Source organism: Cucurbita pepo, chromosome 18, assembly GCF_057944985.1.
Source record: "Cucurbita pepo subsp. pepo isolate OVF chromosome 18, ASM5794498v1, whole genome shotgun sequence".
In the NCBI taxonomy this organism is placed as follows: domain Eukaryota; kingdom Viridiplantae; phylum Streptophyta; class Magnoliopsida; order Cucurbitales; family Cucurbitaceae; genus Cucurbita; species Cucurbita pepo.
The window spans coordinates 5284472-5428404 of record NC_141815.1 but is presented as its reverse complement, the minus strand read 5'-3'; the positions used below and the strand labels follow the sequence as shown (position 1 = coordinate 5428404).

General features: G+C 37.1%; 1 protein-coding gene, 1 long non-coding RNA gene, 18 other non-coding genes and 2 pseudogenes across 20 annotated transcripts; 20 read left to right on the top strand and 2 right to left on the bottom strand.

The window, feature by feature from the left end:
• Nucleotides 1–17075: 17075 nt before the first annotated feature.
• Nucleotides 17076–20602, top strand: LOC111780186 (cytochrome P450 CYP72A219). The gene is made up of 5 exons (XM_023660517.2): nucleotides 17076–17400; nucleotides 17482–17699; nucleotides 18320–18564; nucleotides 19441–19825; nucleotides 19905–20602. The coding sequence occupies exons 1-5, from the start codon at nucleotides 17118–17120 to the stop codon at nucleotides 20328–20330; spliced, it is 1557 nt and encodes a 518-aa protein (XP_023516285.2). The 5' UTR covers nucleotides 17076–17117; the 3' UTR covers nucleotides 20331–20602.
• Nucleotides 20603–23840: 3238 nt separating this feature from the next.
• Nucleotides 23841–24143, top strand: LOC147787269 (signal recognition particle RNA). Its single transcript, XR_015414031.1, has one exon.
• A 562-nt stretch (nucleotides 24144–24705) lies between these two features.
• Nucleotides 24706–24999, top strand: LOC147787268 (signal recognition particle RNA). Its single transcript, XR_015414078.1, has one exon.
• Nucleotides 25000–44997: 19998 nt separating this feature from the next.
• LOC111783886 (small nucleolar RNA R71) lies at nucleotides 44998–45102 on the bottom strand. The gene has a single exon (XR_002813440.2). It is a non-coding gene; the product is annotated as a small nucleolar RNA R71 (small nucleolar RNA).
• Nucleotides 45103–54381: 9279 nt separating this feature from the next.
• Nucleotides 54382–54780, top strand: LOC147787267 (signal recognition particle RNA; annotated as a pseudogene).
• An 18739-nt stretch (nucleotides 54781–73519) lies between these two features.
• On the top strand, nucleotides 73520–73880 carry LOC147787266 (signal recognition particle RNA; annotated as a pseudogene).
• A 19890-nt stretch (nucleotides 73881–93770) lies between these two features.
• LOC147787265 (small nucleolar RNA R71) lies at nucleotides 93771–93876 on the top strand. The gene has a single exon (XR_015414111.1). It is a non-coding gene; the product is annotated as a small nucleolar RNA R71 (small nucleolar RNA).
• A 625-nt stretch (nucleotides 93877–94501) lies between these two features.
• On the bottom strand, nucleotides 94502–94575 carry TRNAI-UAU (transfer RNA isoleucine (anticodon UAU)). The gene has a single exon. It is a non-coding gene; the product is annotated as a tRNA-Ile (tRNA).
• Nucleotides 94576–107276: 12701 nt separating this feature from the next.
• Nucleotides 107277–107579, top strand: LOC147787264 (signal recognition particle RNA). Its single transcript, XR_015413997.1, has one exon.
• Nucleotides 107580–107769: 190 nt separating this feature from the next.
• On the top strand, nucleotides 107770–108072 carry LOC147787263 (signal recognition particle RNA). Its single transcript, XR_015413949.1, has one exon.
• A 184-nt stretch (nucleotides 108073–108256) lies between these two features.
• On the top strand, nucleotides 108257–108559 carry LOC147787262 (signal recognition particle RNA). The gene has a single exon (XR_015413957.1).
• A 184-nt stretch (nucleotides 108560–108743) lies between these two features.
• On the top strand, nucleotides 108744–109046 carry LOC147787261 (signal recognition particle RNA). The gene has a single exon (XR_015413948.1).
• A 185-nt stretch (nucleotides 109047–109231) lies between these two features.
• Nucleotides 109232–109535, top strand: LOC147787260 (signal recognition particle RNA). Its single transcript, XR_015414194.1, has one exon.
• A 92-nt stretch (nucleotides 109536–109627) lies between these two features.
• LOC147787259 (signal recognition particle RNA) lies at nucleotides 109628–109931 on the top strand. Its single transcript, XR_015413971.1, has one exon.
• A 185-nt stretch (nucleotides 109932–110116) lies between these two features.
• Nucleotides 110117–110420, top strand: LOC147787258 (signal recognition particle RNA). The gene has a single exon (XR_015414195.1).
• Nucleotides 110421–110606: 186 nt separating this feature from the next.
• On the top strand, nucleotides 110607–110909 carry LOC147787257 (signal recognition particle RNA). The gene has a single exon (XR_015414001.1).
• A 184-nt stretch (nucleotides 110910–111093) lies between these two features.
• LOC147787256 (signal recognition particle RNA) lies at nucleotides 111094–111397 on the top strand. Its single transcript, XR_015413967.1, has one exon.
• A 184-nt stretch (nucleotides 111398–111581) lies between these two features.
• Nucleotides 111582–111885, top strand: LOC147787255 (signal recognition particle RNA). Its single transcript, XR_015413942.1, has one exon.
• A 186-nt stretch (nucleotides 111886–112071) lies between these two features.
• Nucleotides 112072–112374, top strand: LOC147787254 (signal recognition particle RNA). Its single transcript, XR_015413941.1, has one exon.
• A 184-nt stretch (nucleotides 112375–112558) lies between these two features.
• Nucleotides 112559–112861, top strand: LOC147787253 (signal recognition particle RNA). The gene has a single exon (XR_015413960.1).
• Nucleotides 112862–113002: 141 nt separating this feature from the next.
• Nucleotides 113003–113302, top strand: LOC147787252 (signal recognition particle RNA). The gene has a single exon (XR_015414049.1).
• A 4424-nt stretch (nucleotides 113303–117726) lies between these two features.
• Nucleotides 117727–119958, top strand: LOC147787251 (uncharacterized). The gene is made up of 3 exons (XR_015413637.1): nucleotides 117727–118060; nucleotides 118638–118716; nucleotides 119712–119958. It is a non-coding gene; the product is annotated as an uncharacterized LOC147787251 (long non-coding RNA).
• The last annotated feature ends 23975 nt before the right edge of the window (nucleotides 119959–143933 follow it).

Here is a 143933-nt window from a genome sequence, read left to right as displayed (position 1 = left end):
ACTGTAAACAAACAAAATCAAAAGGAGAGAGAGAAAAGTAAAAATGCAAGTAAAAGAAAAAAAAATAAATAAAGAGAAGGAAGTAAAGGAGAAAATAGAGAGTAGGAAATAACTAAAAGATAAAATATAGAGAACGGCATACCAGAGAAAAAAAAAATAGAGAGAAGTAAAAGAGAAAAAACAAAAAAGACATACAAAGAAAAAAAAAAAAGAAAGGGCAGCGAAGAACTAAAAGAGAAAATACAGAAAAGCCATAATACAAAATCAAAAGAAAAAAGTACCCACGAAGAGAAAAATAAAAGGGAAGAGTTGGAAACTAAAAGAGAAAATACAGAGAAAACCAGAATACAAAATCAAAAGAAAAAAGTACCGAGGAAGAGAAAAATAAAAGGGAAGAGTTGGGAGAAAGAATGGATCCGAATTGACTAATAATATGATTAAGTAAGAGTCGATTAAAAATTGGTCAAGAATATGTCTTGAACAAAAATTGAGAGAAAAAGCAAAGTACAGAAATAATATCAAAAGACAAGAGAGGAGTCACTCGAAATAAAAAATAGAAAATGAAATCTTAATATAAATAGAATATATATATATAATATGTATATATCTATTTAGAGGTATATTATAAGGTTCCAAGACTTTATCCATGCAAAGTCTTTAATGCTCGCATGAAGTTTAGCACATGAACCATGGTAAGAGTTAGAGAATTGAACATGAAATTGATGCCATGGATTCTTATAGGTTGGCTTGGATACAAAGGGAAAAATCGAACTTTCATTAAAGATAAATTGGTGACAGCCGTATAAGCTAATCAGGTAAGTGGCCTTACTATAGGATAGGCTAAAAATTGTATGAGTTACGATGATGTATGAACTATGTCGTACGATGCGGTATATGAGTTATGATGATGTGTGGGTTACGATACTTGATGTGCGCAGTATATATATATTTTGATGAATGTCGTACTTGATATGTTTGATGCACTTTGTGGCAATATGATGAGTATGATGATTGTGTGACGTTTACCTTCATATGATAATGTTTTCCATATTGAGCATGTTATATGATGATGAGTGCCATATTGCATCATGTCATTAGATCGACATAGGACACAACCCTAAGAGCGTGAAAATGATATTAATATAAATATCCACGAGTATGTGTTACCTAGAGTAACAAAGAGATGAGACTAGAGGGTTGTGTCAGAAGAGACATTATGATGGATTTAGAGGGACCTCATGCATATTGTATTCCATTTTGAGAGAGTTGAAAAAGCATAGGGCTACTTCCCCTAGAGATGATAAGTGCGGACGCGCACCATATGATGAGCGCGAATGCACATAGATGAGGGTGTTCATGAGGCGCATGACATTATGGGGTTCCGCTGACCTCCGAACGTCGCTACAGATTAGCTTGACCAGAGTGTCCAGGGGGTGTGCGAGCGCCCTGGGGATTCACACTCGCACGTGTCAGTCGTGTGTAGGGAGTACACATCCAATTTGTCCAGGAGGCCACCCCTAAGATGATTAGAGATAGGTCCCTAAATAATGATTGCATGTGTTTGTATTTGCACGGTCCCTATAGTGGGGCCACTTACTGAGTATTCTTTGAAATACTCAGGCCAGGTGCCACATCATTTTTCAGGTAAAGGCAAGGTGCACTTTTACGGAGGACGGCAGCATCGCGAGCAGAGACCGTGGCACGTGCATAGGGTAGTGTAACGACCTAAAATTTTCTACTTAACTACTGTATACGTACCATAGACATTGAATGCGGAAGACTTCATTTAAATTCCATAAAGCATAACCTTTAACTTAAAACACAGCCATGGACTTACGTGTTTCGAAAAAATCTTTAAAACGACACAACAAAAGACTAGAAATAAAATAAATAAGCGTTTAAGTTTAAAACATCCTATTCTATCCTAAGTCTAAGAAAATAAATGCCACTATCCTATGCATGTGCCATGATCTCGAGTTGCGATGCCGTCGTCAGCCGTACAGGGATGCCTTGCCGTAACTTGAAAAATGTAGTAGTACATGGCTTGAGTATTTAAAGAAATACTCAGTAAGTGACCCCACTATTGGGGTTAAATGCAACAATCACATGCAATGAAATGATGGGACCTATTTTTCGTCGTTTCATTTCGTTTCATTTCGTTTCATTTCGTTTCGTTTCGTTTCGTTTCATTTCGTTTTCCCTACGGTGTAATCCTAACAGGTAATCGTGGACGTGTACCATATACTCTACACGCAGCCCATACGTGCGAGTATGGGCTCACCAGCTAGTTCGCACACCGCTGGGCCACTGTCCTTAGCCGGTGGGCATGCTCTGGGGGCCCACCGGGACCCGTTAAAACTAAAACCGTCACGGCAGCGCTATGCAGGGCATAACGATCGTTGTCCTGCCATTTGGATGTACGCGTCCGTACCCTCGTGATGGGATAGGGGTATCCCCCCAAATGCATGATCACACAATATGCATGAGATCCCACTAGTCCTACAGTCATCATTTAATGAACATAACCCCATGTCACGTTTTCATGCTTACATGTCATTCTCATTCTCATTTCGTTACATATCATACATATTCCTAGCGGGGTTATGTATCATGCAATTTACCGTATTTCATGTCATACAATTCAATCAGTTACATTTCAATACCCATACAACAAGCCATAATCGTACAAGGGCCACACATCGTCACATGCATTCATATCACATCAACTAAGCAGCATAAATAACATACATTCACGTTCACATGATTTCGTACTTAAGCACAATAATCTAGCATACAATGTATCATATCATAACCAAGTCATAACGTAAACACTTCATAGTCATATCGTTCTCTAACTTACCATAGCCTTAACGTTCTTATACCTACCACAGAAATATCATTACGTAACGTACCTTAGTCATATCATCACCAGAACGTATCCTAACGCCATCGTTCCATCAATCTATCACTGTAACGACCCGAAATTTTCTACTTAATTTAAGGTCGCTACTGTATACATACCATAAACATTGAATGCAGAAGACTTCATTTAAATAACATAAAACATAACCTTTATCTTAAAACACAGCCATGGACTTACGTGTTTCGAAAACATCTTTAAAACGACACAACAAAAGACTCGAAATAAAATAAATAAGCGTTTAAGTTTAAAACATCCTATTCTATCCTAAGTCTAAGAATATAAATGCCACTATCCTATGCATGTGCCATGATCTTGAGTTGCGATGCCGTCGTCAGCCGTACAGGAATGCCTTGCCTTAACCTGAAAAATGTAGTAGCACATGGCTTGAGTATTTAAAGAAATACTCAGTAAGTGACCCCACTATTGGGGTTAAATGCAACAATCACATGCAATAATATGATGGGACCTATCTTTCGTTTCGTTTCGTTTCTTTTTCGTTTCGTTTCGTTTTCCCTACGGTGTAATCCTAACAGGTAATCGTGGACGTGTACCATATACTCTACACGCAGCCCATACGTGCGAGTATGGGCTCACCAGCTAGTTCGCACACCGTTGGGCCACTGTCCCTAGCCGGTGGGCATGCTTTGGGGGCCCACCGGGACCCGTTAAAACTAAAACCGTCACGACAGCGCTATGCAGGGCATAACGATCGTTGTCCTGCCATTTGGATGTACGCGTCCGTACCCTCGTGATGGGATAGGGGTATCCCCCAAATGCATGATCACACAATATGCATGAGGTCTCACTAGTCCTATAGTCATCATTTAATGAACATAACCCCCTGTCACGTTTTCATGCTTACATGTCATTCTCATTCTCATATCGTTACATATCATACATATTCCTAGCGGGGTTATGTATCATGCAATTTACCGTATTTCATGTCATACAATTCAATCAGTTACATTTCAATACCCATACAACAAGCCATAATCGTACAAAGGCCACACATCGTCACATGCATTCATATCACATCAACTAAGCAGCATAAATAACATACATTCACGTTCACATGATTTCGTACTTAAGCACAATAATCTAGCATACAATGTATCATATCATAACCAAGTCATAACGTAAACACTTCATAGTCATATCGTTCTCTAACTTACCATAGCCTTAACGTTCTTATACCTACCACAGAAATATCATTACGTAACGTACCTTAGTCATATCATCACCAGAACGTATCCTAACGCCATCGTTCCATCAATCTATCACAAACCTATCCCTTTCTACCCATAACCTAACCGTATTCTTTCATCAATCTCTCCTATCCATAGCACCCCGGTATGTAACCTAACCTTAACGTTTCATGAACGTATCTTACTCCTATCGTTACATTTTGTTTTGTGCATCCTTCTCGTATCCTATCTCAAACATCTCCTAGAGCACATCGTACCATAATTATTATCATACAATTCATATATTATAACATAACATAACATATAGGAAGCATATCGATCCACAGACAATGCACACATATCAATATATATGACACGTGCAGAACCACAGGGCACGTGTCAACATCAAAAATAACCATGCCGATAGTAAGGTCACTTACCTGGTTAGCTTAAGTCATTGTCACAAATATATCCTTAATGAAAGTTCGATTCCGTCGTTATCCTTGATGAAAGTCCATTGAACTCCAAGTCAACCTATGTGAGCCCATGACATCAGTTTCAAGTTTGAACTCTGTAAAATTATTTCTCTAATTTATGTTGACTCATGTGTTATACTTCATGCGAACGTTAGAGTCTTGAACGTTAGGGTCTTTGCTTGAGTTAGGTGTTGAAATATTTATATATGTTTGTTATAGTATTATTTTCATACAAACCATTTAATACTCATCAAAATTTACCAGATATTCTATTTTCTCCGATGGTGTTTAATACCCTTTTAACATTTTCTTGATAATTTTCAATTATATTCACAGTCTTCCCTCTCTGTCTCTTACTATGTTTTCATTCTTTTAATTATCTCTCTGTTTAAAATATCTCTCCCTACCAAAACAAAACTTAATCTCAACCCTTTTTGTGCTTGTTTCTGTAGGAGAGAAGAAATTCTGATTAGTTAAATCTGTTTAATCCTTTCTTTTTATTTTTGTTTGTTACTTTTTCAATTAGATTGGTGATTACTTCTGGCCAATTTAATTGATTTTATTTTGTTTGTGCTATTGATCATGACGTATCTTTCTAATTAAATTGCTAAATAAAACTAAATAATTGGATAAAAGAAAAGGAGATATGAGACATAACTTAACGAGAAATCTCAAATCTCTCTCCCCTCTCCGAGGTAAATCTTGATCATCTCTGTCAACCCATCTCCTATAAATTTGATGCAAGGCATGTCTGTTTTCTCAAATCTGAGATTTTTCATTTATGTTTCATTTGATGTTTTCTCAAATCTGAGATTTTTCATTTATGTTTCATTTGCTGAGGTGTGTTGAGGAGAGATTATGGGGGAAGTGACTTACGAGAGAGTAAAGAGGGAATAATGGTTTTTTTTTTTTTTTTTTTTACTTATTTATTAATTTATTATTATTATTTTTTATACATAATAATAATTTTTATTTGTTTATTTATTTATTTTTGGGCTGTTACAATCACAAACCTATCCCTTTCTACCCATAACCTAACCGTATTCTTTCATCAATCTCTCTCATCCATAGCACTCCGGTGTGTAACCTAACCTTAACGTTTCATGAACGTATCTTACTCCTATCGTTACATTTCGTTTTGTGCATCCTTCTCGTATCCTATCTCAAACATCTCCTAGAGCACATCGTACCATAATTATTATCATACAATCCACATATTATAACATAACATAACATATAGGAAGCATATCAATCCACAGACAATTCACACATATCAATATATATGACACGTGCAGAACCACAGGGCACGTGTCAACATCAAATATAACCATGCCGATAGTAAGGTCACTTGTCTGGCCAGCTTAAGACGTTGTCACGAATATATCTTTAATTAAAGTTTGATTCCGTCCTTTGAAATCCGAGTCAACCTATATGAGCCCATGACATTAGTTTCAGGTTTGAACTCTACAACATTATTTCTCTAATTTACATTGGTCCATTGTTAAAAATCTGAAATGTTATATATCTATAATTATACTTTTATTAAAAATCTTATTTTTCATACTGTTGTATAAGAAAGTAGATGCAGCTTTTTCAAGTTATTCTGGGCTTTACTACTCTCTGTAAACTCTCTGTATTTACCCATCTTTTTCCCTCTATATTTAGTTGTGGTTTTTAATTCCTGATCTTTTTTTTTATCTGAAAGTAGATACAGCTTTTTCAATTATTATGGGCTTTACTACTCTTTGTATTTACCCTTGTTTATCTTTTTCCCTCTATATTTAGTTTGTGGTTTTTAATTCCCTAATTTTTTTTTTATCTGTTTCCTTTTAATTCTGTTGTCATCCCTTCCAAATTTATAGTGATCTCTGTTTCCAAATCTTTTCTACCTCAGTGTTTCCTATTCAAAAGTTTTCTTGGCCATTCTATCTTTAATCTATTCATTTGGCTACTGATAAAAATTTAATCTAATATTACTAATCTGACGTGATTGACTAGAATCGTATAAATGATTGACATTTAGTTTCTAACTCAAAGCTAGATCATTGTAATAATTCAATGAAGATCTCGTAGTGATTTCTAAAAACATAGGATAAAAGAAAATAAAGATTTAATACATACCTTGTTCATCAGATCTATCTTCACAAAAATCTCTAGTGAATCTAGTAAAGGTCATTCTCATTTTTTTTTTCTCAAGTAAATCTTACGATTATTGATTTTTTGTTTCTTTTTTTTGCTGTAACTGTGACTTGCTGGCATAAGGATAGGTTGAGGAGAGATAATTGTGGGAAGGGATGAGAGGTTAGTGGAGAGAAGTGGGGAAAGATTTTTTTATTTATTTTAATTTATTTATTTTATTATTATTATTATTTTAACTATTTTATAATTATTTTATTCGTTTATTTCTTTATTTATTTTTGGGCTATTATAGACTCCTATTTAAATTCTTAGTTATAAGTTAGAATAGGTTGTTTTGCATTCCATTGTTTTAAATTATTTTGTATTTGTTTTTATTTTCTCTAAATTTTAGTATTTTGTATTTAAACACGTAAGACCATGGCTGTGTTTTCCAGAGAAGAAGTTGTTTTAAACGTTTTTTAAGTTTATGTTATAAATGATGTTCATGTAAGAGTTATATTTCTGCTTTATAGATGATCATGAGACGTTAGTGGCGACTTTAGATATATAGAAATTTAGGGTCGTTACCGTTGGTATCAGAGCTCTAGGTTTTAGATTCTGTAGACTAGCCTACAAGGTAGGCTTGGCACGTTCCATGGTCTCAACGTCGATGCCCCGTCACCGTCAGGTACGCCTTGCACAAGATAAGAAAAGAGAAAAGTTTTCAAACTCGCATGCATTTTTATGTTAATGTTACTGATATTGTTTTGATATTTCACGTATTTATTTAAGAGCATGATGTGATGTGTTGCATACTGAGTGATTTTGTTTGCAATATGATGTGAACTTAGTAGATGTGATGCATAGCATATTTCATAGGTAATGAGCCTTAGACTTTGGAGATGCTATCTTGGTTTCTAGAACCATGCTACCTAAACCATGCGAAAGAGTAAGACGAGGAAGGGGACGACCTCCTAATAGAGATAGAGGACGAGGTGAGGCTGAAGAGAGCCCACCTCGAGAGGGATCAGAGACAGGGTTTGAATTAGAACCCTTATTGTATGTATGGTCAGCAAGCAGCCCTGAGAGGGTAGACGTAGTAACTAAGGATAGAGTAAGGAATGACCAAGCAATAGTAGCCGACCAAACCCTAAGCGTAGTTCTAATAGTAGTAAAGATGACCGACTTTGACGTAGTACTAGGCATGGATTGACTAGCTGCAAACCATGCTATTATAGAATGTCGCAAAAAAAAAAAAAAAAAAAAACCCTAGAAAACGTGTCCATCGTAAATGAGTTCCCAAATGTGTATCCGGATGACCTACCTGGAATACCCCCTTCCCGAGCGGTCGACTTCATCATCGAACTCGAGCTGGGAACTAGGCCTATTTCTAAAGCCCCCTATCGCATGGCGCTAGCAGAGTTGAAGGAACTCAAGGCGCAATTACAAGACTTACGGGATAAATTGTTCATTCGACCTAGCATAATCCCCTGGGCTACGCCAGTGTTTGTTCAGAAGAAAGATGGATCGATGCATTTGTGCATCAATTACAGAGAGTTAAATAAGAGAACCATAAAGAATAAATACCCTCTGCCTAGAATAGAAGACTTATTCGATCAACTCAGAGAGGCAACGATATTTTCTAAGATAGATCTGCGATCAGGTTACCATTAAATAAAGAGTAAAGAAAAAGACGTACCAAAGACAACATTTAGGACAAGGTATGATCACTACAAGTTCGTGGTGGTGTCATTTGGCCTCACCAATGCTCCAGCTGTGTTAATGGAGTTAATGAACCGAGTGTTCAAGGACTATCTAGACACTTTTGTGATTGTGCTCATTGATGACATCCTAGTGTACTAAAAAACAAACTTGGTACAGCAGGAACACCTCTAAAATGTCCTAGCCACCCTAAAAGAGAACAAGTTGTATGCCAAGTTCTCAAAGTGTGAATTTTGGTTACGATAAGTCTCTTTCCTAGGATACGTGGCGACAAAGGACGGAGTATCCGTAGATCCTACTAAGGTCAAAGCGGTCACGAAGTAAGAATGCCCAACTTCGGTAACATCAGTACAGAGTTTCTTAGGACTAGCGAGATACTATCGAAGGTTCGCGTAGGACTTCGCTACAATAGCCTCGCCTTTGACACAGCTAACGAGAAAAGGGGTACCATTTATATGAAATGATGCTGGTGAGGCAAGCTTCCAAAACCTAAAAGAGAGATTGGTAACCGTCCCGGTACTCACGATACCCGAGATCTCAGAAGAGTACGTAATCTATAGTGATGCCTTTAAAGAATGGACTAGGATGTGTGTTAATGCAACACGGTAAAGTTGTTGCATACGCGTCCCGTCAACTAAAAGAATACGAAGATAATTACCCTACCCACGACCTGGAGTTTGCCGCTGTAGTGTTCACGCTGAATATTTGGTGACACTACTTGTATGGAGAGAAAATTCAAAGTTTAACCAACCACAAGATTTTAAATATTTCTTCACCCAGAAAGAGTCAAATATGAGACAGAGAAGGTGGTTAGAATTGATGAAGGACTACGATGTAGATATCCAGTACCACCCTGGAAAAGCAAATGTGGTCACAGACGCTTTGAGTAGAAAGGCGGCCCACTCTTCGGCCCTCATTACGAGGAAAGTAAGGGTACAAAGAAAATTCGAGGGAGCCAACATAGTTGTAGCGACCGAAAGAGTCATAGCATAACTGACCCGACTTACAGTGCAACCTACACTTGGGCAAAGAATGGTTGCCTACCAACGAGAGGATCCAAACCTAGAGAAAGTCTTAAGCCAGCTAGCTGAGAGTCTAGTAAATGGATTCTCGAAGACCTCAGATGAAGGGCTATTGTATTAAGAAATAGTAAGACTACATGGAGTCCCAGTATCTATAGTGTTGGATCGGGACCCACGCTTTACGTCAGCGTTCTAGCTCAGACTTCAAAAAGCGCTAGGTACCCGCCTCGACTTTAGTATCGCCTTTCACCCCAAACAGATGGACAAATGGAGCGTTTAAACCAAATTCTAGAGGACATGTTACGCGCTTGCATACTAGATTTTAAGGGAAGTTAGGATTCCAAACTCCACCGGATGGAATTCTCGTATAATAACAGTTTCCAAGCAACTATTGAAATGACACCGTTTGAGGCTCGATACGAAAAACGATGTAGGTCCCCACTATGCTGGGACGAAGTAGGCGAGAGAGAGTTAGTAGGACCCGATCTGGTTTGACTCACCAATGAGGCTGTCTAGAAAATTCGAGCAAGGATGCATATCGCTCAAAGTAGACAGAAAAAGCTACGCCGATGTAAAGCGTAGAAGCCTAGAGTTTGAGATAGGAGACCCAGTATTCCTCAAGGTGGCACCTATGAAAGATGTCTTGAGGTTCGAAAGTAAGGGCAAGTTAAGTCCTAAATTCATTGAACCATTCGAGACCCTAGAGCGAGTTGGTCCAGTAGCTTATAAGTTAGCCCTACCTCTAGTTCACTCAGGAGTACACGATGCATTTCATGTGTCGATGCTGAGGAAGTACATTACGGACCCTATCCACGTAATAGACTACAAACCACTCCAACTCAATGAAGATTTGAGCTACAAGGAAAAACTAGTAAAAATCTTAGCTAGAGAAGTAAAAACCTTACGCAACAAGAATATTGCGTTTGTTAAGGTACTGTGGCGGAATCACCACAGCGAGGAAGCCACGTGGGATTGTGAGGACGAAATAATAGAAAAATATCCTGAGCTAGTACAAGAGTTTGAGACTTTCGAGGACGAAAGTTCTTTTTGGGTAGATAATGTAACGACCCAAAAAAAAAGAATAATAATAATTAAATAATTAAAATAATTAAAATAATAATTTTCCCTAACCTACTCTCCACTAACCCCTCCTTCCTCTCCCATCTATCTCTCTTCAACCAACTCATCAGTCAATATCCCAAATCAGAATAGAGATGCATTGGTTCCTATAATGAAAAAAAAATACCAACAACAAGATTTAGAGCTGGAGATTTAATTTAGAGAGAGATCTTGTTGTTATTACGTAAGTCATATTTCAGATCTCTTTATTATTTATCCAAATCAGATTTTCTTTTCTTTTCCTTTGTCTAATTATTGAGAATTAGATCCCTCGTTTTCTTGACTAGTTATTTAGATTTTTGGTTATGATGTTAGGTTATAGAAAATAACTAGAATAGATGAGGCAAATACAGAATAAATAGAAAAATGGAAGATAGGAAATAAATACAAAACAGAGAGTAAAAGAGAAATCAGAACAAAAAATTAACAGGTAAATAAGAAAGTGAGGAGAAAAGAAGAAAGGAAAGATTTGGAAAGAAAATTTATCTGTGAATTTTGGATTTTAACAAAATTAAAGGAAGAAAAAAAAAAGAAAATACATATAAGAAAAATTTAGAAATAAGAATTAATTAGAATACAAACAAAATATGAGAAGACGGTAGAGAGGCCAAAATACTGTAAATAAATAAAAATAAATAAATAAAGCAGTAAGTAAAGGAGAAAACACAGAGAGCAGGAAAGAAGTAAAGGAGAAAATACAGAGAGTAGGAAAGAAGTAAAAGAGAAAATACAGAGAAGGCATACAGAGAAAAAAAAATAGGAAAGAAGTAAAAAGAAAATACAGAGAAGGCATACAGAGAAAAAAAAATAGAGAGAAGTAAAAGAAAAAATACAGAAAAGGCATACACAGGAAAAAAAAATAGAAAGGATAGGGAACAACTAAAAGAGAAAATACAGAGAAGGCTAGAAAATAAAAAAAATAAAAAAAAAAATACCCGAAGAGAAAAATAAAAGGGAAGAGTTGGGAGTAAGAATGAATCCGAATTGACCAACAATATGATTAAGTAAGAATTGATTAAAAATTGATTAAGTAAAAATCGATTAAAAACTGGTCAAGAATATGTATTGAACAAAAATGGAGAGAAAAAGCAGAGTAAAGAAAGAATATCAAAAGACAAGAGAGGAGTCAATCGAAATAAAAAATAGAAAATGAAATCTTAATATAAATAGAATATATATATATAATATGTGTATATCTATTTAGAGGTATATTATAACGTTCCAAGACTTTATCCATGCAAAGTCTTTAATGCTCGCATGAAGTTTAGCACATGAACTATTGTAAGAGTTAGAGAATTGAACATGAAATTGATGCCATGGATTCTTATAGGTTGGCTCGGATACAAAGGGAAAAATCAAACTTTCATTAAAGATAAATTGGTGACAACCGTATAAGCTAATCAGGTAAGTGGCCTTACTATAGGATAGGCTAAAAATTGTATGAGTTACGTATGAACTATGTCGTACGATGCGGTATATGAGTTATGATGATGTATGAGTTATGATGATGTGTGGGTTACGATACTTGATGTGCGTAGTATATATATATTTTGATGAATGTCGTACTTGATATGTTTGATGCACTTTGTGGCAATATGAGTATGATGATTGTGTGACGTTTACCTTAATATGATGATGTTTTCCATATTGAGCATGTTATATGATGATGAGTGCCATATTGCATCATCTCGTTAGATCGACATAGGACACAACCCTAAGAGCGTGAGAATGATATTAATAAAAATATCAACGAGTATGTGTTACCTAGAGTAACAAAGAGATGAGACTAGAGGGTTGTGTCAGAAGAGACATTATGATGGATTTAGAGGGATCTCATGCATATTGTATGTTCATAAGCATAGGGCTACTTCCCCTAGAGATGATGAGTGCGGACGCGCACCATATGATGAGCGCGAATGCACACAGATGAGGGTGTTCATGAAGCGCATGACACTATGGGGTTCTGCTGACCTCCGGATGTCGCTATAGATTAGCTTGACCAGAGGGTCCAGGGGGTGTGCGAGCGCCCTGGAGATTCACACTCGTACGTGTGAGTCGTGTGTAGGGAAGTGCTACACATCCAATTTGTCCGAGACTGGAGGCCACCCCTAAGATGATTAGAGATAGATCCCTAAATCATGATTGCATGTGTTTGCATTTGCATGGCCCCTATAGTGGGGCCACTTACTGAGTATTCTTTGAAATACTCAGGCCGTGTGCCACATCATTTTTCAGGTAAAGACAAGGTGGACTTGTACGGAGGACGGCGACATCGCGAGCAGAGACCGTGATACGTGCATAGGGTAGACTCATATTTAAATTCTTAGTTTTAAGTTACAATAGGTTGTTTTGCATTCCATTGTTTTAAATTATTTTGTATTTGTGTTTATTTTCTCTAAATTTTAGTATTTTGTATTTAAACACGTAAGACCATGGCTGTGTTTTCCAGAGAAGAAGTTGTTTTAAACGTTTTTGAAGTTTACATTATAAATGATGTTCATGTAAGAGTTATATTTCCGTTTTATAGACGTGCATGAGACGTTAGTGGCGACTCTAGATATGTGGAAATTTAGGTTGTTACAGGCATTTTGACCTTCTTTTCTAATTAGGGGTCTACTAGTGTACTTTTCTAACCATGGGTAAGAAATAAAAAGAAAGAGGAAAAAGGAAAGAGAATGAGGGTTTAGAGATGCGGGAGAGAATTGGAAAAGAAACCATAAATTCAATCCAAACGGCTTGGCTCGAGTTCTTTCATAAGAATTGCTCAATAGTCTTCCATTCTAGGCTTTTGAGTCACTCAACTCCATCTCCATCCAGAATCAATCATCAAGAATAGATAAAAAATAAAAATAAAAAAAACAAAAAACCAATAAATATTGGTTTTAAATTTTTTGTTTCAGTTTTCCTCTTCTCTTAGTGTTTTGTTTTTGGAGGAAATCCACACCAGGTTCAAGAAGGAAACCTAGTTACTTTGGATAAAAGAAAAATGATGTAGACGCTTGTATTAAGAATAGTAAGATATATAGTTTTGGACTATTTTTTGACGTATTTATGTCATTCCATAGTTTATTAGTAAAGAGAGATTAAAGCGGTACAAGTTTGATATGTTTGTAAACCAGAGATTAAGAGTAACTAAGTTGATTCAAGTTATATGGAGGAAGTTATGAAAATCTTCTATTAAATAAAAAAGAATTAAAAACCTAAAAGGAAACTTGTAAATTTGACATCGTTCCAAATGTGTAGGTGACACACGGTAGGCACGAGCCATTGAATGCGGTGGGCAACGGATGGATCACATGTCAAGCACAGGGTGGTACTATGCAGCTGGCCAAGCAAAGTAGTAGGCGTGCACGACCCACTAAGCAGTTCGACCCGAGAAATCGAACTGCGAACCGACTACCCACCTAATCCAATTTGTCTCAAAAGCGTAGTCTGTTTGCAGAATGTGTCCAGATGATGTTAATCGTAGAAGAATCTTATTTTATTGAAGAATGAACGCACGTAGTCAAATTTGTAGTAGCTAAACAATACACACCACGTGGCAAGCTTGGAACGTGTGCATGTCACGACCTAGCTTTTTTTAGGCTTAAAAAATTTGACCTTAATGAAAATAGACAAAAATCAAAAGAAAATAAAATAAAACACAAAAATAGTGTAAATTTTAAATCAAATTAAAATAAACATATCACACAACAAGAAAATAAAATAAAACACAAAAATAGTGTTAAGTTTAAATCAAATTAAAATAAACATACCACACAACAATACAAAATAAAATCTAACTATGAGAAGTTGCAATTCAAATTTCTTACAAAGGGAGAAATGAGTTTGTGATATAACTACAAAATAAAAAATCAAAATATAAAACCGAATTGACAAAAAAAAAAAACAACCCCTCTCATAGTTTTGGAGCACTCCTGACTAAAAACTTGCTAACACTTGAAAAGAAAGGAAAAAGAGGTGAGTATAAATACTCATCAAGAAACCTACTTGTAGGCTCTTATAGCAAATTTAAGCTAGTATCGTTCATATTCATGAGCTTTACTCTAGGCTCTTGGAAATTTGGGCGTACTACTCCTATTTGAGTATTCTGGGTGCCTCGAAGTTCCAAGTGGTACTTTAGCTGCTCACCCTAAATGCTAAACTATTGACCCTACTTGTTCGGATGGGTGTTCACCCCAAAGTGTTCCCGGACTACATGCATACATCCGTAAGTAACTTAGTGCAACATGGCAAATTTCATTGAGAGGGGAATCAGTAAAGAAAAGAAAAACTCACATCTATCTTACCAACATTAGTATTTGAGAGAGAGATTGTCCTCGGGCTAAGGAGTGTCCACATGAGTTCGTTGAGGTGTCTACACAGGAAGAAAGAAAAACCTCTTTTATATTCTGTCGAGAGTGAAGATTGCTCCACCCACCTAAGTCGAACGAAAAGGAGAAATTATATAAATAACTAGTTAGATTCAGGCTCTTTGGCAAATTCTTTAGATCTGGGTAGAGTCTCACTTAGTAAAGAGAGTTGTAGATTCGTAAGATCATGAGAAAGTCCCCTCTTACAGGAGAGGAAATTAATGAAATCAAGAACTGAACCGAAACCGACTATCCGAGTTTACTGTGAAAGAAAGAAGGGAAAGAGGGTACAAAAGAGATGATTCACCATTTTTTTGACGTTGTGGATCTGTCGAGCTACAAGTCCCATCTCTGAGGTGAATTACTATTATGTTCTTTGACTAAATACGCTTACGTAGCCTTAGTAGTGAGCATTTGGTATCATAGTTAAGGTGTCACCTCATCACACCTCATAGGATAGAATGTCATCTCATATGAACACATTTGTGTAAGGTTAACGAGCGACTTTCCACCAAAAAAACCATATAGTCAATGTCTAGTGGAGCAATCCCATGTGTCTGAAAGCTACTCAGTCTACCCATGTTGTCCCGTCAATGTCTAGTGGAGCGACCCCATGTGCCTGAAAGCTGCTCAGTCTACCCATGTTGTCCCTTACCCCATGTGCCTCAACCACATGCTGCGTAGTTACTCTTCCGAAGACTTTATGCGGTGACAACATTTATTTCAGCATCATAGATTCAAAGCACACAATCAGGAGAAAATGAAATAAGTATTCCCGATAACTTGGGTGAAAATTTCTTTGTACTAAATTATTTCAATCACAATACTTTTCAATTTTTTATATTTTTTTATTCAAAATAAAATATACGTCTAATGGCTATATAAAAACAATTATCCGTTCCACACCTAATAACTTCTACTACCATTGCTCCACTACTAGTAACTTCTAGTAGAAATTCTCGATGACTAATAACTTCTCTTAAAAATGCTTCACTCCTACTAACTCTTCCTAGAAATGCTTACTAATAACTTCTCCTAAAAATGCTCAACAACTAATAACTCCTAGTAACAAAGACTTTTATCCTTATCTTCTTTCAAAATCTATTTGATAACGTGATTACAACCACCAAACAAAATACCTAAATCTAATATGCAATTGAATTCCCTACAAAAAGATGTTCACGCAAGCTGGCCTTATTGGATTGGAATTGGTTCTATTATAGCCTCATTAATTAATGTATAAAATTATGTCCAAAAAAAGATAAATTTACCAGAAATATTAAAATATATCTTTTACACCAAATTGAAATATTGAAAAATAATTATTCCTAAAGAAGTAAAAATTTAATAGATTCCCGACCATCAATTACACAAAATAAGAAACGTCACCTCTTACATGGAACCTATACAAATTGTGTGACTTAAACATAAAAAATAAGAATTTAAGAGACTACGAGACCCCACGTCGGCTGGGGTGGAGAACTAAACACCTTTTATAAGAGTGTGAAAACCTTTCCTTAACTAACACGTTTTAAGAACCTTATGGAAGAAGCCCAAAAGAGGAGCTCAAAGAGGACAATATCTGCTAGCGGTGGGTCTGGACCATTACAAATGGTATCAGAGCTAGACACCGAGCAATGTGTCAGTAAGAAGGCTGAGCCCCGAAGGGGGTAGACACGAGGCGGTGTGTCAATAAGGACGTTGGGTCCCGAAGGGGGATGGTTTGGTAGGGGTCCCACATCGATTGGAGAAAGAAACAAGTGTCAGCGAGGACGCTGGACCCCGAAGGGGGATGGATTGTGAGATCCCACATTGGTTAGGGTGGAGAACGAAACACCATTTATAAGGGTTTTAAAATTTTTGAGGGGAAGCCGAAAAGGGAAAGCAAGTCCAAATAGGACAATATCTACTGGCGGTGGGCCTGAGTCGTTACAACTAGTCTCGATAGCAAGCAAGCTCATGGGTAGACGCGAACGGTTCCCGCGTGCATAAACATACAACATATGCCTAATAGACACAAAATTGAAAACTCAAAATCAATTCAACTTCAAATATGTCATATTAAACTCAACTTAATTGGATAAAGTTGTAATTTCACGAATCAAATTAGTTTGCATGCACTTTTCTTTGGTTATAAATTAGCAAACATAGGTCCTCCTTCCATCGCTAAGCACAAAATTCAGAAATCTCTCTCTATTTAGATGGAGATATTGGGGAGTATTAGGGTTTCCATTTTGGCGGTGATTGTGGTGTGGTTAGCCGTATGGGGATGGAGATATTTGAACTGGATTTGGTTGAGGCCGAAGAAGCTTGAGAGGTGCCTCAGAAAGCAAGGCTTCGCCGGGAATCCTTACCGGCTTCTCACCGGCGACATCAAGGACATAGCTGCCATGAGGGAGCAGGCCATATCCAGCCCCATGAACTTCTCCCATGATATTGCTCCACGTGTCATCCCCTCCATGAATCATACCATCCACACATATGGTATGTCGTGTTTGTTTGTTTTTATCAAATAAGTGTTTAATTATTCTCCAAGTGTTTGTTTGTTGTTTGTATTAAATATAGGAAAGAATTCATTCATGTGGATTGGACCATATCCAAGAGTGCACATCATGGACCCTGATCAACTCAAAGCTGCATTTTCTTTAATGCATGATATTCAAAAGCCGTCTATCAACCCTCTTTCAAGGTTGCTTTTCGATGGACTTGCTGATCATGAAGGACCCAAATGGGTTAAGCATAGAAAGATAATCAATCCAGCCTTTCATTTCAAACACTTGAAGGTATGCTTTCTTCTAACACTCGTTCATCTCTTCAATCGATGTGAGATCTCACAATTCACTCCTTTGAGGCACAGGGTTCTCGCTGGCACTCATTCCTCTCTCCAATCGATGTGAGTTCTCATAATTCACCCCTTTCGGAGACAGCATCCTTGTTGGTACAATGGCCGATGTCTGGCTCTAATACTACTTGTAACCGCCCAAATCCACAACTAGGAGATATTGTTTTTTTTTTTTTTTTTTTTTTTTTTGGTTTTTCCTTTGGGGTTTTCCCTCAAGATTTTTAAAACGCATCTATTAGGGAGAGGTTTCCATACCCTTGTAAACGCATTTGCTTGTGAGATCTCACATCGGTTGGGGAGGAGAACGATATCGGCTAGCGGAAGTGTTATAGAAACCTTGAAGGGAAACTCGAAAGTAAAAGCGGAACGAGGACAATATCTGTTAGCGGTGGAGTTTGGCTAATACACAACTATCCAACTAACCATGTTAGATTGGTTTAAAAGTAGATTTAGAAGTTGGTGCAATTTCAAAAACTTCTATAAACTTCTATATTGTACTTTGATAAACAATATTTTTGGGAGTCTAATTGTTCATATACATGGTTAAATTGCTATATACAGGACATGGTGCCTGCAATGTGTGAGAGTTGCACTGAGATGATTAGGAAATGGGAAGAACTTGTCTCAAAAGATGGATATTATGAATTGGATGTGATGCCTCATTTGGGAAACTTGGCAGCTGATGTGATTTCTCGAACAGCATTTGGAAGCAGCTATGAAGAAGGAAAAATGATCTTTATACGTCTAAAACAACTTATCAATCTAATCGTTAAAGTTGTATCTACAGTTTACATACCCGGATGGAGGTGAACTCATGCACAATTCAATTCAATTTAGACATGAATACGAGTCTTTTTTAGGGTTTTCCTTTCGAACTTCTGCTAGAGGGTTTTAAAACTAGGAACAGGTTTCCACACTTTTATAAAGAATGCTTCGTTCCCCTCTCCAATCGATGTGGGATCTCACAATCCACCCCTTTTGAGAACCAGCGTTCTCGTTGATACTCGTTCCTTTCTCCAACCGATGTGGAATCTAACAATTCACCTCCTTCGAGGCCTAGCATCCTCGCTGGCACTCGTTCCTCTCTTCAATTGATGTGAGATCTCACAATACACCACCTTCGGGGCCCAGCATCCTCGTTGGCATACCGCCCGGTGTCCACCCTTCTTCAAGGCCCAGCGTCCTTGTTGGCACACCGCCCAATGTCCACACTTCTTCGGGGCCCCACATCTTCGCTGGCACTCGTTCCTCTCTTCAACCAATGTGGAATCTAATAACCACCCCCTCGGGGCCAAGCGTCTTCGCTGACACTCGTTCCTCTCTCCAATTGATGTGGAATCTCACAATCCACTCCCTTCGGGGCCCAACGTCTGTTGGCACACCGCCCGGTGTCTGGCTTAGATATCATTTGTAACAACTCAAGCCCACCACTAGCCGATATTGTCCTCTTTGAGCTTTTCCTTTTGGGTTTTCCCTCAAAGTTTTTAAAATGCGTCTGCTAGTAAGAGGTTTCCACACACTTATAAAACAATGCTTTGTTCCCCTCTCCAACCAATCTAGGATCTAACACAATTCACGCCCTTTGAAGCCAGCGTCCTCACTAATTCTCATTTCTCTCTCCAATCGATATAGGATCTTATTTATGAAAATTCATATAACATCTCATTAAAATGTTTGTGCAGGTTTGTACCAACGAAGTCGAACAATAGAATGAAAAAGATAAGCAAAGAATTAAAAACGTTGCTCTTGAATGTTATCAACAAAAGGCAAAGGGCTATGATGGCAGGTGAAGCTATGCATAATGATCTATTAAGCATCCTCTTACAATCAAATTTGAAAGAAATTCGAGAGCACGAAAACAACGATGTCGGAATGAGTATCAAAGACATAGTAAACGAATGTAGAGTTTTTTACCTTGCTGGCCAAGAAACCACAGCAATGCTACTAGTTTGGACAATGGTTTTATTGAGCTCATACACAAGATGGCAAGATCTAGCAAGAGAAGAGGTCCTACAAGTGTTTGGTAACAACAAACCAGATTTTGATGGTTTAAATCGCCTAAAAATCGTGAGTAACACTCTCTTTTATGTATTTTCATTCTTATTTTATTTCATTCGTTAAACTTTATCATATTCTCAACATTTAGGTTACTATGATATTGAACGAAGTCTTGAGATTATATCCACCAGTAGCCTTTTTTTCTCGTCTTGTTCAAAATGAAACAAAGCTTGAAAAATTGAGTTTTCCAGCGGGAGTGATGTTGAGTTTTCCAATTATTCTTATCCATCGTGATAAGAAGCTATGGGGTGATGATGCAAATGAGTTTAATCCCGACAGATTTGCTGAGGGAGTTTCAAAAGCGACACAAAATCAAGCTGGATTCTTCCCATTTGGATGGGGTCCTCGCATATGCATCGGACAGAACTTTGCCATAATTGAGGCCAAAATTGCTCTATCCATGATTCTACAACACTTTTCCTTTGAGCTTTCTTCGTCTTATACACATGCTCCAACATCCAATTTAACTACTAGACCTCAATATGGAGCTCATATCATGCTACGTAAACTTTAGTCATGTAAACAATATTGAATGTTGGGATATGGAGTCGAATGACTATTTATAGTGAAGATTCGGTGGAGAGATATACGATAGATATTTCGTAAAGATCTGATATATATATATGGTAGATATTTCATATCGGGTAGAGATATATATGGTAGATATACCATATCGGGTATATATATATATTATATCCTATTAGGCAGGGCTTCCAAAATGTATTTTCTTCATTCTCTATAGTATTCGGTGTACAATAAAAAATTTAGCCAATATTCCTCCCTTAATTTTTTCTCTCTTGTACTTTGTGTTCATCTTGATGAGTGTGTGCATTGTTGTGCTATCCGAACAACTGATACCAGAGCTAGGCGAGATTCACCACGATCAACGAAGATGGAAAGTTTAAAGATTTGAATTAAGAAGTTTGATGCGATTTCGGTTTCTGGAAGATGCAAATTTTAGATTATTTATACCAGAAAGATCTTTATGAACCCCTTGTTTGGGATGAAACTGGATACTATGACCACAGTGCAGTGGAAGCTCAAGGATCGCTAGGCCTTAGGGTTGATCCGGTTGACGTTGTTTAGAAATATGTCGTTTAACATCATCAAGGAGAAAACAATATCAGATCTGTTGAAGGCGTTGTCGAATATGTACGAAAACTCATCGACTGTAAACACGGTGTATTTGATGCGGAGGCAGTTCAATCTACAAATGTTTGAAAGTGAATCTATTGCTGATCATATAAACGAATTCAATATGATTGTAAGTCAACTGAGTTCGGTGAAAATTAATTTTGAAGATGAAATGAAGGCACTGATTTTGATGTCATCATTACCAGAGCCGTGGAATAATGTTGTTGCCGTGATCAACAGTTCTCGAGGATTTGAGAAACTAAAGTTCGATGAAAACCGAGATGTAGTTCTAAGCGAAAGTATTCATAAATGAGAAATTGAAGATTCATCCGGCAGTGCTCTTAGTGCTGACCATAGTGGAAGAAGTAAATCGAATGGCCCAAACAAAGGTCAATCAAAATCAAAGAACCGTGAAAATTTTCGAAACAGACCAAACGTGACGTGTTGAAGTTATGGAGAAAAATGTCACTTTTTGATAGATTGTACAAAACCAAGGAGGGAGCAGAATCACAAATCAGAAGAGGATGATGATAATTCTATAAATTCAGCCGAAGATATTGGGGATGCTCTAGTCCTTAGCATGTACACTCAGATTGAATCTTAGATTTTGGATTCAGGTACATCTTTTCATTCGTCTCCATGTTATTATAACACAGGCAAAAGTAGGTACATCTTTTCATTCGTCTTCACGTTATTATAACACGGGCGAAAGCAATTTGGATCTTAGGCACTCTAAGTACATCAATTATAGTAAATTAGCTAGCATGTTCAAAATCATTAAAACTCAATGAGTTTGAATACTAACCTTTTCTAGTTCAATTTCCTTTTTCCTCACAAACCAGTCTCGAACTACCACTAGTGTCTTCCCTGCTATTCTTCGGCCTTAGAACGGGATTGTGGAATCCATTGAGTGACTAAACTTTGATAGGAATTTTGTATATTTAAAGAGAGAGTTTTGAGAGATTTTCTCAAAGTTTTTCGAGAGATTTTTATTTATAGAGTTATATTTGCATGTTTGCAAAATTGAGATTACCAAATTTTGACACTCAAAATTTAGCTCAAATTGATGGGATTATGCGGCAAACATGGAAGTTTGGTTAAATCATATATTGACACTCAATATTCCACTCACTTAAACATGGATATTTCAACGATTCATTTAAATAATTAAATTTAAATTAAAATAATATTAAATTATTAATTAAACAATTTAATTAATATTTAACATTAAATCAAATGTCATTCCCGCACATATGGATTATGAATCCCTATTCATAATTAAAATATTTAAATCTTATTTAAATATCTCTAATTCTCTCTTTTTGTTTAATTCATAAATAAAAAAAATGTGATTAAATATATCGTATATATTTAGCATATATTCCCTAATTTAAATTTGAACACTTCGAACTCACTCGTCACACTGTTCTAAGATTTAGTCCGATATGAGTTAGCAGGGGGATCTAATGGACCTACACTACAGATCATGGGCTCCAACAATCTGAGATTAACCGGCTAAACTCAATAACCTTGTTAACCAACCTACGTTAACTATTAGAACACTCCACTATAGCCTAGTAGTTGCACTCCCCTCATTATAGATATATTTCTGTCCATTTGATATAACCATGATTAGTAAGTTGATCCTTCACAAGTTGTTCGTAACTAGAGCTGGGTCAATTTACCGTTTTACCCTTAAAATTACTTCTCGTTCCTTAAGTCCCACTGATCCTCTAATGAACAATTGGTTTGTGGTCCAACCACCAAACCAAATCTCTCTCGGGCCAATGAGAGGGTCGGCCTCTTGTTCAAGACCTGGAGTCAGTACTTAAGGGAACATCCTCTCTACTATCCCTAAAAGTAGGTAGGAGTAAATACCATCTTCCACCCTATGTCCCCAGCTATTCACTCAGTCTTACCCTTGAAATGGGAGGCTTATTGAGTCGGCGAACACGGGCCAGTCTCACCCATGCAAATCTAAGGATAATTCCGAATAATTAGGCGTTCATAGTTAGCTCAGGATTAAGATCGAGTTACCTAGGTCATCGAATGAAAAAATCAGTCTCAACAGTAAACGACATTATAAAGTGAGAGTGGTTTTTTTCATGGTCCGATCTTATGCAATACTCATTGCATAGGACGCCGCCACTCACATGTCTCCGCATGTGCAACTTAGTGATCACATTGTTTATATCATGTACAAAAGTGGGTCGCATCCATAGTGTCCCCAGAATAAGGTACTCAGCCTTATCCCTGTACTATAGACCATTTTGACTATATACTTGAACTTGATCCACTCTTATGTCTCTACATATAGTTCAAGTAATCATACTATAGCTAGAGTGTTCTTAGTTTATTGGATTTAGATTAATGATCGTAAAATTCACTTTATTCAATAACAATCTTTACTGAATAAACATCAATAATAACTGAATTGAAAACAGAACATGTTTTTGTTTACAAACTATCAGTTTTAGGACATAAAACCCAACAAAAACTCGAGCAGGAAATCTATGGACACTATAGGATGTCAGATACATCCTTGGTTTCAAGAAGATAACAGGGAGATAACATTCATCAATCACCCGGAGCACAGATCCAATAGCTCATCCTCCTTCCTAATACATCAGAAGACAATAAATCATCTTTATCACAAATCTCCTCATAGAGGCATTTTTGTAATTTCTTACATCATGTTCCACACTTATCCATATTACCCCGCTCATATTTTAGTCATGCATATTTTCTTTCCAGCCTTGCATAATACATAAATAACATGGTCCTCGAAAATCTCAACATAGGGGCATGAGAGTAATTTTACCATAACGTACATTGATAGATTTAAAATTGGATGTAGTCTTCATAAAGTAGTCATTGCCTTAAGGAAATCGCCGAGCTTGGTAATGTGAGCTTGTAACCCATATGGGGGCAACAAAATGGTTGGAGGTTGGCTCAGCCCATTGGTTAGGGTTGTTGGAGTTGTTCTTGGGCCTGTCCATTCCAAGCAGGGAGTTGGGCTATGGGCTTTGGGCGATAGCCTAGTGTCCATGCCCCTTAGAGTTGAAGGAAACCCTGTGAGGTTGGTTTCACAGAGCAGCGTAACCTTCCGCTCTTGTCGGTGGAAGGATAGTGGGTCGATTCTCCTAGTTCCAATATAAACCTCTGTGTAGTCCTCAGACTGACATCCACTTTTTTTTTTTTACATATATTTTTGGTGGCTTGGACTATGGACATCAAGCTTGCCATTTATTTTGAATCAATGCATTTATGAATTTTACATGTAAATATGATAGATATCTCCGCTACAACAATCCCACATTGAAAGATTTAAAATTGGATGTAGTCTTCATAAAGTAGTCATTGTCTTAAGGAAATTGCCAAGCTTGGTAATGTGAGCTTATAACCCATATGGGGGCAACAAAGTGGTTGGAGGTTGGCTAACCCATTGGTTAGGGATAGCGTAACCTTGCTCTTGTCGGTGGAAGGATAGCGGGTCGATTCTCCTCGGCCCAATATAAACCTTTGGATAGGCCTTAGCCTGCCATCCACTTTTTTTACATTACATATATTTTTTGTGGCTTGGACTAAGAACATCGAGCTTGCCAACTACTTTTTTTTTCCGATTTCATGAATGTAAATTTTTAAAAATGTTTTAGGAGGTGAAAATGATAGGGTTCTCAGCTACAACAATCCCACATCAATAGATTTAAAATTGGTTGTAGTCTTCATAAAGTAGTCATTGTCTTAAGGAAATCGCCGAGCTTTGTAATGTGAGCTTTTAACCCATACGGGGGCAACAAAGTGGTTAGAGGTTGGCTCACCCATTGGTTAGGATTGTTGGAGTTGTTCTTCAGCCTGTCCATTTCAAGTAGGGAGTTGGTCAGTGGGCTTTTGGTGAAAGGCCAGTTTCCACGGCCCTTAAAGTTGAAGGAAACCGCGTGAGGCTGGTTTCACAGAGCAGCGTAACCTTCGGCTCCTATCGGTAGAAGGTTTGGTGGAAGGATGGCTATATTACCATGACATCATGGTATCCCCTATAGTATATTTTGAGCGCGAATGGTCTTATGGTGCGATTGACACCAAATTTAGTGAGCATTCATATTTCATATGGACGAACTTAAATCCAGAACCGCATGCCCAAATTTCTTCCGGAACCTCGACTTTCGTGGTTAAGGCCTGGGACTCTACCCGACCCTTCAACAAGCCTGTCCTTGCCATTCTTGTCTATTCGATTTCTCTATCTTCCTTATGTCTTGACTTGTCTTCAATGCCCACTCTGTGTGGTGTGTTAGATGATGCACCGTCCTCCTCGGTCGCATCATAACACTTGTCTAGACCCTCGTATGGCCAGATGGGGGCCACTTGAGGGTCGCCGCTTCTCTTGTCGGAACGTGAAAACTTACTAATAACTTGATAACCCCTTTCAAGGTCGTCTATAAAGTTCCACATTAATTAGGTGTCTTAAAAATTGAGAGATTTATTACACATAAATCTTGTAAATGTTTGTGGTCTCATGGTCTAGCGGCCCGCATTGGACTTTGAATCCAATAACCTATTTTTTGGATTGTTGGTCTAGTAGTATGATTCTTGATTTGAGTGTGAAATGTCTCAAGGGCCAAAAGTGACATGGAAACATATAGCGTTTATTTCTCCGTTCTGCCGTCATTACACCTTACTTTGAATAAATAACGTGAGAATAATCAAATTGTGCAGAAGTCTAGATCTATAAGGTAATATAATAAAATACATTTCATTAATATCCTCTTTCTTTATGGATCAATTCCCAGTAAATATAAGTTAATTGCCCATAACTGTGTCTCCATTTATGATTCTCGCTTAGGGGTGAGAGGTCGTTCGATTTACAAAATGTCCCTCTTATTTTTTAAATCTAGAATTTGATAATAACTAGGCTTTGTAAAACTATGCTGCACAGCCATAGTACAAACACAAAATAAGAAACCGACTAAAAAAGAACAAAAAAATGTAAACACGACCAGCTTCTTTCTATCTTAAAAAAATGTAACTAGGACCAACTCCTAGTTTCCTAAACACAACTAGCTCCTAATTACCTAAGAAAAAAATATAACAACCCAGCTCCGAGTTACATTAAAAAAAAATGTAACTGCAACCGGTATCTTAATTACCTCAAATTTTTTTTCCTATAGACTCCTTATTATGTCTAGTTTTTTTAACCATAAGATTTTTCTTGAGAACTAGTCTAGAAGGAGATTTAAATTGAGAAAACCCAAGGAAAAGTCAAAATTTAGGTTGACATGGCCAGTAAACTGGACCGGCCACATCATCGTCTTCTTCCTCTGGACAGGAAAAAGACGCACGTGTCCTTTGTACCGTCGTCTGAAACTCGAGCTCCACAACACTATTCACAGCATTTCTCCCCTCAATTTCTTCATGAAACTTAAAGATTGTGTTACAAGGAAGAGCTAGGGATTGATTTCATACCTTTTCGTGGATTGTAGCCTAAGATATTCGCTTCCAAAGTTCATCCAAGAACTGATTTCTCGTTGGAGCAAAAATAGAGGATTTTTTTATTGGGTAGCCGATTCTAGGGATTTTCAAGGCCTGATTTCCTAATGGGACCCCTTCTATATCCTTTCCTCAAGCTAAAGGAATTAGTTTGGAAGAACGTCTTTGAGTGTTAGACCTCAATTTCCAGAAATCGTTCTCAGTTTGCAACTCACCCAAAACACTAGATTTTCGTTCTCTTGGGTAACTTGTTCAGCGACATTTCAGCTCTCAATTCATTCATCAAAGTTACTCAACTTCTTCCTCGAAAGCTAAATGAATCCTTAATTTGAAGGAAAATTAACTGTAGACAGGAATTCCACACTTACCTCCAATTTGAGCCTGAAAATGATTTCCTTCAATTAGGCTCTTCCCGAGGTTATTTCTCTTCATGATCTTCTATGAAAACATTCATTAGCGGTGTAGAAATGGATTGATATTATTCTTGCTTGAAGAGTTATTGTGTATCCTCCAATTTAAGATGACTGATCTCGAGTTACTCACATACTACCTCGATATTTAAGTGGACCAAAGGAACGATTGCATCATGTTAAAGCAATCGGCCAATGCTAAGAAGTTATTGCAGCAATTTAAGATGGCAGTGTGCAACTCGACTAAGTATCCGATGGAAGCAAAGTTACAACTCGAGAAAGATGTTCAAGGAAACTTGGTGAATTCCACTGAGTATAGGCGTTCATCGGAAGTCTAAGGTACTTGACTCATACTCGTCCGAACCTTTCATATGTTGTTGGAATAATGAGTAGGTACATGGAAAAGTCCACTATGATGCATCATCAAATAGTTAAGCACATTTTCCACTATGTGAAGGAAACCACAAGGTACAAGTTGAAGTATCAAAGAGGGCAAGATCCTGAAGAACTAGTCGGTTTTACAATAGTGATTTAGCCAGAGACATTGGCGATAGAAAAAGCGATTTAGCCAGAGACATTGGCGATAGAAAAGCACTGCAGAAATGGCGAGAAGCAGTAAACTGTGAGACTATCTTCTTGTGAGGCCAAGTTCATGGCAGCAACTGCGGCGTCATGCCAAGCATTGTGGCTGAGATATTTGTTGAGCGAATTGACTAGAAGTGAACTAAAGCTGGTAACTCTCTGCGTCACAACAAATTTGCAATTGCACTCATGAAGAATCCAGTATTTCACGGACGCAGCAAACACATTGACACTTGCTTCTATTTCATCCTTTAGTGTGTTGGAAGAGACAAAAAATTTTGGAGTTCGTATGATATTCTAACCAAGGCCCTAACAAGGGTTAAGTTTGGAGAAGTGCGAGAATTGCTAGGAGTAAAGAATCTCGAACAAAATCAATTTTACGAAGGAGATTGTGAGCTCATAAACTTGAGTTAGTGAAACAAGTTACTAACTTATATACCAACATTAGGAGAATGGTTAGTAGACTTACTACAATACGTTACTAACTTATAGAGCGGAGAATCGGTAGTAGTTGTGTGGACCAAGTTTTGTGGTTCTGGACTAAGTCTTATGCTTTAATGAGAAAGACGTGGATCTTAACGAGAAAGTTTAGGAAGCGTATTTTCTCCACTATAAATATTCATGAAGTATGCATTTTTCACAACACAACAACAACAATGAGAATTGAAAAGCTAAGTACTTAAGCTTTCTTTTCTCCAAAAGATTTCTCTAAAAGATTTCTCTCCTCAAGGTGATCCTTTGCCTCTTTTACTTGGTTTGACATAATTTCGATCAAGGGTCACATCCAACAACCAACACAAGTCTTTTCTCATAGCGGGATGCCCTATCATATAGCTCTTTTGAGTACTAATACTGATCTGAGTTAAGTATGAACTTTTTGGGAGTAAATAATCCTTGCATAAGTCCTCTACGTTCACCTAAGCTACCTCTTGTAATGTCTTTTGACTGATCTAGTCACATCTCCCCTCGTAGTAATATCCCGTCACTGGCTCTTTCGAGCCTGTAAACCTCTTAGGTTCTTTTATAGCATCACAGGGAACTCACTAAAAACTCTTGTGTGGTGTCTAGCCTCTCTTAAACATCAGGGATGCTTCCTCTACATATAGGCAGAATATCCTATGTCCAGGTTTCCCTAAGACATAACATGTTTCCTGCTGGCTTTACCTGTTTACATGTCACCATCTCTACTACCACTTGGGTAGTTTTCATAATCACGTTTTCTAGAGGCTCTACATCTATATGACCATGCTTCACAAGTATGGTCATCGCACTCGTGCCTGAAACTCTTTTTGTATTCTAGATAGTCTATTTAAGGTAGCTTAATATTATCATGGTACGTGGACTTTAGATAATCTATTTAAGGGTAGCTTAATATTATCATGGTTCCTGGACTTTTCTCTATAAGGGTAGCTTAATATTATCATTGGTACCTGGACTTTTCTCTCTCTAGCGGATAATCTATTTATGGGTAGCTTAATATTATCATGGTACCTGGAATTTTCTCTCTCTAGCTGGTGTGGGTGTGGTAACACCATCACTCTTTCCTATTACCATTCCATTGAGCCCACTTTTCCTCCACCAATCTCCACAGTAAGAACTTAAGCCTTGTATTGTCACTATACTTTTTTTACATCTCTTAATCTCATTTTGTTAATTCATTTTTATTTGCATTGCGGGTATCTATCCCCAACTCAAAGGTTGGTCAAGAGAAAGGAGGAGCGCCCATATCTAAATTAATAAGCTTTAATAAGCTTGACTTAGTAAATAAGTTAGTTGTGAACCAACTTTAGGATAAATTGTTACCTATCATCAACTTGGAGAGAGTTTAGAAAAGTGGGTAGTGCTTTCTTTGGGATAAAGGTGAGCAGTCATGGCCGTGTGGACAAATTTAGGAAAATTGTTAATGCTGAAATAGTCCTTAACCCTTTATTCACCACCTAAAAGCATAATGCTTAAGGCATATGGTTAATTTCTTCCATAGAAACTTTTGGCTCATGTTGTTATTTCTACTTTGATAATTTGTTTGAGTGTACTTTAGTCAAAGGTCTAAACCAACTATGATGATTTTCACCATAAAAAGTCACTAGAGGGATGTGACAATGATAAAAGACAGATAGAATGTGAGTGTAACTCTCCTATGCCTACTACCCACGAAGAGTAACTATACAACACGGTCAATAAAGATGCATGTTAATCTAAAGGTACATGGCGTGTGGCATGTCATCGAACATGATGACGACGTTGAGGAGTCTAAGAACTTGATGACTCTTACTGCCATCTACCAAGCAGTCCTGGAGGATGTCCTTCTCATATTGGCAGAGAAGAACTCGTCAAAGAATGTTTGGAAAACACTACAAAAAATGCATATCAGTGTGGAATGAGTCAAGGAAGCAAAGGTACAAACCTTGAAAAGTGAGTTCGAGGCTACTCGTATAAAGAAAGACGAGTCAACAGACGACATTACCATTAAGTTGACAACGATTGCCACTGAAATCCATTCCTTAGACGACAAGGTGTGGAATGAGTCAAGGAAGCAAAGGTACAAACCTTGAAAAGTGAGTTCGAGGCTACTCGTATAAAGAAAGACGAGTCAACAGACGACATTACCATTAAGTTGACAACGATTGCCACTGAAATCCATTTCTTAGACGACAAGGTGTAGGAGATTTTTACCGTCAAAAGTTCTTTGAGTTGTTATTGGATAAGGATAAGTGGCTAACCAAAAACTTATGCAAAATAACCAAAATGCCCTGATGGTTACCTTCCATTCGAGACCTAAATGAACTCAAAATACAATTAAACTTTATAATAAGCCTTATTTCATGATGGCTAAAAACTTGTAAAGTTTTAAGGTCATTGAACTTTATTTATAGGCTAAACCAACAAATAGGGGTAAAATAAACCAAATTTCCCTAGGTCTAAACCTCATCTAAATGACTTAAGACTTTTTGTAAGGCGTATTTCTAAAGACATGAAGATATGTTCAAGACTTGAACTTATTCCGATATAATTTAGAACCTAAAATAAGTTAGAGCATAAGTAAGGCATAAAGGAAATACCTCAAATAACCAATACCCAATATCCAAGACTCTTCGGATATAATTTAGAACCTAAAATAAGTTAGAGCATAAGTAAGGCATAAAGGAAATACCTCAAATAACCAATACCCAGTATCCAAGACTCTTGTAGACTTTTTTAACACAACTATTATGACTCCATGATACTTTGAATGACTCGTGTATGCTAATGTGATGGGTTCAAAATTTATAAGATTTTAGTAGGGCTTAAGAAAGTATGTTATGACTTATACCTCAAGAATTAAGAACCCAAGAAGCGAAGATAATGAAGTCTTTGACGTAGGTTATGACTATGTCGTTTGGAATATATAAACCCTCGGACATAGGTTGTTAGGTTGCTGACGTGTATAGTAAATCTTAGAGGGAGTGTCTTACGGAACAAAATGAGAATAGAATAAAAACTTAAAAAAAAAACCAAGAACTAGACAATCGTCAAGAATTGGAATGAGAACTTTGAACTTTGATCAAGACTAAAAACCCATAACCTTACCAAGAACTTTGAACTTTGATCAAGACTAAAAAACCATAACCTTACCAAGGCTAAGACCTCAGTACCAAGGACAAAGGTCCTCGGGCTAAATCATGACAAGAACTCATAACTAAAAAACAAGTTAAGAGAGAGTGTGGTACTCTAACATATTGAGGACATGATTAGGAGTCTACAAGTAGGTTACTTATTGAATCTTCGTACTTACTCCATATTTTTCATGTTTTTACGGTAAATAAGCAGTTGGTCGAAGTCGAGGGCGAACTCTCGCATAGGTGTCATAAACAAGCCTCACCAGTTTTCGTACTCACTCTATGTTTTCCATGTTTTTTATGTTTTTCATGTTTAAGCGTCAATTCCTTAAATAGTATTTTAAAGTTTTTTTAATGTATAAACTCTTTTTTGACATAATATAAATATAGTGTACGTTATGTTTTAATTTTTGTTTGTTTTCTCTTGCAAAAAAAATTTCCTACACCATCGATTAAACCATAAGTTGCAGCTCATGAAAATCCGGCCGCGACATTATAATTCTTATTTTGTTTCTTGAAAAATTTTACTGTCTTTTTATACACATCAAGTGACCCCTATTCGTGATTTGTGCTTTGAGTAAGCCAAAAAATTGACTCATGGCTATAACCTTGGAGGGTGGACCTGTCCTATGGGACGACATTGATCATGCAAGTGTTAGTGGTTACCCTACACAGTGGATCTGTTATATAGGAGGGTGTTAATCATGTGGATAGTCTACGGAGCTAGCACGTATAGGGGGTAGCGCCCTTGACCTTGGGTGACTACATGACCGGTGGAATGGGTTCGCCAACTACCTCCCATAGATGACGAGAAGACTAGCACTCACCATGCTTTGCCCAACTGATAATGAGATTTTATTGAGGTAACCTCTCAACACAGGATATCAATTACAACTGTGTAGGCTAAGCTAGCTACCTAAGATTATGCACAACAACAATACATCTAGAGCCTAGAATAAAGTTCATGGCCTCCTTTTAAATCAAGGATGCGATAATAGCCCACAAGTAGGTTTCTTAGTGGGTATATTTATATACTCACCCGTATCTTTTCATCAAATTGGACCTTTTTTTGACCGATTCTTGCAAAATTCTCAATGGTTCCAAAACTAAACTCGCTAAGGAAATTGTCAAAGAAAATTTTGAGAAAATTGAGTTATGGGAAGCTCAAGAAACGAGGCTCTGAAAAACGTTCAAGAGGTATGTAACCATCTTGGACTTTTCCCAAGAAATACTTGTGGGAATCTCTTGGATTTCAACATATACCCTACATGAAGTATTAATTAATTGAACATGAAAGAAAAATATTAAGAATTGTAACTAAGGGCCTAAATCGGACGTTTTGCTCGAAAACTAAGTAACATTAAATTGACACCCTAAATGAACACTGATGCTTATGAAATTTTAATATTTGGTATCTTATTATGTGTTAAAGTTATGTATGAAATTTGGTAGCTATTGGATATGCCTAAGATGGTAAATCAAGAGGAGTTATAAAATTACCATAATGCCTTTCGCCCAAAATAACCCTGTTCTATGACTTTTAAGACACCTAAGTAATGTTTATATACGGCCTTGAAAGTGGGTTATAAAGATACTAGTAGGTTTTCACACCTATGAGATCACATTAGGTTGCCCTTTAATGTTTACCTAAGTTAAAACTAATGAGTGGTGATGTTACTCCATGACATAGCGTACAAGCCTAGGTTCATTTCTAAACAATTTTCAAATCTACCAGATAAAACAGGTACCATGATAGGAAACATTTGGAAACAGAGATCCAATAAAAAAAAGAAGATTGAGGAATTAAAAACCACAAACTAAATATGGAGAGAAAAGTAAATACAGAGAGCAGCAAAGCTCAAAACAACTTGAAATAACTCTATTTTTTTTTTTTTTTTAATACAACTGGAAAATAAGATTTTTAATAAAAATATAATTATAGATATATAACATATCAAGACTCCTAACAATGGACCAATGTAAATTAGTCATGTGCTCACATAGGTTGACTTGGATTTCAAAGGATAGAATCGAACATTCATTATGGATATATTCGTGACAACAACTTAAGCTAACCAAGTAAGCGACCTTACTATCGGCATGGTTATATTTGATGTTGATACGTGCCTGTGGTTCTACACGTGTCATATATACTGATATGTGTGAATTTTCTGTGAATCGGTATGCTTATATTATGTTTATGTTATGTTATAATATGTGAATTGTATGATAATAATTATGGTACGATGTATTCAAGAATATGTTTGAGATAGGATATGAGAATGATGCACAAAACGAAATGTTACGATAGGAATAAGATACGTTCATGAAATGTTAAGGTTAGGTTACATACCGGAGTGCTATGGATAAGGGAGATTGATGAAAGAATATGGTTAGGAAATGGTAGAGAGGGAAAAGTTTGTGACAGATTGATAGAACGATAGCGTTAGGATACATTCTTGTGATGATATAACTAAGGTACGTTCACGTAACGATATGACTGTGATAGGTATAAGAACGTTAAGGCGATGATAAGTTAGGGAACGATATGACCACGAAGTGTTTACGATATGACATGTTTATGATACGATATATTGTGATGTGATATGTTATGTTTAGATTGTTTTGTGTGACCATTGAGGTAATTGTTGTATGAATTGCAAGTTATGAAATGACTTGTTAAAAGCATGGAGCATTATGTTATGTTTTCTAAAGTGTACGTATACAGCATCTTATGAATGACATGATATCATGATAAATGAAATGAAATGTAACCCCGTTAGAATTATGTATGATACGTAGACTGAAAAATGAGAAATGACATGTTAAGCATGAAAGATGATAGCGGGGTTATATTCATTAATGATAAAAGTAAAATATTGGCGACCTCATGCATTATGTGTGCTCATGCATTTGAGGGATACCCCTATTCCATCACGAGGGTACAGACACGTACATCCAATGGCAGGGATACGCTCGTTATGTTTTGCATAGCGTTGTTGTGACGGTTACTAGTTCTAACTGGTGTCCGCCTAAGGAGCTCCCAGAGTATGCTCGCCCGACAAAGAAAGTTGCCCAGCGGTGTGGGAACTGATTGGTGAGCCCATACTCGCATGTATGGGTTGTGTGTAGAGTATATGGTACACGTCCAAATTACCTGTTAGGACAGTATCGTAGGAAAGTAGATTGAAAGGATAGGTCCCGTAATTGCATTAGCATGTTCTTGCATTTAACTCCCAATAGTGGGGTCACTTGTTGAGTACTTTAAATACTCAAGCCATGTACTACTACATTTTTTAGGTTAAGGCAAGGCATTCCTGTACAGCTGACGACGGCATCGCAACTCGAGACCATGGCACCTGCATAGGATAGTGGTATTTATTTTCTTAGACTTAGGCTAGAGTAGGATGTTTTTAACTTAAACGCTTATTTATTTTATTTAGTCTTTTGTTGTGTTGTTTTAAAGATATTTTTGAAACACGTAAGTCCATGGCTGTTTTTTAAGATAAAGGTTATGTTTTATGGAATTTAAATGAAGTATTCCGCATTCAATGTTTCTAGTACGTATACAGTAGCGACCTTAAATTAAGTAGAAAATTTCAAGTCGTTACAGTTTGTATCAGAGCTCTAGGTTACATATCTTGTAGACTAGCCTGCGATGTAGGCTTGACATTTTCCATGGTCCCACCGTCGATGCCCCGTCTCCATCAGGTATGACTTGCATAAGATAAGAAAATAAAATGTTGTTGATTGCGTATGTTGTTATTGCTTGGTCATTATAAAATATAACTCATAATTGAATTTTTACACCAATGAATGTATCATAATTCACTGCATTATTGTTCGCTTAATTCTATATTTATTATAATGTAGAATATGTTTTGTTCTACCTTGCATGGAATGTGAATGTAAATTGTTGTATTGATGATGTTTAGATTTACTGAGGTTGGTACGCTATAGTTTTAGTAAGCTACTAAATGTTAGTGTATGCGTGGAAATAATTTTGCTTAGGAATGTCATATGCTTCGGTTAGACGTCTCGAATATAGATAAATTACTTAGTGTGATGACCATAGATATGGAAAGGAATGCACCAACGTATACTGACGTGTAAGTAATTTAAAATGAAATGAAAATGACCCAGGAAGCTTGATAAATGACAATATAGTATGCTATAGATATTAAGGGTGGTAGTGTTTGAAAGAAAATTTTATAACTTTGAAGTATGTAAAGATGAAATTAAAGTATCAGTAAAAAAAATTGAGTTAAGACCATAAAAGTTTAAAATGTGTATACTTAAATTGATGGTTGAATAATATAATTGCCTTTAATGGAAGTTGAGATTTAGAAGTAATCAGAAGTAGAAAACTTTCGTGCCTTGATACGAGTTGAAAAAAAAATAATAATAATACAACAGCAACTATGGAAGTTGTGAGGTGATTTAAAAGTATCGAGCAACAGTTTGGATGAGGCATTACAATCATGGTCAAAATTTTAGAGGTATATAGAGAGGGACTACGGTATGAGATTGTCAAGATACCTTAAATTTAAGAAACCATGATTTAAGATAAACTTGGGTGGGGGATACATGAGGATTAGGGTGGGACATTGTCTCTAAATCAACCAGAAGTTTTGTGGTAATCCTCCTTAGGGTACACGAATGCACTCAGGAAGCTCAACATAAACAAATTGTTGTAGAAAATTACCGATCAATTTTTCCTAGCAATGTCAACCTGGTTAAAAGGTATTACCGTCGTTAAAATTTCAAGACTGTTATTTTAAGTTTGATTTTCAAGTATCTCAAGTTTTATGGCATCTGAGGATATCCAGGAAGCTCAACATAAACAAATTGTTGTAGAAAATTACCGATCAATTTTTCCTAGCAATGTCAACCTGGTTAAAAGGTATTACCGTCGTTAAAATTTCAAGACTGTTATTTTAAGTTTGATTTTCAAGTATCTCAAGTTTTATGGTATCTGAGGATATCCAGGAAGCTCAACATAAACAAATTGTTGTAGAAAATTACCGATCAATTTTTCCTAGCAATGTCAACCTGGTTAAAAGGTATTACCGTCGTTAAAATTTCAAGACTGTTATTTTAAGTTTGATTTTCAAGTATCTCAAGTTTTATGGCATCTGAGGATATCCACCATGCTTATATTATACCAATTTTTAGAAGAGAATTTTGTTAAGTCCATTCTTGATGTTACAAAGGCGTTGAAAGGGTTGTGATGCCTTTCGGTTCTGGTTATAGGAACATTAGTTTTGGGCTATACTAGATCACGTATCCTAAGAGAAAAGCCTATTTGACAATGTTTCCAATGAAAGTTAGCAAATTCTCTAACTCTAGCTTTGACCACAAACCAAATTCCAATGTATCCTAAGTCGTTTGTAGATCCATGTGATTTACTAGTGCATTTAATTTGTATTGTGTTAGGGTGGAGTTTTTAACCAGTTTCATGTCATGATTTTGACCCCAAAAATTTACTAGAATTGGGGTAGGTAGCCGAAACAGAGGAAGTATTACAAATTTCTTGATTTTGTATGGAAAATAGGTAAATTTGTATATGAAATTCATCTACAAAAATAAGACATTAATGATGAACCAAATCAAGTGAACACTTACAAACAATACAACTACAAACAATAACGAGAAAAGGAAAACAATTCTTTTTTTTTTTTCTTTTTAATTATTAAAAATATAGAGAACGAACAATTTTATTTGGAAACATTCCTCTAATGAATTCCCTCGGAACTTCTATAATACATGGACTATACTAAATTGTGACAAGTTAAATATTGCAAAGCCCCGATATCTATTACCGGTCAAAATTTGGACTATAACGAAATTTCGGTCTATACCAGCACCGTAATATCTTATTGGAGAGGAAGATTAGAATTAGAGATTAATCGAGAAGCAAAGATATGAGCGTATGTGAGTAGGAAACAGAAAATATCTATTCTAGTTCTATCATCAGCTATGGGATCGAATCTTAAAAGAAATTCTCGAGAATGTTTCTACCTAAAATCTTAACATAAAATCTCAACATCAAGCATTTATGTTGAGATTTTTTGCGTCATATTAATTTAGATTTTATGTTTTTTATTTTTGCTGTCAAAAAATGAGAATGTTTCTACCCTAAAATCTCAATCTAAAATCTCAACCTCAAGCATTAGAGATTTTTTTTTGTCTGCTCCAAAGAATGAATGATATTATGCTATACATTTATTCTCGCGGGAAGAGTGTACGATTTATTGGAAAAAGATATTAATTTAGATTTTATTTAAGCTCGAAGAGGTGCAAGATATTATGAAAAGATATTTAATTTTGAGAAATTGTCCTCTGTCTACGATTCACTCGAAATGCAAATTTTTGTAGGGCATTTTAGCTCTCCATTTGTTCATCAAAATTACTCATATTAATCTTCCTAAGCTAAAGGAATGCTCAAATTTAAGAAAAATGGATTGTAGGTGGGAATTCATTTCTTACTCCCAATTTGAACCCAAAACCGACTTTTTTCAATTGGGCACGCTCTTGGACTCGTTAGCTTTCATGTTCTTCTACTAGAATGTTCCTTGAAGGTGCAAAATTGAATGAGATTGATCTTACTCAACGAATTTCCTTGTAGACTAGGATTGGATTTCCAAGTTTTCTTTGAACTTTTTCAATGGTGATCTATAATGGGGGAACGAGTTTGAGGCTCTTTCAACACTCGATTCCTTCATAAAAATTGTGGGTAATCTTTCTTAGAAAGCGGAGGAACAAGTTTGAAGAGAAATGGTGGACAATTTCTTTTGAATTATGAAGAAACTCAGAGTAGAAAATCTAAAAACTGAACGACTTTTTCTTGCGATTGGGAGCTTGACTTGGCTTGATTCTTGTTCTAAATGAAAGCACCAACTACAAACTTTATATAGAGAGCTTAAACCAACATTGAAACCTCTGGAATCGTCGTAATTTGGAGTTTTAGTTTTCTAGATTTTTCGTCAGAAATATATCTCCGACCAGCTAGCAACATATCTCCAATTAGAATTAATGTGATTAGGTGTGTCTCCTATAGAACATACTCAAATTTGGTGAAGATCCAATGGTTGAAATTGAAGATACAGTAAATTTTCTAAGGATAGCTCACTACGGTAAATCTGATTTTCTGATCCGTGGCATTTCGTAATTATCTCGAAGTTCAAGGGTATTTTGGCAATTTTCCTTTTTTTTAATATATTATTTTTGTTATGCAAGATCCAAAAAATACTTTAACAAATTTTCATCCCTTGTTGGTCATTTTTCCCTTCGAAATTGCATTTGCATAAGAAATTATAATTTGAGGAGTTCTTAGCAATTGAAAAAATGAACTTTTCGTCCTTTGTGGTTGCTTTTTCCTTTCTAATCTTTTTCTCCCAAAAGCCTTAGATCCCTAAAATTATTTGCTAGGGTATTGAGACTTGATTAAGACCTTTGTCCATACTTGAATGCGTTAGTTTCTTTCGAGAATCTTTTGGGTTACTTTTAACTGTACTTTCAGTGTTACAAAAAAAGAATTACTTATGGAACTATAAGTAGTAAATGAGACTATAGGTAGAGGAGTAACCATAAATGTCGGATTAAGAAATAGCAACCACGTGGGTACTAAAAAAATATAGATTTTAACCAATTGACATTGTCTATCCAAATCTTTACCTTCTCTAATACTTTTGTGTTTAAGATAGTTTACTGAAGTGAACCTATCGAACCAAAACTTTACATAAATTTATTTCTCTTCTCAAGGGTCATTACACCTACTAGTATAAATAATTTTAGAATAATCAATAGTGGCAATTTTGGCATAAGGAATTACAATCCTTCAATAAAATGATTCTTATTCAAATATATGCCTTCAAATATATGAGTTGGCAGGCAGTAGTGCAAACACGATAATAATTTATAGATATCATATCAATTCCTATATATACTCAGAAGGCGTGGTTGAGTGAAATTCTTAACTTTCGACTTATCTTGGAGAATAACTTTAGTTGTTCTTTCTTTTATCACTATTTACCATAACCTATCCCTCTACAAATAAAAATAACGAGTATTAAATTATATAATAAAAAAAATTATGAAAAGTTCTCTAAAATTAAAGTAAAAGATCTGATTATGGCTCGGGGCAAGAGGTCCCAAATCCCCCATAGTTTTTTTTATTTCACATCTTTTTTCTTATCCACATGGGAAAAATACTTATTTCACAACTTTTTCAACCATATTTATGTTCGTTGGGTTGAAAAAGAATGGTAGAATAATTGTAAACGTGATCTAGTAAATTAATTGATTTGAATGTGTTGAAACTCTATTAAATACAAAACTAAAAAAACAAGGATACATTAATCATTTTCAATGGTTTGAAAGTATATGAACAAAATTATCTATTTTTTAAAGTTCAAACATTTAATTACACAAATTTTATAAATATTTTTTATTTGTTTGTAGAGTATTAACTTAACACAAATAAATTAATTAATTTCATTTAAGACATCATATTAGATACAAAGATTAGAACAATGACATATTAGATATTTTAAAAGTTCAAAGATCTAAGATACAAGTTTGAAAGTTCTCATGAAAGGAGGGCAAAATAAGTAAGAAATGCTCCCACAAAACGCCACAACCACAAAACTCAAGGAAGAAATTGTGATGTGATGATTCTGGATGTGGCGGTGGAGCATTCCAATGCATCAAAAATTAAATAGGAACAAGAATCGAATGTATAGGAACAAGAATCGAGTGTTAAGAGCGTTGAGATTTTGGGTTATTGTATCCTCGAATATTCTCCAAATTTGGAAGCCGGAAGCTACAATCCATCTTTTTCAATCAAACATGTTCCTACACGTTCTAAAGAGGATTACCCGGAGGTTTGGTGAAGTACGCTTCGAAAGTGCCCTATCGTATTCCCCCAACTCTGTCCGCCATTAAAGAAACTCCAAGGAAAGCTTGAAATCCAATCCGAAGCTATTGACATTTTCGACGGAAAAATCCTATCCCAATCAATTTCGACACACCTAAGGATCATTTTCGAAGAAGGCCTCCAAGGGAGACAACCTTAAGAACAAGCATAATCGAAGAAATTGGATATCGAAAAGTTTTGGTGAAGAAATTCGAATTCTTGCTTACGATCCTTAATGCCAAAAATTGATGTTTCCAATAGCTTGAGGGGACTAACTGGAACATATTTGATGAAGGAATCGAGGGCTAAGACGGCGTAGTTCGAGCTGACCAATAGATGAAAAAATCGTGTTCTAGGTTAAGTTGCTGACCATGGGAAGGAACTCAAAATTCGCCCCAACCACGCCCAGACAACCTCTAAGAATTATGCCTTTAGTTCAAGAAAGGTGTAAGGAGGATCTTTGATGAAGGAGGCGTGGCCTGACAGTGCCTGCATCATCGTAACCAATAACAACCCCTCCTGGGTTTACTCCGACGACAAAATGAGTTTTCCCTCGACTTTGAACGTCTGTAACTTACGTTGTAGTTCATGAGCAGGTGAGATATCTATCCCAAACTCTTCCTTGACAGTTCACCTTTAAGTTTTATGATGAATCGAGGGGAGAAATGCTCTGGAATGGGCTCGCTGACTCTGTTTTCAGACGGAGGAGCAACGCCACAAGTCGTGTCCTTCCCTTGCGTGAGGAAGAAGACGATAACGTGGCCGGTTCAACTGAACCGTCCACATCAACCCTAAAACCAACCCTCTTTGGTTTTTCATCAAATTGAACTCATTTCTGAGTGGTTCTCACTCAATGGTTCCAGAAACTAGATTCATTCAGGAAGCTACTACAGAAAATTGGGAGGAAAACGAGTACCGAAAACTGAAGAAACAAGATCCCGAACACCGGACAAGAGGTAAGTAGTCACCCTCGACTTTTCTAATTAACTATTTGTAGGAATCATTTAGAATTCTATATGAACCTTAAACCAAGTATAAACTAAGGTTACATGAAAGAAGAGAAAAGTCACATACGACTAAAAGGGTATTAAGAGTAAGCAACCATCTTAAAGGTATTCATACCACTTTTGAAAATTCAAAAATATTTTTTTAAAATAGTTTTGAAAGTTCTTACCACAAATTACTAATTGATTTTCATCTAAAACCAACTATGAACATATTTTTAGAACTTTTTTTTATCAATGTTTAAGAGTATTATTGAAACTTTTTAAAATTCAAGAAGTATTTTTTTAGACAAAAAAATAAAATTAAGGATATTTTTCTTCACGGAGCAATCACCTTAAGTTTGTGTAGGTCGAAGAATAGCGGGTTGAATCACCGTATTTGAACAATACCAGATGGGTAGTCTTCTGTTTGTCATTCTATGAGTACATAATTTAACATTTTAAAAATAAATAAATTAAACATAGAAATATGTTGTAATGGCATATAATATTATTAAAATATGAGACCTTAAAAATGTTTGAAGAGGTGAGAATGATAGGTTTCTCACCTACAACAATCCCATGTTGATAGATTTAAAATTGAATGTAGTCTTCATAAATTAGTCATTGTCTTAAGGAAATCTTTGAGCTTGGTAATGTGAGCTTGTAACCCAGAGCTTGTAACCCATATGGGGGCAACAAAGTTGTTGGAGGTTGGCTCAGCCTATTGGGTTTAGCGGTTCCTATCTACCGTTGGAGTATAAAGAGAGAATTGCAAGGAGCCAACCCTAGTACTAGAGGACTGGATTGGGCCAACCTATGGTGTTACCGGTTGTTATGCCAATAGCAGTGCCGGGCAGCTAAGTTGGTATGGAAGAAGAGGTCTCGTACTAAACGAAATGACTTTCACTTTCCATAACCAAAATGCAATAAAGTCAACCTATTCTTGCAATTGCGGTCAGTCTCTCTACCTCTCCCGGGGGTAGGAATAGTGAAAGAAATATAAGGGGTAGAAGCAGGGTGGAGGAATTGGTCGACTCATCAGGCCTATGACCTAAAGACTACAGGTTTAAATGCTACCTCTCCCGGGGGTAGGAATAGTGAAAGAAATATAAGGGGTAGAAGCGGGGTGGAGGAATTGGTTGACTCATCAGGCCCATGACCTAAAGACTGCAGGTTTAAATCCTATCCCTGCCTAATCACTTGGAGATGAATTTTTTGTATCGGTGGTACTTGACAAGGAGGGAATACCGATAAAAAATTTAAGGTAAAAAATTTAACCAGTGTTGCTCGTGTCTTTTTACACGAGATGTCATACATAGCTTTGTTTGATTGGATACAGATTTTTCACCTTTTCGTATCAGTAGTGGTTTATGTCGTAATTCTACTTAACTTTCTTTATTGAGATAATGGAAGCATCTTGTGTCGGGCCGAAGAATGTGTGGGCTCGGAGGCTCAAAATCTAGCATCGGCTAGCAGGCCGACGGCAACTCCACCGAAGAAATGTTATTGATTTTAGGAGGAGGACAACATATCACATTATTTTCTGCGTAAGAAATAGTCAAATAAAATGTAAATTGGGTGTAAAGAGTAACAATGAGAGACCGTGCCATACAATATTAATGTTGTATTTGTCTTAGTTTACCAACTAGCAAGCAGCTGGAACCAGCCAATAAGTAATGTTGTATTTGTCTTAGTTTACCAACTAGCAAACAGCTTTGGGAACCAGCCAATAAGAAAAAAAATAAAATAAAATAAATGCTTGTCTTCCTATTATACTAAAACTTTTTTTTTTAATTAATTATTTATTTATTTATTCTAAAAAGAGAAGAAGGGAGTAATCTTTAAAAAAAAATTAAAAAAAGTTAAAAATAATTAAAAATAATAAAATAATAAAATAAAATATAATAATAATAATAATAATTAAAAAAAAAAAGAAAAAAAAAAAGAGATTGGATAGATAAGTTAGTCAAAATAATGGATTCTCTTTTAGAAACAGAGTCCATTTGTAAGGAGCTAACGACTAAGGGACCTTGTAAAAAATGAAAAAGGACACTCTTTCACTCTACTTTTTAGTTTTCCTCGATGTACCGCTCATGGATTCCCAAACCAAACAAACCTGAGGAGCTGCAAAGCATTGCCCAGCCCAACAAACAAGGCAAAACCATTGGTTTGGATGTGCTTTCTCACTTATTGAATATTGTCTTTGATGAGATTTTTTTGCCTCTATCCATTTAGTTGGAAATCATCTTTAGGGTAAAAGGCTAGTTTAGGAAAGGTCGAGGTCCTATTACTTTCTTCCTTGAAGTCCAGCGCTCGGCTCAACATCTCAGTTCTTCAATCTGATTTAGGTGAGGAGAATCGTGCCTTCCTTGATCTTATTTTAGTGTTCTTACGAACAGTAATAAGAGACAAAACTGTGACAAATTTGGTAAACTACACGAAAGGCATACTGCAGCTCCTGAACCTTTACAGTCGAGCATATTCAATCCTGAACCTTTTCTTTTCCTCTATTCCCTTCCCTGATTAAACGAGGTAGAGCATATTCTTTCTCCTGAATCTATTTATTCTCGAACTGTAAACAAGGTTATTGTGTGTCTCGCAACTTCTCTCCTCTCCCCCGTGCTAATTCACATCTTTTTGCACCATTTCGATATTCAAATCAATTTCTTTATGTAAATAGAAGAGGGCGTAGGCTACGTTCGGTATGCTGATGACATGATTTTTGCTATCAAAAGGGGAGGAACTTCTGAGGCAGTATATTACAGGGTTAAAGAGCTCCTAAAAAAAACCGTGGAAAACCTAAAAGAGGCCAAAACCTCTATAGAATTAATCTGAGGAAGACCCTCCAAAATCCTAGTTTGAGGTCTAGTCGCACAATCATCTCAATTGGGATCATGTCTTCCTAGGGCTCCCCTGATATGCTGGAAGAAGAAATTCACTATTGAACCCTTAAAACAACAAGCGAGAATGGTCAAGAAAAAGAACCATTCCACTTTCCGACTAACGCTTTTCTCTTTAATCAAAATCCATCCGTGTAGTCTTTGCTTTCTGTTGTTCTTATCAATACAGTCAACAAGAAACAACCAGCTATTTGAAGAACCTTACCCGGGTTAGAGTAAATGAGTTTTTTAAAGCCTATACACATAAGATTCTCAACAAGAAAGAAGCAAAGCTACTCAACCGATAGGGAGAGGAGCGAAGCAACTCTACCGAGTTCAATCAAGGAGAGGAAAATCGCTTTTTATTTGAATAAGCTTCCCAATATAGTGAAGACCTCTAAAAAGCAAAATGCAGCGAGAGCGACTTTGATTTTTGCAACAATAGGAGAAAAAGTCAAAGAATAGTTGTATATAAGAGAATGTGCTTTATCTTTCCGGATTCCTTACCTCTATTTTCTTTCTCCAATGTCAGTCACATAACTAACCGGAATGAAACTCCTACATCTGGTAAGTTTTTTTTTTTTTTTTTTTTTTTTTTCATTAGTGAAACTATAGCGAAAGTAGAATCTGATTGAATTGACTCAAATTTCGGCGGCTACAAGGTGATTCTTTCTGGTATCCGTCCTCTCTCATACTGCTTTAAGGTTGGAGGATTTAGTTCAAGCTAGTCTCATACGGTGAAGATATCTGTATTTTTTAAGACGGTATGAAAGAAGATATAGTAATTATCTAAGAATATATCTATCCTATAGTGGTTGCATCTAACATTTGCTCATAGTGTAGTTAAGGCAGTGACGTGGAAGAGCTAAATCCGTGCATTATTAGGCCCGAAATGCAAGCAACCACTTTTGAGCTAAAGCTCGTGATGTTTCAAATGTTGCAAACCATTGGACAATTTCATGGACTACCGTCAGAAGATCCCCACCTACATCTAAAGTCATTTTTGGGAGTTAGTGACTCATTTCGATTTCAAGGAGTGGATAAAGACGTGATTACATTGAGCTTGTTCCCTTATTCTTTGAGGGATGGTGCTAAATCATGGTTGAATACCTTAGCACCGAGAACCATTGATTCTGGAATAGTCTAGCAGAGAAATTTTTGATCAAGTACTTTCCACCCACTAGTAACGCACGATTCAGAAATGAGATTGTTGCTTTTCAACAGTTTGAAGATGAGACATTAAGCGAAGCTTGGGAAAGATTTAACGAGATGCTTAGAAAGTGTCCTCACCATGGACTACCTCATTGTATACAAATGGAGACTTTCTACAATGGATTAAATATTGCTACTAAACAAGTAGTTGATGCTTCTGCCAACGGAGCTATTTTGTCAAAGACATACAATGAAGCATATGAGATTTTAGAGAGAATAGCATCTAACAATTGTTAATGGGCCGATGTGAGAAGCAACCCAAGAAAGAAGACCCGAGGAGTACTTGAAGTTGATGCTTTGTCCTCTATCAACGCTCAACTAGCTTCGGTGACTAATATTTTACAAAATCTAGCATTTGGACAAGGCTCAATGATCAAAGCACCAGCCCATACAGCTGCTGTGATGATCCAGACAGCATATGAATCTTGTGTATATTGTGGAGAGGAACACACTTTTGATCAATGTCTAAGCAATCCGGCCTCAATTTTTTATGTGGGGAATCAAGCTAGTCAAGGCAACAAAAAAAATAATCCCTCCTCAAATACTTATAATCCGGGGTGGAGAAACCATCCAAACTTCTCATGGAAGGGACAAGGCTCATACAACCAACAAATGCCACCTAAAGCAAATTACCCTCCAGGTTTTGGATGACAAAATCAATTGACATATGGTTCTCAAGAAGCCACCACCCAAGGGGGAGGAACTAGCCAAGCTCAACACATACCGGGAATATCACTTGAGAGCCTAATAAAGGAATATATGGCTAAAAATGATGTTGTGATACAAAGTCAACAAGAATCATTGCGAAATTTGGAAGTTCAAGTAGGTCAATTAGCAAATGAGTTACGAAATAGACCTCTTAGTAAGCTGCCAGCAGACACCAAGATGCCAAAAAGAGAGGGAATGGAGAAATGTCAAGCAATAGAGTTGAGAAGTGGGAAAGATATACCAAGCAGAGGAGAAAAAATTTAAAGAACACGGTGATAGTCACTCTCAAGAAACTGCTGATACACAGCAGAGAAAGGAGGAAGCTGTTGTACAGAAAGAACACAGCAGAAATTATGCAGAAATTGTGAAGCCTCCTAAAACGCAAACATCAGCCGTGGACAAGAAAGAAGAATATACACACCAATACCTCCTTTTCCACAAAGAATAAAAAGAAAGAAGGAAGAAGCCCGCTTTGAGAAGTTCATGGACATATTTAAGGAAATTCACATAAATATACCATTAGTTGAAGCTTTGAAGCAAATGCCAAATTATGTGAAACTATTGAAGGATGTGCTCACCAATAGAAGAAAGTTTGAAGAATTCAAGGTGGTACCATTGAATGAAGAGTGTAGTGCAATATTGAAAAACAAGATCCCACTAAAGGAGAAAGACCCCGGTTCATTCACAATTTCAATATCAATAGGCGGGAAGAAGCTAGGTCGAGCATTATGTGATTTGGGATCAAGCATTAATCTAATGTCGCTGTCTATTTACAAAAATTGGTGAAGCTAGACCAACTACAGTCACTCTTCAACTAGCAGATCGATCATTCACTCATCCAGAAGGAAAAATCGAAGATATCCTAATTCAAGTGGACAAATTCATATTTCCAACTGATTTTATCATTTTGGATTATGAAGCGGATCATGATGTGCCAATTATCCGGGGAGACCATTTTTAAAAATTGGGAGAAAATTGGTAGATGTCCACAAGGGAACCATAATGTTGAGAATGAATGATCAACGAATAGAATTTCATATGAATGACAACATGAAATATTCAGCAGTAGTAGAGGAATGCTCAGCAATTTATAAATTGACAGAGAATCCAGCAACTAATAATTGGAAACAGCAGCAAGAAGAAGACAGCGGCTGGAATAATTGCACTACACAACAAGCAAAATTGGAGAAAACGGTAAGAGTTTTTGAATCACTGGAATCAGAGGAAAGAATAAATTCATCAATGAAGTTATCTATCAATGACACACCCTTGAACTACATCTTAGAAGAAGAACTATTTGATAGATGGGAGATAGACTTCATGAAATTATTCCCACCCACTTCAAGATGGAGAGTTGGGGCATCACTTCTTTGACAATGGATAAAAAAAAATAAAAAGAGGAAGAGGGAGCTAGTCACAATTTGCAAGCAAATATATGAAGCTCCGAGTAGTTTTTCTTTTCTTTTTATTTGTGCACCTATATAGTAGTTTCTAAATAGCTATCTTCATTTTCTTTAGAATGATAGTTTTTTTTTTTTTTTTTTTTTTTAATTTTATTTTACTTGTTGTTGAATAACTCGCATGCTCCAAGGAAGTTAGCCAATTTTGTAGATGAATTAGGGGATTTAGATGGGGTTAGGAATGCTAATTTCAGCTTATAAAGGAGACTAATTACACTTAGTGCATGCTAGGATGTGATTGATGACAAATATTATTCTCTCCTAGTGCACGTTGCCATATAATTGTCTTGTCCATTTTCATTTGCATGTGGTTTTATTTCATTTTAATGTTGTTCACTTTCTCATCCACTACATGCCAAGGCACCACCACCAAAGAAAGTTTTTTTAGGAACATCCTTAAAGATTTTCTAATCCCTCGAGGAAAGAAATTTATATGGAAAAGAGAAATGGACAGAAATAATCCTTATACATTCTCGAGTAAGCTTGAAATGTTAAGAAAGGAGCTGCTAGACATCATAGTTCACCTGCAACAATAGACATACAGCAACAGCACCAACAGCTGGACTGATAGCAGATTTACCGCAGCAGTATTTCCAAGTTTTTGGAGAAAATTTTAAAAAATTGAGCCGCAAAGAATCTTCACGATGCCTAAAGATAAGGGAATGCTCTGAACACACCCTTTACAATCTTATTATCTTATTTTGAAGCATGCATCCATATTTTGTTGTCTGTTTTTGTTTTGTTGATTGCATATAATTTTGAAAGATGTCCATGCATGCACCCTAGAAACATGAGCTTTGTTAGATAGGGTAATATATCATGCATTTTTTTTAATATGTAGTAGGATGTTTTTTTTTTCAAGAACCAGGGATCTATTATAAAATGCTTCAATAGGATAAATAAAATAGTAAGAGGTGAGTGGTGTGTTTTTCTAAAAGAAAAAGGGTTAAGGAAATTCAAGCTCACAGTATTCATCAAAGTTAAGGTGAGGATCCAATCTATCATAATCCACCTCAATTAGAAAGAATTCTCATAGTTCACCCCACCTTTAAACCATTTTCCCAACACAAACAATAACCAAGAGCTTCTACACCTCAATTTACTTTCAAGAATGATTCCACACCCACACTAATGCTCATTGAGAACAATGGCTAGTTTAAGTTTAGGGTTATTAAAGCAAATTCCATCGCCCCCACACAAAAAAATAAAAAAAAATAAAAAAAATAAAAAATAAAAAACCTAAAGCTTGAACTCTAATAAAAAAACAATAAAAAAAAATCTTAATTGCTCGTTGTCAGGCAATCTGCATCACCAATGGAGGTGTCTGAATCGAAGATAATTGAGATGTAAATAAAAAATAGAGAGAAAGCTATCCTTATTGTTTGCATCACAAATGTGGCGACACTGAAAACTACAGGATGCTAGCAAAAGAGTCGAGCTCAGGGAGAATGAGTGTTAGCCTATATAGTCATCCCTTGAAGACTTAGGTGATTTGTACAACAAGTGGAGGCACCCAGAGAATAGGGGGATGAGTTGAAGGATTCTCCCAAAATTTATCGGAGAAAGTTAATGAAATAAATTATGGAGTCAAGTCACAAAAGCAAGGGTAAAAGGGAATGGTAATCATTTTAGAAGTGTTTTGGGGAATACGGTGGAAGTGAGGAATGTGTTATTTTTCTTGTAAGATTTGGTGACAAGTGTAGGGTGAAATGTGGGGAAAAAACAAATTTGAGGAAGGAATATAAAGAATGTGATCTAAATCATGCCTTTGATGAATACTCTATCAACATTTTGTTAATGAGAAGAAAAAAAAAAAGGGAGAGTGGAGAGAATTATTGCTCAAGGATGAGCAATCTTTTAAGTTTGGGGGTGTGATAACTCTCTAAAAGTAGAGTTATATCAAGTCTTTTTGTAGTTAATATTGCACTCTTATTCACCATTTTCTCATTTATTACCCATTTATTCTGCTTAGTGAGCATGAAATCGTTTATTGCGGTCTAACATGAAAAAAAAATGATTTGGCATAAATCGATCTTAATTGTATATTTAATTGAGTTATATGGTAAAATTTCAGACATTTATGCTAAACCATATGGGAGTAGCAAATTTGGAAACAAATGGGGATGACATGGAAATTTTAAATCCACATCATCAGTCCAAGTGGGTCATTGACTACCCAATGTGGGTCATTGACTACCCAATGAGGAACATCCTATGTGGACTACTTATTCCTTTTCAGCCCTAAGGGGAACCTATGCTCAATATAAAAGGAAAAGGAAGACCAAGAGGAGAAGAGCCACACTTTGGGGGAGAAAATCGAATTACACAGCAGCAGACTCTGCTGCAGTGAACTGCTGTGAAACCAAAGAAGAAGAAGACCCTAATCCAGCAGCTGTTAACAGCATAAGGAAAGGAGACCAACAATGATTGATTATGGCAAAGAGGTGGACGTGAGAGCTCAAGAGAAGGGAACTTCCATTGACGAACGGCAACAAACCGGGATAACTCTCTATTTCCTTATTCTCTTTCCTTATTCCATCAATTTTACATGATGAAGATGCAGATTCTTCTGTTTAATTCAGTTTGTATGGAGAGCTAAACTTAATAGGGGAGGCGAGAGAGTTTTATATAGTTTAAGTATGTTGACGGTATGATTTTAGTTTATTAAAGAGTTGTTGTCAATGATTTACATGTATGTTTAATTAGCTACTTTACATACATAGTTGTTCTCTTATTCGGGAGAAGAGAGGGAGCAATGAAATCCTCTTTAATACTCTAGTTTCATAGCAAGGAGACTTGAAGGATAATAGAAGGGTTAGGAATAATTCTTCTCCTAGAGCCTTGTTAATAGAAATTACAACGATTATGGAAATAATCACCATTCGTGGCCCTCAGAAGGGCTTGAGAATCTATTAAAAGGAACCAAAATCTATCACAAAACTCAACAACTTATCTATTTAATCTCTCTTAGCCGAATCTTCCTCATTATAGTTGATTTTCTCATCATTTTCTTTTTTTCGACAGTGGCACTCTGTTTTAGTTTTGTTTAAGTAGTTAAAATCACCACACCCATTTGAATGTTACCAAAAACTTACTTAATTTCCAGCGATAAAATTAACCAAAAAGATAGGTTCCCTGTGGAATTATCCTTGTTACTTGCTACTTGTGATAGTGTATACTTGCACTTATTCTTGTGAATTTTACATCATTTTATTATATACATCCACAAGCGATCAACAACCAATCCTTTTCCAGTGACCATTCTGAGTGGGAGTTCGGATCTATGTTCAAAGGAGGGAGTCTATTAGCAGAGCGTCGATAATTGGGTTCTTGCCTTTCGTTTTGACTCGAGCTTTTCATCCCTTGCATTGGTTTAAATTTCACACTATCTGGTCACTGGTTTGAAGTGAGTGCTCCTTGAGTGTATGGCGAACCTAATGTTCTTATTTACTTGTTGGATAGGTTTATGTCATTTATCAATCACTGTAAAGCGCGAGTTCATGCTCGCAAAGAGACCCGATATTTATCATCGCTTGAATTTCTGTAGGATCCTATCTTCTTCCTTAGTTAGTAGTGGGAGACCTTAACAACCTAAGTAGAGTAGCAGTACTTGCCTTTTTCTTAGAGAGTGGATTTTTGAAGTCTATAGAATATGGACTCCCCGATAAATAAATAGTTTGCTAACCACTCGGAGCTCTTTTGCAGTTAACGATATCAGCTAGTTGGTTGTTTGTCTCTTCGATTAGAACTTTAAGTAGCTTTTTTGGACCATCAGGTTTGGCTCCAAGCTCTTTTCTTTGCTAGTGAATGGAGGAAGGAATGCTAGTTTGGTTGGTGGAGATGGATCCCGGAAAAATAAACTAATGAACATGAATCTCATCCATAGAAGTCAATCTGAGTGGTTCCCTCCCGTACGAAAAGTAGCATCCGCGGATGAAAGAGTGGATGAGCTCCCTTTCAATTACATCATGTTGGCCGATAACTCTTAGGTATCCGCTCATGGATAGTAGTTGACTAATTGGAGTTTGTAGAACAATCTCATCCTTTCTAGTACTTGTGGAGAATCCACACCAATAAGAAATAGATTTAGTTGTTGATGGAAGTGACTATTAACTTTGGAAACCATAGTGATTCCTAGCAACAATACTGAGGTCCTTCGTGTCTGTAATATTATTATGACACAGGCAGAATACTGAGTTGTGCGCTATGTCCCGGGCATTTACCAGATACCTCTTAGCCAGGGTCTGGTGTTTGCTCCTACATGGAAATTTTTACCTAGTGCGTGCAACTATCGCAAGAGGTCCGAAATCATATACTCGGAATGCCCCTAGTTTTTTCTTGTTTCTAACCATATTTATGATCGTAGGGCTGAAAAAGAATGGTAGAATAATTGTACAAGTGATCTAATAAATTAATTGATTTTAATGTGTTGAAACCCTATCAATACAAAACTAAAAAAATGAGGACACATTAGTCATTTTCAAGTTTTAAAAGTATATGAAGATATTACTTATTTTTTTGAAGTCCAGAGATTTATTACACACAAATATTGTAAATATTTGTGGTCCCATAGTCTTGATGGTTAGGACACTAGACTCTGAATCCAGTAACCCGAATTCAAATCTAAAGTATAATTTAACACCATAAATTACTTAATTTTAAGGTGTTGAAATCATATTAGATACAAAGATTAAAACAATGATATATTAGATATTTTAAAAGTTCAAAGGTCTAAGCTCAAAAGTTCACATGAAAAGGGCCAAATAAGTAACAAATAAAACATTAATTAGTTACAAGTTGCATATTCTTTGAGATGTTCCATTCTATTAGTTAAAAAGTAAATAAATTGACCAAGTATTAGAACTTAATATAACATACCTCTCACTTTGCATTGAAGGTAGGGGTAGGATTCTTACCCAAGAAGACTAGTGTAGACTAGTCTAGTGGTTGAATTGTGAATAAGAATTCAAAGGTTTTCAAAGAATAAGATTTTCAAGGTGTCCAAAAATGGAAAATTCTCGATTTTTCAAGAAAAATGGTATTTAAATAATTAAAAAATAGGAAATTACCAAAATGCTCCTAAAAGAGTGGATATTTACGAAAATGCCCTTATGTACGAAATCTGACCGCCTGCACAAAACGTCACAAAACTCAATTCTCAGCCGTCAGATCTCCTCCAAAATTGGGGAGGATCTAGAACACTCAAACCTCACCATATTCAATAGCTAGAATTCAAAATTAACTTCGATAAAGCCCTAGTCAGAGAAAATGTTATGGCGAAAAATCCATAGAACTCAAGGAAGAAATTGTAATGATTCTGGACGATTCAATAGCGGTGGAGCAATCCTCTATAAATTATGAGGTAGGGGCAACTAAAAGGAACAAGAATCGAGACCTTAATAGAGTGTTATGAGCGTTGAGATTTTGGGTATTGTATCCCCAGATATTCTCGAAATTTGGAAGCAACAGTCCATCTTTTTCATTCAAACCTATTCCTATACGTTCTAAAGAGGATTACCCAGAGGTTTGGTGAAGGAAGGAAGCTTCGAAGTGCCCCTATCGTATTCCCCCAACTCTGTTCGCCATAAAAGAAACTCCAAGGAAAGCTTGAAATCCAATCAGAAGCTATAAACATTTTCGATGGACAAATCCTATCCAATCAATTTCTACACACCTAAGGATCATTTTCGAAAATGGCCTTAAAGGGAGACAACCTTAAGAACAAGCGTAATCGAAGAAATTCGATATTGGTAAGTTTTGGGGAAGAAATTTGAATTCTTGCTTACGACCCTTAATGCCCTAAATTGATGTTTTCAATAGCTTGAGGGGACCAAATGGAACATTTTTTATGAAGAAATCGAGGGCTAAGATGGTCTCGTTCGAGCTGACCAATAGACGGAAAAATCGTGTTGCAGCCCGAGGGAAGGAACTCAAAGTTGCCTCAACCACACCCAGACAACCTCTAAGAATTATGCCTTTAGTTTAAGAAAGGTGTAAGGAGGATCTTTGGTGTAGGAGGTGTGGCCTGACAGTGCCTGCATCGTCGTAACGAATAACACCTCCTGAGTTTACTCCGGCGACAAAATGAGTTTTCACTCGATTTTGAACGTCTGTAACTTACGCTGTAGTTCACGAGCAGGTAAGATATCTATCCCAAACTCTTCCTTGACAGTTCATCTTTAATTTTTATGAAGGAATCGAGGGGAGTAATGCTTTGGAATGGGCTGGCGGACTCTGTTATCAGACGGAGGAGCAACGTCATGAGTCGAGTCCTTCTCCTGTGGGAGGAAGAAGACGATGACATTAGTTTTTCATCAAGCCTAAAATTGAACCTCATTAGTTTTTCATCAAATTGAACTCCTTTCCGAGTGGTTCTCACAAAATTTTCAATGGTTCTAGAAACTAGACTCATTAAGGAAGTTACTACTAAAAATTCGAAGGACAGCGAGTACCGGAAGCTAAAGAAACAGAATCCTAAACACCGGACAAGAGGTAAATAGTCACCCTAGACTTTTCTCAATAACTATTTGTAGGAATCACTTAGTATTCTATATGAACTTTAAACCAAGTATGAACTAAAGTTACATGAAGAAAAGAAAAAAGTCACATTGGGCACAAAGGGTATTAAAGGTAAGCCGCTATCTTAAACTTTTAGAAAAAAGATAAAAGGTATTCATACCACTTTCGAAAATTCAAAAATATTTTTTTTAAATAGTTTTGAAAGTTCTTACAACAAATGACGAACTGATTTCATCTCAAACTAAACATGAATATATTTTTAGAACTTTTTATTAATGTTTAAGAGTATTATTGGTACTTTTTCAAATGTAAGAAATATTTTTTTAGACAAAAAATAAAATTAAGGATATTTTTGTTCGCGGAGCAGCGTAACGTTAAGTTTGTGTAGGTCGAAGAATAGCAGGTTGAATCTTCGTATCCGAACAATATCGGATGGGTAGTTTTTTGTTTGCAATTAAGTGAGAATTTGTCGTTCTATGAGAACATAATTTAACATTTTAAAAATACATAAATTAAACATAGAAATATGTTGTAACGGCCTATAATGTATTAAAATATGAGACCCTAACAATGTTTGAAGAGGTGAGAATGATAGGTTTCTCAACTACAACAATCCCACCATGGTATATTTAAAATTGGATTTAGTCTTCATAAAGTATTCATTGTCTTAAGAAAATTGCCGAGCTTGGTAATGTGAGCTTGTAACCCATATGGGGGCAACAAACTGGTTGGAGGTTGGCTCAACCCATTGGTTAGGGTTGTTGGAGTTGTTCTTCGGTCTGTCCATTCCCGTGGAAAAATAGCGGGTCGATTCTCCTAGGCCCAATATAAACCTTTATGTAGTCCTCAGCCTGACATCCACTTTTTTATATATATTTTTGGTGGCTTGAACTAAGAACATCGAGTTGGCTTTGGGTGAAGGCCTAGTGTCCTAACCCTAGAGTTTGAAGGAAACCGCGTGAGGCTGGTTTCGCAGAGCAGCATAACCTTCCGCTCTTGTCGGTGGAAGGATAGTGGGTCAATTCTCCTAGGCCTAATGTAAACCTCTAGGCAGTCCTTAGCCTGACATCCACTTTTTTTTTTTTTTTTTTTTTTTTTTTTTTTTTTTTTTTTTTTTTTTTTTTTTTTTTTTTTATCGAGTTGGCTTTGGGTGAAGGCCTAGTGTCCTAACCCTAGAGTTTGAAGGAAACCGCGTGAGGCTGGTTTCGCAGAGCAGCATAACCTTCCGCTCTTGTCGGTGGAAGGATAGTGGGTCAATTCTCCTAGGCCTAATGTAAACCTCTAGGCAGTCCTTAGCCTGACATCCACTTTTTTTTTTTTTTTTTTTTTTTTTTTTTTTTTTTACATATATTTTTGGTGGCTTGGACTAAGGACATCGAGCTTGCCAACTACTGTTTAGAAACTACGTGTCCCAAGAACGAAACTTGTCGTAACCAAAATTCGCATTTGGAGAATTTGGTATCCAACTAGTTCTCCCTTAAGATAATTAGGGCTTTTCTAAGGTGCTCTTGATGTTCTTGGTCTGTTTTCGAGTATATCAAGATGTCATTTATGAACACGATCACAAACGTGTCAAAGCACTCCTTGAATACTAGGTTCATTAATTCCATGAATACCTCTGGGGCGTTGGTGAGGCCAAAGAGCATTACTACAAACTCGTAATGGCCATATCTAGTTCGAAAGGTTGTTTTTGGCATATCTTTGTTTTTTTATTTTAATTTGATGGTATCCTGATCGAAGGTCTATTTAGAAAACACCGTTGCTTCTCGAAGTTGGTCAAATAGGTCCTCGATGCGTGGTAACAAATATTTGTTCTTTACCATCCTCTTGTTTAATTCTCTGTAGTCAATGCATAGACGCATAGAACCATCTTTCTTTTTAACGAACAACACTGGCGCATCCCAAGAGGATATGTTAGGTCGAATGAAGCCTTTATCTAATAGGTCTTGTAGTTGTAAGTTAAGTTCTTTTGGTTCTGTTGAGGCCATACGGTATGAGGCTTTAAAGATGGGTCCCGTTCCTCGTTCAAGTTCTATTCCGAAGTCTATCGCTCACGATGGAGGGATTCCTAGGAGATTCTCCGGGAAGACATCTGGGAATTCATTTACTATGGGTACCGTATCTATTGTTTTCTTTTTTCCTTTTATGTTTACTACACAGACTAGAATTTCCCACCCCCCCCCCCCCCTTGCTGGATCATCGATATTATTTTTGGGGTGGTGCCTGTGAAAGTTCCTTTAAACTTAAAGGTAAGTCCGTTTGGAGGTGTGAATACTACTTCTTTCTTATGGCAGTCTATGCTAGCGAAGTTTTTAGCTAGCTAGTCCATTCCTAGTATGACGTCGAAATCTGTTATATCTACTACTTTTAGGTCTACTTTGATGGTTCGTCCAGCTATTACCATTTGTCCATCTTTTACTCTAATTTCAGTAACTAGGTCTACCCCTGCTGAGGTACTGGCCGATAATTCATGCAATAAGGGTTCTACTACGAACCCTGCTTGACTAACAAATGGCAAAGAACAAACGAATAGGTAGAACTGAAATCAAACAATGTCAATGCAAAGTGTACTAGTATAGAAAGCGTACCTGTCACCACGATGCCAGACGTTCCCGCCTCTTTATTGGTCATTGCATATGCCCTGGTCTGTACGCGGGTTTGCGTGGTGGGTTCTCGAAGGATCAGACCTCTAAGGAGTTCCCTTGGGTTTCTCATGTCCCTTACAGAGTAAGCTCTGGCCAAGTGACCTACACGACCGCACCTATAACACAAACCGAAGCCTACCATACATCTACCATAATGTTGTTTTCCACAGTCACGACACAGGGGTTTTTCCGGTACTAGCTATCGGGCTACTGGGGGCAGAGCAGGTCGCCTATCCTAATGTCGAGGTCTCTGGAGTGGCGTTTGGAATTCCGTGGGTCCAGCCTCGATGGGGCGTTTCTTTCCTATGGCAACCATTGGCTCTAGGTTTTTTCTCCTCTAGAGGTTCCTCCAGGACCTTGGTCGTCAGGGCATCTCATTGATTCAAAGGTCATTTCCATGGTTGCGATCCACATCTGTGCTGCTGTGGGATCTTCCTTTGAACCGACGAATGGACGAGGGTCATACCGTCTAAAGTCTTTTAACCAACTTGCCCCCTCTCCGGTTGTGTGGCCGCCGCATCGACTAGTTGTGTGGCCGTCGCATTGGCTGGTAGCGTTGCCATTGCTGCAACTTTTTGCGTAGCTAAAAATGTGGCCTATTGTGTGGCCAGCATCGTTTGCATCGTCGTCTGGAGTGACTCCAACACCAATCGTATGGTGGGGTCCAATCCAGCTTGTGGTGCAGCTTGATGGGGCAGTGCGTTTTCAGGAGGTAGTGAAGCTTGTGGGCGAGGTGCGTTTTCAGTACGGGGTGCAGCTTGTAGGAGGGGTGCGTTCTCAGGTGGTAGTTCGAGTGCATAGGGTCCAGTAGTCGACCCTTCTTGGGAAGAGGTTCTTTCGGCTTCTCTTCTTCCCCTCCCCTAATGTGTGGTCGTCATCTTCCTCTCCTGCCTCTTCTACACTCTCTGTGCGGCATAGTTCTAGAAACCAAGAAAATAATTCTAAGTCTATAATTTACTTATAATATCACTTACATTCTACTATATAATTCAAGAAAAGAAAGCATAAATGTCGTAACATAAAGACATGCATTGACACAAAATCACATCAAAATCACATCATAGCATAAAATCATACAGTATCATGACACTCAATATTTAAAGCCAATCACATTAAATATATCATGAAAATATTCGTTCTTCCTTCATCCTATTTGAGGTGTACCTGATAACGACGGAGCATCAACAATTGGACCGTGGAACATGCCAAGCCTACTTCATAGGCTAGTCTACAAGATCTATAACCTAGAGCTCTAATACCAACTGTAACGACCCTAAATTTTACCTATTTAATCTAAGGTTATTACTATACTTTAAATGCGAAATTTACTTTAAATGGGCTCTTATCATAAATGTGACATAAATTTGTCTTTTATTACCTCATGAATAACGAATACAAGGGAAAGAAAGGAAAAAACACTCTGAAAGGAATGTCCTATACTAACCTATGATTTATTAATGCGAATACAATTCAACCTATAATAACCTATGCTAATAATGCAAGGGAAAATCAACTTATACTAACCTATACTATGAATGCAAATGAAATTCAACCTATAGTACGAGTGGAAAACAAACTATCGTATGCATGTGCCATGGTCACGGGATGTGCGACGCCGCCGTCGGTCTCACATGGGTGCCTTGCCTTTATCTGAAAAATATAGTAGCACAAGCTTGAGTATTTCTAGAATACTTAGTAAGTGACCCCCTTATCGGGGTTATGCAACAATCACATACAAATGAGATGATGAGACCTATTTTTCAATCTATCTTCCTCCGGTGCTATCCTAACGGGTAATTTGGATGTGTACCATATACTTTACACACAGCCCATACGTGCGAGTATGGACTCACTAGTTAGTTTGCACATCGCTGGGCCACTTTCCTTGTCGGGCGAGCATACTATGGGAGCTTCTTTGGCTGGACACCCGTTAGAACTAGTAACCGTCACGACAGCACTATGTAAAACATAACGATCGTACCCCTGCCCTTGGGTCTACACGTCCGTACCCTCATGATGGAATAGGGGTATCCCCCCAATGCATGAGCACACTTAATGCATGAGCTCCTCAATATTTCTACTTTTATCATTAATTAATATAATCCCGCTATCATTTTTCGTGCATAACATATCATTAATGAATATAACATATGTAACGACCCGGGAAAGAAAGAAAAAAAAATATATATATATATATATATATATAATAAATAAATAAATAAATGAAAACGAAAAAAAAAAAAAAAAAAGAAACTCAGTCGCCGGAAAACCCGCAAGTTTTCCGGCCACCGCCGAGTTTCGCGGAACCCACGCGAAACAACGGCCACAGCACGCCCACCCTCAGCCCAGCATCTTCAGAACGCCTGCAAAGGGAGAAAAGAGAGAAAATTTCGAGAGAGAGAGAGAGTTCGGACAAACGTCGGCGAGTGTCCAGTTTCTCCGACGAGCCCTCAAACCACCCTTAAACCGACACCAAACGACCTGTTACTACCGTAAGAGAGATCCCTAACGAAAGCACATTAACTGAGGGTGCGTTTTGTGTTATTTCGTAAGCGTCGTCGTCGGTAACAGAGGTCGGAAAGTTAGGTTTCTTAATCGATTCTTAGATCTATGGCTTTTAGGAGCTTTTAGGCCGCAAAACTCCCAAAAAGGAAAGAAGAACGACGAACAAAGAGGAAAAGGGAAGGAAGAGGACCGAAATCGGCAACGGAAACGCCGCGGGAAGGAGAGAGAAAGCTCGCCGGAAAATCGGCCAAAGTCGGGTAAGGAAGACGAGATCCACGGATCCGGGTCAACCCGAACCCAGAACCCGGGAGAGCCAGCCCGTTCCTCCCTTGGCCTCTGCCTTCGGCCCAGCCCAACTACAGCGGCCCAAACCTCAAACCGGCCCAGAAGCTACGGTTCAGTTGAACCAACCCAGACTAGACCCACGGTCCAATTGAGCTGGCCTGCAAACCAAACACTTGCGGCCCAGCCCAGTAAGCCGAGGCCCAACGTTTAGCCTTGGCCCAGTAGCCTTCCACAGCCCGCAACCCGAACCACGACCCGAACCGGACTCCGACCCGCGCTTCGACCCGACACTACCGCCCGACGTGGCTTTCTCTGCTGCTGCCACGTGTCACACAGCAGCGCGGCAGTCCTCGGCTCGGCTCGGCGCAAACGGCTCGGGCTCCCTCCGGTGACGCTCCGGCGGCTCCTCCAGCGGCTCCAGCGGCTGTTCGGCTCGGCTCACCTGTTTTCAGCCCGGTTTCCACTGTTTCGACCCTCCCGGATCTGTTTTCGGCCCCGATTAAGGTATCCGAGGCCGTTGTAGAGTCGTATTTCATATTTATTAAATTATAGGTAAATTAATTGTGAAATACTAATGGAAAGTGGTGAACGGCGTGATAGGAAACAAACCCAGCGAAGTAGGAAGCAACTCTCACGGAACGGGAGCTTACGTTTAGCTATTTAGGGAGTACTTCGGCCGAGGCCAACCAAGTAAGTGGCCTTACTATAGGATAGGCTAAATAAATTGTATGATGCTTGATGATATGTGCCAGTTTATACATATTTTGTTGAGTGACACTTAATATGTTTGACGCACGATGTTTGAAACACGTAAGTCCGGCAGTGTTTCCAATGTTTTAATGTATTCTGAAGTTTTTAAATTTTTCCGCTAATAAAGATGAGCATGCTTAGATTTTTATTCTGCATTAGAGATGAGCATGAGACGTTAGTGGCGACTCTAGATATGTGGAAATTTAGGGTCGTTACAACATATCATACATAATCCTAACGGGGCTATATTTCATGCAATTTATTGTGATTTCATGTCATACATTTCATGTTGTTTACATTCAAAAGTGTAGTCCCATTCATGCCAAAATCATCCAGAAATATCATAACCGTCATAAGCACAACACATCACATCATACTAAATAGCATACATTCACATTTCACAAGCTTACGTATTCAAGCACAACAGTCTAGCATACAATTTAATGACACATGCGCATCCACAAGCACGTGCCAACTTACAACATACAACGCGTAACCTACGACGAGTGAGCCACTTACTTCGTAGGCCTTAGCCGACGTCCTCCCTAAATATAAATGTAAGCTCCTAGCTCCTTGTATACGTCCTATGCTTTCGTTAGTGATTGGTTCCTATTGGATCATTCGACACCTTGTTAGTATTTCACAAACATAATTGACTCCAACTTGAAATTCTATGAAATAGGGCCATAAATGACCTATTTTTCCTAAAATGAGATCGAAATCAAGTCCGAGAGGGTCGGAATGGTACCAAATAGGTCGAAAATAGGTTTCCCGAGCCGAACAAGCCACCGGAACGGAGAAGCCGTTGCCGCCACCTAGACGATTCAGCTGCTAGAGCAGAGGGGAGTTTTGCGTTGGATGCTGACACATGGCACAACCAGGAGCGGCCGCGTGTGCTAGCCGAAGTCGGGTCGAGGCGCGGTTCGTCGGTTCAAGACGCAGGTTTTCGGGTTGCAATCGCGGGTCTGGGCTGACCGCGGGTAGTGGACCGGGCCTGGGTTATTATTTCATTGGGCCGAGTGGGTTTGGGCTGTTAGTGTCGATATTGGATTGGGCTTGTGTGTCTCGGGTTGGTTTGATTTTTGGTCTGGGTGCGGTTGATGGGTTAGGCCATCATTGGGCTTTCTTGTTTGGGCCGAGGCGTCTGGGCTGCAGGGGTTTTGTCGATCGAGGGTTTGGACTGGATTAGGTCGTATCGGTTTGGGTCGCGGGTCTGGATCTTGGTTGGACTTCGTCTCCTTCGCCTGATTAACAGTGAAACTTTTCGGGCGGTCTCTCTCTCTCCTCAGCAACACCGTTTTGACGTCCTTTTTCCTCCTTTTTTTTTCTTTCGTTTCCGGTCTCCTCTTCCCCCTAATCCCGTTCATGTTAGTTTGTCTCATAAAAGGTCTAAGACTCCCAAATCTAAGAAGGTTAAAAAACACGATGTTCTGTCTTCCTTACCCGACAGTGTACGACGTGTAAGCAACATCGAAATCTAACCCTGGTGTGTGTAAAGGTCTCTGAGATTGTTTACGTGGTGTAGATCGGAGGTTTTGAAGTTGATTTTGTATGGTTTGGCTTTGCTGGAGCGTTGTTGGTTTCTTTCTCAAACTCTCACGTTTTTTCATTTTGTTTTTTGCAGGTGGTTTGGCTGAGGATCGGATTTGGTTCTCATGGTGATCCCGACGCCGGGCGCGCTTCATGGGTCGTGTGCGAATGAAAACTCTGGCATTCGCCAGAATTTTCAGTCTCGCTGACGACTGCGAAGTTTTTAGTCTCGCTCGGGGCCAAGACCTCTCAATGCAATATTGCGTCTCATCTTGTCATCTCGGTCTCCATCGACTAATAAATAAAACAAAATACTAGAGGGATTAACGTTTAGTTTTCTCGTGTGTCACGGTCCTACTTTTTCAACCCCGCGGTGTCGTGATCTTGACATTCTCATGACCCCCCTGAAGGGGGATTAAGCCCCATATATATTTTTTGCCCTGGCTTTGTGGCCTCATTGGACCTTAGGTGAGATATGTCTTCGCCAATCGAACATCGCTTGTGTGGAATCAAAGCTTGTTCGACCACACACGCCGCTTGCGTGTGCATGTTCAATCGTCTGTGACACAACCGACTTGCCTCTACATAAGGCCAAGTTGGCTCGACCTTACCTCTACTTGGGGCCAAGGTCTCTCAATGCATCATTGCATCTCATCTTGTCATCTCGATCTCCATCGACTAATAAAAATAAACTTGAGCGATTAACCTTTAGTTTTCTCGTGTGTCACAGTCCTACTTTTTTAACTGCGCGGTGTCATGATCTTGACATTCTTACGATCCCCCTGAACGGGGATTAAGCCCCATATATATCTTTTGCCTAGGCTTTGTGGTTTCATCGGACCTTAGGCGAGATTTGTATTCTCCAATCGAACATCGTTTGTGCAGAATCCAAGCTTGTTCGACCACACACACCGCCTACGCGTGCATGTTCAATCGCGTGTGACACAACCGACTTGCCTCTACACCAGGCCAAGTCATTTGGCTCGACCTTACCTCTGCTCGGAGCCAAGGTCTCTCAATGCAACATTGCGTCTCATCATGTCATCTCAATCTCCATCGACATGGCCCTGTCTTGACACCATCCGAGTCTCAGGGTGTCGTCGGCCATCACAACTTACTCGATCATGCCATCGAGAATGGGCCCACGTGTCTCATCTCATTGGGTTGTCCCGAAAATCCATCCATCTGGATTATATCGAGGTATTGACCCTCCCGTGCCCATGCCATGTCATTTACGAATACCGTACAAGATAGCAAGTGTATGTAGCAACCTCCGACATGCAGGTTAGGGCGCAATACTTCACACCAGAGCCGCCCAGTACTGTCTTTGTAAAACTATTTCAAAGGAAGTCACCCAAAAAACTCGTCTTGGAATGTTCGCCCGCGCTGTGACAGACGTATGTGCCATAGGGTAGCTCGCTTAGGACACATGGCCCTGGGGTGGTGGAGAGCTGACATAATCTAGAACCGCATGCCCGAATTCCTTTCATAACCCTGACTTTTGAGGTTAAGGCCCGTGACCCTACTCGACCCTTCAACAAGCCTTTCCTTGCCACTCTTGTCTATTCGATGTCTCTATCTTCATTATGTCTTGACTTATCTTCAATGCCCACTCTATGTGGTGTGTTAGATGATGCACCGTCCTCCTCGGTCGCATCATGGCACTTGTCTAGACCCTCGTATTGTCGGATGGGGTCACTTTAGGGTTGCCGTTTCACTTGTCACAACGTGAGGGTCACAACCTACTCTTTTCATAATTAGGTTGTGACATTCTCCCCCACTTAAACTAGTCATCTTCCTCGATTACTTTCTTCGGGGCAAAACCATTGTTAGGTTGTAACACTGTGCATCCTACCTAAAAGAGGAATAAGGGCCTCGTCACACACCGTGTGATGGGAGATAACAGACACTTTTGGGCATGTAGCAACTTATTTACATTGATCATAGATATATTCTTGGAATATGGTTTATAAATTAACCAAGGCTGGTACGTTATATCATGGAGTAGCATCACAACTCATTAGCTTTAACTTTGGTAAACATTAAAGAGCAACCTAATGCAATCCCATGAGTGTGAAAACTTACCAATATCTTGATAACCTCCTTTCAAGATTGTATATAAAGTTCCACATTACTAAGGTGTCTTAAATGTACTAAAACGGGGGTATTTTGGGCGAAAGGCATTATGGTCATTTTATACCTCCTCCCTGGTTACCATCTTAGGCATATCCAATTACTACCAAATTTCATAGGTGACTTGAAAACACAATAATATGCCAAGTATTAAAGGTTCATGAGCAGCAAAATTTATTTAGCGGATCAATTTAATGATATGAAAATTTTCCACCAACAACCTATCAAAAATTCAAAAGCTTAATAAAAAAATAAAAAAAAAAATCATCTTAAATTTGAAGAAAACAAGAACCAAAAACCCAAAAAACCAAAAATCCTTGCCTCTCCAAAATGTTCATATTGAGTCTTCTCATTGTTATGAGTAAATTTAATGAAAGATATGTGGCCACAATCGGACTCCTCATAGTTGGATCCAAGCATTCCAACTGTTTCTTTTTATCAAAAAAAAAAAAAAAAAAAAAAACCCTCTCTTTCTCCTCAACCTCTTTCATTCTCCCTTTTTCTTTTTTCCTTGTGTTTTTCTTTCCTCATCATTAGCCCTTCAATTAGGGTTCATTTAGAACCCTAATTAGGCATGAAGGACAAAATGACTATTTTGCCGCTTGATTTATTGGAGAGAGGAACAAAACATTCTTTATAAGAGTGTGAAAACCTCTCACTAGTAGACACATTTTAAGAACCTCGAGGGGAAGCCCGAAAGAGAAAGTCAGAAGAGGATTGGACTGTTACAAATGGTATCAAAGCAAGACACTAGGCGGTATGCCAGCGAGAACGTTGAGCTCTAAAGAGGGGTGGATTGTGGGATCCCACATTGATTGGAGAGAGAAACCAGCGGTAGCGAGGACGCTAACCCTGAAGGGGGTGGATTGTGAGATCCCATATCAATTGGAGAGAAGAACGAGTGCCAGCAAAGATGATGAGTCTCGAAGGGGGGTAGATTGTGAGATCTCACATCGATTGGAGAGAGGAACGAGTGCAAACGAAGACACTAGGCCCCAAAGAGGGTTGATTGTGAGATCCCACATCAATTTAAGAGGGGAACTAGTGCCAGTGAGAACACTGGGCCTTGAAGGGGGGTGAATTGTGAGATCCCACATTCGTTGGATATCCCACATTAGGGGAGTGTCTTAAGGAATAGAAAAAGAACTAAAAAAAGAACCAAGAACAAGACTAAGACTAAGGTCAAGAGCAAGGATAAAAACTAGAACATGGATCAAGATCAAGTTCTCAGCACTAAAAACCTAAAGCCTTTAGATCAGAACCAAGATCAAAATCTCATAATACCAGACCAAAATCCTTTAGCTAGATCATGACAACAACTTAGAACTCAAGTATAGAACTTAGATGCTTAAGTTCTTAGGACAAGAATAAGAAAAAGTCTTAAAATAGTGTGGTACCCTAGAATATAGAGGACATGATTAAAAGTCATAAGTAGATAAGAAGCTAGTCAAGGATGGGTGAACTCTCGACCGGATGACATAGACAAGCCTTACACTAACCTCTAACCTTCTTTTGATATAGTGTAAATATATATGTATATTATGTTTTAAATATTTCTTGTTTTGTTTTGTGAACTATTTTATTGTCATTCTATGTCCATCGAGTCAACCCCCATTGCAATCCATGCTTCAAGTAAGCTAAATAATCAGATCGTGACTCGATTCAGCTAAGTACTTTCATCGAAGTTGAAGAGTATTAATAACAATGCAAAAAAGTTAATTTGATTCTATTTTGTTAACTATGGAAAGAAATAAACGCCTTCAAAGTTTGACTAAAATTCGAAAATTAACAATTCTTGAGGCTCAATCGAAATTTTGATCTTTGATTAGCTTTTCTTTTTTGATTTTCTCACCAAAGTGTAACATTTCTTCCTAAAACATTTTGGTCTAATTTCAAAACCTAAAACTCTCCTTCCACAATAATGAACTTTTCATAAAACTACTTTTAAGATCGGGTGAGTATTAAAAATATTAAGTAAGATACTTCCCTATTGACGTCTCATTCACAAACATTTATATAGTAATAGCAACCAAAATAAAAGGACCTTAGTGCAAAGCAAATCATATATATTTGTAGCCTTTCCATAAAATCATCTACAGTGACCCTATAATAATTATGAACATCCATATTTATAGACGTATAATTAGTTTGACCACTCAACTACAAGTATGTTAAATGAAAGATTATATGTGTTAAATATTGGTTGGTTAGTTGGTTCCAACGGGGTTAAATCTGCAACTTTCGACTCATAAGACCAACGCTCTAACCAACTAAGCTACGAAATCTTGTATGAAATCTTGTACGTTTTTCTTAAATAAATATTTGAATGAAAATAATATAAATGGTTCATAATATGGTTCATAATATACATGGTTGGCCACAAAACTAACCTATTATATATTTATATTATATTATATTATATACATATATTTCTAGCATCCGCCTATGTTAAAGTTTTTGTTTTTTTTATGAGAATTTGAAGTTATTTAATAAATAAAATCTAAAATTTAAAAGTGATGGGATAGAATTTACATTATATTGTTACCTAAAAATATTATTTGCTTTATTATAATGTTTTACCTTTTTTAACTAAAAATTATAATAAAAAATAAAATTGTTCATTAAAAATGGAAGAATTTTAAATATATATATAAAATAAAAATCTTTACGGTTAATATTCCTATCTTATTCATATCCTTAGGACGTGGAGTGTAATATTTTTTCATATCCTTAGGCTAGCAAACCTTGTCATAATCTCATGAGCTAACCTTAGGGAAATGCACACCCGTAACACTCCATATTCATGGCATGCTTAGAATCAATGAACCTAATTAAATTTTTCTTATTCGTGTAATAAATCATCCTCATGAGCTGAGTCAATAATGACATTATATTTGTCGTAACTCTTAAGTTCATGGAATCTCTTGATTCCTTTTAAGCTTATCATTGAGATCATCTTTCATATTTTACTGCTAGAGTCTTGGGTCATGCAACGACCTTAGATTTCTACTAACATAAAGTCGCAACCGTTATCATAGTCTAGCTCATATGCGAAACTGAACATTTAAAACTTCATCTTAGAACAAAGTCATGGACTTATATGTACGAAAAGCATCTTTCAAACAACATAAAATAAATAAATAAATAAATGAAGTAAAACATTAAAAGTAAAACCACCCTGCACTAATTAAAAGTAAAACCACCCTATACTAACATAAAACTAAGAAAATAATACCACTATTTCATGCAGTGCTATGGTATCTACTTGCGATGTCGTCGTCAGTCGTACAGGGGTGCCTTGCCTTTACTTTAAATAGAAGTAACACACGTCTTGAGTACTTTAAGAAATACTCAGTAAGTGACCCCACTATTGAGGTCAGAGAATACAAACACATGCAACTCATGATCTAGAGACCTATCGTTAAAACCACATAGGGCTGGCCTCTAATCTAGACAAGTTGGATGTGTTGTACTTCCCTACACACGAACCACACGTGCAAGTGTGAATCCCGATTTGTACCTCTCCTAGACCCACCATAGTCATGTTGGGTTTTATGTCCTAAAACTCATAGTTTGTAAACAAAAACATATTCTATTTTCAATAAAGTTATTATGGATGTTTATTTAGTAAAGATTATTATTGGATAAAGTGAATTTTATGATTATTAATCTAAATCCAATAAACTAAGAACACTCTGACTATAATATGATTATTTGAACTATATGTAGAGACATAAGAGTGTTCAAGTTCAAGTATATAGTTAAAATGATCTTAGGGATAAGGTTGAGTACCTTATCCTGGGGAAACTATGGATGCGGCCCACTTTTTCTCGCCCTTAACTTTAAGGCTATTCCATCCTAAGGTGCTGCTAAATGGAAGGATGTTATCAACGTCCATGAATGAGAAATCATAGATCGAACGGCCGAATTGAAAAACATAGAGTGCTATCATATAGCTTTGTATCGGCTAAGTGAACGAGTTGGAGATAAGCGGACTCGAACCGCTGACATCCGCCACAGGGTAAACTACCGCCTCTCAGGCCCCAAACTGATTCTACCATAGAGGCCAACGACAATAACTCCTCCCCGAACACAACTTACAACTTTCATCGTACTGTGCTCTCCAAAGTGCAACTCTTCTCAAAATCTCAAAGGAAAGGTACTAAGTTGGAATCCCATTCTAACTAAGGTAAGGATTCTTGTGGTTTTGGAAAATCAAGCTATAGGAGAACCCGGAACGGAGAGCTTTCCCCCCTTTTCTACCTTCACTTCCAACACTCAACTCAAGATTACTGATCCTGAACCTGATTGAAGAACTGTAAACACTCTTTCTTTATTCATGAGACAGAACTACTGAAGGAATCTTTGCCTCTATTCCCTATTTATTCGTTCATTTATGAGATAATTCGGAAGAGACTAAACAGTCAGTTAAGACTCAACTCAAGATTAATTCCCCTTTTCATTCTTCTTCACCATGATATAAACAATGTGATCACTAAATTGTACATGCGGAGACTTGTGAGTGGGGGCATCCTATGCAATGAGTATTGCATCAGATCACACCAGGAAGAAAATCACTCTTACTTTATAATGTCGTTTACTGTTGAAACTGATTTTTTTTCATTCGATGACCTATGTAACTCAATCTTAATCCTAAGCTAACCATGAACTCCTATTTATTCAGAAATATCCTTAGATTTGCATGGGTGAGAGTCGCTCGAGTTCGCCGACTCAATAAGCCTCCCATTTCAGGGGTAAGACTGGGTGAATAGCTGGGGACATATGGTGCAAGATGGAATTCACTCCTACCCACTTTTAGGGATAGAAGAGAGGTTGTTCCCTTAAGTACTGATTCCAAGTCTTGAACAAGGGGCCCCACCCTCTCATTGGTTTGAGAGGGATTCAGTTTACTGGTTGGACCACAAACCAATTGTTCATTAGAGAATCAGTGAAACATAAGGAACAAGAAGTAACTTCAGGGGTAAAGCAGTAAATTTACCCAACTCTAGTTACGAACAACCTGTGAAGGATCGACTTACTAATCATGGTTATATCAAATGGACAGAAATATATCTATAGTGAGGGGAGTGTAACTACTAGGCTATAGTGGAGTGTCCTAGTAGTTAACGAATGTTGGTTAACAAGGTTAATGAGTTTAACCGGTTAATCTCGAATCGTTGGAGCCCATGATCTATAGGTCCATTAGGTCCCCCTGCTAGCTCATATCGAACTAAACCATAGAACAGTGTGACGAGTGAGATCGAAGTGTTCGAATTCAAATTAGGGAATATGCGCTAAATATATACGATATATTTAACCGCATTTTTGTTTTATTTACAAATTAAAAAAAAAAAAAAAAAAAAAAAAGAATCGGAGATATTTAAATAAGATTTAAATATTTTAATCAATATATGTCAGAATTGATTAGGATTGACATTTAAATTAATGTTAAATATTAATTAAATTGTTTAATTAAACATTTAATATTACTTTAATTTTAAATTAATTATTTAAATTAATTGTTGAATTAAAATGGGGAAAGTCAAAAGGTTGACTTCACTCCATGGAAAAATCCATGTTTGAGTGGGTGGAATTTTGAGTATCAAAATTTGGTTTAACAAAACTTACATGCTTGCCAAATAAATCACACAAATTTTAGTGGAATTTTGAATGTCAAAATTTGGTTGACTCAAACTTGCATGCTTGCCACATAATCCCACACATTTGAGTGGAATGTTGAGTGTCAAAATTTGGTAATCTCAAATTTGCATGAACATGCAAATATGACTTTATAAATCTATTGATCAAGTTACATGGAAAGTCTTCTTGGAAAACCCTTGGGATAAGTTTAGTCACTCTTCGAATTCCAAAATCCCATTCTAAGGCTGGAGAATAGGTAGGAAGACACTAGTGGTGGTTCGAAACTGGTTCGTGAGGAAAAAGAAATTTGAACTACAAAAGGTTTGTACTCAAACTCCTTGAGTTTTAATGTTTATGAACATGCTAGCTAATTTACTATAATTGAGGTACTTAGAGTGCCTAAGATCCAAATTGCTTCCGCATGTGTTATACCAACACCATCAAGTCAACCTAGTTGTTCGTAGCGACGTCCATAGGTCAGCATACCCTTGAGTGTCACGCGAGTTATGATCATCATCATCATCGTGTAGGCACCTATACTCATCATTGGAGAAGTAACCCAATGCATACGTTCACACAAAATGCATGATGTCCCTATAATTTTAATCTTTAAATCATTCTTATGACACAACCTTATACATCATTCACACATTACCCTAGATAACATGCATGCATTGACCTTCATAAGCTCTACAGAATATGGTAACAAACATGAGTTATTCGTAGTGTATTCTTTAGATTATTTTAGAAGAATCTTAGATCTTGAGTAAGAGTTACTTGAGGTACTTATTTCCGCGTTCCTTAGGCCCTTACTTGGTTTAGGTTCCAAACTTACTCTGTTCAACATGAAATCTTGAATATATATGTGAAGGGGATGAACTCTTAATCAACATAGCGTATTAATCTTGAATATATATTCGTAAGTGTATTCTTTAGATTACTTTTTCCTCTAGCTAAAGGAATTTTTTTGGTGGAACGTCTTTAAGCATGTCGCCTTAATTTTGAGAAATTGTGATCTTGTTTGCAATTCACTCGAAAATGAAAATTTTCATTTTCTTGGACAACTTATTCTAGGGCATTTTAGCTCTCGATTTCTTCATCAAAATTACTCATATTGATCTTCTTAAGCTAAAGGAATGCTCAATTTTAAGAAAAATTGATTGTAGATGGGAATTCGATCCTTACTCCCAATTTCAATTGGGCATGCTCTTGGATTGATTCGCTTTCATGGTCTTCTACAAGAATGTTCCTTGAAGGTGCAAAAATTGAATGAGATTGATCTTACTCAACGAATTTCCTTGTAGACTAGGATTTGATTTTCAAGTTTTCTTTGAACTTTTTCAATGGCGAACCATAATGGAGGAACGAGTTTGAGGCTCTTTCAACACTCGATTCCTTCATAAAAATTGTGGGTAATTCAACACCCATCTTCCACTAACTTCTCATCCCTTCCCACCCACTAACCTTTTATTCTTCTCCACAATGCAAAAAAAAAAAAAAAAAAAAAAAAAAAAAAAAAAAAAAAAAAAAAAAAACAGTAAAATGGTCTTTTATTAATGGGCGGGCTTTCGTCCCACAATTATCTCTCCTCAATCCATCCTTAAACCAACCCAAAAAAAAAAAAAAAAACAGAAAAACAACAATGGAATTATCTCTCATCAACCCATCAACCCATCCTCAAGCCAACTGCACAAAAAAAAAAAAAAAAAAAATCCTCAACCCATCCACAACAATGGAATTATCTCTCGTCAACCCATCCTTACGCCAACTGAAATGAAAAGAAAAGAAAAGAAGAAGAAAAAAAAAAAAAACAGAAAAACAACCATGGTCACTGGAAGTAAAATGGGCTTTCATCCCACAATTATCTCTCCTCAACCCATCAACTGCAACAAAAAAAAAAATATATATAGTCATATTTGAGGAGAAGTAAAATGGGCTTTCATCCCACAATTATCTCTCCTCAACCCATCCTTACGCCAACTGAAAAAAAAAAAATAGAAAAACAAAGATGGTCAAATTTGAGGAGAAGTAAAATGGGCTTTCATCCCACAATTATCTTTCTTCAACCCATCCTTATGCCAATTGAAAAAAAAAAAAACCATGGTCAGATTTGAGGAGAAGTAAAATGGGCTTTCATCCCAATATTATCTCTCCTCCACCCATCTTACGCCAATTGCAAAATATATATATATATAGATATATATATATATATATAGATATATATATATATATATATATATATATATAGAAAAACAACAATGGTCAGATTGAGGAGAAGTAAAATCTTATCTCAGATTTCCTTTTCTTTTATAGTTATGGTTATAAGAAATTAATTTATGATCAAATCTTCTTTAATATTTTAACAGGTCCTGTAATAATCATGTCCCATATCCAATTGATTAGATTTTTGTTAGCAGTTTAAGTTATACGAAATAAGGTTATACGGTTAGATTCAATAAAATTTTAGTTGGCAGATCTATAAACTAGAAGATCGTAGCCAAACAATCAACTTAAAATTGGACTTACAATGGGCCAGTAGAGAGAGAGAGGGAGATTGAGGAAAGATTTGTTGAACCGTATTTAACAATAAAACAGGAAATATAAGAGGGTAGTGAGCTCCTTCAAATTAAACTTGAAACTGATGTCATGAGCTCATATAGGTTGACTTAGATTTCAAAGGACGGAATCAAACTTTCATTAAAGATATATTTGTGGCAACGAATTAAGTTAGCCAGGTAAGTGACCTTACTATCGGCATGGTTATATTTGATGTTGACACGTGCCCTGTGGTTCTGCACGTGTCATATATATTGATATGTGTTAATTGCCTGTGGATCGATATGCTTCCTATATGTTATGTTATGTTATGTTATAATATGTGGTTTGTATGATAATAATTATGGTACGATGTGCTCAATGATATGTTTGAGATAGGATACGAGAAGGATGCATAAAACGAAATGTAACGATAGGAGTAAGATACGTTCATGAAACGTTAAGGTTAGGTTACATACCGGAGTGCTATGGATAGGAGAGATTGATGAAAGAATACGGTTAGGTTATGGGTAGAAAGGGATAGGCTTGTGATAGATTGATAGAAACTATAGCGTTAGGGTACGTTCTTGTGACGATATGACTAAGGTACGTTACGTAATGATATGTCTGTGATAGGTATAAGAACGTTAAGACTATGGTAAGTTAGAGAACGATATGACTATGAAGTGTTTACGTTATGACTTGTTTATGATATGATACATTGTATGCTAGATTATTGTGCTTAAGTACGTAGTCATGTAAACGTGAATGTATGTTATATATGCTTTTAGTCTGATGTGATGTGTAATGCATGTAACGATATGAGGTCCTTGAATGATTATGGCATGTTTGTATGGAATATGTGAATGTGAACAGTATGAATTGTGTGACATGAAACACGGCAAACTGTCTGGAACCATAACCCTGATAGAAATGTGTATGAAATGTGAAATGAAAATGAGAATGACATGAAGCCTTGAACCTGACAGGGGGGTTATGGTCATTAAAGATAAATGTAGAAATAGGGGGACCTCATGCATTATGTGTGTTCATGCATCTGGGGGGATACCCCCATCCCATCACGAGGGTATAGACGCGTACATCCAATGACAGGACAATGATCGTTATGCATTGCATAGCGCTGCCGTGACGGTTCTAGTTTTAACTGGTCCCGACATAAGGGGCTCCCAGAGTATGCCCACCAGATAAGGACAGTGGCCTAGCAGTGTGCGAACTAGCTGGTAAGCCCATACTCGCACGTATGGGCTGTGTGTAGAGTATATGGTACACGTCCACGATTACCCGTTAGGACAGCACTGTAGGGAAAACGAAACGAAACGAAACAAAAGATAGGTCCCATCATTTCATTGCATGTGATTGTTGCATTTAACCTCAATAGTGAGGTCACTTACTGAGTATTTCTTTAAATACTCAAGTCATGTGCTACTACATTTTTCAGGTTAAGGCAAGGCATTCCTGTGCGGCTGACGACGGCATCGCAACTCGAGATCATGGCACATGCATAGGATAGTGATATTTATTTTCTTAGACTTAGGATAGAATAGGATGTTTTAAACTTAAACGCTTATTTATTTTATTTCGGGTCTTTTGTTGTGTCGTTTTAAAGATGTTTTCGAAACACGTAAGTCCATGGCTGTGTTTTAAGTTAAAGGTTATGTTTTATGGAATTTAAATGAAGTCTTCTGCATTCAATGTTTATGGTACGTATACAATAGCGACCTTAAACTAAGTAGAAAATTTTGGGTCATTACAGTCATTGTCTTGAGGGAATCGCCGAGCTTGGTAATGTGAGCTTGTAACCCATATGGGGGCAACAAAGTGGTTGGAGGTTGGTTCAACCCATTGGTTAGGGTTATTTGGAGTTGTTCTTCGGCCTATCCATTCCAAGTTGGGAGTTGGGCTATGGGCTTTGGGCAAAGGCCTAGTGTCCATGGCCCTTAGAGTTGAAGGAAACCGCGTGAGGTTGGTTTAACAGAGCAGCGTAACCCGTTGGGTAGTCTTATGCCTGACATCCACTTCTTTTTTTTTTTTACATATATTTTTGGTCCGCTCTTGTCAGTGGAAGGATAGCGGGTCGATTCTGTTAGGCCCAATACAAATCTCTAGGTAGTCCTATGCATGACATCCACTTTTTTTTTTTTTTTTTTTTTTACATATATTATAGGTGGCTTGGGCTAGCTTGCCATTTGCTTTGAATCAATGCATTAATCTGTTTTACATATAAATATGATGGACTTCTCCGCTACAACAATCCCACATTGATAGATTTAAAATTGGATGTAGTTTTCATAAAGTAGTCATTGACTTAAGGAAATCGCCGAGCTTGGTAATGTGAGCTTGCAACCTATATGGGGGCAATAAAGTGGTTGGAGGTTGATTCAGCCCATCGGTTAGGGTTGTTATTCCAAGTTGTGGGTTGGGAGTTGGGAGTTGGGAGTTGGGAGTTGGGAGTTGGGCGAAGGCCTAGTGTCCATGGCCCTTAGAGCTGAAGGAAATCGTATGAGGTGTTGAAGGAGGATAGCGGGTCGATTCTTTTAGGCCCAAAATAAATCTCTGGGTAGTCTTGAGCTTCACATCCACTTTTTTTTTCTTACATATATTTTTGGTGGCTTGGACTATGGACATGGAGCTTGCCATTTGTTTTGAATCAATGCATTAATCTATTTTACATGTAAATATGATGAATTTCTACCTTACAACAATCCCACATTGATAGATTTAAAATTGGATGTAGTATTTATAAAGTAGTCATTGTCTTAATGAAATTGTCGCGGTAAAGTAAACTTTTAACCCATATGGGACAACAAAGTGGTTAGAGGTTGGCTCAACCCATTGGCTAGGGTTGTTGGAGTTGGTCTTTGGCCTGTCCATTCAAAGTTGGGGGTTGGGCTATGGGCTTTGGCTGAAGGCCTAGTGTCTATGGCCCTTAGAGCTTGAACCAAGATTTGTTTGACTATTGCGAACTGGGGGTTGGGCTATGGGCTTTGGCTGAAGGCCTAGTGTCTATGGTCCTTAGAGCTTGAACCAAGATTTGTTTGACTATTGCGAACGAGGTAGGATCAAGTGTGTTCATACACGACATAATAGTGGAAGTTGTCACTAAGTGGGCTCGCCTGACTACAGTCACCAAGGTATGTAGTTTTCTAGAATTTGTAGTTGTTGGCTCTAGTGCCCACGGTCTAAGAGAGCTCAGGAGTAGGCACATGTGGATTTAGAAAGAGACCCGAGAGGCTACTCGAGAGCGAGGGCTTCAACATACCTATTTTATCAAGTCTAAAGCGAGAGGGCTTCAACATACCTATTTTATCAAGTCTAAAGCGAGATAGATGAGGGCAACCTAACCCATGTACAGATGGATAGATGGACCCTAGAATAACATATGTACAATAGATGGACCCTAGAATAACATATGTACAAATAGATGGGGTGACCTTGGACCTTTAGATTAAGTGTGTTTAGAGGATGAGACTTGATGAGCCCAATGAGGCTAAAACCCTTACAACGTCAAACTAGGTGTGTTTAGGGTATAAGACTCGATGAGCCCAATAAAGCTAGAACTGAACCATGACTCCATATATTTTGCCGGCTCATGGAGCATGATGAGCACATGAGAATCTTAATTAAGAGGAGATGCCATGAGAGCCTATAAATAAGTTACTTACTAAGTATTTTTTATACTCACTTTTGCTACACTTTATTTTTTAAGTGAATCATAGGCCAAAAATAGTAACACCACTTATATGGTTGGCCTAGACCAAAGCTACTACGACCCTTTAATGCTAGTTTAACGTTGCTCTCTAAATTTAATTCTACCTAGGAGTCCAATATCATAAATAAGAACTCTAATATGAGAACTGACTCACATAGTTTTGCATAAAATAATTTAAACTTACGCCCTAATAGTTTGAACTAGCTACACCTAATTATGCATAAATACTTTAAACTTGACTCCAAAAATACTAACCTTAAATGCTTCCGAATAATTGAAACTAGAAGCAAAGGTTCGATCATATCAGATCTAAGCCGAATCAGCCAAAATACTAACTTGGGGGAGCTCCCTTCTATAGTGGAGGTTAACCTACCACTTCTCCATTTTAGCGTTTCCATCTTTTTGTTCTTTTGGTTATTACAATAATAATGTCATTTAACCAATATGGTGGAAAATAAATAACATGAATTTAAATAAAATAAATAAAAAATAAAATAAAACATTTTTCTAGTCTAACCGAAGGGCCACGAAAACAAAATAAATTGTATCTACCCTAGCTTCAGTCTCATGGCCGTCACTACGAGGTAGTCATCCGTACATGAATGTATTACCATTATGTAGTCATCTCCTGAATATTTTTGTTAAAAAAGAGACTAAAATAAATATAACATATTAACAAACTTATTAAAAGAAAAGAAAGAAGGCATATACATGACATTTCGACAAACAAATTTAATTCATGAAATTATACTTTAATTTCATTCCAAATGTATACATGACTCGCATTGCTTAATCTTAACAAACTTGACTTGGTTGATTTTGTACGTTGAGTATGCTAGCTTGTTTTATGCGCTTCAAATGTCATCTACTTATTTGAATATGTTTGAATATTATGACTCAATGTACTTAACTATCCTTATGGATTAGATGGTCATGCAAATAAGTGGCATTATTAAGAACTTTCCATTATTTTTAATTTTCAATTCTAATCGAGGAAACTTGTCAATTTAAGTTCAATAATTTATAATTTATAATTTTATTATGAATGTGATAAATATTTGCAATTTTTGACGGGTCAACAGTTCTCATTCAACATAACACATTAAAGAAAAACAAAAGGAAAAAAAAAAACACAAGTAATATCGTGTCATTGATAATACAATATAATATAAATGTATAAAATGCTAGTTTTGTACCTTAACGATCAACAATTGTCTCTTTTGGCTCTGATAGTCTACGTTTGAATCCAAGGGCACATGATTTTCCTTCCAATTATGTCATCGTGACATATGGCGAAATCATCGTGACATATGATTACATTATTTTCTATTCGCAATTAACATCATAGCCACCTTTTTATGATTATGCCTAACATTAAAATTTAATGGACAATAGAATTTTTACTTGATCAAATCACTCATCAAAATTAAAGGCGGGATTCTTTTTGGGCTGACATGGCCCGTTCAGTAGAACTAGCCATGTAATCATTTTCTTCTCCAAGACAAAGGGAAGAAGATACAATGCATCATTGCTTATTTGCCTAAAGTGACATTCACTTTTCTGCCCTTCTAAAGCTCTGTATAGTGACTTTCTGTCCTTGATTTCTTCATGAAACTCGAAGATGGTGTTGCACGGAAGAGCTAGACACTTCTCCTTGACTATAGCCTAAGTTCTAAGCTTCTGAATTTCGACGAAAAACCTTATCCTCGCTGGAGTTCAAACCAAGATATCCTTTATTGAGTAGTCGGTTCCCTCAATCTTAAGAATTTGTTTTGGAGGGGTGAGTGCTAACATAACTCCTCTTTCGAAGGTGGTTCTAAATTTTTCAATACTTTTTGATGGGTGCTGACAGATCTAACTATATGCAAGAGAAGATGACATAATTTGTCCCCTCCAAAGTGCACCGAGAGATTGGATTAGCCCCAAGGAATTAGTCTCGAATGTCTTGAAAATGCAAAATGATTGGAATTAAATTGCCTAGATGCCCATAAGAACCCCTAAACCTCCACAACATCTAAGAGTGACTAATGTAGTTCATCAGGTTGTTAACCGTATGAATGGGTGCCACTCTATCCTCTCTAATAGCCCAATAGTGTTATGCGCAATGCATGTAGAACTAAATAGAGCCCCTACCAAGCGGTAGGTCTCAAGAAATAGTACCGTGGAGCTAAGCGTAGGTCAGACAGGCTAGTGTGTCGAGGCGATTAGGTGTCTCCACCTTGTGGAAATGGGCAGGGCTCCCATGTATAGGGTGATTGGGATATGAAGCCTGATGCCTATTTATAGTAAAAGATAGGGTATATATATATATATATATATATATATATATATATATATATATATATATAATATTTTGTACGGTATAGATATTCCGTAAAGATTTAGTAGATATATATTTGGTAGATTATAGGGTTAAATCTATTATATGTATATTTAGTAAATTGAAACCCTATATACTCCATTAGGTCTGCTCACAAAATGTACTTTCTTCATTCTCTGTATTATCTCCTATTTTGCACATATCTAAAGTCATCAATAAAACCTTCCGCCAATATTCCTCCTTGAATTTTTATCTTCTATTTCTTTGTGTTCATCTTGATCGAGTGTGTGCGTTGTTGTAAGATCCTAACAACTGGTATTTATGCGAGGCGAGATTCACCATGATCTGTGAAAAGATCCTAACAACTACTATCAGAGCGAGACGAGATTCACCACGATCTGTGAAGATGGAAATTTCAAAGATTGAAATTGAGAAGTTTGATGAATCCAAGTTCAGTTCCTGAAAGATGTAGATTGAAGATTATTTGTACCAGAAAGATCTTCACGAACCCCTGTTGGTGGTGAAGTTGGATACTACGACCACCGAGCAGTGGAAGCTCAAGAATCGTCAGGTCTTAAGGTTGATCCAGTTAAAGCTGTCCAGAAACGTGGCGTTCAACATCATCAAGGACAAGACATTGGGGATGCTCTAATCCTTAGCGTTCACAGTTCGATTCAATCCTGAATTTTGGATCAGGTGCATCTTTTCATTCGTTTCCAAATAAGGAACTGTTTCGGAATTTCAAGTCTGAAAATTTCGAGAAATCGTATCTTGCCGACAACAAAGCTTTGGAGGTTGAAGAAAATTGAGATGTCTGCATAAAAACTCCGGCAGGAAATCAGTGGACATTAAAGGATGTTAGATACATTTCTGGTCTTAAGAAACCTAATCTCTATTGGTCAGTTGGACAGCATAGGTTATGCAACAGAGTTTGGCAAGAGTTCGTGGAAGATTGTGAAGTGCTATGGTGGTAGCATGTGGCACAAAATCTAGAACCTATACACCACTGCAGGGTGTATGAACACGGCTGCTGTTGCTGAGAGTGCTTCAAATTCAACTCTATGATAAAATAGACTTTGACATATGAGCGTAAAAGGAATGAAGATGTTGGTTGCGGAATGAATTTTGAAAGATCTGAAATCTTTTGATGTGAGTCTTTGTGAGAACTACGTTATGAGTAAACAAAAACGAGTTAGCTTCACAAAAAGCTGTCAGAGAATTGAAGAATGGTTCCAGGACAACGAAGCAAGTGAGAGTTGAGGTTGAATTGCAGAACAATTCACAGGGCGATGTTGTTGCAGATACTCAAGAAACTTCTGAAACTGTTGTTAAGGAACTAGAAGTGGAGCAAGTGACACCTGAGCATGTATTGAAAATATCATCCAGGACTGTCAGAGTACCAGATAGGTATTCACCTTCATTACACTATTTGTTGCTGACTAATGAAGTGGAACTAGAGCCCTTTGATGAGATCCTAAAATTGAAGGATACAACCAAGTGAGAGCAAGTCATGGATGATAGGATGTCTAGGCTTCAGAAATTCATTTCTCTTTCATCTATTGAGGCTGAGTACATGACAATAGTTGATGCTGGAAAGAAGATATATGGATGTCAGATTATCTAGAAGAATTAGACAAGAAACAGCGCGAGAAGATTCTTTAGGTAGATAGTTAGTGTGTCATGCAGTTGGTGAGGAATCCAGCCTGTCATTCAAAGACAAAACACAGAAGGCGATACCATTTCACTCGGAGGTTAATGGAAGATGGTGATGTGTTTGGAGAAGATAGAGGGTGCAAAGAATCCAGGAAACATGTTGATAAAATGTGTTGATGTTGGAACATTGAGGTTGTGCAAAACCTCAATTGGTATGGTGAGTGAAGATTGAGAATGAAATTTTTGGTTGACTGGATCGTCTCCAAGTTGGAGATTGTTGGGATATGAAGTCTGATGCATATTTATAGTAAAAGATTTGGTATATATATATATATATATATATATGATATTTCGTAAAGATTTGGTAGATACATATATGGTAGATATTTCGTAAAGATTTAGTAAAGATATATTTGGTAGATTATATTTCATAGGTGGATAAATCTATTAAATCTATATTTACTCAATTGAAACCCTATATATACCACATTGGATAGTGCTTCCCAAATGTACTTTCTTCATTCTCTGTATTCTCTCGTGTTGTACATACCTCAAGTCATCAATAAAATCTTTAGCCAATATTCCCCTTGAATTTTCTCTCTCCTATTTTGTTGTGTTTATCTTGATCGAGTGTGTCATTTGTTGTGCGATCCTAACAGATTAGGTGTCCCCGCCTTGTAGAAATGGACAGGGTTTTCCTTAATCGGGTCATTGGGTTGTAAACCCATCTTAAGAGGGTGTGTTGGACCACGTAAGTTGACACAATAGCTGACTAGTACATGGATGTCACTCGTTCAACACTAGGGTGACTTTATAGTTCTATGAGAGGATCACCAACTAACCTTTCATAGATGATGTTCACATTAACAGACACCATATTATCCCTCAAGATCATTATAAGATGTAGTGCCTCAACCGAGGGCGTGGGTCATTGATTGTGTAAACAAAGCAAGCTACCTAAGTCAAGAGAACAATAAAGTTAGTTCACCACAAGCTAAGATTCACTGCCCAGTGTATTTGCGGTTCCATAAATGGGTAAACCACCTTCAAACCTAGAGTGGGTTCTTGAGCAGCAAGAGAATTCTCAAAACTTTTAGGCCTTTCTAAAAGCTTAGAGAGTTGTATAATTAGACAAAACTTCCTAAAGCCTAGAGAAAAGTCTGTGGTAACTTACTAGGGATTGGATGCGATGAGAATGTACAAGTAGGTTGCTTATTGCATTTTTATACTCACTCCTTTCCTCATTTATTTTTTGTAGGTGTTCACTAGTTGTCGGTCGAGGTGGGTGTAAGGACCGGGCTGACTCGATGACTCAATAAGGCGGGTAAATTTTTTCTTCTTGATAAAATCATTAAAATTTAAAACATAATTTACATTGTACCAAAATAGTGCGCACGCATTACTAATTTAAAATACGGAATAATGGTTAAAACACAAAATAAGGAACAGACACAAAACATTTTAAAACAAAAGGGTTGAAGACGACAGGTGAGGTTAGTCTATGGCACCTGCTCCAGAGTCCGCTCCTGACCTTGACCAGCTCCTTATCACCTAGAAAAAAAATGGAGAATAAGGAATGAGTACAAGACTCAGTAAGTAGCCTACTTGTAGGTTCTTAATCGTGTCCTTGATATGCTAGGGTACCCCAATCTTTGTTCTTGCTTGTTCTTGATCTTGTTCTCATTGTAAGTACTTAGGCCCCTTTAATTCTTGTTATTAACTTGGGGTTCTTATCTTGATCTTTCTTGAGGACCTTGGTCCTTGAATCCTAAAACCTTGGTTTTCCATTAAGGGCCTTAGTACTATGGTTTTTGGTTCTTGGTCCTTTGTTCCTGGTTCTTGTCCTTAGAACTAGGATCTTGATCCTTGTTCTATTCCTTAATCTTTCTCTTATTCTTGGTACTTTCTTGGTTCTTGTTTTGTTCTTGATTCGTTCTCCACGACACTCCCCCTAGGATTTACGGCACTAGACATGCACCTGACAATCCTGTGTTTAAGGCTTCATGCGTTCCAAGCGACACAGCCTTAACCTACGTCCAAGGCTTCATGCGTTCCAAGCGACGTAGTCTTACCGCATCTTAGGGCTTGCCCCTCAATACGGTCTTCTTAACCTATGCCCAAGGCTTCATGCGTTCCAAGCGGCATAGTCTGAAAACCTACATCAAAGGCTTCTTACGTTCCAAGCGATGTAGTCTTAATACTGCATCAAGGGCTTGCCCTATAATACAATCTACTTAACCTATGCCCAAGCTTCATGCGTTCCAAGCGGCATAGTCTGAAAACCTACATCCAAGGCTTCTTACGTTCCAAGCGATGTGGTCTTAATACTGCATCAAGGGCTTGCCCTATAATACAGTCTGCTTAACCTATGCTCAAGGCTTCATGCGTTCCAAGCAGCGTAGTCTAAGTCATGAGCATGCTGTACCGTGGGAGGTCTTAGGATGTTCTTGATTCGTGGCTAAGGTAACGTACTCTCTTCTTGTTCCTCCGTGACTTTAGACTACTCCCCTTAATAGACCGTAAAGGTCACTTGCTCGGTGCATACTTAAACATGACATCCTGCAAGTCTGCAGGACATCCCTTCTAGGTGAGAAAAACTTGAGGAATGACATCCTACAAAGGAAACATGGTGTAGGGCATCCCACCTAGAAGAGGAATTCTTGGGCACCGCTTGGTGGGAGGTCATGAGTAACTTTGGACATGACTAGAGTATTACCTAGCATTCTTAAGTTCCTTGTGTTTGGGGACCTTGGTCCCTCGTCCTTGAGTGGTACCTAGCATTCTTCTTACTTGGGTAGTTGTAAAGCTTGTGTGTTGTTGTTCTTGGTTCTTAATCTTGTAAGTTTCTAAGGTCCGTAATTTCTTGAGGCATAAGTTGTAACTTGTATTTGTAACCATATGAACCCATCTTAGTATAAGTTGTTCTAGAAGGTCATAGATTCCTAGGGAGTCCTTTAGAGAGTTCTAGAAGAGTCTAGAGTCTTGTGGTGTTTTCTTTAGGTGTTTCTTGGATCCTAACTTGATTTAGGTTCCAAACTTACTCCAATATACTTGAAACCTCAAACTAATCTTCATGTCCTTGATAAACGACCTTATAAGAAGTAGCAAATCATTCGGAGCACGTATAGACCTTGAAATCTCTCAAGTAGTCCTAGGGGCATTTTGGTCATTTTACACCTAATTCTTGGTTTTGCTACTTAACGTGTTCCAATGGCTTTCAAACTTCACCAAATCATCAAACATCATAAAATAAGATCTACTTCAGGGTTTCATAGCATTTGGAGGTCATCTAGGTCATGAACCGTAGGTAGATGTCCTTAGGGGCATTATGGTCATTTTGCACTATTTCTTGGTTTACCTACTTATCCTTATTAAATGACTACCAAACTTCATATATAACCTCAACATGCTATAGTATCCTCAGCATTAAAATTTCATAGGTAGCAGAGTTCATCTAGTGGGTTATTTTAACGTTATCTAAATCCCGAGCAATTTATTCGGTGCAAGGTCTTAACTTACGGTTCCTAGGGTTTTTCTTACATATATCCTAATTTCATACTTGGTTTAGGGTTCATATGGAAGTCCAAGCAATTCCTACAAGCATTTCTTAACAAAAAGTCCAAGGTGGCTACTTACCTCGTTGTCGACGTTCAGGACCTCTTCTCTTGAGCTTCCGGTACCCGAATTACTTCAAATTTCCTTTCACAGACTCCTTATTGTGTCTAATTTCTGGAACCATATAGTTTTTCATGAGAACGGTCTGGAAGAGGGTTAAAATTGAGAAAAACCGAGGGAAGGTCGAGTTTTGGGTTGACATGGGCGGTTCAACTGAACCGGCCACGTCATCGTCTTCTTCCTCCAGACGGGAAGAAGACGCGCGCGACCATTCGCGCCGCCGTCTGTAACTCGCCATCCTCAGCTCCTATCACGCCGTTTCTCCCCTCGATTCCTTCATGAAACTTAAAGAGGGTGTTACAAGGAAGAGCTACGGATAGATTTCGTACCTTTTCTTGGATCATAGCCTAAGATATTTGCTTCCAAAGTTCGTACAAAATATGATTTCTCGCCGAAGTAAAAACAGAGGATTTCTTATTGGGTAGCCGATTCCAGGGGTTTTCGAGGCTCGATTTCTTCACGAAACCTCTTCCTTATTCTTTCCTCAAGATAAAGGAATTGGTTTGGAGGAACGACTTTGAGTGTGGGTCCTTAATTTCGAGAAATAATTCTCGGTATGCAACTCACCCGAAACGTCAGATTTTCGATCTCTTGGGTATCTTGTTCTACGACGTTTCAGCTCTTGATTCCTTCATAGAACTTGTGGGTAATCTTGTTTAGAAGCTATAGGAACAAGTTTGAAAGGAAATGGTGGAGAATTGCTCTTGAATTTAGAAGAAACCCGAGAGTAGGAGACCCAAAATCTAAACACTCATAACTCTCGAATGGGTGCTCGACCTTGCTCGAGTCTTGTTCCATATTCTTGCCCCTACTTCAGACTTTATAGGCGGAGCTTAAACCGACATTGAAAGCTCCAGAATCATCGTGAATTGGCGGTTGGATTTTCTAGAAAATTCGCCTGAATATCTACTCTGGTCAGAGCCTCACCGACTTTGGTTTTGCATAATAGCCGTTGGATGTGATGATCTGTCCATCTTCTAGATCATACCCAACATTGGGGAAGATCCAACGGCTGATATTTGAGTTTCGAGAGATTTTTCTCAGATGGTCTGATTCTGATCAGAGGGGCATTTTCATAATTATCCATTTTTCAAGAGGATTATGGTAATTGTGCACTTTCTGAATATTTTAATATTATTTTACTGAAAAACCCATAATTTTTCTAAAAGATTCTTCACCCCTTGTTGGTCATTTTTCCCTTCTTAACATCTCCAAATTCCTTTTAGATAAGGAATTAAAAATCCAGAAAGATTGTTGATAATTGGGAAAATGACCTTTTTGTCCTTTTCACTTACACTTTCCTCCCAATCGTTCTCCAAAGGTCTTGAGTCCTTAAGATTACTTCTTAGGATTTAGAAATGACTTACTAAGACTCCCTTTCCTTGCTTAATCCTCATAATTTCCTTCCTTGTATCCTTTGGGTCTTGCATTGTTGTTGGATCTAATTCCTTTCATTTTTTTTGGGGTGTTACAGTGGGGGAGTGTTCAAGAGCTGTGCACGCACAAAGAAGGTCATCTAAAACATCAGTGCATTTGTGTATTTTGGGGTCTTTTACATTTTCTTTGAAATTTGTATTCCAAACCCGTTAACCATTTGTAATAAACTTGACTAGCACTTTTATATTGGATTTTGATTTTTTTTAATTATAATTTTACTGTATTTTCAAAATTTATTCAGGTATGTTTTACTTGGCTCTTACGATATTTACTTTTGTCTTATCTTTTAAGTCACGATTTGAGACTCAAGGCCTAAAAAATGGATCATGACAGGTGTTGGAATTTATGCCATAAAGCCTCGCCCTTAGTTATTTAATTCAATAATTTTGATTTTTTATTTATAATTTAATATTATATATTGCATAAAAAATCCAAGGTTATTAATGTAATATTAAATAATATGTGAATGACGTATGGGAGAATCATGTTCAAGCAATAACCTAAATGATCTGTATATGGATATGGTTGAGTGTCTTATTCTAGTAACACAATTGATACAACCCACTTTTTAATTGTTACAAATGATTTGATCAAAATCATTTATGTGGAAAAATGATAGTTCGGGTATCCTATATGATGAGTTTGTATAAAATCGGACCAAAAGATATTTAATTTCTCTTTATAAATTCACGAATTGATGAGGTTAATATTTCTAGGATGATCATATGTGACTTGATCTTCACCTCGAGTAAATTATAAATTCCTGCCAATGAAGACTTGTCCTTTGATTTGCATAAGTTAGAATGACTTTTGTAGCCGATTTAATATGATCCTAACATTTTTTTAGACTTCACAAAATATGGAATTGGGAACATAATATCATGAGATGAAATTCATTACATTTCTTATAGGAAAAATATATGAGTTGTTCTCGTTCTGATTTTGGGACTTAAACAATGATGTCCCGCGCTATTACAACCCAATTTTCAAGGCTTTAAATCTCGGACCATGACTAAAAAGATGAATGTAGAATCAAATAAAAATAAAAGTAAAATAAAACATAAGATGAATACCCAATAAAATTTAAATAGAAATAAAGACAAAATTACCAAAATATAATCCAATGATAGAAGAGTGTTTGAATTTATTATAAAAGGGGAAAATGGATTTAAGATACAAATGCAAATAAAAATACAAAAGATTGAAATAGTAAGGACTAACACTCCGGAACAACTCCCTCTATGACCGCTTATCTCTCGAAAGTTCCTCCACCTTTTCCAGCAGCCATCAAACACCTTGAAAAAAGAAAGAGGAAAGGGGTGAGTATATAAATATATTCATTAAGCAACCTACTTGTAGACTCTTATTGCATTCTTAACCTGGTAGATATCCACGGACTTTACTCTTGGCTCTAGGAAGTTGGAGCATAGTTTCTACTGCTACCTGAGTATCTCAGGTGCCGCGAAGTTCCCAACGATATATTGTTCTTGGAGAAATTTCATAACGATAAATTGGCCCCCTAAACGAATTCTCCAGCTTATGAAATTTTAATACTTGGCATATTATGGTGTGTTAAAGTCACGTGTGAAATTTGGTAGCCATTAGATATGCCTAAGATTGTAAACCGAGTAGAGATGTAAAATGTCATAATGCCCTTCACAAAAAATAACCCGGTTTTATGACTTTTAAGACACTTAAGTAATATGGAACTTTATATACGACCTTTAAAGGGGGTTACGAAGATACTATTAAGTTTTCACTCCCATGGGATCACGTTAGGTTGCCCTTTAATGTTTACCGGAGTTAAAACTAATGTGTTGTAATGCTACTCCATGATATAACGTACAAACTTAGATTCATTTATAAACCATGTTCCAAAAATATACCTAGGATCAAATAAATATCATGGTAAATAAGTTGCTACATGTCCAAAAGTGTAACAAGCTTATAAAAAAATGATAATAAAATTAAAAAATAAGGAAAAAAATGGTAACCGATTTCCCACATCTCCATTTGTTGGATCAATATGGCAATCATAGAGGGGTGAATAGAGTTTTAACAATAAAATTATCAAAAAATAAATTTATGTCGTGGGCTCACATAGGTTGACTTCGATTTAAATGACAAAATTGTACTTTCATTAAAGATAAATTGGTGACACCAACTTAAGCTAATAAGATAAGTGACCTTACTATCGACTCGATTGGAAGACTTGTCTTATGTATGACAACACTTGCTCAGTGGTCCTTGCACGTGTCATTTATGCTTTATATTATATGATGATGTGGTGATGTTATCTAATGATATGATGACGTTATATGATGATGTGATGGCGTTATATGATGATGTCATGATGTTATATGATGACATGATGACGTTAATGATGATGTGACATATTATATGATGATGTGATGACGTAATGATGACATAGTAACGCTAAATGATGATGTGATGAAATTATATGATGATGTAATAATGTTAAATAATGATGTGATGATGTTATGTGATGATGTTATATGATGACGTGATGATGTTAAATGATGATGTGATAATGTTATATGATGATATGATGCTATATGATGATATGATGACGTTAAATGATGATGTGAAGATGTTATATGATGATGTGATGATATTATATGATGATGTAATGATGTAAATGATGATGATGTAATGATGTACATGATGATGATGCATGATAACAAGATGATGTAAGATATTTGATGATTAAATGACTTAATATGATGATATTCCGTATTAAGACAATGTGCATGTATTAAATTTCATGATGTAGTGTAATGACGAGTTTTCAAAGACACAACCCTAGTTAATGTTAATGATGATGAATGTATGAAGGTTAATGTGTGCATGTTACTTAGACTAATGTATGAACAATGTATAGAATTGTGTCATAAAGATGATTTAAAGATGAAAACTATAGGGACCTCATGCATTTTGTGTGTTCATATACATCGAGATACTTCTTGTAACACCCCAAAAAATGAAGGGAATTAGCTCAGATGAGAATAAGCCACCTATGTATGACCCAAAGTACCCAGAAAAGAAATTAAAGGATTAAGCACTGACAAGGGTCTTAAGCAAATTATTCTTCTATCCTAACAAATAATTTTAAGGAGCTAAAGCCTTCAGAAAAGGATGGAAAAGGAAAAAGTAAGCTGAAAGTATGAAAATGTCATTTTTTTTCAATTTTTAAGGAACTTCCATATTTTAATTCCTTATCTCGAAGGAATTTTAAGATGGGAAGAAGGAAAAATGGCCCACAAGAACCTAAGAATTCTTAGAAAATTATTGGATTTTTCAAGAAAAAATAATTAAAATATTAAGAAAATGGCAAATTATCAAACTACCCCTAAAGAGATGGATAATTACGAAACTGCCATTGTAGCAAGAATCATATTATCACTTGTTTCTATCTACACAAAATTTGTCAAATCTCAACTGTTGGATCTCCTCCAAAATTGGATATAATCTAGAACACTCATAGATGACAACCAATGGCTAGGATTCAAAATCAAGGTTGGTAAGGCTATGACCGGAGCAGATAATTTTGGCGAAAGATTTAGGAAGCTCAGGAATGGAATTATGGTGATTCTAGACATTTCAAGGGTGGTGGATCATCCATCTATAAATAATGGATCAGAGGCAACTAATTGGAGTAAGAAGCGAGCTTAATCGAGTCCTCAATTGAGAGTTACAAGCATTTAGATTTTGGGTCTCCTACTCTCGAATTTCTTCCAAATTCAAGAGCAATTCCACCATTTCTCTTCTAACTTGTTCTTACCGTTTCTAAACAAGACTACCCACAACTTTTATGAAGAAATTGAGTGCGGAAAATGCCTAGAAACCATTTTCCCTGTAACGACCCAAAAAGAATAATAATAATAATAATAATAATAATAATAATTAAATAATTAAATAATTAAAATAATATTTTCTCGAAACTACTCTCCACTAACCCCTCCTCCTCTCCCAACAATCTCTCCTCAACCAACTCATCAGTCAAAATCCCAAATCAAAATACAGGATTCATTCAGTGGTGGTTCCTACCATGAAAAAAAAAAAAAATACCAACAACCAGATTTACAAGGTAGCTTGTCTGTTGTATACTAGATACAGGATTATTAAAATGTTGTATACTAGATTTGTGAAAACTAATGGGTAGAGTAGCATCCACAGAAAAAATAAATAAAGCAAATTCCTTAGAGGTGAAACCGTAGCTGAATGTATTTCCAAGGTAGCTTGTATGTCGATAGTAGCAAATATAACGTCTGTAGAGCTTCCAAGTCCCTTTGAACTTCGGTACGATACTATTCAGCTAGACATGAGGTTGGTTAAGGACGTGTAACATGATAGTTTGTTGGATTATCCGGCATAGTGGATTCGCCCTATAGGAGGGCATTGATCATGCAGATAATCAGTAATTACCCCACATGGTGGATCCATCCTGTGGGAAGACGTTGATCATGTTGGAAGTCTATGGAACTAGCAAATATAGGAGGTAGAGCTCTTGACCTCTAACGACTACATGGCCTGTTGGATGGATTTGCTAGCAAACGGATGATGAGCATGATAGCACTCACCATGCTATCTCCACATGATAGAGAGAGTTCGCCTGCTACATTGGATACTAGCTACCTTGCGTATTCTAAGTTATCTACCCAAGGCTATGCACAACAAAAGCAATACATCTAGATCCTAGAGTAAAATTTGTGGTCTCCTACTATGTCAACATTACAATAAGAGCTTATAAGTAGATTGCTTATGGTGTATATTTATACCTTCACCCTTTTTCCCTTTCTTTGTCAGGTGTCTATAGGCTGCCAGTTGAGGTGGAGGAGCGTTTGAGAGCTGTGCGGTCACAAAGGGGATCATTCTGGAGCATCAACTCTTTATTGTATCTCGGGTCTTTTATATTTAAATTTATATTCATATCCTGAATTAATATTTCCGTTTGTAATAAATTGGACAACAACCCGGTCGAGTTTTATTTTATATTTAGTTTTTTTTTTTTTGTTGTTGTCCTTATTTTTATTTAAATTTTATCGAATTTTCGTATTTTTTTTTGGCTTTCATCTTTTTAGTATGATCCTTATTTTGAAACCTTGAAATTTGGATTGTGACATATTAGAATAAGAGTAGTCGGGTATTGGATTCTATAGGCTTTCTTAGGATATAGAGTCGTACATCTCTAAGACTCAGCTCGACGACATGGCTCACTACATCCCAGTATATAGGCTAACTCTATTTAGTAGTACATGATATGTTATAAGACCTGTATGAATTTGTTGTATGTTTTTTTCGTGGTAGTTATGATTTGTTGTATGTTTTTTTCGTGGGAGCTTAATGGATGATATCGCCCCATTGAGTATGTGTGATTGTATACATGATTGACTATACATTAGCTCCAGGTGATTATATGTGTGATTGTATACATGATTGATAGTATATTAGTTCTAGGTGATTGAATGTGTAATTGTCCTTATAGAGGATAAGTAGTAGAAATAGTTTAAGACTAGAGTGCGTGCGTCAGTGTTGCTAAGTTGTGACCTTGGATGGAACGCCTCTAGTAGTGTCCAAGTGCAATAGAATCATGAGAGATGATCAGAGGGTGAGACTCCTAGTGCACCTGACTCCACCAGATTTAGGGAGTTAGAAATGAGAATCCTTGAGATTTGAATGTCTGTCAAGACCGCCAAACCATCATAGGGACCTAGAAACCCCCCATAGCAATCTTGAAGAAAAATAAAGGTAGCTTGTAGGCCGATAACAACGGGTACAATGTCTGCGGAGCTTCCACTTCCCTTTCCACTCTAGTATTGTTTTGTTGGGCTAGGCATGATACAGATTAGTGACGTGTGACTTAATAGTTTTTTGGATTAGTGTAATACCTCTCATTTGGATTAGTGTAATACCTCAGATTAGTTGAGATACCCTTAACAACCCTATGAGATCCAAAGGAAGGACCATAGGGCTTAACAAGGTTTTGATGGACTTAATCAATGAATTAGATAAGGACCAAAGAATTTTCATTTTTCTAGTTTTTAAGAAATATTTAGATTTTTTATTTTCTTATAGAGAGGGAATTCATTGATTAAGAATTTTTTTTTTTTTTTTTTTTTTTTTTTTTTAGAGTTTTAGAAAAATAATAATAAAATATTTTTAAAAATGGTAAATTACCAAAATACCATTGAAGTTCAAGAAAATTACGATAATGCCATTGAACCCGAAAATCATATATGCTACCGTGCCTACTTGTACAAAATCAACGATATCTTTTCATTCAGAATCTTTACCAAATTTAAGTTTGTACTAGAGAACATAAATTCATCAAAAAAAAAAAAAAAAATACGATTGGAAAATCTAAAAAATATTTTCAGCGAAAAATCTAGAAAGTTGAGTCACAAATTCAAGACATTTTAGATATTTTAAAGTCAGTTTAAGCTCCCTTATAAAGTCTAAAATAAGAGCTTTCATTTGGCTTAAGAATCAAGTATTAGTGTGCCCTCAAACTTGAGTTACAAGCCTTTACTTTTTTGGTATAATTTTCTTAGATTTTCATCCAAATTTGTGAGCTATAGTTCACCATTTACTTTCAAATTTGATTCTACTTCTAAATAACACTACCTACCAGTTTGGTGAAGGAATCAAGTAAAGATTGTCATCATACATCGTTGAAATATTGCTAGAATATTTAGAGTATTACATAGTCCATATGGCATTCGTCTAAGTGCAAAAATTTCATAGGGTATGTAAATGTTGTCTTCTTTCGATCTTCTTGACTGATTTTAATTTTATTGTATCCCGAATAATCATCAAAGAAGCAATAATGTGACTTCAAGTAAGTTAATCAAGCATTTTATCAATGAATGGTAAGAAAAAATGGTCATTACGTGTCGCTTTGTTCAGTCGTCTATAATCCATACAAACGTTCCATTGTAGTGGAGCTCAACTCATTGTTCTCATTTGTCATGGTTGTTATCCTACTTTCTTAGGAACACATTGAATAGGATTGACCCTAATGCGTTTGCAATTGGATATAGTATTCCAGCATCTAGCCATGTGATAATTTTTTTTCTAACAACTTTCTTCATCATTGGATTAATAGTCTTTGTTACTTAATTGGTTTAAATTTTCCTTACTCCAATTGAATCTTATGCCGACATAGTGAAAGACTAATTCTTTTTATATCCACCAATGTCCACCCTATTGCCCCCTTATGCTTCTTAACCCGCTTCTAGGATCATATCCTCTTGGGTTCATCATAATGTTCCTGAGATGATGATGGGTAGTGTCTCTTTGTCACCTGAATACGGATATTTAAAGTTAGGAGGTAGTGGTTTCAAGTCTAGTTGCAGTGCTTTTTCCATAGATGCTTCATCGGTGAACTTATTCTTACTTCTAATTCTAGTGTCTCAAAAGTGCTGCTAAATTCATTTAAAATTGTTAACTGTTCTGTGGATTTGCTCAAGTGGTTGTTTTCTTTCTGCTCACATTCCTAACTATCCCATTCCTCTACTATTGGTTGCTCTATAAATTCATAAACTGTTGAGCATTCTTCTACTACTACTACTAGATATTTCATGTTGTCAATGATATTAAATTTAACTTTCTTGTCACCCATTTTTAATGTTATGGTTCCATTTTTGACATGTACTAGTGTTCTCCCCATCGTTAAAAATGATCTCCCCAAAATAACCTGTACATCACGGTCCATTTCATAGTCTAAAATAATAAAATTTGTTGGCAATATGAATTTATCAACTTGAATTAAAATGTCTTCGATCTTTCCTTCGGGTGAAGTGATGGACCTATCACCTAGTTGAATGGTGATTGTAGTTGATCTAGCCTCTCCAATCTCTAACATCTTGTAAATGGATAGAGGCATTAAGTTGATGCTTGCCCCCCAAGTCACATAATGCTCAACCTAGCTCCTTTTCTCCAATTGATGCGGGAATGGTGAACGAGCCTGGGTCTTTTTCTTTTAGTGAGATCTTATTTTTCAATATTGCACTACACTATTCATTTAGTGCCACTACCTTAAATTTTTCAAATTCAAACTTTCTTCTATTAGTGAGCACATCCTTCAATAATTTCACATAATTTGGCATTTGCTTGAAAGCCTCCACTAGTGATATGTTTATATAATTTCCTTCAAAATATTCATGAACTTCTCAAATGGGCTTCCTCTTTCTTTCTTTTTATACCTTGTGGAGAAAGAGGTGTCGGTCTTTATGTTCTACTCTCTTCTTCAATGTTGACTGTTGTTTGCATTTTGGAGACTGCACTGTTTTTTGCATTTTTGCTCTACTTCTTCTGTTTAGTAGTTTCCTAGGGGTGACTATCTCTATATTCTTTAAGTTTTCTCCCGTGCTGAGTATTTCTTTCTCACTTCTCAATTATATTGCTTGACATTACTCATTGCCTTCTCTTTTTGGTGTTTCGGTATCTGCTGCAGCTTTCCAAGAAGTCTATTTCATAAGTAAGTTGCTAATCGATCTACTTGAACTTTCAAATTTCGCAAGCATGCTTGCTGACTCTATATCACAACATCATTTTTGACCATATATTTCTTTATTAGGCTCTCAAGAGATGTTCTCCATATCGGTTGAGCTTGGCTAAATCCTTTCCCTTTGGTGTTGGCTTGTTGAGGATCATATGTCATTTGATTTTTTAGTCCAAAACTTGGATGGTAATTTTCTTTCCATTAAATTTTTTTATTATAGGAACTTTGTCCCTTCCATGAAAATTTTGGAATTTCTTTAGGTAGAATTTCTGGTTGCCTTGACTAGCTTGATTCCTCATATAAGAAATTGAAGTCGGATTACTTGGACATTGATCAAGAGTGTGTTCCTCTTCTCAATATAAACAAGATTCGGTTGCTATTTGGGTCATTTTAGTAGTAGCTTGGACTGGTGCTTTAGTGATTGAGCCTTAGCCCAACGCTAGATTTTGTAGAATATTAGTCACCGAAGCTAATTAAGCGTTGATAGAGGTCAAAACATCAATTTCAAGTACTCCTCGTGTTTTCTTTTCTAGATTTCTCCTCACATCGGTCCATTGACAATTGTTAGATGCTATTTTTTCTAGAATCTCATAAGTTTCATTATATGTCTTTGACAAAATATCTTCATTGGTGGAAGCATCCACAACTTGTTTAGTAAGCAATATTCAATCCATTGTAGAAAGTCTTCATTTGGATACAATGGATAATCCACGGCGATGACACTTTCTAAGAATCTACTTGAATCTCTCCAAAGCTTCACTTAGTGTTTCATTTTCAAACTGTTGAAAAGAAACAATCTCATTTCTGAACCATGAGTTTCTAGTGGATGAAAAATACTTGATCAAGAATGACTCTGCTAGACTATTTAAAGTATTCAACCATGATTTAGCACAATCCTTCAAAGAATAAGGGAATAAACCTAATCACTCCATTGAGTTGAAATGAGTTACTAACTCCCGAAAATTGACTTTAGATGTAGGGGGATCTTCTAACAGTCGTCCATGAAATTGTCCAATGGTTTGCAACATTTGGAACATCATAAATTTTATCTCAAAAGTAATTGCTTGCATTTCTGGTCTGATATTGTACGTATTTAGCTCTTCCAAGCTTAGTGTGCATATGCTCTGATTGCTCTCTTCTCCATTAGCCATCAGTGCTGAATTTTCAAACACCTTATTCAGATTCAGTTGGGCTCCAAAATAAATTTTTAATCAATAGGTGGGTTCATACACTCAATTATGCAGTAAGTTTAGCAAATAAGTTCAATAGCAGAAAATTTAGCTGCAAAGAATAAGAAAAAATCTTAAAAATAGTGGAAGTAAATGGCTACAAAGTTTGACTAAAATTCGAAAACTAATAATCCTTAGGCTTAAATTACTATTTTTAATATCGGGTATAACATACATGTTAGCCACCAATAACATACATGGTTGGGTTGGTTTCAGCCGGGCTCGAACCCACAACCTTCGGCTCATAAGACCAACGCTCTAACCAACTGAGCTATGAAATCTTGTATGTTTTAATTAAATCAATATTTGAATCAAAAAAATATAATTATAAGCTTTTCTTATTTCCAAACAAATAATTTTTAAACAAATTATAACTTATTTAGCGAGTATTCTCTACCTCGATTGAATTAAACTTTAAATTTTAATCAAGAATGAGTTTTATGAGAGGTATGTGTAACGCCCCATTTTAAAAAATGTAAGAAATTTTTTAAAAAATAATTATTTTTTTGGAGTCAAATAAGGAAGAACAAGAAAATGAAGATAAATTCTTTTATATAAATGTTGGACATATTATATATTTATATTATATTATATACTATAATACATAGAGAGAGTTCGCTCCACCTGATGAGTAGCATATCACTCACCATGCTATCCCCACATAGTGGAGAGAGTTCGCCAGCTACATTGGATACCAGTTACCCCGCGTATGCTAAGCTATCTACCCAAGGCTATACACAACAAGAGCAATACACCTAGATCCTAGCGTAAAATTTGTCTATGTCAACAATACAGTAAGAGCCTATAAGTAGATTTCTTACGGTGTATATTTATATATTCACCCTTTTTCCTTTTCTTTGTCAGGTGTCTATAGGCTGCCAGAATGATTTCTTACGATCATTCTGGAGAGTCAATCTCTTCATTGAATTCGGGTCTTTTGTATTTCTATTTGTATTCATATCCTGGATTAATTTTTCCGTTCGTAATAAATGGGACAATAGTCAAATTTTACTTTATATTAATTTTTTTTCTTTTTTTTATCCTTCTTTTTATTTAAATTTTATCATTTTCGTCTTTTATTTTATATTTTTTTTGGCTTTTGTCTTTTTAGTATGATTCTTTTTTTGAAACCTTGAAATTTGGACGTGACATATTAGTATAAGAGTCTGTAAGACTCAGCTCGACGACATGTCTCACCACATCCTAGTATGCAGTCTAACGCTATTTAGTAGTATATGATATGTGGTAAGACCGGTATGGATTTGTTGTATGTTTTTTTTTTTTTTTTTTTTTTGTGTGGTAGTTATGATAACAACCTCAGACGTTGAAAAGCGAATGAGAATTTGTGTATCTACGCTCTGGAAGCTTGATGAATGATATCACCCCATTGAGTATGTGTGATTGTATACATGATTGACTGTACATCAGCTCCAGGTAATTGTAGGTGGGATTGTATACATGATTGACAGTACATGAGCTCTCGGTGATTGAATGTGGGGTTATCATTCCTAATAGGTCAGCTTACGAAGTCAATCCAATTGAGACTAAAAAAAATCATGACAAGCGGAGGAGCTCATGGAAAAGGGGTATATACAACTAAGTTTGAGTTCATGTTCTGTATCAATCATATTGGTGCCAAAGAAAGATGAAACTTGGCGCATATGTGTGGATTGTAGAGCCATCAATATAATCATGGTAAAGTATCAACACCCTATTTCCAGACTACACGATATGTTTGATGAATTGCATGAAACCCTCCCTTAATTTTTTTTTCTTAGTGATTCCATTAAAAACTTGAGAACGGAGGTCCCGAACAACGACGATGAGGTAAGTAGCCAGTCTTGAACTTTTCTTAAGAAATACTTGTACGAATCATTTGAATTTTAGCATGAAATTTGAGTTAAGTATAGATTATGGGAATATGAAACAAAAATACTAAGAACCATTAGTTAAGAGCCCAAACTAAGCATTTTATGAAATATTAAGGAGGTACATAAAGTTTTGTGGCCAATGAATAAGGATAAGTAGCCAAACCAAAAAATAGTGCAAAATGACCAAAATACTCCTACATGATTTACCTTAGTTCAAGAACCAAATGACTAAGTGTCATAAAATTTTACAATAGGGCTAAGTGATTAAATGACTAAAGTACCTCTAAGATATTTCAAGGCTCAAAATTTTTAGAAATGGCTTAAGAAGGTTATAATGACATGTTCAATGTATCAAGCTTGTTTTTGATAAAATTTAGAAATTAAACAAAGTATAAAATTTTTAAGAAACATGTTATGACTTTATGATACTTTAAATGATTCATGCATGTTACTATGATTTATGAGTAGTTTAAGATATGACTTGTGCCTCAATAATAAGAACTAAAAGACCCAAGAACTAAGAGAATTCTCTAAGGACAAGAACCAAGTAAAAGACCAACACAAGCCCTATATCCATTAAGACAAGAAGAATACGAGGTACAACTCAAGAATTGAGGATCAAGGTTTTCAAACTAAGAAACTCAAGAAACCCCTAAAACTCCCCTGGTACAATATGTTCATGACTATTACTACATCGCTTGGAACATAATCTTTGTGTGTAGGTCTTCAGACTACATCACTTGGAACATAAGAAGTCTTGGATTCAGGTTTCAGATTACGCCACTTGGAATATATAAAACATTGGGCCCTTATTCATTGAACACCTTCGAGCCTCACAATTCTTTGTTTGATATTTGAAAATTCTATTGACATGGATAAGTTTAGGGCATGGCTCTAATACCATGTTAGGAATCACGACTCTCCACAATGGTATGATATTGTCCACTTTGAGCATAAGCTCTTATGGCTTTGCTTTGGGCTTCCCAAAAGGCCTCGTACCAATGAAGATAGTATTCCTAACTTATAAACCGATGATCATTCGTAAATGAGTGAATGTGGGACTCACTCCCAATAATACTCAACAGCTTCACTTGGAACTATTTAATTAACACTATCTCACCTTATCAAAGGATCCTTTAGAAAATTACATTTGCCATACAAATATCATTTTCTATTTAGAATTAAACAAAAACTATTTTGTTTCTCTTTTGGAGTAGCTTACACTTGGGCATGATTTCATACATATTTGTCTCAGCATATATGCTTGATTATGCTTGATTACAATTATTGAAGTGTTGTAAACTAAGTTTACTACATTCCCATAATTCTAAAAATTGTCTCATAGACAATTTTGAAGGCAATCATGTCCACTATGCAATCCCTATTTCATATCTTAACAAGAGTTTGGTAATGACGTAATTTTTTTTTTTAATACATGACTATATCTAATATAATCTTGTTTTCTCCTCTTACCTCACAATTTTATAAAATTGTATCATGGTTAGATCTAGAAATCAATTCAACTTTCTATCAACTAATTTTAGTACACAAGGTTCTCATACTATTCATTATGAACCGATCATAATGTCTTGATAGATTTACATAAATGGATTTCAATTTTAGTTTTTTTTTTTTTTTTTTTTTTTTTTTTTACATTTCAAAAAATAGACTAAGTTGCCTTCAGTCAAAATATCTTTTGTCTTCTACCCTTCTTCAATAAAAGTTAATGATTATCTTGGCTAAAAAGCAAGATCTACACACATGTAAAGTAATTAACTCCAACGTTTACAGAATTATCTTTTACTAGTCTTTTCATTTTATTCCATTTGATGTTAATCAAATTGACTGCCAAAGACAAGTATCATCCTTTAGGAGAAAACCGTTTGTCTTCTTATTCTTGATTCTCTAATCATGAATATCTCAATGTTTCGAAACTATAGTAAGTGTTAACGTTTTAACATATACTAATTGTACTTCATTTGATCTGAACATATTTTCAAACAATTTTGAAAATATAAACTTTAATAGTTTGAAAGTAATTCCTACCCTATGAACTATTAGTGACTACTTATTAATAAAGTTTGAGAAATTGAATTTCTCTCCGGGTTTCTAAAAACACAATGTTCAACCTAAAAATTTTTACTTAACATCTTAATGTTTCCCACTACACCCAGATTGATTTTCTAGTGTCAACTAGTAGAATTTGTTCTACCTCATCAAGTATTTTTCAAGAATTACATATAAATGTACCGAAGAGCAAATCTTGATAGTAGATCTTATATCAACTATTCAAGTGGTGTCATCTAGTCTCCACAAAAAATCTTGTAACTCAAATTTGCTTTCATTTAGATTTTTCTTTCTATAGAGTAATTTCGAAAATTTATCTCATTATGATGGACATGGCTAATTAGGAACTATTTCCTAGCATAGCTTTAGTAGTAAGATTTTTCTTAATTTTGTAATACTTAATTTGGAGATAGTTTAGATAACTATCTAAATTTAGCTTTTGATATCCAACGTGTCAACTAGAATATATGAACAAAGCTATCTCATCACCTTTGATTCAAGGGGACCATATGGACCTATAGATTATGATACAAAATTAATTAATTAATTTTCATTCCTTAACTATAGGTCACTCCACTATAGACCTAGAGTTGCACTCTTATGCATGGTATGACAAGTTATGTCCATTGATATAATCATTACAAGCAAGTCGATCCTTCACGAGTTGTCCATAATTACAGCTGGATCAAACCATTTGTAACAATTACAAAGTGAGCCGTATCAACAGTGTTACTAGGATAAGGCACCCAACCTTATCCATATACTATAGACTCTTTAGGTTATTACTTGAACACGATCTTCTTGTATGTCAACCACATATTGTTCAAGATTACATTAATACCTTGGATTTTCATACAATGAATAACAATTAAATTACAAATAAAATAATAAAATTATAATTAAAAACTAAATAATTAATTATGAGGCTTTAGGGCATAAATCTCAACAATCTTTATGTTCTTAGGAATAAGTCTTCTAATAAGTAGTACCTCATTTGGAGAGTGTTTAGACCTTAAAATACTTTAAAAGGCCCTGGGGACATTTCTGTCATTTTACATGTTTGAGATTTAAGAAGTAGTAGGTCAATTTAGATGGTATCCATAAAGATTTTCATAAACTAAATTAGTATAGTTGAAACATAAATAGTTAAATAAATTGTTTTTCATAAAGTAAACATGTTTAAGGATTAAAACATATGCTTAACATTTCAAAGTAATTTTTGGAAAATATTAAAACATAAATGGTTAAATAAATTGTTTTTAAATAATGAGTACTAAAACATATGCTTAACATTTCAAAGTAATCTTTGGAAAATAAACATACTAATGAAATCTTTCGAAAATAAACATACTAAAATGTGAAAAACTAAATAACTAAATGAAAGCGCCCACCGTGGGACCACAAGGTTAAGAGCCTTGCACTCTACCAACTGAGCTAGACGGGCTTTTGTTTAAATTTTAACGAATTTTTCTTTAAGTCTATAAAAACTTATAACAATTTCCATTATAGCTGAGGTTGAAAGAATACTACGAAAAAACTTAATCCATGCATAATCAAACATGAATTGCAAGTTTCCCATGTTCAATTTAAAATCAGAGATTCTCCAAATGTGGCAAACATTTGAGAAATTTTATGGTTCCCTACTCATTAAGGGATCCTCATTTACACTTCAAATCATATGTAGGTGTAAGTGACTCGTCCAGATTTCAAGGAGTCAATCACTAATGGATTAGATTAAGTCAATTTTCCTACTCATTAAGGGACGCCACAAAATCTTGGTTAAAGACTCTGCCTCTAGGAACAATTAACTCATGGAACACTTTGGCGGAGAAGTTTTTAATCAAGTACTTTCCACCTACCAGAAATGTCAATTTCATAAATTAAGCCGTAGTTTTTCAACAATTTGACGATGAGACGTTGAGTGAGGCATGAGAAAGTTTCAAGAAATTACTGAGAAAATTTTCCAATAACAAAATACCTCATTGCATACAAATGAAAACCTTCTACAATAATTTAAACAACACCACAAAGCAAGTACGTTAAGTTTTTGAAGGGCATTTTTACTACACGAAAGAAATTTGAGGAATTCAATATCTAGCAATGAATGAAGAATGTAGTGCAATCCTTAAGAATAAAATCCCATTGAATGAGAAGGACCCATGATTGATCACTATTCTAGTAACAATAGAAGGAAAAAAGTTAGGTAGAGCCTTATGTAATTTAAGGACAATCATACACATAAAAAAAAAACTAAATAAAAAAAAAAAACTAAACATGATTCGAGTACTAAAAGCACGTGGGAGATAGTTAAATATCTCTTAACAGAGTCATGCTCGGCCAAGGACGACAATTATCTTATCTCGAATACATGTTACTAACTTCATTGAGATGCAAGAGAAGATTTCATGTAAGATCTAGATTCTATTTGATAATAATTTATAAAAGTTAACAAGTTAGAAGCCGCTCTCTAATTCACTAATCTTCTTATTGATATGATTTAATTGGAATAGTGAGGGTTTTGTGCGAGACTAAATCCTAATCGATAATAGTTTTTATGTCAAGAGTCGTGCACGGTACTCATCACGAAGGAATTATCGTTTCTTATACAAAGGTAATAAGAAGAGGGTAATTATTGGTTCACAAGAGTTAGTTTTATTAGAAATATTCATTATTGATGAAAAACCAAATTGTTTTAAGTTATGAATCAAGAGTTACGAAAATGAAAAGAAAATAGATTGGAATGAAATACTTAAGATTTCTAAGAAATTTGTAGTAAGAAAGAACAAACCCATGGACATGTGTCATTTCTCCATTTGTGTGCCCATTTTAATGCTAACCAATTTTTTTTGTCTCAATTAGAATCCACCAAAGAATTTCAAGATTTTTTTTGTGACTTTTGAGCAGTAATTGAACTCGGAAGGCATGAGACAAATTATGTAAGTATCTACTCAATTTCTAGGCAAGTAATATTTGTACGGATAGCTTGGATATGCATGTATGCTAGTAAGATTAAATCCTACGAGGTCAGATTTAGTATGACCAAAACTTAGAATTATCCAATAAGCATGAGAACTGTCACACTTGTTGTAGGTATATCTAAAATAGCTTTTGTATGTTGTAATTGACTGTGCATATGCACTCCAGGTGCTTGATAAAAAATTTATCTCCCTATATAGCATGTGTAATTGTATGCATGATATTATACATTAACTCTAGGTGGTTAACTCTAGGGTGTTAGTGTCAACTTGGCTAGAACATGACCTAGGATGAAACACTTCCCGTACTCCAAGCACATTACAATCGTAAGAGACGATCAAAGGGTGCAACCCCTAATGCTCCCAATCCAACTAGACTCATGGAGTCAAAACTGAGAAACCTGGAGACATGAGTTCATGTCAAGACAACCACACCACCCTAGAGAACTGGAAGACCACCATGGCAACCTAGGAAGACAAATGTAGCCTCCGAGACCATTAGCAGTCGGTACAGTGTTTGCAGAGTTTCTACTTCTCTTTCCACTCAGGTACAGTACCGTTGAGCAAGACATGGGGCCAATTAAAAATGTGTAGCCTAATAGTTTAGTTTGATTACCCTGCACGATCAATCCGTCCTATGGGAAGGCATGGATCATGAGGGTACTCAATGGAGTTGGCACACACAGGGGTTGCTCCCCCAACCTTCGGTAACTTGTGATCATATGGGAAGAGTTCACCAACTAACATCCCATGGATGACTACAAACGAGCACACACCATGCATCCTCATGACAAAGAGAGAGTTCTATGATATAGCACCTCAATCTTGGACACCAGATAACCATTACGTAGGCTAAGCTAGCTACCCAAGTCTATGAACAACAAGAGCTATATACCTCGAGCCTATGATAGTTACCATTAGTTGTGATATAACTTCATTTGATATTGTTTGTTTCACAATTTCCTTTGCATCTATTTAGTGTTGTTAAGATTATTATTATTTGCTTGACGGTGTTTCTTTTTACCCTTTATGTTTACTGTTTTTCTCATTCTCTATGATAAGGCAAAATGGAGGTACACAAAACCTTGGAAGTTCAAAAGGATATTTACTCAGTTATCAAACCCCTATTCCAACCTCCACGAGCCTATCTATCCACTTTACAATCTTGTCTTTGAACATTCTATTGAAGCACTTATTTCCTTTAAGAGTCAGGGGAGGTGGACGTGTGCGGGTCACAATCGGGTCGGGTTGGTAATGAGTCGGAGTAAAGTATGCGTGCGACCTAGAAGCCAGGTCAAGTTGGGTAGGCAGGTGGGTTATTAGTCCAGGGTGACGGGTCGGCCAAATGATATGAATTTGTACCCAATTCAAGCTCTATGCAGAGATCTACTGTCCAGGATGGAGGTATCCTCGGTACATTCTCTAAAAACACATCAGGGAAGTCATGAGATCAGAGAAGTCTTGTAGAGGGTTAGTTGTAAAGTGAAAAAGTAAATAATGTAGCATTTGAAGCAAAAAGGAAAAATAATTTAATGTCGTATTCTAACCTAATGGCTACAGAAAGACATAAAGGCAGCTACCCTAACACTAGTTTCATGGTCTTCTTACCGACGTTATCGTCATCTGTATAAGATGTCTTACCTTAAAATATTCAATGAAAATTATACCAAACCAGCTACACATGATTTTTAATTCTAAGAGTCTTAAATATGTAGTAAGAGACTTGATTTGGGAAAATTAAAAGAGATTAAAGTAGATATGTTGAGATATTTCTTTATCTTCAATAATTAGAATACAAGGTGACTGATCTTTGCAATGATTTTGTTTTAATTGATATCATCAAGAAGATGGATCTGAGGTTGAATTGGGCGTTAAAGAGTAGATTTACGCTGGTACCAAGAATAATTAGTTACTTTGACCTAGACCAACCAAGTAAGTAGCTCCACCATCGACTTCGTTGGATGAATTGTATTATGTATGATGATGCATCCCCCATTGCCATTGCACGTGTCATATGTATGAATGATATGTTACGATATATTTTATAATCTCATATTATGTTGTGTTATGTCATGCTATGCTATGTTATTCCATATTGTGCTATGTTATGTCATGCTATGATATGGTATGCTTCAACATGTTGTGTGAGCCACGATAAGTTGTTCTATGCATAGAAGCTATGCTATGATGTTATCATGCCAAAGTTGTTAAGAAAACGATGTTCTATAATGCTTAAGTTTCGTGACAACTATGTTACGTGTTACATATTGTAGAGGAATTATGTAAGCATAGTTTACAAACTTAATATGTTATAAATAAATGGAAGTTTGTTTTGCATCATATAATATTTCATGATTAAAAGCTATGAGAACCTCATGCATATTTGTGTGTCATGTGCACTATAATACATTCCCATTATGATGAGTACAGACGTATACATTATGACTCGTGATTTACGGCATTTATGTTTGTCATTAGGTCATGCCTACCCTTTCCCTCTATAGTATCTGGCACAACTTGTTAGCGGGTGCTATCCCGATAAGTCAGGCCCAAGGGGTGTGTGAGCCTACCTGGTAGGCCCATGCTTGCATGTGTGAGCCATATGTAGAGAAGTAGATATGTTGAGATATTTCTTTATCATACATACATAATACTTGTCATCATATTTCATGATTAAAATACATAAGTTTCTTATATCTCATAGGCATAGAGTGAAGATATTAACAAAGTTTATATAGCATGACATTGATAACACAACATAGTTCAATAACATACATAATCATATCATAGTATAACTTATAACATATAATAACGTGTATCATGACATAACATATATCGTAGCATAGACATAACATAGCACACATTAAATAATACCAAAACATGACACATGTAGGGGTCACAGCACACGAGTCATTCATATAGCAAATAAGTCATCTAACCAAACCAATAGTAAAACTACTTACTTGGTTAGCCTAGACTTGAAGCGTAAAGAGCTTGTGGGTTGTGCGTCTGAGTACTTAAGAGTTTTTTTTTCTCTACTCGACGGTTAGAAATTGGTTTTCCTTGTTTATTTTTTTCACTCGTCTCTTTTTCAAATGGAAATCCATGCACAGTCTAGTCGTCCTTTGGTTCCAATTACCTCCTTTGATGACTTGTGATGACGATGGTTCCTATATAGTATTGGATTCTTGACGTCGTTGATCGTTCGACCAACTGCAACGATACTGGTTTGCAACTCGAAGTGTAGGGTTAACTATGCGTTAACAAGATTCTAAAGGAGGTTTACACCATCTTCTCTATCAGAAATGGGGGAGCTCCAAGTCAAATGGGGGAGAAGTTCTATGTTGTTGCAACCGAAAGGAGGCGGCCTGAGAATCAAATGGAGAGTGGGTGGTTGGTTGGGGTTCTAGCGCCAAAATTTCCTACATAATTATTTAATTATTATTATTATGATAACCTTTAACTCTTATTAAAATGGCCTAACATGACATTTAATTCAACAAACTAGAGAAATGTCAAATAAAAAAAGTTATAGAATTGTGTAACGACCACATATAAAAAAAACACCAGGTCGCCAGAAAATGCGCGAAAATTTTGGCGAAGTGCTGAAATTCTTGCACCCCTCTCAGCTACACCCTACCCGATGCCCACACTGCTCCAAATGAAGCCACAAGAATCCTGTCACCGTCACAGAACCCACCTGCAAAGTAGAAAGGAAAAACACAGAGAGAAAACGAGAGAGGGAGAGTGAGTGATTTTTTAGAATACTCCGACAACTATAATCTTATAGATCTAGTGTTGAAACAACCAACTCACACTGTGAAAGGGATCACCGACGACTGCACGTACATAGGAGATAAGCTCTCACGCCTTCACAATGTGATTCGTCGTCGGAAAAGAGGGTTTGAGTTTCAAATTTTAGAATCTTATAGATCTGCACATAATAGGTGCATATAACCAGAAACACTCCGTGGGAAGCAAAGAAGAAGGGTCAGTGACGAACAACCAAAGGGAAAACGATAAGAAACGAACGTCGGAGAGAGAAAACTAATTGAAAAACTCGAGGGAAACGAGTAGAGAAGACGAAGTCCATAGACTTTGGGTCGAACCTAAATTTGTTACCCAACTGCAGCCCATTACTGACACTATTCTACCTAGACCCAAACCAATCACTTGCAGCACCTCAGCCCCAATCGTGCGCATGCAGCCCGATTGATACCTATGTACCTGAGGCGCAACCTGCTACGGCCCACGCATTAGCCCACACCTGCAGCAGCAAATACTGCGCCACAATCTGCAACCCGCATATGCGTAACGACTCGCGCCTCGACCTGAAGTCACCAATAGTCCCGTTAAACTTTGATTGCACCACGTGGCACACCTGCAGTACGACACTTCCTCAACTAAGTCGGCTTAAATGGCTCGGCTCGACTATACGGCTCAAAATTCGCTCCTTCAACTCAGTAAAGGGAAAAATAGCTAATTTCCATAGTTCCGACCATCTCAAAGTTGAATTTGAGCTTGTTTAAGGAAAATAAGGCCAGTAAGGGTAAATTTCTCAATTTAAATTCAACTGAGTTAAGAATTCTTAGATTACTAACAAAACGAGATGAATATTTTAGTAGAAAATGATGACCGACGATAATTGGAGTAATTTCGAGGAACGGGAGCGAATGTACTCCAATTAGGGAAAACGTCAGCTAAGGTCAACCAAGCAAGTGACCTTACCATCATTCTGTTATAATTTTGTGTTGTATGATGGCATGTGTTCTAGGCTCCACACGTGTTATATGCTTGTATATGCAAACTGTTATGAAATGATATGTATATATTATGATATGTAAATGTTATGTTGTTTTGATGAATTGATATGTTTATGATATGATATATTGAAGACATGCTCGAGATATGCTATGTGACTGTTATGATACATGATATGATACGATATGTGCATGATGTTTATTGTTATATCTGAAAGCATGAAAACGTTATGATATGACATATGTGTGACATGAATGATATGATATGATGGATATGTAAAACAACAAGTTACATGAAATACAACTCTGACATAAGCATGAAAGATATGATAAACAATATGAAAAATGATATGATATGAAGGAAACGTAACGGAATTGTATTATATGATAACGAAAATGGAAAAATGTTGGGACCTCATGCATTATTGTGTGCTCCTGCATCGAGGCCTTCACGATAGTACGAACGCGTATGCTACAAGACAGGGGAACGATCTTTATGTTTATCATAATGCAGTTGTGACGGTTGTTATTCCTAACGGTTGTCCGCTATCAACAGCTACCAGAGAATGCTCGCCCGACCAGAAAGGGGCCCAGGATGTATGCAAACTGACTGGTGGGTTCATGCTTGCACGTGTGGACTATGTGTGGGGAAAGTACACATTCAAATTGCCCATTCAGGTTAGCCGCCATAGGAAAATACACTGTTATGATAAGTCTCATTCATGAAATTATATGTGCTTGCATTTAACTCCGACCGGGGGTCACTTAGTGAGTATTTCTTAAAATATTCTAGCCATGTGCTACTCTCATTTTCAGATAAAGAGAAAGCTCCTCTCGGTTGACGGTGGCATCGCACCTAGGAGACCATGACCCATGCTTAGGGTAATTTCATAATTTGAATTATTAGATTATAGGTTAGTATAGGTTGAATTTTCAAACTACAAAGCATTTTTACTTTATGTTATTTCTTGTTTATTTCAACGAGCATTATTTTATTTAAGGGCTTTAGAAATGACAGGTAAGAACAAGGTTATGTTTTTATTATAAAGTTTGAATGAATTATTTTTGGTAGTCCTCCTAGGCCCAATATAAACCTCTTGGTAGTCCTCAACCTGACATCCACTTTTTTTTTTTTTACATATATTTTTGGTGGCTCGGACTATAAACATCGAGCTAGCCACTTGTTCTAAATGAATGTATTATTTTTTTAACTGTAAATATGATAGATTTATCCTTTACAACAATCCCACATTGATAGATTTAATATTGCATGTAGTCTTCATAAAGTAGTCATTGTCTTATGGAAATCGCCGAGCTTGGTAATGTGAGCTTGTAACCCATATGGGGGCAACAAATTGGTGGGAGGTTGGCTCAGCCAATTGGTTAAGGTTGTTGGAGTTGTTCGTTGGCCCGTCCATTCCAAGTAGGGAGTTGGGCTATGGGCTTTGGGCGAAGGCCTAGTGTCCATGGCCCTTAGAGTTGAAGGAAACCGCGTGAGGCTGGTTTCACAGACCAGCGTAACCTTCCGCTCTTGTCGGTGGAAGGATAGCGGATCGATTCTCCTAGGCCCAATATAAACCTCGTGGTAGTCCTCAACCTGACATCCACTTTTTTATTTTTTATTTTGTTACATATATTTTTGGTGGCTCGGACTATGGACATCGAGCTAGCCACTTGTTCTGAATGAATGTATTATTTTTTTAACGGTAAATATGATAGATTTATTCCTTACAACAATCCCACATTGATAGATTTAATATTGCATGTAGTCTTCATAAAGTAGTCATTGTCTTATGGAAATCGCCGAGCTTGGTAATGTGAGCTTGTAACCCATATGGGGGCAACAAAGTGGTGGGAGGTTGGCTCAGCCAATTGGTTAAGGTTGTTGGAGTTGTTCGTTGGCCCGTCCATTCCAAGTAGGGAGTTGGGCTATGGGCTTTGGGCAAAGGCCTAGTGTCCATGGCCCTTAGAGTTGAAGGAAACCGCGTGAGGCTGGTTTCACAGAGCAGCGTAACCTTCCGCTCTTATCGGTGGAAGGATAGCGGGTCGATTCTCCTAGGCCCAATATAAACCTCTTGGTAGTCCTCAACTTGACATCCACTTTTTTTTTTTTGTTACATATATTTTTGGTGGCTCGGACTATGGACATCGAGCTAGCCACTTGTTCTGAATGAATGTATTATTTTTTTAACTGTAAATATGATAGATTTATCCCTTACAACAATCCCACATTGATAGATTTAATATTGCATGTAGTCTTCATAAAGTAGTCATAGTCTTATGGAAATCGCCGAGCTTGGTAATGTGAGCTTGTAACCCATATGGGGACAACAAAGTGGTGGGAGGTTGGCTCAGCCAATTGGTTAAGGTTGTTGGAGTTGTTCGTTGGCCCGTCCATTCCAAGTAGGGAGTTGGGCTATGGGCTTTGGGCGAAGGCCTAGTGTCCATGGCCCTTAGAGTTGAAGGAAACCGCGTGAGGCTGGTTTCACAGAGCAGTGTAACCTTCCGCTCTTGTCAGTGGAAGGATAGCGGGTCGATTCTCCTAGGCCCAATATAAACCTCTTGGTAGTCCTCAACCTGACATCCACTTTTTTTTTTTTGTTACATATATTTTTGGTGGCTCGGACTATGAACATCGAGCTAGCCACTTGTTCTGAATGAATGTATTATTTTTTTAACTGTAAATATGATAGATTTATCCCTTACAACAATCCCACATTGATAGATTTGATATTGCATGTAGTCTTCATAAAGTAGTCATAGTCTTATGGAAATCGCCAAGCTTGGTAATGTGAGCTTGTAACCCATATGGGGGCAACAAAGTGGTGGGAGGTTGGCTCAGCCAATTGGTTAAGGTTGTTGGAGTTGTTCGTTGGCCCGTCCATTCCAAGTAGGGAGTTGGGCTATGGGCTTTGGGCGAAGGCCTAGTGTCCATGGCCCTTAGAGTTGAAGGAAACCGCGTGAGGCTGGTTTCACAGAGCAACGTAACCTTCCGCTCTTGTTAGTGGAAGGATAGCGGGTCGATTCTCCTAGGCCCAATATAAACCTCTTGGTAGTCCTCAACCTGACATCCACTTTTTTTTTTTTTGTTACATATATTTTTGGTGGCTCGGACTATGGACATCGAGCTAGCCACTTGTTCTGAATGAATGTATTATTTTTTTAACTGTAAATATGATAGATTTATCCCTTACAACAATCCCACATTGATAGATTTGATATTGCATGTAGTCTTCATAAAGTAGTCATAGTCTTATGGAAATCGCCGAGCTTGGTAATGTGAGCTTGTAACCCATATGGGGGCAACAAAGTGGTGGGAGGTTGGCTCAGCCAATTGGTTAAGGTTGTTGGAGTTGTTTGTTGGCCCGTCCATTCCAAGTAGGGAGTTGGGCTATGGGCTTTGGGCGAAGGCCTAGTGTCCATGGCCCTTAGAGTTGAAGGAAACCGCGTGAGGCTGGTTTCACAGAGCAGCGTAACCTTCCGCTCTTATCAGTGGAAGGATAGCGGGTCGATTCTCCTAGGCCCAATTATAAACCTCTTGGTAGTCCTCAACCTGACATCCACTTTTTTTTTTTTGATTTATCCCTTACAACAATCCCACATTGATAGATTTGATATTGCATGTAGTCTTCATAAAGTAGTCATAGTCTTATGGAAATCTCCGAGCTTGGTAATGTGAGCTTGTAACCCATATGGGGGCAACAAAGTGGTGGGAGGTTGGCTCAGCCAATTGGTTAAGGTTGTTGGAGTTGTTCGTTGGCCCGTCCATTCCAAGTAGGGAGTTGGGCTATGGGCTTTGGGCGAAGGCCTAGTGTCCATGGCCCTTAGAGTTGAAGGAAACCGCGTGAGGCTGGTCTCACAGAGCAGCGTAACCTTCCGCTCTTGTCAGTGGAAGGATAGCGGGTCGATTCTCCTAGGCCCAATTATAAACCTCTTGGTAGTCCTCAACCTGACATCCACTTTTTTTTTTTTTGTTACATATATTTTTGGTAGCTCGGACTATGGACATCGAGCTAGCCACTTGTTCTGAATGAATGTATTATTTTTTTAACTGTAAATATGATAGATTTATCCCTTACAACAATCCCACATTGATAGATTTGATATTGCATGTAGTCTTCATAAAGTAGTCATAGTCTTATGGAAATCGCCGAGCTTGGTAATGTGAGCTTGTAACCCATATGGGGGCAACAAAGTGGTGGGAGGTTGGCTCAGCCAATTGGTTAAGGTTGTTGGAGTTATTCGTTGGCCCGTCCATTCCAAGTAGGGAGTTGGGCTATGGGCTTTGGGCGAAGGCCTAGTGTCCATGGCCCTTAGAGTTGAAGGAAACCGCGTGAGGCTGGTTTCACAGAGCAGCGTAACCTTCCGCTCTTGTCAGTGGAAGGATAGCGGGTCGATTCTCCTAGGCCCAATTATAAACCTCTTGGTAGTCCTCAACCTGACATCCACTTTTTTTTTTTTTTGTTACATATATTTTTGGTGGCTCGGACTATGGACATCGAGCTAGCCACTTGTTCTGAATGAATGTATTATTTTTTTAACTGTAAATATGATAGATTTATCCCTTACAACAATCACACATTGATAGATTTGATATTGCATGTAGTCTTCATAAAGTAGTCATAGTCTTATGGAAATCGCCGAGCTTGGTAATGTTAGCTTGTAACCCATATGGGGGCAACAAAGTGGTGGGAGGTTGGCTCAGCCAATTGGTTAAGGTTGTTGGAGTTGTTCGTTGGCCCGTTCATTCCAAGTAGGGAGTTGGGCTATGGGCTTTGGGCAAAGGCCTAGTGTCCATGGCCCTTAGAGTTGAAGGAAACCGCGTGAGGCTGGTTTCACAGAGCAGCGTAACCTTCCGCTCTTATCGGTGGAAGGATAGTGGGTTGATTCTCCTAGGCCCAATATAAACCTCTTGGTAGTCCTCAACTTGACATCCACTTTTTTTTTTTTGTTACATATATTTTTGGTGGCTCGGACTATGGACATCGAGCTAGCCACTTGTTCTGAATGAATGTATTATTTTTTTAACTGTAAATATGATAGATTTATCCCTTACAACAATCCCACATTGATAGATTTAATATTGCATGTAGTCTTCATAAAGTAGTCATAGTCTTATGGAAATCGCCGAGCTTGGTAATGTGAGCTTGTAACCCATATGGGGGCAACAAAGTGGTGGGAGGTTGGCTCAGCCAATTGGTTAAGGTTGTTGGAGTTGTTCGTTGGCCCGTCCATTCCAAGTAGGGAGTTGGGCTATGGGCTTTGGGCGAAGGCCTAGTGTCCATGGTCCTTAGAGTTGAAGGAAACCGCGTGAGGCTGGGTTTCACAGAGCAGCGTAACCTTCCGCTCTTGTCGGTGGAAGGATAGCGGGTCGATTCTCCTAGGCCCAATATAAACCTCTTGGTAGTCCTCAACCTGACATCCACTTTTTTTTTTTTGTTACATATATTTTTGGTGGCTCGGACTATGGACATCGAGCTAGCCACTTGTTCTGAATGAATGTATTATTTTTTTAACTGTAAATATGATAGATTTATCCCTTACAACAATCCCACATTGATAGATTTAATATTGCATGTAGTCTTCATAAAGTAGTCATAGTCTTATGGAAATCGCCGAGCTTGGTAATGTGAGCTTGTAACCCATATGGGGGCAACAAAGTGGTGGGAGGTTGGCTCAGCCAATTGGTTAAGGTTGTTGGAGTTGTTCGTTGGCCCGTCCATTCCAAGTAGGGAGTTGGGCTATGGGCTTTGGGCAAAGGCCTAGTGTCCATGGCCCTTAGAGTTGAAGGAAACCGCGTGAGGCTGGTTTCACAGAGCAGCGTAACCTTCCGCTCTTGTCAGTGGAAGGATAGCGGGTCGATTCTCCTAGGCCCAATTATAAACCTCTTGGTAGTCCTCAACCTGACATCCACTTTTTTTTTTTTTTGTTACATATATTTTTGGTGGCTCGGACTATGGACATCGAGCTAGCCACTTGTTCTGAATGAATGTATTATTTTTTTAACTGTAAATATGATAGATTTATCCCTTACAACAATCACACATTGATAGATTTGATATTGCATGTAGTCTTCATAAAGTAGTCATAGTCTTATGGAAATCGCCGAGCTTGGTAATGTTAGCTTGTAACCCATATGGGGGCAACAAAGTGGTGGGAGGTTGGCTCAGCCAATTGGTTAAGGTTGTTGTAGTTGTTCGTTGGCCCGTCCATTCCAAGTAGGGAGTTGGGCTATGGGCTTTGGGCGAAGGCCTAGTGTCCATAGCCCTTAGAGTTGAAGGAAACCGCGTGAGGCTGGTTTCACAGAGCAGCGTAACCTTCCGCTCTTATCGGTGGAAGGATAGCGGGTCGATTCTCCTAGGCCCAATATAAACCTCTTGGTAGTCCTCAACTTGACATCCACTTTTTTTTTTTTGTTACATATATTTTTGGTGGCTCGGACTATGGACATCAAGCTAGCCACTTGTTCTGAATGAATGTATTATTTTTTTAACTGTAAATATGATAGATTTATCCCTTACAACAATCCCACATTGATAGATTTGATATTGCATGTAGTCTTCATAAAGTAGTCATAGTCTTATGGAAATCGCCGAGATTGGTAATGTGAGCTTGTAACCCATATGGGGGCAACAAAGTGGTTGGAGGTTGGCTCAGCCAATTGGTTAAGTTTGTTGAAGTTGTTCGTTGGCCCGTCCATTCCAAGTAGGGAGTTGGGCTATGGGCTTTGGGCGAAGGCCTAGTGTCCATGGCCCTTAGAGTCGAAGGAAACCGCGTGAGGCTGGTTTCACAGAGCAGCGTAACCTTCCGCTCTTGTCGGTGGAAGGATAGCGGGTCGATTCTCCTAGGCCCAATATAAACCTCTTGGTAGTCCTCAACCTGACATCCATTTTTTTTTTTTTTTTTACATATATTTTTGGTGGCTCGGACTATGGACATCGAGCTAGCCACTTGTTTTGAATGAATGTATTATTTTTTTAACTGTAAATATGATAGATTTATCCTTTACAAAGTAGTCATTGTCTTATGGAAATCGCCGAGCTTGGTAATGTGAGCTTGTAACCCATATGGGGTTAACAAAGTGGTGGGAGGTTGGCTCAGCCCATTGGTTAAGGTTGTTGGAGTTGTTCTTTGGCCTGTCCATTCCAAGTAGGGAGTTGGGCTATGGTCTTTGGGTGGAGGCCTAGTGTTCATGGCCCTTAAAGTTGAAGGAAACCGCGTGAGGCTGGTTTCACCGAGCAGCGTCACTTTCCGCTCTTGTCGGTGGAAGGATAGCGGGTCGATTCTCTTCAACCTGACATCCATTATTATTATTTTTTATTTTATTTTATTTTTATTTTTAAATATAAGCTTGCCATTTGTTTTGAATAAATGCTTTTATCTATTTTACCTCTAAATATGATACATTTGTGTGCTACAACAATCCCAAATTGATAGATTTAAAATTGTATGTACTCTTCAAAAAGTAGTCATTCCATTCCAAGTAAGGAGTTGGGCTTTGGGCTTTTTGCGGAGGCCTAGTGTCCATGGCCCTTAGGGTTGAAGGAAACCGCGTGAGGCTGGTTTCTCAGAGCAGCGTGAACTTTCGATCTTGTCGGTGGAAGGATAGCGGGTTGATTCTCCTCGGCCCAATATAAACCTCTTACTTTCGCTCTTGTCGGTGGAAGGATAGCGGGTCGATTCTCCTAGGCCCAATATAAACCTCTTGGTAGTCTTCAACCTGACATCTTTTTTCTTTTTTTTTTTTTTTTTTTTTTTTTTTACATATAAGCTTGCCATTTGTTTTGAATAAATGCTTTTATCTATTTTACCTCTAAATATGATGCATTTCTGTGCTACAACAATCCCACATTGATAGATTTAAAATTGGATGTAGTCCTTATAAAGTAGTCATTGTCTTAATTAAATCGCCGAGCTTGTAACCTATATGGGGGCAACAATGTAGTTGGAGGTTGGCTCAGCCCATTAGTTAGGGTTGTTGGAGTAGTTTTCGGCTTGTCCATTCTAAGTAGGGAGTTGGGCTATGGACTTTGGGCGAAGGCCTAGTAGTGTCCATCGCCCTTAGAGTTGAAGGAAACCACGTGAGGCATGTTTTGATGGAGTTGATGAATTAGGTATTCAAGGGATTAGGTATTCAAGGGATTTCTTGACACGTGAGTTCATCTTCTGAAGGTCGATCTTGGGGGAAATAAGTTGTTTGTCCAGTTCTCCAAGTGTCGTGTCGAAGGATGATGTTTGAGTAGACATCGCAATAGTGGAAGCTATCACTAAGTATGCAGTTTTCTAGAATTTGTAGGATACTAGTTTGTGCAAGATTTTGCTAAGATAGCTTCACCGCTCACGTAGCTGACTGGGAAGGGTGTTCCGTTTATATGGAATGATGCGTATGAGGCCAGCTTCTAAGATCTAAAATAGAGGTTATTGTCGGCTCTAGTGCCCACGGTCCAAGACAGCTCAGGAGTATATGTGATTTATAGTGATGCTTCTAATAAAGGGTTAGGATGTGTATTGATGCCACATAGAAAGATGATTGTCTATACCTCGTGTCAGTTGGTTGCAATGGCGTTGGCACTTAAAATCTGTGGGCACTACTTGTATGGAGAAAATACTCATATCTACATTGACCACAAGATCTTGAAGTAGTTTTTTTCTCCCAAAAGGAACTGAACATGAGATAAAAAAGATGGCTAGAGCTGGTGAAGGACTACGATATAGACATCCAATACTATCCCAAAAGAAAACATAGTCATTGATGCCCTAAGCTGAACAACAGCCCACTCGTCGGCCATGATGAATAGAGAGACACGAGTGCAGATAGATTTTATGCAAGCGAAGATAGCAGTAATGAGCAAAGGAGTTATAGCACAGATGGATCAACTAACAATCTATCCTACATTTCGAATTGGATTATGGAATCTTGACGAGGGGACCTCATTTAGCAAGGATATTTTTAACAGTTAACATAGATTTTGTGGACAATTTCTCCCAGTCGACATATGTTAGTATGCTATCTCAAGGACGATTATGTGTGCGATCGATGGAAGAGCTAAAAAGTGAGATGAGAGGCTTAAACTTCCCAACTTTTCTTGAGTTTTCCTAATTTTAACTCCCTTACCGACCAAATCTTATGAAAAATTTATGGTTCTAGAAACTAGACCCAATCAGGATTCTGTGGAAGAAAATTTGAGGTAATTTGAATATTGGAAGCTCGAGAACGGAAGTCCTGAACGTCGACAACGAGGTAAGTAGCCACCTTGAACTTTTCTTAAGAAATACTTGTAGCAATCGCTTGGGTTTTCATATGAACCATAAATCAAATACAAATTAAGGATATATGAAAGAAAAACTCAAAAAGCCGTGAGTTAAGGTTCTAAACTTATCAAATTACTCGAGATTTAAGTAACGTTAAAACAACCCACTAAATGAACTCCTCTGCCTATGAAATTCAATGCTGACCATCTTATAGCATGTTGAAGTTATATATGAAATTTGGTGGTCATTGGATAAGGATAAGCACCTAAATGAAGAAACAAAAACTTTACATAAGTTTATTTCTCTTGTCAATGGTCATTACACCTAGTAGTATAAATAATTTTAGAATAATCAAACTTTGCATCTTTTTAAAACTAAAATGTATGATAACAATACTTGCACATGGATTTCATTAATATCCATTTCTTCATTAATAATATTTGAAAGATCAAATAAATGACCGAAATAATGATGATAGGGTCCCAAATCCAATAATCGAAATACTTATTTCACAACTTTTTTAACCATATTTTTTATCGTAGGGCTGAAAAAGAATGGTAGAATAATTATACACGTGATCTAATCAATTAATTGATTTTAATGTGTTGAAACCTATCAAATACAAAACTAAAAAAATGGGAACACATTAATCATTTTCAAAGTTTTGGAAGTATACGAAAATATAATTTATTTTTTAAAGTTCAAAGATGTATTACACACAAATTTTATAAACATTTGTGGTCTCATGGTCTAGTAGGTTAGGACATTGGACTCTGAATCAAGTAACCCAAATTCAAATTTTGGTGGAACTTGTTTTATGTTGGTGAGTATTAACTTAACAGAAATATTAAAGCAACAATATATTAGATATTTTAAAAGTTCAAACTATTTGTTAGAGGTTTATAAAAATATTATCTATTTGTTAGAGGTTTATATCCACTGAGAGGGCCAAATAAGTAAGAAATCAAACATTAATCCCTCAAGTTCTTGAATAGTTTTGCATCTTAACAAAGTGACATGAAAACAGATAATATTTTTCAATATAAAAAGTTCCCATAAAAAAAGATCATTCAATATATGCCATGCTAAAGTGATGTGAAAAAATGTGTAAAACATATAAAGTGAAACTATGAGGTCTAACCTCCAAAATTTTCTACTTAATTTAAGGTCGCTACTGTATACATACCATAAACATTGAATGCGGAAGACTTCATTTAAATTCCATAAAACATAACCTTTAATTTAAAACACAGCCATGGACTTACGTGTTTCGAAAACATCTTTAAAACGACACAATAAAAGACCCGAAATAAAATAAATAAGCGTTTAAGTTTAAAACATCCTATTCTATCCTAAGTCTAAGAAAATAAATACCACTATCCTATGCATGTGTCATGATCTCGAGTTGCAATGTCGTCGTCAGCCGTACAGGAATGCCTTACCTTAACCTGAAAAATGTAGTAGCACATGGCTTGATTATTTAAAGAAATACTCAGTAAGTGACCCCACTATTGGGGTTAAATGCAACAATCACAAGCAATGAAATGATGGGACCTATCTTTCGTTTCGTTTCATTTCGTATCGTTTCATTTTTCCTACGGTGCTGTTCTAACGGGTAATCGTGGACGTGTACCATATACTCTACACACAGCCCATACGTGCGAGTATGGGCTCACTAGCTCGTTCGCAAACCGCTGGGCCACTGTGTAACGACCCTAAATTTCCACATACTCAGAGTCGTTACTAACGTCTCATGCTCATCTATAATGCGGAAATATAACTCTTACATGAACATAGTTGATAACGTAAACTTCAAAAAAAACGTTTAAAACAACTTCTTCTCTGGAAAACACAGCCATGGTCTTACGTGTTTAAATACGAAATACTGAAATTTAGAGAAAACAAAAACAAATACAAAATAATTTAAAACAATGAAATGCAAAACAACTAATTCTAACTTAAGACTAGAAATTTAAATATGAATCTACCCTATGCACGTGCCACAGTCTCTGCTCGCGATGCCGCCGTCCTCTGTACAAGTGCGCCTTGCCTTTACCTGAAAAATGATGTGGCACACGGCCTGAGTATTTCAAAGAATACTCAATAAGTGGCCCCGCTATAGGGGCCATGCAAATGCAAACACATGCCATCATGATTTAGGGACCTATCTCTAATCATCTTAGGGGTGGCCTCCAGTCTCGGACAAATTGGATGTGTAGTACTTCCCTACACACGACTCACACGTGCGAATGTGAGTCCCCAGGGCGTTCGCACACCCCCTGGACCCTCTGGTCAAGCTAATCTGTAGCGACGTCCGGAGGTCAGCGGAACCCCATAGTGTCATGCGCCTCATGAACACCCTCATCTGTGTGCTTTCGCACCTGTGCGCATTCGCGCTCATCATAAGGTGCGCGTCCGCACTCATTGTAACGCAAAATAGGGGTCCAAGGAAATTGTAACCCTATGCTTATGAACATACAAAATTGTAACGCAAAAAAAAAAAAACAAAAAAAAAAAAAAAGGGGCTAAGTCAACGGAGGGGCAAAAATGTCATTTTGCCCCTCCAACCCAAATAGGGGTCCAAGGAAAATCCAGCCATATTGCCTGCAAAAGAAAAAAAAAAGTTAGAGAGAGGTTAGAGAGAGATCGGCCGGGAAGACTAACGGACCACCGCCGGAATCCATCTCCAGACGAGACTCGTACCAGGATTGAGGGGCTAGCAAGGCCTACGCACCATTAAAACCTAAGAATATTCGCGGGGAACAACTCACGCACGGTCTGTGAAGAAGTTTGGCCGAGACCTCAACCCAAAGGCGGAGATCCGAGGGTCATCCGAGAACGGTGAGCGAACTTCTGGTGTTCTTAAATCCTCCGATAGTCAAGAAAAAATTATAAAAATAATACTAGGACGTAGCCTGTAACACGATCTAGAACGTTGCCGAAGGAATCGTATTGATCCGATCTACGGATCGAAAGATATGAAAATCGGAAAACAAAAAGAAACCGACTGGGTTTCGGTTTTCAGAGGACAGAGAAGAAGAAGAAGAAAGAAAAAAAAAAAAAAAAAAAACGGCCGGCGAGCGGCGGAGGGCGGCGACAGGCGCCGGACATGCGTCGACCACCGGCTGGAGCAACGCAGCTCCAGCGAGGCGTCGACACGTGTCGCCTGCAAGCCGGGCCGAATCGCAACGCGAGCCGACCGGGCCGGGCCGGGCGACCCGCGACTGTGCAGAATTGGCGCGCGCGTGGCAGGCGCGCGTGCAGCCTGCGGCTGGCGCCTTCCCGCGCGCGTGGCCACGCACTTCCAGCATGCTGCTGGGCGCGTGAGCACGCGTGGAACGGCCAATTTGGCCCGGTTGTTTTCTGTTTTCTCGATTTTTGTCCCGGCTCCAGTTCTATACTGTTTTTACATGGATAGGGATTTAATTTAGAGAAATCAGTATTTTTGGACACCTCACGGGCAAAGAAACGCTAGCGAAAGGGCACGCGTCAACCAGGTAAGTCACCACCCGGTATTTAGGAAGAAATACTTGTAGGATTCGCTCAAATTGCATGCATGCTAGTAGTTCTGCTTCAGATTAGCTCTTCATGTAAGTTACTAGTCAGTTTATCTGTTGTGTTTGAATTGGGTAAATTACATGAGTGTTGCTTGTATGCCTTAAGCTTCCGCCGTATGTATTCATGCGTTATTTTATGTGTAGAATTGTGTATGCCGGGTTTTGGGTGTTTGATGGACGAATTCGCCCCATTGAGCGCGAACTTCGTGCTCTGGGTGCTTGATGGAGGTCATCGCCCCGTTGAGCCGGTATGCCTAGTTTGCATGAATTAGATACTATGATGTTAGAGGAAGATTGCATGCACCCTCTGTTAATTGCTAGGGCCCATTTCTTTGATAAGATTAGGGAATCTTGGTTAGGAGCAAAATGCCGCTCTAGCCTGACTTAATTTTTCCCTAGAAACTTAGCGATTTACCACGGTAAGAAGGTACCCCGGAGTGTTCATAGATTGCTAGCGTGTGAACGGTATCTATAGCTTCGTGGGAGGACCAAGGGGTCCCTGATCAGTCCTTACTGCTCTTAGCCATTTCGCATGGGAAATGTGTCCCCACGTCGTACAGCCCATTAGCTGCATGGGAACGGGTTGGGTCGCGCCCCCCATAGAGGGACTAGATGGGCGTAGGGGTACTCAGCACACCCCTAGGCCAGGTACCATGTAGTCTCAGATAGCCATGTAGAGGTAGCACCTCATAGAGAGATACCGACCATATTAGCTTGGCATAAAGAACCTCTAGGCGTTTAATGAGAGGACGAAAAATCAGTGAAACACAAGGGGCAAGCCCCAAGGGACCTAGATTAGAGCCAGTCGTCCTAGAACCGAAATAGGAAACCGTGGCAACCTGTTAAATTAAGATGCGAAAAGAGCCTACAAGTAGGTGGCTTACTGAGTATAATTTTTATACTCATCCTTGCTATGTTTTCCCTTTTTTTTTCAGGAGCGTGAGGCGTCGGTCAAGAGTGGGCGTGATCTGAAGGGAATTGTCACAGAGGAATGGGTTGTCCCGGGGCGTCAGTCCAGTTTTAGTCTTTATTTTTGTATTCGCATTCTTTTTAAATTTATTTTCCAAACGGTCTTGTGACTGTGTTTATCGTTCGAAAAACTTTATTGAAATTTGATGATTTTCGCTAGTGCATATTTAAATCTCTTGTGCATCTGTGTCGTGTCGTTAGTCACTATCCGTAGTAAAATATTGGGCTGTGACAAAAATGCATGAGGTCCCTCTAAATCCATCCTTATTCGGTGGGCATACTCTGGGAGCCCCTTATGCCGGGACCCGTTGAAACTAGAACCGTCACGGTAGCGCTATGCAATGCATAACGATCGTTGTCCTACCATTGGATGTACGCGTCCGTACCCTCGTGATGGGATGGGGGTATCCCCCCAGATGCATGAACACACATAATGCATGAAGTCCTCCTATTTCTACATTTATCTTTAATGATCATAACCCCCCTGTCACGTTCTAGGCTTCATGTCATTCTCAGTTTCATTTCACATTTCATACACATTTCTATCGGGGTTATGGTTCAAGACAGTTTACCGTGTTTCATTTCATACAATTCATGTTGTTCACATTCACATATTCCATACAAACATGCCATAATCATTCAAGGACCTCATATCGTTACATGCATTACACATCACATCAAACTAAAAGCATACATAGCATACATTTACGTTCACATAACTACGTACTTAAACACAATAATCTAGCATACAATGTATCATATCATAAACAAGTCATAACGTAAACACTTCATAGTCATATCGTTCTCTAACTTACCATAGCCTTAACGTTCTTATACCTATCACAGACATATCACTACGTAACGTACCTTAGTCATATCGTCACAAGAACGTACCCTAACGTTATCGTTCTATCAATCTGTCACAAACCTACCCCTTTCTACCCATAACCTAACCGTATTCTTTCATCAATCTCTCCTGTCCATAGCACTCCGATATGTAACCTAACCTTAACGTTTCATGAACATATCTTACTCCTATCGTTACATTTCGTTTTGTGCATCCTTCTCGTATCCTATCTCGAACATATCCTTAAGCACATCGTACCATAATTATTATCATACAAACCACATATTATAACATAACATAACATATAGGAAGCATATCGATCCACAAACAATTCACACATATCAATATATATGACACGTGCAGAACTACGGGCACGTGTCAACATCAAATATAACCATGCCGATAGTAAGGTCACTTACCTGGCTAGCTTAAGTCGTTGTCACAAATATATCTTTAATGAAAGTTTGATTCCGTCCTTTGAAATCTGAGTCAACCTATATGAGCTCATGACATCAGTTTCAAGTTTGAACTCTATAAAATTATTTCTCTAATTTACATTCACCACAGTAAAATTCTGATATTTGGTGTGACAAAATTTGGAGGAGCTCACTGCCCTCTTATATTTACTATTTTATTGTTAAATCCTGTTCAACAAATCTTTCCTCAATCTCTCTCTAATTATAGGTTTTCAATTGTGTAAACAGATATTACTGGCCAACTGTACCTCCAATGGTAAGTGGATTGGTTGGGTACCATCTTCTAGTTGATAGATCTGCCAACTTAAATTTTATTGAATCTAACCTTATAACCTTATCTCGTATAACTTAAAATGCTAACAAAAATCTAATCAATTGGATATGGGATCTGATTACTACAGGACCTGTTAAAAAAATATGAGAGAAGATTTGATCCTAAATTAATTTCTTATAACCCTAACTAGAAAAGAAAAGGAAATCTGAGACAGGATTTTACCGTAATAAATGACAAAAATCTCCCAATGTACACCGCCCATTTTACTTCTCCTCAAATCTCACCATTGTTGTTTTTCTGTTTTTTTTCCGTTGGCGTAAGGAATGGTTGAGAAGAGATAATTGTGGGAAGGGACAACAGGTTAGTGGAGAGGAGTGGGGAAAGATTTTTATTTATTATTTATTATTTATTTTTATTTATTTATTTATTATTATTATTATTTTAACGATTTTTATAATTATTTTTATTTCTTTATTTTTTTATTTATTTTTGGGCTATTACATTCCTATTCTAGCCTAAGTCTAAGAAAATAAATACCACTGTCCTATGCATGTGCCATGATCTCGAGTTGCAATGCTGTCGTCAGCCGTACAGGAATGCCTTGCCTTACCCTGAAAAATGTACTAGCACATGACTTGAGTATTTAAAGAAATACATAGTAAGTGACCCCATTATTGGGGTTAAAAGCAACAATCACATGCAATGAAATGATGGGACCTATCTTTTGTTTAGTTTCGTTTCGTTTTCACTACGGTGTTGTCCTAACGGGTAATCGTGGACGTGTACCATATACTCTACACACAGCCCATACGTGCGAGTATGGGCTCACCAGCTAATTCGCACACTGCTGGGCCACTTTCCTTATCTGGTGGGCATACTCTGGGAGCCCCTTATGCCGCGACCCGTTAGAACTAGTAACTGTCACGATAGCGCTATGCAAAGCATAACGATCGTTGTCCTACCATTGGATGTACGCGTCCGTACCCTCGCGATGGGGTAGGGGTATCCCCCCAGGTGCATGAACAGACATAATGCATGAGGTCCCCACTACTTCTACAATTTCATTATCCATTAATACAACCCCGCTAGCATTAAGTACATATCATATCATTTTTCATATCGTTTCAGATATCGTTCATCATTCATATCATATCGTTTCTCATTCTTCCGTTCTCAAATCATACATAATTCTAACGGGGTTATATTTCATGTCATTTATCGTAATTTCATGTCATTCATATCATGCTGTATACACACAATTTAAGAGACCTAACATAATGTTCTATGCTTTTAACATAACATTTCATCATATACACATCATACCATGACATATTGCATCACAATGTATCATATCATAAACAAGTAATAACGTAAACACTTCATAGTCATATCTTTCTCCAACTTATTATAGCCTTAACGTTCTTATACCTATCACAGACATATCATTATGTGAACGTACTTTAGTCATATCATCACAAGAACTTAACCTAACGCTATCGTTCTATCAATCTATCACAAACCTATCCCTTTCTACCCGTAACCTAACCATATTCTTCCATCAATCTCTCTTATCCATATCACTCCGGTATGTAACCTAACGTTCTTATACCTATCCCTTAACATTCTTATACCTATCACAGACATATCATTACGTGAACGTACTTTAGTCATATCATCACAAGAACTTAACCTAACGCTATCGTTCTATCAATCTATCACAAACCTATCCCTTTCTACCCATAACCTAACCGTATTCTTCCATCAATCTCTCTTATCCATATCACTCCGGTATGTAACCTAACGTTCTTATACCTATCACATTCATATCATTACGTGAACGTACTTTAGTCATATCATCACAAGAACTTAACCTAATGCTATCGTTCTATCAATCTATCACAAACCTATCCCTTTCTACCCGTAACCTAACCGTATTATTCCATCAATCTCTCTTATCCATATCACTCCGGTATGTAACCTAACGTTCTTATACCTATCACATTCATATCATTACGAGAACATACTTTAGTCATATCATCACAAGAACTTAACCTAATGCTATCGTTCTATCAATCTATCACAAACTTATCCCTTTCTACCCGTAACCTAACCGTATTCTTCCATCAATCTCTCTTATCCATATCACTCCGGTATGTAACCTAACGTTCTTATACCTATCACATTCATATCATTACGTGAACGTACTTTAGTCATATCATCACAAGAACTTAAACTAACGCTATCGTTCTATCAATCTATCACAAACCTATCCCTTTCTAACCGTAACCTAACCGTATTCTTTCATCAATCTCTCTTATCCATATCACTTCAGTATGTAACCTAACGTTCTTATACCTATCCCTTAACGTTCTTGTACCTATCACAGACATATCATTACGTGAACGTACTTTAGTCATATCATCACATGAACTTAACCTAACGCTATCGTTCTATCAATCTATCACAAACCTATCCCTTTCTACCCGTAACCTAACCGTATTCTTCCATCAATCTCTCTTATCCATATCACTCCGGTATGTAACCTAACCTTAACGTTTCGTGAACGTATTTTACTCCTATCGTTACATTTTGTTTTGTGCATCCTTCTTGGTCATTCTATCTTTAATCTATTCATTTAGCTACTGATAAAAATTTAATATAATATTACTAATCTGACGTGATTGACTAGAATAGTATAAATGATTGACATTTAGTTTCTAACTCGAAGTTAGATGATTCTAATAATTCAATAAAGATCTAATTATAATTGGTTGTGATTTCTAAAAATAAAAAAAATAAAAAAAAAAGGATAAAAGAGAATGAAGATTTAATATATACCTTATTGCTAAGATCTATCTTCATGTAAATCTCGGGTGAATCTCAACTGGGTAAAGGTCATTCTCTTTTCTTTTTTTTTTTCTCAAGTAAATCTCACAATTATTGTTTTTTTTTTTTTTTTTTTTTTTTGCAGTAACTATTACTTTCTAGGGTAAGCATGATTGAGGAGAGATGATTGTGGGAAGGGATGAGAGGTTAATAGAGAGAAGTGGGGAAAGGTTTATTTATTTATTTATTTATTTATTATTATTATTATTTTAACTATTTTTATAATTATTTTTATTTGTTTATTTCTTTATTTCTTTATTTATTGTTGGGCTATTACACCTTGCATCAAATATTTATTTGACAACAATTTATTCAATATAATATACATGAGACAATATTGACGTTTATCCTTAAATCTTTATTTCTAAGATATACAGAATTATTCCAAATCATTTATTTGGAATTGGTTAAGTAGTCTATTTATGTTAGATTGAGAGATTAGATCATCATAATGAGTAATGTGTCATCAACATAAAATTTGAGAAAATCCACTAATCAATAATTTTCTTGTAACAAGCTCATTACAATTTATTTAAAGTCATAGGTTATGGAACCTTCTATTAAAAAATCTATAGGTTAAATTCATTTCAAAAATGAACTTTTACTCTTTTTTAGCAAACCTTTTGCTTTTGAACTTTAATAATAAATCCATATAATAATACGTGTAGATACATCCTCTTAGATTTCTTTTCACAAAAGAATTCTAAATATTCTTTTAACATCTTTCATATAAAAATGAATCCGAGAATAATAATAGACTCTAAATGAAAATATGAGAGAAGTCTACTTCTAGTTACTTTCTCCCATTAAGTTCAACTCTTTGTCATGAGTCATGTTATTAAGTTTAACTCTTTGTCATGAGTCATGTTTTGAAGATATGTATCTTCTCATCTATACATAATTTTCCTTTTGTAGATCCATTCATATCCTATGAGTTTAATCTCATCAAGAACATCTACAAATCCTTGGATTTTATGATTTTAACTTATTTATCCTTCATCATCATCCCTCAAAACTATTGGGTAATAAGCCTTCAAATTGGTCATCTAACATGACAATTTGAATTTGAGTAGAATTGAATCATCTCATAATTCTCCAACTACGATCAGACTTATCCAATTAATGATCAGGATTGATCATGATCCACTCGACTCTCAAGTGAAATTAAATTGTTAACAACTTTTGTTAACTATTAGCGGCTTCACTTGTAACTATCTAATTAACACTATCTCACCTTATTAAAGGTGTATGTCCTTCTATTTGAACTTCTTTAAAAAATTACATTTGTCATACAAATATGTTTTTCTATTTAGAATTAAATAAATGACTATTTTGTTTCTCTTTAGGAGTGGCCTACACTTTTAGTACACAATGTTCTCGTACTGTAATTGTAACGACCCTAAATTTCCACATACTCAGAGTCGCTACTAACGTCTCATGCTCATCTATAATGCAGAAATATAATTCTTACATGAACATAATTGATAACGTAAACTTCAAAAAAAAAAAAACATTTAAAACAACTTCTTCTTCGGAAAACACAGTCATGGTCTTACGTGTTTAAATATGAAATACTGAAATTTAGAGAAAACAAAAACAAATACAAAATAATTTTAAACAATGAAATGCAAACCAACCTATTCTAACTTAAGACTAGAAATTTAAATATGTATCTACCCAATGCACGTGCCACAGTCTCTGCTCGCGGTGTCGCCGTCCTCTGTACAAGTGCGCCTTGCCTTTACCTGAAAAATGATGTGGCACACGGCCTGAGTATTCTAAAGAATACTCAATAAGTGGCCCCACTATAGGGGCCATGCAAATGCAAACACATGCAATCATGATTTAGGAACCTATCTCTAATCATCTTCGGGGTGGCCTCAAGTCTCGGACAAATTGGATGTGTAGTACTTCCCTACACACGACTCACACGTGCGAGTGTGAATCCCCAGGGCGCTCGCACACCCCCTGGACCCTCTGGTCAAGCTAATCTGTAGCGACATCCGGAGGTCAGCGGAACCCCATAGTGTCATGCACCTCATGAACACCCTCATCTGTGTGCTTTCGCACCTGTGTGCATTCGCGCTGATCATACGGTGTACGTCCGCACTCATCATCTCAAGGGGAAGTAGCTCTATGCTTATGAACATACAATATGCATGAGGTCCCATAATGTCTCTTCTGACACAACCCTCTAATCTCATCTCTTTGTTACTCTAGGTAACACATACTCTGGATATTTATATTAATACCATTTTCACGCTCTTAGGGTTGTGTCCTATGTCGATCTAACGACATGATGCAATATGGCACTCATCATCATATAGCATGCTCAATATGGAAAACATCATCATATTAAGGTAAACGTCACGCAATCATCATACTCATCATATTGCCACAAAGTGCATCAAACATATCAAGTACGACATTCATCAAAATATATATATACTGAGCACATCATCAAGTATCGTAACCCGCACATCATCATAACTCATATACCGCATCGTACGACATGGTTCATACATCATCGTAACTCATACAATTTTTAGCCTATCCTATAGTAAGGCCACTTACCTGGTTGGCCTTAGCCAAAGTATTCCCTAATTTATCTATCCTATAGTAAGGCCACTTACTTGGTTGGCCTTAGCCGAAGTATTCCCTAATTTATTTCACGTAAGCTCCCGTTCCTCAAGAACTACACCAAATGTTACCAAGGTTTGCTTCCTATCGCATCGTTTGTCACCTTTTGTTAGTATTTCAAATTTTAATTAATAATCCAACTAATAGTGTGAAATACGGCTCTAAACAGCCTCAATAAAAATCGAGTTCCATGTTTTCATTGTTTCTAAATTATATAGCATAATAAAACTTAAAACTTAAATTAAAGATATGTCAATATTATTAATATTTCAAGCGGCTTGGATAATTCATGTAACGACCCTAAATTTCCACATATCTAGAGTCGCCACTAACGTCTCATGCTCATCTCTAATGTAGAATAAAAATCTAAGCATGCTCACCTTTATTAGCGGAAAAATTTAAAACGTCAGAATACATTAAAACATTGGAAAATACTGCCGGACTTACGTGTTTCAAACATCGTGCTGGAGTTCAAAAGACAAAATAAAACGATTACAAATTCATTAATATAAATGAATGAAATGCAAACGCCCTATCCTAACCAAGACTAGAAATTTTAAATATGCAACTATCCTATGCACGCGCCACAGTCTCTGATCACGATGCCACCGTCAACCGTACATAGGAGCCTTGCCTTTACCTGAAAAACAATATGGCACACGGCCTGAGTATTTCGAAGAAATACTCAGTAAGTGACCCCACTATAGGGGCCATGCTAATGCAAACACATGCAATCATGAATAGGGACCTATCTCTAATCATCTTAGGGGTGGCCTCTAGTCTCGGACAAATTGGATGTGTAGTACTTCCCTACACACGACTCACACGTGCGAGTGTGAGTCCCCAGGGCGCTCGCACACCCCCTGGACCCTCTGGTCAAGCTAATCTGTAGCGACGTCCGGAGGTCAGCGGAACCCCATAGTGTCATGCGCCTCATGAACACCCTCATCTGTGTGCTTTCGCACCTGTGCGCATTCGCGCTCATCATAAGGTGCGCGTCCGCACTCATCGTCTCTAGGGGAAGTAGCCCTATGCTTATGAACATACAAAATGCATGAGGTCCCTCTAAATCCATCGTAATGTCTCTTCTGACACAACCCTCTAGTCTCATCTCTTTGTTACTCTAGGTAACGCATATCGTGGATATTTATATTAATATCATTTTCATGCTCTTAGGTGTGTCCTACGTCGATCTAACGACATGATGCAATATGGCACTCATCATCATCTAGCATGCTCAATATGGAAAACATCATCATATTAAGGTAAAAATCATGCAATCATCATGCTCATCATAATGCCACAACGTGCGTCAAACATATTAAGCGTCACTCAACAAAATATGTATAAACTTGCACATATCATCAAGCATCATACAATTTATTTAGCCTATCCTATAGTAAGGCCACTTACTTGGTTGGCCTCGGTCGAAGTACTCCCTAAATAGCTAAACGTAAGCTCCAGTTCCATGAGAGCTGCTTCCTACTTCGCTGGGGTTTGTTTCCTATCACACCGTTCACCACTTTCTGTTAGTATTTCACAATTAATGTACCTAATTTAATAAATGTGAAATACGGCTCTAAAACGGCCTCGGATACCTTAATCGGGGCCGAAAACAGATCCGGGAGGGTCGAAACAGTGGAAACCGGGCTGAAAATAGGTGAGCCGATCCGAATAGCCGCTGGAGCCGCCGGAGGAGCCGTCGGAGTGTCACCGGAGGGAGCTCGAGCCGTTTGCGCCGAGCCGAGGACTGCCGCGCCGCTGTGTGACACGTGGCAGCAGCAGAGAAAGCCACGTCGGGCGGTAGTGTCGGGTCGTGGTTCGGGTCGCGGGCTGTGGAAGGCTACTCGGCCAAGGCTAAATGTTGGGCCTCGGCTTACTGGGCTGGGCCGCAAGTGTTTGGTTTGCAGGCCGGCTCAATTGGACCGTGGGTCTAGTCTGGGTTGGTTCAACTGAACCGTAGCTTCTGGGCCGGTTTGAGGTTTGGGCCGCTGTAGTTGGGCTGGGCCGAAGGCAGAGGCCAAGGGAGGAACGGGCTGGCTCTCCCGGGTTCTGGGTTCGGGTTGACCTGGATCCGTGGATCTCGTCTTCCTTACCCGACTTTGGCCGATTTTCTGGCGAGTTTTCTCTCTCCTTCCCGCGGCGTTTCTGTTGCCGATTTCGGTCCTCTTCCTTCCCTTTTCCTCTTTGTTCGTCGTCCTTCTTTCCTTTTTGGGAGTTTTGCGGCCTAAAAGCTCCTAAAAGCCATAGATCTAAGAATCGATTAAGAAACCTAACTTTCCGACCTCGGTTACCGACGACGACGCTTACGAAATAACACAAAATGCACCCTAAGTTATTGTGCTTTCGTTAGGGATCTCTCTTACGGTAGTAACAGATCGTTTGGTGTCGGTTTAAGGGTGGTTTGAGGGCTCGTCGGAGAAACTGAACACTCGCCGACGTTTGTCCGAAATCTCTCTCTCTCTCTCGAAATTTTCTCTCTTTTCTCCCTTTGCAGGTGTTCTGAAGAAGCTGGGCTGAGGGTGGGCGTGCTGTGGCCGTCGTTTCGCGTGGGTTCCGCGAAACTCGGCGGTCGCCGAAAAACTCGCGGGTTTTCCGGCGACTGGGGTTTTTTTTTTTTTTTTTTTTTTTTTTTTTTTTTTTTTTTCGTTTTCTCGTTTTCATTTATTTATTATATATCTATATATCTATATATATATATATATAGATATATATATATATATATATATATATATATATATATATATATTTTTTCTTTTTCTTTCTTTCTTTCCCGGGTCGTTACAATTCAACCTTTAATGTTATATCCCATAGATACATATATATATAATAATTTCTCATATCTTCCATTTTCCTTCTCTCACTTTATTTCTCTTCTAGGTTATATTTTTATTTGGTTTAGAGTAGTTGTCATCTGATATGTACTTGCCAATTTCAAACCGTTCTAATTTTCTTTTCTTTTCTTCCCTTTTGTTTTGTTTTTTTTTTATTTTTTCTTTTCTTTTACGTTACTTTTTTTAAGTAGTTTCTTCACACGAGTTTAATTCTATAATTATCTTAAGCAGTTTCTTACCAGGAGTTAACTCTGCTCCCATATCTAAATCGTTTAATTCTCTAAATAGTTTAATTTTGTTCAATAGTTTAATTGTACTACAGATTTTGTTTGGCTTTACTATTTCCAAATTCAATCTTCCTCTCTTTACATGTATTTTTTTTTTTTTTTTTTTTTTTAATTTGATATGTTTTCCAATCTTCCTCTCTTTATCCATCTTTTTTTTTCTTTCTCTTTTCATCAGGTTTCCAAATCTCCTTTTTTTTTTTTATTTGAATATGTTTTCCAGATCTTCCTCTTCTGTATTCCTCTCTTTCTTATCTATCTATTTTTTTTCGGACCAATTTTGATGGACTCTTGATAGATGAGAGATAATTTCTAATTCAGATCATTCCAACAGATAATTTCTAAATTTCTAACTCATATCTAAATAATTACTGATATCCTTAGTAAAAAAAGAAAAGGTAAATCTGACTGCTAACTTTTTTTCGACATCTCTCTTCCTTTATCTACCTACCATCTCTCCACCTTCCTTGTGTATCTCTCCATTATTGTCTAACCATCTCTCCATCCTTATTGTCTGACCATCTCTCCACTATCTTTCTGTTTCTATTTGTTGGCCCGATTATTGATACTGAATGAGGGAGGTATTTGAGAGGGGCGAATAGATTTAAGGGAAGGTAGTCAGTTTTTTTCGTTCCTTATTTTGTTATTTTTATTTTAATATATATATATTAAACCTAACGGGGCTTTACCTTATCTACCCCTAAAAAGAACTTTCGTCCTCGAAAGTCTCCAACTCTTATACTAGTTCGGAGAATTTTTTACTTATTTCGACCTCACTCTCCCACGTGGCCTCTTTGGTGTGGTGATTTCGCTACAACACCTTAACGAACGCAATGTTTATGTTGCGTAATGCTTGTACTTCTCTTGTTAAGATTCTTATTTGTTTTTTTTTTTCCTTGTGACTCAGATCTTCAATGAGTTGGAGTGGTTCATAGTCTATTACGTGGATAGGGTCCGTAATGTACTTCCTCAGCATCGACACGTGAAATACATCGTGAACTCTTGAGAGGGCGGGAGGTAGGGCTAACTTATACGCTACTAGACCGACCTGCTCGAGAATCTCGAATGGTCCAATGAATTTAGGACTTAACTTGCCTGTACGTCCGAATCTTCAGACACCTTTCATAGGTGCCACCTTGAGGAATACTAGGTCCCCTGTCTCAAACTCTAAGCTTCTATGCCTTACATCGGCGTAGCTTTTCTGTCGACTTTTAGCAGTACGCATCCTCGCTCGAATTTTTCTGAACAGCCTCATTGGTGAGTCGAACCAGCTCGGGTCCTACTAACTCTCTTTCGCCTACTTTGTCCCTACATAGTGGGGACCTACACCTCAAACGGTGTCATACCAATAGTGGCTTGGAAGTTGTTATTATACGAGAATTCCATGAGGTGGAGTTTGGAATCCCAACTTCCCTTAAAATCTAGTATGCAAGCGCGTAACATGTCCTCTAGAAGTTGGTTTAAACACTCCGTTTGTCCATCTGTTTGGGGTGGAAAGCAGTACTAAAGTCGAGGTAGGTACCCAGCGCTTTTTAAAGTCTGATTAGAGCGCTGACGTAAAGCGTGGGTCCCGATCCGACACTATAGATACTGGGACTCCATGTAGTCTTACTCTTTCTTTCACATACAACTTTGCCCAATTCTCAACTGTACATGTAGCTTTCCCAGGTAGGAAGTGTGGTGACTTGGTCAACCTATCCACAACTACCCGATCATTGTATAGCCTTAAAGCATTTTGGATAATCCTACTATGAAGTCCATTGCTATGTTTTCCCACTTCCACTCTAGTATACTTAGGGGCTGCAACAACCCCGCTGCCTTTTATCTAGAAGCTTTCACTTGTTGACAAACTAAGCACTTGCTCACAAACTCGGCCACGTCCCTCTTCATGCTCTTCCACTAGAAGTGTTGTTTTAAATCTTGGTACATCTTAGTACCTCCTGGGTGCATGGAAAATGGCGAGTTGTGAGCTGCGTTAGTATTTCTTTCCTTAGCTCCTCTATTGTCGAGACATATAGGCGTCCCTGATACAATAGCCCTTCATCTGAGGTCTTCGAGAATCCATTTACTAGACTCTCAGCTAGCTGGCTTAAGACTTTCTGTAGTTTTGGATCCTCTCGTTGGGAGGTAACCATTCTTTGCCAAGTGTAGGTTGCACTATAAGTCGGGCCAATTGTGCCATGACTCTCTCGGTTGCTACAACTGTGTTGGCTCCCTCGAATTTTCTTTGTACCCTTACTTCCCTCGTAATGAGGGCTGAAGAGTGGGTCGTCTTTCTACTCAAAGCGTCTGTGACCACATTTGCTTTTCACGGGTGGTACTAGATATCTACATCGTAGTCCTTCACCAATTCTAACCACATTCTCTGTCTCATATTTAACTCTTTCTTGGTGAAGAAATATTTAAAATCTTGTGGTCGGTTAAACTTTGAATTTTCTCTCCATACAGGTAGTGTCACCAAATTTTCAGCGCAAACACTACAGCGGCCAACTCCAGATCGTGGGTAGGGTAATTATCTTCGTATTCTTTTAGTTGACGGGACGTGTATGCAACAACTTTACCGTGTTGTAATAACACACATCCTAGTCCATTCTTTAAAGGCGTCACTATAGATTACGTACTCTTCTGAGATCTTGGGAACCGTGAGTATCGGGGCGGTTACCAATCTCTCTATTAGGTTCTAGAAGCTTGCCTCACAAGCATCATTTCATATAAATGGTACCCCTTTTCTTGTTAATTGTGCCAAACGCGAGGCTATTCTAGCGAAGTCCTACACGACCTTTGATAGTATGTCGCTAGTCCCAAGAAACTTTGTACTGATGTTACCGAAGTTGGGCGTTCCTACATTGTGACCGCTTTTACCTTAGTAGGATCTACGGATACTCCGTTCTTTGTCGCCACGTATCCTTGGAAAGAGACTTATTGTAACCAAAATTCACACTTTGAGAACTTGGCATACAACTTGTTCTCTCTTAGGGTGGCTAGGACTTTTCAGAGGTGTTTCTGGTGTTCCAAGTCTATTTTCGAGTACACTAGGATGTCATCAATGAGCACGATCACAAAAGTGTCTAGACAGTCCTTGAACACTCGGTTCATTAACTTCATTAACACAGCTGGAGCATAGGTGAGACCAAATGAGATCAACATGAACTTGTAGCGATCATACCTTGTCCTAAATGCTATTTTTGGTGCGTCTTTTTCTTTACTCCTTATTTAATGGTAACTTGACTGCAGATCTATCTGAGAAAATATCGTTGCTTCTCTTAGTTGATCGAATAAGTCTTCTATTCGAGGCAGAGGGTATTTGTTCTTTATGGTTCTCTTATTTAACTATCTGTAATCGATGCACAAACACATCGATCCATCTTTCTTCTGAACAAACAACATTGGCGCACCCTAGGGGAATATGCTAGGTCAAATGAACCCTTTATCCTATAAGTCATTTAATTGCGCCTTGAGTTCTTTCAACTCTGCTAGCGCCATGCAATAGGGTGCTTTAGAAATAGGCCCAGTTTCCGGCTTGAGTTCGATGATGAAGTTGACCGCTCGGGAAGGAGGTATTCTAGGTAGGTCATCCGGATACACATTTGAGAACTCGTTTACGATGGACATGTTTTCTAGGGTCTTTTCTTTTCCTCTTACGTCTACGTCACATGCTAATATAGTCCAACCGCCTTGTTGGACTAGTCTCTTTCCTTTCATCATCGAGACTACCTTTTTGAGGTAATCCCGGTACTTGTGCCTTTAAATTTAAAGCTAGGTCACACCGGTGGTGAGAATATCTCTTTTTTTTTTTTTTGACAGTCTATACTAGCACGGTTTGCAGCTAGTCAATCCATGCCTAGTATTACGTCGAAGTTGGTCATCTTTACTACTATTAGGACTACGCTTAGAGTTTGGTTGGCTACTATTACTTGGACATTCTTTACTCTATCCTTAGTTACTACGTCTACCCTCTCATGGCTGCTTGCCGATCATACATACAATAAGGGTTCTAATTCAAACCATGTCTCTAATCCCTCTCGAGGTGGGCTCACTTCAGCCACACCTCGTCCTCTATCTCTAACAGGAGGTCGTCCCCTTCCTCGTCTTACTCTTTCGCATGGTCTAGGCAGCATGGTTCTAGAAACCAAGATAGCATCTCCTAAGTCTAAGGCTCATTACCTATGAAATTATGCTATGCATCACATCTACTAAGTTCACATCATATTGCAAACAAAATCACTCAGCATGCAACACATCACATCATGCTCTTAAATAAATACGTGAAATATCACAACAATTTCAGTAACATTAACATAAAAATGCATGCGAGTTTGAAAACGTTTCTCTTTTCTTATCTAGTGCAAGGCGTACCTGACGGTGACGGGGCATCGACGTTGGGACCATGGAACGTGCCAAACCTACATTGTAGGCTAGTCTACAGAATCTAAAACCTAGAGCTCTGGTACCAACTGTAACGACCCTAAATTTCCACATACTCAGAGTCGCTACTAACGTATCATGCTCATCTATAATGCGGAAATATAACTCTTATATGAACATAGATAACGTAAACTAAAAAAAAAAACATTTAAAACAACTTCTTCTCTGGAAAACACAGCCATGAGAACGTGTTTAAATATGAAATACTGAAATTTAGAGAAAACAAAAACAAATACAAAATAATTTAAAACAATGAAACTCAAACCAACCTATTCTAACTTAAGACTAGAAATTTAAATATGAATCTACCCTATGCTTGTGCCACAGTCTCTACTCGCGATGTCGCCGTCCTCCGTACAAGTGCGCCTTGCCTTTACCTGAAAAATGATGTGGCACACGACCGGAGTATTTTAAAGAATACTCAATAAGTGGCCCCACTATAGGGGCCATGCAAATGCAAACACATGCAATCATGATTTAGGGACCTATCTCTAATCATCTTCGGGATGGCCTCCAGTCTCGGACAAATTGGATGTGTAGTACTTCCCTACACACGACTCACACGTGCGAGTGTGAATCTCCAGGGCGCTCACACACCCCCTGGACCCTCTGGTCAAGCTAATCTGTAGCGACATTCGGAGGTCAGCGGAACCCCGTAGTGTCATGAACCTCATGAACACCCTCATTTGTGTGCTTTCGCACCTGTGTGCATTCGCGCTCATCATACGGTGCATCCGCACTCATCATCTCTAGGGGAAGTAGCCCTATGCTTATGAACATACAATATGCATGAGGTTCCTCTAAATCCATCATAATGTCTCTTCTGACACAACCCTCTAATCTCATCTCTTTGTTACTATAGGTAACACATACTCGTGGATATATATATTAATATCATTTTCACGCACTTAGGGTTGTGTCCTATGTCGATCTAACGACATGATGCAATATGGCACTCATCATCTTATAGCATGCTCAATATGGAAAACATCATCATATTAAGGTAAATGTCACGCAATCATCATACTCATCATATTGCCACAAAGTGCATCAAACATATCAAGTACGACATTCATCAAAATATATATATATATACTGAGCACATCATCAAGTATCGTAACCCGCACATCATCATAACTCATACATCATCATAACTCATACATCATCATAACTCATATACCGCATCGTACGACATAGTTCATACATCATCGTAACTCATACAATTTTTAGTTTATCCTATAGTAAGGCCACTTACCTGGTTGGCCTTAGCCGAAGTATTCCCTAATTTATTTAACGTAAGCTCCCGTTCCTCGAGAACTACCCCAAATGTTGCCAAGGTTTGTTTCCTATCGCATCGTTCGTCACCTTTTGTTAGTATATTACATTTTAATTAATAATCCAACTAATAGTGTGAAATACGGCTCTAAACGACCTAAAAAAAATCGAGTTCCATGTTTTGATTGTTTTTAAATTATATAGGATACTAAAACTTGAAACTTAAATTAAAGATATGTCAATATTATTAATATTTGAAGCGGCTAGGATAATTCAACCTTTAATGTTATATCCTATAGATACATATATATAATAATTTCTCATATCATCTGAACAGTACTTGTGAATTTCAAACCGATCTAATTTTCTTTTCTCTCATAATATCTTCCCTTTTGTTTTGTTTTTTATTATTATTTTTTTTCTTTTACCTTACTTTTCTTTTGAGCAGTTCAATTCTACCTCCATATCTAATTATTTTAAGAAATTTAAATCTAATTCTTTTAATCCGATTCTTCGTAGTTTAATTCTATAATTCTTTTAAGCAGTTTCTTACAAGGAGTTCTCCGCTTCCATGTCTAAATTGTTTAATTCTCTAAATAGTTTAATTTTGTTCAGCGGTTTACTTCTATTCCAAATTTTGTTTGGCTTTACTATTTCCAAATTCAATCTTCCTCTCTTTCCATGTATTTTTTTTTTAATTATTTGATCTGTTTTCCAATCTTCCTCTCTTTATCGGTCTTTTTTTTTTTTCTTTTTCTCTTTTCATCGGGTTTCCAAATCTTCCTTTTTTTTTTTTTATTTGAATATGTTTTCCATATCTTCCTTTTCTGTATTCATCTCTTTCTTATCTATCTATTTTTTTTCTGACCAATTTTAATTCAAATCATTCCAATAATTTCTAATTCAGATCCTTCCAACCGATAATTTCTAAATTTCTAATCAGATCTAAATAATTGCTAATATCTTATTACTAAACTTTTTTTTTTTCTTATGACATCTCTCTTCCTTTATCTTCTTACCATCTCTCCACCTTCCTGTATCTCTCCATTATTGTCTAACCATCTCTCCCTCCTATCTAACCATCTCTCCCTCCTATCTAACCATCTCTCTATTATCTTTTTGTTTCTATTTTGTTGACTGGATTTTTTATACTGAATGAGGGAGGTATTTTAGAGGGGCGGGGAGATTAAGGAGAGGTTGTCAGTTTTTTTTCTTCTTCTTTATTTTGTTATTTTTATTTTAATCTATATATATATATATATATATATATATATGCATTTCGATTAGGGTCGTATTCTATGGTTACGATTCTACCGTATATGTCTTTTTCATCCGTCGAAAATCGATTTTACGGTATAGACGCTTATGACCTCCCCCTCTATGCCCTGCGGTAATGATTCCTCTGGCATTACGACCTTTACCACAACGATGCTGTCCATAGATCACATTATTTCGTGGATTGGATTTTACTTGACTGTCTACGGCTCCATTGCGTGTGCTCGGGGTAGAAGTTTCGTATAAATGTATCGCCATGCTATTAAGTATTTTGATATAATATATATTAAACCTAACCGGGCGTTACAGTCCTGGCCCAAAAATAAATAAACAAATAAAAATAATTAGACAAATAGTTAAAATAATAATAATAATAATAATAAATAAATAAATTTAAAAATAGAAAATAATAAATAATAAAATAATAAAATAATAAAAAAACCTTTCCCCACCTCTCCCTCCACAAAACTCTCATCCCTTCCAACAATTATCTCTCCTCAACCCATCCTTATGCAAGAAAGTAACAGTTACTGCAAAAACAAAAAGAAAAACAATAATTGTAACATTTACTTGAGGAAAAAAAAAAAAAAAAAAAAGAGAATGACCTTTACCCAGTTGAGATTCATCGGAGATTTACTTGAAGATAGATCTGATCAATAAGGTTGACTCGGATTTCAAAGGATGGAATCGAACATTAATTAAAGATATATTCGTGACAACGACTTAAGCTAGCAAGGTAAGTGATCTTACTATCGGCATGGTTATATTTTGATATTGACACGTGCCCTGTAGTTCTGCACGTGTCATATATATTGATATGTGTGAATCGTCTATGGATCGATATGCTTCCTATATGTTATGTATATGTTATAATATGTGAATTGTATGATAATAGTTACTGTACAATGTGTGCTAAGATATGTTTGAGATAGGATACAAGAAGGATGCACAAAACGAAATGTAACGATAGGAGTAAAATACATTCACAAAACGTTAATGTTAGGTTACATACCGGAGTGATATGAATAAGAGAGATTGATGGAAGAATACGGTTAGGTTATGGGTAGAAAGGGATAGGTTTGTGATAGATTGATAGAACGATAGCGTTAGGTTAAGTTCTTGTGATGATATGACTAAAGTACGTTCACGTAATGATATGTCTGTGGTAGGTATAAGAACGTTAAGGCTATGATAAGTTAGAGAATGATATGACTATAAAGTGTTTACGTTATTACTTGTTTATGATATGATACATTGTGATGCAATATGTCATGGTATCATGTGTATATGATGAAATGTTATGTTAAAAGCATAGAACGTTATGTTAGGTCTCTTAAATTGTGTGTATACAGCATGATATGAATGACATGAAACTATGATAAATGACATGAAATATAACCCCGTTAGAATTATGTATGATTTGAGAACGGAAGAATGATAAACGATATGATATGAAAGATGAACGATATCTGAAACGATATGAAAAATGATATGATATGTACTTAATGCTAGCAGGGTTGTATTAAAGGATAATGAAATTGTAGAAGTAGTGGGGACAATGCATTATGTGTGTTCATGCATCTTGGGGGATACCCCTATCCCATCACGAGGGTACGGACGCGTACATCCAATGGCAGGACAACGATCGTTATGCTTTGCATAGGGTTGCCGTGACGGTTACTAGTTCTAATGGGTCCCGGCATAAGGGGCTCCTAGAGTATACCCACCGGATAAGGAAAGTGGCCCAGCGGTGTGCGAACTAGCTAGTGAGCCCATACTCGCACATATGGGCTGTGTGTAGAGTATGGTACACATCCACGATTACCCGTTAGGACAACACCGTAGGGAAAACGAAACGAAACGAAAGCTAAGTTCCATCATTTCATTGCATGTGATTGTTGCATTTAACCCCAATAGTGGGGTCACTTACTGAGTATTTCTTTAAATACTCAAGCCATGTGCTACTACATTTTTCAGGTTAAGGCAAGGCATTCCTGTACGGCTGACGACGGCATCGCAACTCGAGATCATGGAACATGCATAGGATAGTGGTATTTATTTTCTTAGACTTAGGTTAAAATAGAATGTTTTAAATTTAAACGCTTATTTATTTTATTTCGTGTCTTTTGTTGTGTCGTTTTAAAGATGTTTTCGAAACACGTAAGTCCATGGCTATGTTTTAAGTTAAAGGTTATGTTTTATGGAATTTAAATGAAGTTTTCATCATTCAATGTTTATGGTACGTATACAATAGTGACCTTAAATTAAGTAGAAAATTTTGGGTCGTTATAGTTGGTATCAGAGCTCTAGGTTATAGATCTTGTAGACTAGCCTACGATGTACGCTTGGTATGTTCCATGGTCCCGCCGTTGATGCCCCGTCTCCGTTAGGTATGTCTTGCTTAAGATAAAAAAGAAATGAAATGTCGTTGATTGTGTATGTTGTTATTGCTTGTTCATTATAAAATGTAACTCATAATTGGACTTTTACACCATTGATTGTATTATAATTTACTCCATTATTGTTGGCTTAATTCTATATTTATTAGAATGTGGAATATGTTATGTTTTACCTTGCATAGAATGTGAATGTAAATTGTTGTATTGATGATGTTTAGATTTACTGAAATTGTTGATGTGAATGAGTAGCTATAGTTTTAGTAAGCTACTAAATGTTAGTGTATGCGTGAAAATGATTTTGCTAAGCAAGATCATATGTTTTAGTTAGACGTCTTGAACATAGATAAACTACATAGTCTTATGACCATAGAGATGGGAAGGACACGAAATAAAAGTAATACAACCGCAATTATGGAAGTTGTGAGATGATTTAAAAGTATCGAGCCACAGTTTGGATGAGGCATTACGATCTGGTCAAAATTTTAGAGGTATATGGACTACGAGATTGTCAAGGTACCTAAATTTAAGAAACCATGATTTAAGATGAACTTGGGTGGGGGATACACGAAGATTAGAGTGGGACATTGTCTCGAAATAACTAGAAGTTTTGTGGTAATCCTTCTTAGGGTACCAAATGCGCTGAGGAAGCTCAACATAAACAAATTGTTGTAGAAAATTACCAATCAATTTTTTCTTGCAATGTCAACCTGGTTAAAAGGTATTACTATAGTTAAAGTTTCAAGATGGTCATTTAAAATTTGATTTTCAAGTATCCCAAGTTTTATGGCATCTGAGGATATCCACCATGCTTATATAATACCAATTTTTAGAAGAGAATTTTGTTAAGTCCATTCTTGATATTACAAAGGGGTTCAAAGGGTTGTGATGTCTTTTGGTTATGGTTATAGGAACATTAGTTTTGGGCTATACTAGATAAGGTATACCAAGAGAAAAGCGTATTTGACAACGTTTCCAATGAAAGTTACCAAATTCTCAAACTCTAGCTTGACCACAAATCAAATATGGTAAGTCGTTTATAGATCCATATGATTTCTAGTGCATTCAATTTGCATTGGGTTAGGGTGGAGTTTTTTTAACCAGTTTCATGTCATGATTTTGACTACAAAAATTTACTAGAATTGAGGTAGGTAGCGAAAGAGAAGAAATATTACAAATTTCTTGATTTTGTTGGGGAAATATGCAAATTTGTGTATGGAATTCATCTACATAGACAGACCTTAATGAGGAACCAAATCAAGTGGACACTTACAAACAATACAAATACAAACAATAATGAGGAAAGGAAAACAATTCTTTTTTCCTTTTTTTTAATTATTAAAAATATAGAGAAGGAACCATTTTAATTGAAAACTCTAATGAATTCCCTGGAACTTCTATAGTTAATGAACTATATAGAATCGTGATCAATCAAATATTGCAAAGCCCCAGTATCTATTACTGGCTAGAATTGGACTATAACAAAATTTTGATCTATATCGGCACCATAATATCTGATTGGGGAGGAAGATTAGAATTAGAGATTGATCGAGAAACAAAGTTATGAGTGCGTGTGAGTAGGAAACAAAAAATATCTATTCTAGTTCTATCATCAGCTATGGGTTCGAATCTTAAGAGAAATTTTCGAGAAGGTTTCTACCCTGAAATTTTTCGTTGTCTTTCTTTAATGATAAGGAGAGGAAAGAATTTAGTTCAAAAGAAAGTGTCATTTTGGAGTTTTACCAACAATTTTCTTGTGTAGGCGTAGATCCCATATTTTAAAATGAGATTTTGAGGATGTATAGACAAACAAGTCAATTAGTTAACCTTTAGCTAAGGGTAGAAAATATGATTTGGAGAACAATGTAAATCAGAAACTAGTAAAACTATTGATCCAGTAGATGGAATCATGGTAAAAAAATAAAAATAAAAAAGTGAATAACTATGTAAGTTTTCCAACCTTAATGTACACATGAACATTTATTTCAATGAAGTGCCTGAGCCACAAACCTTAGATGAATTATGTTGTCCATGAAATTTTAGAAGAAGACTCAATATGACATGATAAGGTTATGTACGAAATTTGGTGACCATTAGGTTATGATAACGGGCTAAACCAAGTGTAGGCGTAAAATGATTAAAATGCCCCTATAATATAATTACGTATCACTAGTTTATGACCAAAGTGACCTCTAAATGACATGAAATTTGATGAAGAGCTTTATATCATGGTGTAAAGGGATTACACAAAGTTACAAAACCATTGGAATATGTTGAAGAATTAAATCAAGATTTGGGGGTAAATGACCAAAAGACCCTTTTGGAGTATGAATTAAGATTTAAAATACCTAACTATGTGACCAGACACCTTATAAGGAATCAAAGATTTTATGAATATAAAGTGATAGGCTTATAAAGTTTTATGCATGCAAATAAATGCTATGACTCATACGGATTAGGGTATACTTGTTAAGAATTTTTACTTAGTGGTAACTGAAGACTTAACAACTCTTAGAATAAGGACCCGAGTTATTCCAAGATTAAACCACTTTCGGGGACGAAAGTTTCTCTTAAAGAAATATAATGTAATAGCCCAAAAATAAATAAAGAAATAAAGAAATAAAAATAATTATACAACGAGTTAAAATAATAATTAATTAATTAAATAATAATAATAATAATAATAAAACTTTTCCCCACTCCTCTCCACTAACCTTTTCGTCCCTTTCCACAATTATCTCTCCTCAACCCATCCTTACGCTAGAAAGTAACAGTTACTGCAAAAACAAAAAGAAAAACAATAATTGTCAGATTTACTTGAGAATAAAAAAAAAAAAAAAATGACCTTTACATAGTTGAGATTCACTAGAGATTTACGTGAAGATAGATCTAATCAATAAGGTTGACTCGAATTTCAAAGGACGGAATCGAACTTTAATTAAAGATATATTCGTGACAACGACTTAAGCTAGCCAGGTAAGTGACCTTACTATCGGCATGGTTATATTTTGATGTTGACACGTGCCCTGTGGTTCTGCACGTGTCATATATATTGATATGTGTGGATCGTCTATGGATCGATATGCTTCATATATGTTATGTATATGTTATAATATGTGAATTGTATGATAATAGTTACTGTACAATGTGTTCAAGGATATGTTTGAGATAGGATACAAGAAGAATGCACAAAACAAAATTTAACGATAAGAGTAAAATACGTTCACGAAACGTTAAGGTTAGGTTACATACCGGAGTGATATGGATCAGAGAGATTGATGGAAGAATACGGTTAGGTTACGGGTAGAAAGGGATAGGTTTGTGATAGATAGATAGAACGATAGCGTTAGGTTAAGTTCTTGTGATGACATGACTAAGGTACGTTCACGTAATGATATGTCTGTGATAGGTATAAGAACGTTAATGCTATGATAAGTTAGAGAATGATATGACTATGAAGTGTTTACGTTATTACTTGTTTATGATATGATACATTGTGATGCAATATGTCATGGTATCATGTGTATATGATGAAATGTTATGTTAAAAGCAATAGAACGTTATGTTAGGTCTCTTAAATTGTGTGTATACAACATGATATGAATGACATGAAATTACGATAAATGACATGAAATATGACCCCGTTAGAATTATGTATGATTTGAGAACGGAAGAATGAGAAACGATATGATATGAATGATGAACGATATCTGAAACGATATGAAAAATGATATGATATGTACTTAATGTTAGCGGGGTTGTATTAAAGGATAATGAAATTGGAGAAGTAGTGGGGACCTCATGCATTATGTGTGTTCATGCATCTTGGGGGATACCCCTATCCTATCACGAGGGTACGAACGCGTACATCCAATGGTAGGACAACGATCGTTATGCTTTGCATAGCGCTGCCGTGATGGTTACCAGTTCTAACGGGTCCCGGCATAAGGGGCTCCTAGAGTATGCCCACCGGATAAGAAAAGTGGCCCAGCGGTGTGCGAACTAGCTAGTGAGCCCATACTCGCACATATGGGCTGTGTAGAGTAAATGGTACACATCCACGATTACCTGTTAGGACAGCACCGTAGGGAAAACGAAACGAAACGAAAGCTAGGTTCCATCATTTTATTGCATGTGATTGTTGCTTTTAACCCCAATAATGGGGTCAGTTACTATCTATTTCTTTAAATACTCAAGTCATGTGCTACGACATTTTTCAGGTTAAGGCAAGGCATTCCTGTACGGCTGACGACGGCATCGCAACTCGAGATCATGGTACATGCATAGGATAGTGGTATTTATTTTCTTAGACTTAGGCTAGAATAGGATGTTTTAAATTTAACGCTTATTTATTTTATTTCGGGTCTTTTATTGTATCGTTTTAAAGATGTTTTCGAAACACGTAAGTTCATGGCTGTGTTATAAGTTAAAGGTTATGTTTTATTGAATTTAAATGAAGTCTTCTGCATTCAATGTTTATGGTACGTATACAATATTGACCTTAAATTAAGTAGAAAATTTTGGGTCGTTACACGTACTATTCATTATGATCAGATCATAGTGTCTTGATAGATTT

Excerpts from the sequence above, each read along its gene's own strand:
- LOC111780186 (XM_023660517.2), top strand. The coding sequence starts at position 17,118 with ATGGAGATATTGGGGAGTATTAGGGTTTCCATTTTGGCGGTGATTGTG. Across the intron at positions 18,565-19,440 it reads GTTTACATACCCGGATGGAG|GTTTGTACCAACGAAGTCGA; the intron begins GTGAACTCATGC and ends ATGTTTGTGCAG. Across the intron at positions 19,826-19,904 it reads GTTTAAATCGCCTAAAAATC|GTTACTATGATATTGAACGA; the intron begins GTGAGTAACACT and ends CTCAACATTTAG.